Source organism: Pogona vitticeps, chromosome 6 (assembly GCF_051106095.1).
Source record: "Pogona vitticeps strain Pit_001003342236 chromosome 6, PviZW2.1, whole genome shotgun sequence".
Classification (NCBI taxonomy): Eukaryota; Metazoa; Chordata; class Lepidosauria; order Squamata; family Agamidae; genus Pogona; species Pogona vitticeps.
Genome location: NC_135788.1, coordinates 78,450,436 through 78,594,614, shown reverse-complemented (window position 1 = coordinate 78,594,614; position 144,179 = coordinate 78,450,436). Strand labels below are relative to the sequence as shown.

General features: G+C 40.9%; 1 protein-coding gene and 2 long non-coding RNA genes across 4 annotated transcripts in view; 2 read left to right on the top strand and 1 right to left on the bottom strand.

Annotated features, from left to right (window-relative positions):
• LOC110085095 (uncharacterized) overlaps window positions 1–4,476 on the top strand; it is a 6,629-nt gene extending 2,153 nt beyond the window's left edge. Inside the window, exons 2-4 of the long non-coding RNA XR_002301594.3 lie at window positions 1,566–1,737; window positions 4,056–4,141; window positions 4,361–4,476. This is a non-coding gene — a long non-coding RNA (uncharacterized LOC110085095). The remainder of the gene's footprint in view (window positions 1–1,565; window positions 1,738–4,055; window positions 4,142–4,360) is intronic.
• A 6,652-nt stretch (window positions 4,477–11,128) lies between these two features.
• LOC140708383 (uncharacterized) lies at window positions 11,129–17,284 on the top strand. Its single transcript, XR_013537455.1, has 3 exons — window positions 11,129–11,248; window positions 11,856–11,946; window positions 17,160–17,284. It is a non-coding gene; the product is annotated as an uncharacterized LOC140708383 (long non-coding RNA).
• A 27,677-nt stretch (window positions 17,285–44,961) lies between these two features.
• On the bottom strand, window positions 44,962–116,197 carry GALNT1 (polypeptide N-acetylgalactosaminyltransferase 1). Of its 2 annotated transcripts, XM_020804927.3 has the most exons (12): window positions 115,555–116,197; window positions 97,698–97,919; window positions 80,930–81,104; window positions 65,801–65,967; window positions 63,494–63,701; window positions 61,765–61,935; window positions 60,713–60,830; window positions 59,605–59,785; window positions 56,586–56,725; window positions 55,028–55,126; window positions 50,712–50,846; window positions 44,962–48,402 (listed from the first exon to the last, which is right to left on the bottom strand). In XM_020804927.3, the coding sequence occupies exons 2-12, from the start codon at window positions 97,834–97,836 to the stop codon at window positions 48,256–48,258; spliced, it is 1,680 nt and encodes a 559-aa protein (XP_020660586.1). In that variant the 5' UTR covers window positions 97,837–97,919; window positions 115,555–116,197; the 3' UTR covers window positions 44,962–48,255. The 2 variants fall into 2 exon arrangements, with proteins under 2 accessions (XP_020660586.1, XP_072860051.1); XM_073003950.2 differs by lacking the exons at window positions 97,698–97,919; window positions 115,555–116,197 and adding an exon at window positions 94,963–95,104.
• Between the last annotated feature and the right edge of the window lie 27,982 nt (window positions 116,198–144,179).

Here is a 144,179-nt window from a genome sequence, read left to right as displayed (position 1 = left end):
AGCTGCCATCTTTGCAAAGGGCAGCCAGTCTCCCTTTTTACATGCTGTGGCTGCGACGGCCTGATAGAGACCTCGGCAGCAGCTATTAAGGTAAGGGGGTGTCGGTGGGAGTGGGGTGGGGGGCTAAGGTAAAGAAAGGAAGGGGATGTGGGAGTAGGCTGTTGGGGTGGCTGGTTGTGTGGGTGGGTGGCTGCCTATCGGCTTCTGATCAGCTGATTGGTGGCCAGTAGGCAGAATGGGCTTCTGCGCCATGTGGTAAACTCTCCTGGGGGGACCGAATTTATGGGTGAATCACTCAGATGTCTGATATCCAATCTTCACCAAAGTTGGCAGGCATGTTGGGGAAAGACATAGGAAGCTCCCTTGTGATTCTGGAGTCTCTATATCTAAGGGGAGCTTTCCTGGGGGGTCCTTTTTGTGACTATATAATTCAGGGGTCTGTGATCCAAAGTTCACCAAACTTTCAAGAGTTGTAGAAAAGCCTCTGAGGAAGCTTCTCTGCAAATGTGGTGTCTCTAGATGGTTGGGGACCAGTGTTATAGCCATTTAAAACACAGATGAATTGACAGATCAGTTCATTGAGTCATCGAATATTCATATATTCGTATTTGTTGATCCATTAACCTTGACGAATAATGGATCAAAACAAATCACCATTTTTTTAATTTGTCTCCATCTCTAATCAAGATGCTTCACTGCAACTTATACAGCCACTTGACAATTCATTCTGGTTAGATATAATCACATGTTATTCTTCATATTGTGCCTAGTACCTACAAAATGGGAATAGTATTGGAACATGTATGGTACTTGCAGGCAGCATAAAAATATATAGATCAGAGTCATCACTCACATGTAAATTATAGATAGAGGCAGCTTTTTGTTCTTTTAGTTAAAATTCCAGTTTGCTGACATCATAAGAAAGTGTTAAAGAGAAACACCTGGTATAACAAGACCTAACTATGAGTTTCCAAGAGGCTCAAGGTCCATGCTCAGAAAATGGAAAGCCCTTGAACAAAACTATCCCAGGTACCAAGGTCTTTTAATCACATGACATTTGCTTATTTCCAATAGTTAAAACTCTATTTCTTGTTTTCACTGCTCAACAATAATGATTTTTTGCAAGAGGATGAAACAGATTGTTCCATATACAACTGTAAACGTCTTGTGCTTATAGCTGATCTTATTTCATATAAGATAATACTTATATTAACAAAACAAACAGCCATGAAAGGCTGGTTTTTTTTTTATTTGAAGTAGATAAGGAACAAACATAATTGATTGAAAAGAATTGCCCTTTGTCATAAAATTCTTTGAGTGAATTGCTAATATAATTTATTGAATGCTCTATGCAGACATTTTTAGGAGGTCACCTTCAGCAAAATGGAAGCAAAGGATATTGGGGCCTTAGTGTGTTGTTGATGCCAAGCTCAGGAACTGAGAAACCACATTAAAGTAGCATATCAGAATTTACTGATGAAAAAGATATATATCAGCCCTATATTTCTTTAATGTGTTGCTTCAAGAGAGAGTGAGAAAGCAGTAATATTGCATTTTATATCTAGATTTCAGATTGGTGGTCTTTATTGCTGCACATTGCAATGAACACGCTGTGCTGGTTCAGCATTTTCATGTGCTGCATCGCAAGGAACTTCTGTTTGGAATGAATTGTAGACGCATCAGAACACAAAATACACTCAAGTGGGCTCCAACAACATTTTCCAGTACTTATGAATGGTTAGTGGGTACTAATTTGCCTGTTGAATTTCTTTTTGTGTGAGTATTCTCAGTGGATGCATATTTATTTTCAAGGCTTTCGATATTTGCAGAAAAAGAAACATTGACTTGATTCTACAGGAATAAAAAAGTTTGGCTTCAAGACCTGAGTCTTTTGAGCAGTGTTTTTATTATCCATAAATACCTAGGGAGTACAGTATCTGGAACAGACGCCCCATTGAGGCATCTCACCAGAATGCGTGAGGGTTACAAGGGTAGAAGAGAGCTGTACTGTGTACCCTGACCTTGCCATCTCCATCCTTCTTTGTGCCATGCCGTCTTCAGTCTTCACATTTGATGTCCCTTGCAAAGCACATTCTAAAAGGGTGTTCTGCTCCTGCCTGTTTTCATGTGTGTAAGAAAGTTCCTTCTGACCTCAGCAGTTAGTGTGGTGGTGGAGGAACTGAGGGGAACAGAGCTCCCAAAAGTGAGGGGAGGACATGCTTCTCACAAGAACTCCTTTTGTGTCTCATAGGTTTTGGCAAATGTGAGCTGAGGGCTGGCTCTCAGTGAGGCAACTTGAACATTGTTGCAGTTCTTAGCATTTGCAGAGTACATTTCAGATGCGTAGATTGATTTGGTAAACCTTACAATGGGTGAGGGGGATTGTGTCATTGTCCCTGAATGATAAAAGTGGTGATGAAATTAGTGAGGTTGACTTACGGCCAGCCAGTGCACTCATAGCTGAGCTGAACTTTCGATCAGGGCATTGTGGCACATAACTCATGTTCAGACAGACACTAATAATGACAGACACCTTTTTGTAAGCTTAATTCTTCTGTTATTACACTGGAAGCTGATAGCTGATATAATCCAAAAGCCACTACAGCAAGTTGGCATGAACAGCTGGTTGTGCACTGACAAACCGTCAATTCATCCATTTAATTCAGAGTTGCACCAGCAATTCCTCGGAACTCTTGTGAGACCTCTGGCTACAACAGAGGACATGGGAGCTTTTCGAACCCCTCGTGTCTTGTGTTGCAGCCAGAGGGGCACATCTTGTCACCAGGACCTTCAAAAACCTCAAGAGACAGGAAGCCAAAGGAAAGGTAAAGATGCTGAGCAGCTGTAATATGGTGTGGGGATATCGGGCTCTTCAGGCAGGCCTTCCCTCCTGTCAATTCTTGAATTCTATCTTTCTTTTCTTTCATTCCCCATCTTGATCATACTATATTATTGTTTAAATGTTTATGATTATGATTGTTATGACTATGATTGTGATGTTTTTATTGTATCTAATGATATTTTATGATTTTGTAAGCTGCCCCGAGTAGTCTAGGGGGGGGCGGGGTATAAATCGAATGAATGAATGAATGAATGAATGAATGAATGAATGAATGAATGAATGAATGAATGAATGAATGAATGAATGAATGAATACTTCCTTTCAAAAACTGCTTGTCCAAATTCACTCTGTAAATCTAGAAAGGAGCCAATATGCTCTGCATGAAAAAAAACGTAGTGCAGTCAAGTATTCAGTTTATTTTTGAAGTTTTTTTGTTGGCTCTTGTTGAATGCATAATTATAGTAACTATGTTAAACATCTCCACAGGCTCTTGATACATATATATATATATACTGTATATAGAAACTAGATTCCCTCTGAAAAAGCAGCAATTATGATGTTTGCGATAGGGGTGGAAGGCAATGGTGTCTGGCATAATGCCAATCCTTCCACAAAAGCTGAACAGCAGGAGGAGGATATGGCTGAGAATAGATTTCCCATTGAACAGCCAACGCTGGCCATGGGTCTCAATTGAAATAACACCTATGGAATTTTGAAGAAATAGGATTGGCTGGGCGCTGGACCGATGCTTGTGCAGGAGACACAGCTGATCCCAGACTTGTACAAGTGCTTGAGTAACATAATACACTCTTTTGCTTCACATAACACTTGTTTTGTGTATTTTAGATTCTGTGTATGCTGTGTAACCATCATACATATATCCTTGAAAAACACTGGTTTGAGTGTTTTAAAAAACAAAGCAAAACAATGCTATAAGGCACAATTCTATTCATAGAAGAGCTGCTTCTTTAATCAAAATTTTGGTATTGGGAGTTCATGGTCTATATACCACAGTCTGTACCTTGTTCTATTTTTGTAGAGACAGTAGGACTCCTCCTGCTTCCAGTTATATTTGATGTCTATATTGACCCCGTGGTGACATCCATAGGTAGAATAGTCTGTTATGTTGCTTGAAACATATATTTGCAATAAACAAATTGTTGCCTTCACAAAATCATATGAGTTGCTTTCCTCCTTGTTTTGTTACTCATAGGCTTAATTTTCGAAAGCTGTTTGATTCTATTTTCCCCCCTACTTTCAAGTTCCAGTCATCTATGATTATCAGCACAGCAGCTTTTGGTGAGTGATTAATTTCCTCCTGGTTACTTGCATGAAGCTTTCCATTTCTTCTTTAACATGCAGTCAGAGCATAGCCTTCCATGAAATCTGATTGATATTATTTATTCAAACTTTATATCATAGCTCACATCTTCTTGTGCTATGTTTTGTGTAATTATTACAGTCACACTTTTCTTCTGAGTTTATTGTTTCTGGGCTAAAACGTTTTGTAATTTTTAGATTGAAGATGTCCTTTTCCAGTCTACTTTACTTTCCTCCACCCAGGTATTGTAATATTTAAATATTCCATTTCTAACTTTATGGTTGTGAGCTTACTTTGATTCATGTTTCCCAAATCCCTTGTTTCATTTACATGTGTCATGCAATATCAGACTCTTCTTTTGTTGCTGTGCACATCAGTAATTAAGTTATAAAATATAAAATGTTTTGCCATTGCCGCCTTCTTGGCAGTATTAACAAAAATTAGTCTGAGCGTCACTGTCATTCTGTACCCAATAGCTGTTCTGCAAGAATTTTTCCACCCCATCCCACCTCCAGCATCATAGCAATAATCAAATCTGTTGATGCAAAACATTAATTCCTGAAATGGATGGATGGATCTTTGTCTGGCGTGTCAGCACTGACAATTCTGCTTTGGGTGACCCTGCTAAAAATTTAGATCTATAATATAGTCTAGCCTCCTGATAGTATTGTCCTCCTCCTTCCTGACTCCCAAAACCTTCCTCATCATTTGCATCCATAAGATACATAGTTCGTAGTTAAAGAGACAGGTTAATTGATGGCAGAACCTATTGTACCTGAATCCTGTTGTTCAAAATAGTCAATAATTAAACCAATAAAATTAAAATCAGAGTCTTGTGTTCGCTTTCCTAAGAATGAAGACTCTTGAATACAATGGATCATATTCTTGAGAAAACCTAAATATGAACAGAGGTTAAAGCCTGCAAATTCATCTTGCATTAAATTGATACGTCCATTACCTAAATCAGGTTTGGGCAACAAGTGGCCACCTCAGAGCATTTTGTAGTTTCCTACCACCCTCACAATAAAAATTGCTCTGTACATTATGGCTACTACTAGGGGTTTTTGAGCCAGACATCCTGGAGAGTGAAGTCAAGTGGGCCTTAGAAAGCTTGGCTAACAACAAGGCCAATGGAGGTGATGGCATTCCAGTTGAACTATTTAAAATCTTAAAAGATGACGCTGTTAAGGTGCTACATTCAATATGCCAGCAAGTTTGGAAAACAACAGTGGCCAGAGGACTGGAAAAGATCAGTCTACATCCCAATCCCCAAGAAGGGCAGTGCCAAAGAATGCTCCATCTACCGTACAATTGCACTCATTTCACACGCTAGCAAGGTTATGCTCAAAATCCTGCAAGGTAGGCTTCAGCAGTATGTGGACCGAGAACTCCCAGAAGTACAAGCTGGATTCCGAAGAGGCAGAGGCACTCGAGACCAAATTGCTAACTAGCGCTGGATTATGGAGAAAGCCAGAGGGTTCCAGAAAAACATCTACTTCTGCTTCATTGACTATGCAAAAGTCTTTGACTGTGTGGGCCACAGCAAACTATGGCAAGTCCTTAAAGAAATGGGAGTGCCTGACCACCTTATCTAGCTACTGAGAAACCTATATGTGGGACAGGAAGCAACAGTTAGAACTGGATATGGAAACACTGATTGGATCAAAATTGGGAAAGGAGTACAACAAGGCTGTATATTGTCCCCCTGCTTCTTCAACTTATATGCAGAATACATCTGCGAAAGGCTGGACTGGAGGAATCCCAAGGCAGAATTAAGATTGCGGGAAGAAATCCCACCTCCTGGCAAATAGAAGGGGAAGATATGGAGGCAGTGACAGATTTTACTTTCTTGGGCTCCATGATCACAGCAGATGGAGACAGCAGCCACAAAATTAAAAGACGCCTGCTTCTTGGGAGGAAAGCGATGACAAACCTCAACAGCATCTTAAAAAGCAGAGACATCACCTTGCCAACAAAAGTCCGCATAACCAAAGCTATGGTTTTCCCTGTAGTGATGTATGGAAGTGAGAGCTGGACCATAAAGAAGGCTGACCGCCAAAGAATTGATGCTTTTGAATTGTGGTGCTGGAGGAGGCTCTTGAGATCCCCTGGACTGCAAGGAGAACAAACCTATCCGTTCTGAAGGAAATCAACCCTGAGTGCTCACTGGAAGGACAGATCCTGAAGCTGAGGCTCCAATACTCATGAGAAGAGAAGACTCCCTGGAAAAGACCCTGATGTTTGGAAAGTGTGAAGGGAAGAGGAAAAGGAGACGACAGAGTATGAGATGGTTGGACACTGTCATCAAAGCTACCAACGTGAATATGACCCAACTCCGGGAGGCAGTGGGAGACAGGAGGGCCTGGTGTGCTCTGGTCCATGGGGTCACGAAGAGTCAGACATGACTAAACAACTAAATGATGAGGGGTTTTTTTTTCAGTTAAACCCCTTTTAAAAAGTGAAATCCTCTTTTTTTAGGCAACAAAACCCCAGTGTATCAATCTATTTGGCCATGCCCCTCTCCCATTAGGCCTGCCCAGAGACATGGCCCTCCCCTTTTCAAAATCGTTTTAAATAGTGGACAGAGTTTATTGCACCACCAGTTCTTACAGTGTAAAATTCCTAGGAGATTAAATAGACCATTTTCAGTGTGAGTTCAATGAAATTGTACAGAGGAAGACATGACTTTTTAGCCAGTATTAAAGGAAGACTGGTGTACCTATGGCTGTCCAGATGCTAAGGAACAACAACTTTCATCATCTCTCACACTTGGCTGATGGGAATTGGAGTCCATGAATCTCCAAAGGGCCACATACCATTTGGCCCTGCATTCCAGAAAGGCAACAACAGGGACCACAAATATTTTTGTTGTTTTATCTTCAGTAAATATCTTCCCAGTATGTTGCTGGAGTATATTCTCCAAGGTGTCTAGGTCTACCTTGTGATTTCAGAGTCTAATGGGAAGCACGGGGCTGCCAGGTACATATAGTTTACATCTGATTGAGTAAACATGATTTGCAACAAGTATTGAGAGGCCTCAGCTTGAGGCTCAACTTTGCATGCAGCTGCAGTCACCTTAAACAATAGATTTAAGAAAGAACCAACAATTTCAAACCTTTTACATCTTAATGTAAGTATAGTACACTCTTTCAAGGTCCCATTCCACCGCTGAATTGCAGCTACTTTCCTTGATTTTCAAGAGTGCAAATGGTTTATCAGTTCATTTCAAACTCAGCCTCTCAATTTGCAAGGCAGTGCAACCTCCTAAGGATATTCTCCCCTTTGCCCTCTATTCTCCTGCCCCTTTCTTTTTGTGTAGTGGGCTGTTAAGGAATATTTTAACAATGTCAATTCACCAGGAAGTTGCCAATACCCCTGACCTTCAGTGTTTATGATAATAAGACACAGAGGATGGAAAGCAAACAGCACAAAAGCCAAGTATTTGGATTTAAGTATGAACTAACAGATGTCACTGAGAGTTGGAGTGGGATTCCTAATTGGTTTGTGGTAATTGATAACTGAAGGATATGTGTTAGAGATGGGAACTTCATATTCATATCCTGGGGAGACTAATACGAAACCAGTCAGATTGGACCCCCCCCCCCCCGGCATCTACTTACTGCTTGAGGCACAACATCATTGTCCTTTGTGTAGTGCCAATTGTGGAAGTAGCCCGGGTGGAGCTTCCCCACCTCCCTGCATTGCTGACCAATCTGGCGAGGGGGCGGGATGACAAGCCTCCCCACTCAGCTGCTGATTGGTCAGAGGTGCAGAGAGATAGGGAAGCCCCAGCCAGGCTACGTCTGCAATTGGCAGGGTGTGAAGGTCAATGGCCATGCACGCTGCGCTGTAAGCTGTAATTGGACACCTAGTTTGGTGGGAGCCACCTGTGGTGATGCTCCCATCTCTAATATACATTACCCAAGAAGAACAAAGTTAGCAGAGAGAAGAATTTTATATAAAGCTTTGACCTAAATAAATTCAAATACAATACAGTAGGACTGGGATGAGCGATATAAGTGAGTCTGATTCTGTCCACCTCAGAGGCACCCCATTTCATATCAAAGATTTCTAAAGTCTGTCTAATTTTATTCTGGATTTGGGGTTCATGTGACTGTGAAGCAAGCCCCAATTTATATGATGATACTCCCTTTTAGCTGACTGGGTAGCTCAGTGAGTTAGGTATCTGCAGAGCTAAATGTTGTGCCCCGAGGGAGAAAAGCCAGCCTGTGTAGCCCTGGGTAAGCTGCACAGTCTCAGGATGATCCTAGAAAATGGGCATGGTAAAGCACTTCTATACCTAGAACCAAGGCTGGATTAAGACCTTTAGAGGCCCCAAGCACTGAAAAAATTGTGGTGCCCCCTACAAAAATAACATGCAGCAGTTCCCATGGCTTTTTATGCATATAATGTGAACATTATATGCATAAAATTATAATAATTTAATTGTACAGCATGTGGCGTAAAAGAACCACATATTATATGTAAAATCATATATATATAATCTAATTACTTGCTTCCATCCAAATCATGCACTTTCACACTTTGATTAATGTAGACAGATTTTGTCAGAATCTGTAAACTGAAAAGCTCAAACAACAGCTTAAAACCCCTTTTGGGGTGTTTTTAACAGTGGCTGTTATTTCTTTGGTTTGCATATATAATGCAAGTAGAGATGGGGGCATTCGTATACGAATACCCCCACACAGGTGGATGTAATGAGGGTCTGGCCCCCTGGAGCCGGACCATCCACACACCCATACACTGCTGCCACCAGTTCTACTCTCCCTTCCAATACCCCGATCTCTAGTGTGAAGGCCATAGGCTAAAAGACTGGGCACTTTTTTAACCTTATCCAGCACTGCAAAAAACCTCTGTGGTGCCCCCTGCCCTTGTTAATGCCCTAAGCACATGCTTATTTTGCTTAATAGTTAATCTGTGGCTTTGAGAACGGGTTGCCATAAATTGGAGTCAACCTGGCAGCATATAGCTATTTAATTAGTGTATAGTACTGTTGGAATGAAAGCTTTTTCTGAACTGAAATAGTATTGCAATTTTGTTTAGGTAAGATTTGTGCTATGGCTGAAAACTACCGTACTTGTTTTGGAAGTGGAAGAGAATCCAGGGCTAGGTTCTCCTCAATTTCCCAGTCACAGGATGGGGCAGTCTAGTCAGCTCTGTAACTTGCTTCCCTTAATATATCTGTCAAAGAGAAAATGTTTAATTCCTAGGAAAGGAAAGTGAGAAACCAACTTGTCAGGGAAACAAGCCAGACTGCTAGGGCAATATGAATGAACAAAAACTTCACCAAAGTGTATTAATTTACAGAAGGTTTTTCCCCCCTTCCAGCAATGCCTTCTTTACTTTTAAGCTGGCCACGTACAAAAATGAAATGGATTTCTGCCAAGAATTTATGCTGCATACCTTGTTCGGTGCATTGGAGTGTGACTGTTTGTTATCTTGCAGATACAATTGCTTTTTGGGTGACATACGTTTTATTAACTTTTGCCACACTGTGATTGCTTTGAAGTAATAGCATTTGTGCCCTGGTGTCAAAGCCTGTGGCAGGCCATCATGTTGCACTTTGTAGCAATGAGCCTCTGTAGAATGTTAGGTGGAGATTACTCTTTCTCTCTTTTTTTCTTTTTTAACAGGTGAAAGGAACGGTGGCTGTCACCAAGGGAAGGTTGCCCAGAGTGATTCATGGGCAGTGTTCAGGCCAGTGAGCAGTTCAGAGCTATTTCCATTTTTATAGATCTTTGTCATATGCCACCCGATCAGATCTTTCATTTCTTTAACATGGCTTCCCCCCGGCCTTGTATTTTCACTTTTTGGCAGCTATTTGATTTCACTGTTTCCATGCACAACTCTGATATATCTCAAAAAGAGTCAGAGACAGTGGAATAAAAACCAACCAACAAGTAACTTGGGGTTTTAAGTATCTGCCTGTGCAGCCAGAGGTTGGGTGTTCGGTTCTTCACTGTTCCTCCCTGGCAGAGGCCAGACTAAATGATCCCTGGGGTCCCTTCCAGCTCTGCAGTTCTAAGGTAATGATGATAATGATGTTACCTGGTAGCCACGGAGAGCTGCTGGGTCATACTTGAAGCACAAATTGCCAAATCAGAGGGATAGCTCTTTGAGATGCCAAGGAACAAGTACAAAACTTAAATCAGTGGCATGGTTAAGCCTAAAACCGTGCACCATTTAGAAATACGAAACCAGGCACTCTTTTAGGTAGACTATTGCCAATAGTAAACAATGCCCCAGGGGCAGGAGACTGGCCATTTTAAAAATATTATCTTCTAATACAGAAGAAAGGAATAAAATTGTTACCATGGGTGATGAATAATGTTGAATGTGATTTTAAAAAAAAACCCTAGCAGATGAGAAATTGCTGTGCATGTCCATCTATATCTCATGGTTTTGTGTGAAATCACATTATGCAAATCAAATAAGGCAAACCAGGATTCCTTTTCAAGTAGAAGACAATCTCTGAAGATTATAAGACCAATACACATTCCCCTCAAAGAACACACAAATACTGCCATCTATCAAATGGGGACGTGGTGGCATTGTGGGCTAAACTGCAGAAGCCTGTGCTGCAGGGTCAGAAGACCAGCAGTCGTATGACCGAATCCATGCGATGGAGTGAGCACCCGTCGCTTTGTCCCAGCTCCTACTAGTATGAAAGCATTATATATTCTGCATATAAGTTAAACAAGCAGGGAGACAATATACAGCCCTGCCATACTCCTTTCCCAATTTTGAACCAATCAGTTGTTCCATATCCAGTTCTAACTGCTGCTTCCTGTTCCACATATAGATTTCTCAGGAGGTAGATAAGGTGGTCAGGCACTCCCATTTCTTTAAGAACTTGCCATAGTTTGTTGTGGTCCAGTGAGCAAGGCAAGATGAAGAAATAGTAACTGAGGATAGAAAGCCTTCTTGAGGCAGGACCTTTGAACTGCACCACCTACAGGCACTTCAAATGGAACTGCAGTTAGAAGGATTTTTCCCTTCCACCTGTATGGCCACTTACACTGAAGAGACCCAAATGTCTTGGTGCAACTTCACACAGCATGAATGTGAGTAAATTTGCATTTCCCTTGCTGTGCAGTCACATCCTTAGTGACTTCTGTTTTATCTTGCATAAAATAGATTCAAATATTATACAGAATAGCAACTGTTAATTTTCAAACATTGTCAATTGCAGTATTTATTAAAGGCACTAGAGGGGAGCAAAGATATAGGTCTGAAAATTAATGTAGCAAATGCAGATGCTTTGAGGAGAAAAATATTAATCAAAGAGATACGTAATATTGGTTATGTTGTAATCAGATCCAATATTCTATAACATTTTATTAGGAGTAATTTTTAATTTTATAGCAATAATGAAATTATTATTATTATGGTTGCAAAAATGAAACAAAGTTCTGTAGTCTGTGTTTAGCAGTAGCAGAAATGTTGTTGCTGATGCTTGTGGTGATTAATTTGAAGCTGAAAAGGAGAAATGCCTTAAGTGGTATTTATTATTATTTATTTATTCATTTTTAACTTGGTGTTTTAGCAGGAAATGCCTAGAAACTCAACAGTTGTGATTGATCTTTTTATATGCAACATTAGTTTCTTAGATATTGTCAGTTTTTTCCATCTGGGCTACTGTACTAATAACACTACAATATATATTGACAGCCAGTGTGTTACAGTGAATAAAGTGATGGACTCTGGAGACCTGGGATCAAGCCCCCATGTAGCCATGGAAACTCCCTGGAGAAGATCACTGGTAAAACCACTCCTTAAATGTCTCACATACCTTGAAATCCCTATTAGGGTTGCCACAAATGAGATGTGACTTGATGACACATAAATTTGTAAATTAAAAAAAAAATTCTAAAAATTGCCCGTCACTGGGATTTTAGTGGTTTGTTTTGTTTTGTTTTTGAAAGGTGGATGAGAGAAATATAAATGAAGTCATAAAATGGCATCCACCACCAATGTTGTAATCTGCATTAAACGGTGGTAGTTTCACTTTTCTGATAGGTATTGCCCAAGTATTAAAACATTGGCTGTTTCAAAGGCTAGATTTTAAAATGGCTACTACAGATTCTCACTGTAGAATGGTGTGGCAACCAATGGCAAGGAAGGACAAAATCTAGCCTGTGGGACATGACAATTTTTGCATCCTTCAGGGCTTTTCAAAGTGATCATTGCCATCATCATCACCATCATTTTTTTAAATAGCCTCTTTTTTAAAAAAAAGCCTTAGGAGCAGCCAATTCCCAATGCACCATAAGCAGAAATGCCTGTCTTTACTTCTGTTCGTGGTCATTTCTAGGCCTGGTACAAACCAGGAAAAGCTGGGGGCTTGAATTTGACTCTAAAGTAACCTTTATCAGCCTTTCCCAGTGGATGTTGTGAGATTTTCTTTGAATGAGGATACTCACCTAGCTATTGCTCAGTGGACTACCTGGCTGTAGAGTCAGAGGTTGGGAGTTCAATTCCCAGGAGAGAAGCCAGCCTATGTGGCTTCACGATCCCAGGGCACCCTCAGAAGAAGACCACAGTAAACCATTTCTGAGTACCCACTACCTAGAAAACTCTGGGAAGAGCTTTCCTCCATAGTTTAGCAGACACATCTATTGTCAGGATTGAGAACAATTTGCATACATGTGAAGGAGAGCGTTCCCATTTGAACCGATATACTTTTGTCACTGACAAAATATCAACAACCTCAGATATGCAAATGATACCACTCTGATGGCAGAAAGTGAGGAGGAATTAAAGAACCTCTTAATGAGAGTGAAAAAGGAGAATGCAAAAAACGGTCTGAAGCTCAACATCAAAAAAGTAAGATCATGGCCACTGGTTCCATCTCCTCCTGGCAAATAGAAGGGGAAGATATGGAGGCAGTGACAGATTTTTCTTTCTTGGGCTCCATGATTACTGCAGATGGTGACAGCAGCCACGAAATTAAAAAATGCCTGTTTCTTGAGAGGAAAGCGATGACAAACCTCAACAGCATCTTCAAAAGCAGAGACATCACCTTGCCAACAAAAGTCTGAATAGTCAAAGCTATGGTTTTTCCAGTTTTGATATATGGAAGTGAGAGTTGGATCATAAGGAAGGCTGACCACCGAAGAATTGATGCTTTTGAATTGTGGTGCTGGAGGAGGCTCTTGAGAGTCCTCAGGACTGCAAGGAGAATAAACCTATCCATTTTGAAGGAAATCAACCGCTAATTGCTCACTGGAAGGACAGATCCTGAAGCTGAGGCTCCAATACTTTGGCCATCTCATGAGAAGAGAAGACTCCTTGGAAAAGACCCTGATGTTGGGAAAGTGTGAAGGCAAGAGGAGAAGGGGACGACAGAGGATGAGATGGTTGGACAGTGTCACCAAAGCTACCAACATGAATTTGACCCAACTTCCCTTCTCAATATTTCGAGTTGGAAAACCACCTCAGAATAGCTATTAAGAAGCTACACCATCGCTCTATAATGGACCGCTGGTCTCATTTAGCTCAGGCTATCAAGTCAGGTAGCAACAAAAAATTCTGGGAGGTGGTTTCAGGTTCTTTTATTTTTAATAAGAACTCACAGGACCTCCCCTATATACCAGCTGGGACTTGGGAACAGCATTTCTTGGCCATTCTTTACGACAGCTGCAAGCCCACACTGCCAACCGACTCGCTCCCACCTAGCGATATTCCGGAATGGGCCCCAGTCACAACTAGTGAAATAACAAAACTTATAGGACACCTTAGATCTGGTAAGGCTCCGGGTCCCGATGCCCTTCCTCCGGAACTGCTTAAGGCCTACCCCGACTGGTGGGCGCCTGTGCTTGCTACTTTATTTACTACCGTTAATCGATCTGGTATTATGCCTAGGTCTTGGACTCAAGCCATAGTGATTCCCATTTATAAGAAGGGTGATAAGAAATCCCCTGCAAATTACAGACCAATTAGCCTTCTCGCTATCACTGGGAAGATGTACGCCAGTTATCTACTCTACAAATTACAAGACTGGCTATTAGATCAAGATATTCTGGGACCTGAACAAGCGGGTTTTAAGGCAGGAAAGTCTACATTAGACCACTGCCTGATTTTATCCCATCTGATTTCTAAATATACCTCTCAGCGCAATACTCGCTTGTATGCAGCCTTCCTAGATCTAAAAGGGGCCTTTGATTCCATCGATAGAGATATCCTATGGCTAAAGCTCGCCAGGCTGGGTATTGATAGGAGGCTCCTCTTCTTAATCCAAAAACTCCATGAGGGCTCTACATGTCGCATAAAAACGTCGATGCTGGGGGCCCTTTCCAATCAGATCTTTTCCAATAGAGGAGTGAAGCAAGGCTGCGTTCTGGCACCAACTCTGTTCAATCTATTTATCAATGACCTCGCCCCACTCCTACATAATATCAATGGTCATAGCCCCAAATTGGGCCATATACAGATTCCAGTTCTATTATATGCGGACGACATGGTTATCCTCTCCCGCACAAGGGTTGGCCTAAAGCGGTTAGTTATCGGTTGCTATGACTATCTGATACGCAATAATCTCCAGTTAAACTTTGAGAAATCTAAAATTATAGCTTTTGGCAAAGCTTGGAAATCCTTCTCGTGGTCTTTCAATGGCAACCATATTCAGCAGGTTAGAGAGTTTAAGTACCTGGGTGTCTTTTTTCATTTTCGACACTCCTGGACAACTCACCAACGGGCAGCGATTAAGTCTGCTAAGCTCTCGGCACAGGCTATTTTACGTTTCCACCATACGTGGGGCCACTCTTACATCCCTGCTGCGCTGCAGATTTTCGATGCCAAATCAGTTACACAGCTTCTATATGGTGTGCCCATCTGGATGTCTGCATTACACAGTTCTGTGGAAAGAGTCCAATCCACATTTCTGTATAAAATCTTTGGTCTTCCCCACTGTGTGCCCTATGCTGCTCTATGCCTTGAAGGTGGCCAGCACAAGATCGAGACTCAGGCCTGGCTCAGATTCTTGAAATATTGGATTAAAATCTGGTTCTTTTCACCCAAGGACATCTTATTCCAAGCGCTCTTGGCAGATAGTCTGTTCCCAAAAGGCCTTGCCCTATTTCTTAAGAAAATCAAGACCCTGGGGCTGTCACCAGACTTACTGGGCTCAATACCCCCCTCCAGGGTGTTTCCAACAATCAAAAAAAGGGTTTTGGATATAGAGGGGCAATCTCTGCACAGCGCTGCCCAAAGAGTCTGCTCTCCACTCCACTTTCAGTTGCCCCTCAGCTATGGCTGTAGACCGAGCTATCTCTATCACTTAGAACAGCCACAAGAACGATGGGCTTTTACCCTTGCCAGATGCAATATAGTACCCTCGAACATAGTGCAGGGCAGGTACAAGGGTTTACCAATAGAACTGAGACTTTGCCCGTGTGGTCAGGGAGTGGTTGAATCCCTGCAGCACATGCTATTTTACTGTATTCTGTACAAGGATATTCGCCTGTCCCATCTGTGCGCTTTTCTCTCCTCCCATTCCGGATGGGATGATATGAGGAAAATGCAGCATCTTCTAAGTGGCAATATTAAGGAACTTACCCTGTCAACTGCCAGATACGTATATGCCATCATGCAGAGACGTCGTAGCACGGTCTCGCAGAATGAAGAGCCCTAAATATGCTCTTGGCTGGCCCTTCCTACCCGTTACCCAGTGAACATTTTAGTTGTATGTTATTGCATTTGTCTGTTTTACTGTACTCAGTATGCCAATAAAGGTTTCTGACTGACTGACTGACTGACCCAACTCCGGGAGGCAGTGGAAGACAGGAGGGCCTGGCATGCTCTGGTCCATGGGGTCATGAAGAGACAGAGGACATGACTTAACAACCAAACAACAACTTTTGTCACAGTTTGCAAACAGGTGGCTGTGTCAGTTTTTCTGTACATATAATGAAAGCAAGCAAACACGCTGAAATGTCTTGTGGCACCTTTAAGGTCATCAAATCAACTGAAATACACCTGCTAATTCTACAACTGCCCCAATACTTCATTTTTTGTTTGTTTGTTTTTGGTTTTACATGCCATCACCACAATTAATGATACAGACCTTTTAAATCCAATAGGGTTTGCTGCTGTTTGTATCCACAATAGCTGATACATCAAGGTTTGTGGAACTTTACTAGGGCAGTGACCTGTAAGCATCATTTTCACACTCAACCAGTACAGTTCATCGTTCACCATAAATTTGCTCCAGTGGCCAAGAAGTCTCATATTTCCTGAATTTATAGGCTGTTCACTCAGTTGCCAAAATGAAACCAATGCTGCATGGAATGAAATCAAAGTGCTACACATACATTCCCCCACCCTCACTTCAGAGACCTTACTATCTGAAAGGATCCTTCATCAATGCTTGTAGTTCTTCAGGCTGCTCTGGACTATTGTTCCATTTAATTCCATTTAATTAGCTGTGGCTTGCTTCCATGTAATTATCAAGAAAGATTGTCCCGTGTGCTTGCATTTTTATTTTTCTATTTTTATTTATTTATTGCCTATCTGGAGTTTTCCTCCTTTTTCAGAAAAGCACTCCTATGCTTTAATGGAAGCGGCTTCTAAAACCTTTTGAAGACAGGACAGACAGACAAACACAGAGAGAGAGAGAGAGAGAGAGAGAGATGGAGGGAGGGAGAGAGAGTTTCCCCTGCTGCAACATTGTTTGGCTCTTAGCCAGTGTATTTGCAGATATTTCTGTCTCAGCTTTCTTAAAAATTGTCAATTTATGGAATAGGATCTATGAAACAAAGGCATGTTATTTAAAATAAATGGCACTGGAGTAGAGGCAGGATTATCTTGTCTCCTTGAAGTCTGTAAAAGCAAGGACACAAACGAGTTGCCAGCCTGTATTCATTTTCTGAGCTGCTGCTAACTCTGAATAGGCCAATTCAGAACAATGAGTTTCTGTGTACATCAAATTCAATCTTTAGTTATTTTGTTTACCTGCTTCTCTGTTTTGTCTTTCAGGGCACGATATGTGATGTTTTATCCACTCATCAGACACTGAATTCTGGTTTCCTCACAGCAGTTTTCTTCCTGAAGGTTCAGGCCATCTTTGTTGCGGACCTGGCCTCAGACTGCGTCCCTGCTCCGATCTGTTCTTTACTTGGTGCTGTACCAATTCTTTAAAAGCACGGGGACTCCCTCTTAAAAGGCCTTCACCTGACATAGCAAATGGTGCAGTTGTAAGCTTCTTGATGAAAGATGCAAGGCAGTGCTCCGCAGGGATTTCAGCTGATCACGGATGAGCTGCCGCTCTTCCCTTTCTGGTGGGAATAGAGGCTCTGCTGTGTCATGGAATTGTCTTTGGACAATGAAAACATAGTTCAGAGCTGTTCCATCCATAATGTGAATAATAATTAGGGGCATGTTTAAGACAACTGGAATGAATGACTGAGTTGGGCGGATGCTGCACTGCTGTCAAAGTGGGGTTGGTTCTGACCCAGGAAATGCTTGAATGGAGACTGTTGGGAGTTCCAGAGAGCTGCTCTGACTTGATAGGAATAAGACATACAAGATCAGAGTAAGTTCCTCAACATCGAAACAAAACCGCTTTTACCTGTATCCTCTTTTCAATGGGCTCAGTGTGCCCTTTAATTTACATTTTATTTATAAAAGAGTATTTGTTTTGTCAGGACCACTAGAAACAGAATAAAATGAATTCAAATTCAGCAGTAGTAAAACCGGTAATGAGAGAATTATAACGTGTCTTGGAAAAATGAGCAAGAATCTGATTCCATTTTAAAAGAGACTTTAAATGGGAAGTTTAAAAAGGTCTTCACCTCCTGGTGGAATGGAAACAAAGTAGGGGAGGATATTCCGTGACAGCCTCCTTGGGAAGACCTTCCTACCAGTGCCCACCCATCAGATGTTACAAGCCAGGGGAACCCAGAGAAGAACTCAAGACAGACAGCGGAGAGACAATATGCTGTTGAGTGTTGGGTAGGACTTGAGACCTGGGTTTGGATCTCCACTTAGCCATGAAACTTTCTGACTGATCTTCAGCTAGTCACACTCCCAGCTTGACTTGCCCCTCAGGATTTTTGTGAGGAAAAAGTGGCCAGGAAGAGCTTTTTAGTGAGAAAAAGTGAGATATAAATATAACAAACATATGAAAAACAGAGTGATATCTACAGTTCTTCAGGTGCTGTGCTTCCAAGTCATGGCACCGAGGGCTTAATCGTGAAAAATAGTCCTTTGAATTGAGCCCAGAAATGCACCTAGAGCTAGTGAAGTTAATAAAGCTGCTGGCAAGATGTCATCTTTCCTCCCAAACTCAGAATATGGCAGTCCCTTGGCTGTATTCTGGACTGAATTTTTGAAATTATCTTCAAAAGTAGCACCATGTCCCTGTAGCCTCATTCATGTTCTATTTGAAGGTTTGAGACCACTGTCAGCCTCCCCCATGCATCTAAGAGTACTTCTGGAAACCCTGTTAGCCTTGCAAACATGTGTGTGTGCACCCAATCTAAATTTCATCCATTTATACTAGCATTTTCAGGAAACTTTTAGAAATGCCATTAGGTATAGTAGAGGGGCACCCGTATCTTGATTGGCAGCAAAAATAAGAGAGGAAAAAAGTTGCCACTGCCCTGGTGTATTAAAGCAGTGGCCCGGTGCAGAAAAAATGGTCAGGGAGTACATGGAACTCACGTGGCATGTTATACAATCCTCTGTATATAAATCTGTACATATAAAGTAAAATGATCTTAAAACTGTAGGGTGAACATCCTAACCATTATTGCATTATTCTCCTAGGCTTGTGAAGTTAGGAAGCCTCCTAAAATGGACTTTTGAGTATGGTAACGGAACAACCCACAAATAAGCTGGCACCACAATGGGAAAGAGAGGTGAGATGCCTTTGGACATGGGTTGTGGTTCACTTCTCTGATGGTGGTGCCCCACCACAACTATCTATGAAAAATAGACTCAGCCACTGGGATCCTGCAATATGCCTGTATCTTGTCTCCTGGGAATCCAAACCTTTGCACCTTTTCAGCACCTAGAAGATATGCCGATGCGAATAAGGCAAGGAGACAGTTCACATTCCAATGCAGAGGTGGGATAGAAAGTCTTATCTCTTGCACAGTTATTTTGTACAGGTGCAAACAAACTCAGTAAGTCTGCCTCACAAGTTGCTGATTTTGGCCTCAGGGAACTGCCATAGCTGGCCCATAATGCCAATTGTTATTCCTAGAAATGAAAGTCGATGTAAGGAAGCCTCAGGCATTTTCTTTAATGAGTCCAAGAGGCAGAATTCCATCATCCTATCTTTCATTTTCATACGAATTCATATTTCATATTTTACCATCACATATATGGTACCATCAGTCACATATATGGTGAGTGAATGTGGTATAGCAGTTATAACCTGGAGATCTAGGTTCAAATTCCAGTCATCTATTAGGTACCCTTGGGCCGGTCACAGTCTCTCAACCTGTCCTACTTCACAGAGTTACCGTAGGATAAAATAGGGAGAGAAAATCCATGTACGCTGCCTTGAGCTTCCCGGCAACAATCAGTCAACCAGCTGCCATGTTGGCCTATTTGCAGATTATTATTTTTTTAAAAAAATCCAAATGGTAGCTTTCGGATGCTGTTTCATTTCAACGCCAGTTTTAGGGAAATATTGGCGTGCTCAGAAGAAATCCAGCAACCCAGACAGAATCATCAGTACAACCAGTGTAACTCAAGATAGGAGAGGAAGGAATTTCATATTGCATTCATCTTGGGGGTCTTTGTGGCTGTTCCCCTTTCAATTCAGGATCAGCCACTCCAATTTTCTAGGCCCTTTCAAAGATTCAAACACCCCTCATCTCTAAAATATTCTCTTAAACTCTATTGTGTGCAATATCAGGAACCTTAATAAGAATTACTTGCATGTTTATACCATAAGGTTGACCTTGATAGCTACAGAAGAAACAGAATGTGTTATGGAATCATAGCCAGGTGGTAAATCTGTTATGTCGTGCTGGGTGTTGTGCTGCTGCAAGTCTTCCCTTCTACCTGTAATCAACATCTTAGATAATCTAATGTGAAGTTCAAGGGGCAGAGAATATATGGGTTCCCAATATGGTGGTTTACAATACCATCACACATCATCCAGCTACCCAGGAGAATATGTTACCTCAGCTGTGGAATGAAGAATGATGGCTGTTACCTCCCATATTTGGAGCAGTTGAGGATCGGGTCATGCCCAGTGCACACCATGAAGAGCTTGTGGGAACAAGGGCAGGAAACAGCACTTTAGGATGCCCTGCAGAAAGTGCACTGTAATAAGGCTGTAGCAGTTTGTTGATTTCCTGTATAGTCAGTGAGAGAGTAAAGCTTTCAATTTCAAAATCATGTTTTCCAAATCTTGGTCCTGTGTTGCCTTGGGTGGCCTCTGGAGCAAGTTGTGTCAATACCCAGCTATGATTATGTGATCAGTGCACAACTCCAGCTTATACAAAAGGAACACTTAATGCATAGGCTCATTTCAATTTGTTAGTCTTGCTCAAGAGCAGACAATTAGAATGTGTAAAAGCAAGTGGTCCATATTCCAGGAAGCCGCTATTCACCTCCTGCAGTTGTGCACAGCTGCTGATATTGTAAATTACACATTAATAGGTCCACCTGCATATGTTTGAGAGGTGCATGCATTTTGTTGTTCGTATATGAGCAGGGCTTCTAGTATGATAGCTAATTTCACAGTATGATCCCCTGAATCTGTTCCAGTAATGATGTAACTATTTGCAATGCCATATTTAAGCAGATGCATTTAAAAGTATGGTAGAAAATTTAGTAAGTTTGCTCTGGAAAGTTTTGTACATAATTGGATTTGGATTTCTGCCAGATACATACCCTATTTCTATTTTGTGTTGTTTGGGAGGGAGGAAGAAGCAACATGTTTTTAGAAATGCTCAGTTGATTTAAAAATGCCCAAAACAGAGGTTATTTAGGTTGGAATTGCTCGATTTTCATCAGCATGAAAAACAGTTGCAAATCAGTAGGACCAACGGCAGAAGAATGGAAGTCATCCCCTACCTTCAGAAGCTAAGATTTCTAAAAGAATGGTGGGAGAGCTGCATCTTGATACTGAAGAATGACAGAAACCCTACTGGTGTTCACATAAGGTTTGCACAAAGTTTTGCACCTAACTGATGTGGTGCTAGACTGCATCTGTGTTGTACAGTCAGGCACTCAACTGAGATGCATCCCAGCACCTTGTCAAGTAGCCGTAATTATCCATAGCAAATTATGCAAACCTTGCATGCACACCAATAAGCACTGGGCCAAAATATGTTCTATACCTGCAGCCTATTCTAGAAATGAATAGCAGCAGTAGCAAGCTTCTCCGCATCAGATGTTGCAGGGGGCAACATTCCCTCTAAGCTGTGCAGGTGCATGGCCATACAGCGCTGGATCTGTGCTGTGCACCCACAGGCAGTGTTGACACCCATTTGGTTGCCACCCATTTGGTCATGGTCAGAACCCCGCATGTGTAGGATGGGGGCCCCATCCAGCACTGGTAGAAAATTAGAGGGAATGTTGGGGGGAGCTTATTTTTAGCAAAGGCAGCATCACAATCAGGTTTCCCCTTCTCTTTAGTATCTCCTCCACTGATTTAGTTTAGAGGTGTTGCTTTTCTCTGGCAGTAGTGACTGATCTCGGCACATGAGGAAAGGCATGAAGGATTCCTGTGGCCAACAGAGGGTGGCAACAAAACTGTTCAGACCAAGCACAAAAAGAGGGAAAGTTTAACAGGAGGCCTTTGATTGCCTTTGACAAGAGCAACAATCATGCCACTCCCTGCTACTCCCAAAATAATCAGACGTTCTCCGCCCTATCTTTCCCTCTCCTTTGGCTCTTGCTTCCCTCCAACAAATATGCTAAAATTTTCGTTTTGAGACTGAAACTTAATGGAGACAAGGCATAGGTGGTCCTAATTAATTAATTCAACCCAGCTCTAACTAGGGATTATTTTAGTCTGGGAGAGCAGAAGTGTGAAAAGTTCCTCTCTTCTCTGTCCTGGAAATGTGCAGCAGAATAGGTTTTGCCCTGTCGCATCTCTGCAACAGTGAGCCCCATCAAGCTGCTTGAGATCAGGGACCTTCCTGTACTTTTCGCTAAAATTTGCACTCAGATAGTCATGGATTACCATTGCTCAGATGAGCCCAGTTATTTCTGCTACAAACGTTACCCTTAACAGCTATTTCTCAACCAACTCGCCATAAATAATACTTTAGAACAAAGTGAATCTTTCATTTATGTAACAAGACATGTCATCCCATTTTAATAGAACATCTTGCAGATGCCACCCGTAACAAGGGTAAACAAGTGGCATGTACTGTATTACCTCATATGTTTCACCCTTCCTCCCAGGAATTTGGAGCAGGATTTGAACCTCACAGGAACACAGTGAGGTGGCTTTGGCTTACCTTGCCAAGGGCCACCCAGGGTGTGGTTCACAGGCAAACTGTTGTTTGAACCCGGGGTTTTCCTCAGTGTCCAAAGCAATACTGCACCACACCTAACAGTGAAGCAACATTTTCCACATTAGCTCATTCAACCAGTCTCGAAAGTCAGTCTGGTTTGAGAACAGTTGTCATCTTAAAATAAGAGAAGACAATCAGGCCATATAGTTAATATGTTTCATATTAACTCCAGACACTTCATATGGCACAGGAAAAGAAAGCTCCTGATGCCTCTTATGTGAAGTTAATTAAAACTGACACTTAGCTATTTTCAATTATATTGATGTCCACAGCTACTAAGCTGCAACTTGATTCTGCGCGCCCTGTTTATCATCACTGATTTATGTGTAACTGATTCAGCTTCTGATTACTAGAATAGACAGTCATAATTATAGCTAATACAGCTACATTACTCCTAGTGTAGCCCATTTCACAGACCATGCTTAAAAATAAATTGCATAATTCACCTTCAGCAACAGCTGTGTAGCATGATGCCTTGCACCCCCTTTTCGAAATGTATGCTTGTATGACACCTTTGGTTATAAAAAAAATATTGTTTCACTTATCTTGATCCTTTACCTTGTTTTGTTCCTCTCTAGTCCCTGCCCTACTCCCCCTGTATCTGGCTGACTGCTTGGTCTTTCGGGCATTTTTAAATCTGTTTTGAAATGGCTTATTAATCAAGCTGAAAAATTCTCAAGTAAGATCTTGAAAATGTGTTTCTTTGAACTTTGGAGGAATTAGTCGCTGTCCATTTGTGAGGATAAGCAGGCTAACCAAAAGCAAAACAAAGCAATTTAAAACAAGTTCCATCATCAAGGACCTTGTGTGAGTTCAGCTTCAAGGAAAAAGAAGATGCACAAGAAGGAAAGGAAGCAAGCATTGACACCAGGTTTCCTCCTGAGTATTATCCTAAAAGTATTATCAGTCTGCTGCTTGCTTGTCTGCTGCCTTGCTGTTTTGCTTACACTGGACTTTGTGGAGTTTGTAGATACTTAATCAAATGAAGTGAAGCCCAGTGAGCGAGTTTTATCTTTCAAGTATCTTTCAAGATACTGTTGTCTCAAATTTTATTTAAGGAGTTGAACACTGAGGTAGGCTAAGAGAAAACCAAAGAGTAGAACTTATTGCCAGAGTCATTGTGTTCACCAAGAAAATATAAAGATTTGGCAATTACTCCTAATCTATACAGTGACCTCCCTGAGGCATGAAAGAAGCAAATTAGAATGACTCAGTATTTTAAGAAGGAGAAGCAGGAGGAGAATTGGAGTCATCTGTGTATGTCAGAACAGGATGGGCCAGTGTCTTCTATGTAGATGATCATTGGACCTTAAAATGATTATACAAGAGCCCAGCCTTCAGTGGACCTACTGTAGCTTCAGAACTGATTCTTGCAGAATAGAACCGTTAGTGCAGAAACAGATTATTGAACTAGTATGTAGTAATGCTTCTAATGTGCCAGTGTTAAAGTATCATTATATTTGTATTCAAACAGAGAATACTACTGTTTTAATTCAAAGGTGGCTTCTCATGATGCACAGGGAGCTAGCCCTGGTTAAAAACTTCCTTTCAGAAAGCAATAGTTTGGTAACAGCATTGGCCGAGAACAATACAATTCATGTGAGGAGACCGAGGACAAATGAACCTGGAGAAGGTGCTGCTCAAACTATGAAGACAAGTAAGAAAACCTCAATGAGTCGTACTCTAGAAATTAATAAAGTGACTTTAAATGGGGAGTGTAAAAGAAAAAAGAAAAGTAAAAATATTAACAACGTAAGAAACAGGATTAAAAGAGCTCAGTGCTGTGGGGAAAGGGATCTAGAGAGATTGTTTGAATTGTTAGACAACCTCTAATAAGTCAGAACATAAAACTTGCAAAAAAAATGAATGGGGGATGAAGAAAAGGCAGGAAAAGGAGAACAGCTGGAATAAAATTGTCAACTTGAAAAAGGAGATGGACTGACAGGATGGGCAACAGATAAAGTTTACAGTGCAGGAGAAATACAGGAAACATGGGAAGAAGTATTCAGTAGAAATCTGGGGATGAAATTCAAATAATCATCTTCTTAGAATTGAAGAGCTGGAAGGGACTCTATGGACCATCAGCCTCTTGTCAAGGAGGCACAGTGGGGAATCAAACTGCCAGCCTCTGGTTCTGCAGCCAGATGCCTAAACCACCGAGCTATAATGGATCTCGAACCGGAATTCCCTGGAACAGAGTCCCAGATGACCACTGTCACAAGAAATAAGAACTATTTGCTGGAAATTAGTTATGATCCCTCAAATGCTAGTTTTTAATTATCCAAAAACTACCAGGTTTTTCTACAAAGCACAAAGGTATAGCATTTTTTAGATATTCCAAATGAGATATCTCCAGGTATACTGAATTTTAAGTATGTTGTCTGTGCAGTGTACTTTCATTTTGATGGATATAGAGCCTGGGCTAGGCTTACATTTACAAACAGAGCTATTGCAAGAGTTATCTAAAAAGCTAAAAAGGCCTCCTCAAACTATGGTTTCATAATTGTAAGCTTCTTTCTTTCTTTCTTTCTTTCTTTCTTTCTTTCCTATTCTTTTCTTTTCTTTTTTTGAAATCCAGGCCCTACCAACACCTTTATTTTATCCATTAGCTGCTATTCATAAGGGTAAGGAGGATAAGATCATAAACAACACTGATTGATTTAAATTGGATTCAAGAAACTGCACCTTTTTGTAGTCAGTTCGTGTCCTTGCAATTGAATTTCAATGACACAGCTTTTATCCATGATATTCAAGGTACCCAAGGTAATTCTCTCTGAAAAATCTGAGATGCTTAACCCAGAGGAGAAAGCCCTAATTGAACATATTTTGGTCATGGGCACCTGTTATTGAAAAAGTGATCTTGGAAAGATTAGATATCTTAATTTTAGAATGGCAGAGCTGGAAGGGACCCTATGAATAATTTTCAGCCCTGCCAAGGAAGCACAGTGGGGAATCAAACTGCCAATCTCTGGCTCAGCATGTTTAGAGCATAAACACTTTTTTGTTGTGCGTGACTTAATGGACTTAAATGTGAGATCTTATGACCACGAAAGATTGATTGCGGCCAAAACAGGACCTGATAACTAAGAGACCTGTCAGACAAAAGATGGGTCAGTGGGTGCAAGTTCTATTAGTAAAAGAAAAGGCAAGATAGCACAGGTTATTACAGTGGTGGCAAATCCTTTGGCACTTCTTATGGATATGAATCAAATTGAGGGAGATTATATTGTACCATCTAAGCATACAATAAAGCATTTATCAAATAATATAAACAGAGTTAAAATGAGGTATTTGAAAGAAGAGGCGTTGGAAGGGTTCCAACTCTTCATATACAATGTTATTTATCCTTTGAAGTCCAGTGTTTGTAACAGATCACTTTTAAAGATGAACTTGTTCATTTTGATTCAGAGGATGAACAATCCCCTGCACAGTAAGAAAGGTCAGCTAAAACAGACTGACATAATGAGGTTCACTTGGTACAGATTGGGTATCAGTTATGTACCAACCTTTCTGTCCCCATATCATTCTAAATACGGTAAGAATACAAGTTCACCACCAAACAATGACTTCCACCAACCCATAAGACAAGTTAAAATGTTATCCTGGAATATAGCTGGTTGGAATGCTTGCCATCATGGAGGTGATTTTATTGAAATTTTCTCAAATTTTAATTTGATTGCCCTTCAATGCATTGGGATTAAAAAATTGGTTTGAAAAGTAAAGATAAAGGAAGAGCAATAGGAGATTTGCCATCTGCAGTTTAAGAAGATTTAGGATGGGAGGAAGAGCTGATGTCAAATACTAACACTCCTCTAAAGAAGGCCGACCGCCGAAGAATTGATGCTTTTGAATTGTGGTGCTGGAGGAGACTCTTGAGAATCCCTTGGACAGCAAGGAGAACAAACCTATCCATTTTTGAAAGAAATCAACCCTGAGTGTTCACTGGAAGGACAGATCCTGAAGCTCAGGCTTCAATACTTTGGCCATCTCATGAGAAGAGAAATCTCCCTGGAAAAGACCCTGATGTTGGGAAAGAGTGAAGGCATGAGAAGAAGGGGACAACAGAGGATGAGATGGTTAAACAGTGTCATCGAAGCGACCAACATGAATTTGACCCAACTCCAGGAGGCAGTGGAAGACAGGAGGGCCTGGCGTGCTCTGGTCCATGGGGTCACGAAGAGTTGGACATGACTTACCAACTAAACAACAACCACAAAATAAGCTTCCAAGGTGACAGTGGCATCATTAACACAAATAGTGAGTATTCCACTTTCACTGTCATGCCAAAAAACTGCCCTCAGCAATAGAAACTCCTTGAAAATTCATGTCCTGAAAACTCACGTGAATCTACCTATTGCCAGGATTTTAACTTTGTCAAGCATCTTGCAATGCCTGTTATCTAGGAACTCAGTAGTTAAATTATGGCTTTTTTCCTAGGGAAAAAGTATCTATAATAGCAAAAAAGTCACTTGAAAATATTAAATATTTGCCCGGGGATGCATGATTATGACTGAGGAGGAGAAGATTATGACTGTTTTCTGCGACCATCCCTGAAAAAGATTGGAAATACAACTAGGATGTACGCAACATAAATTCTCTGTCTCCAAACACCACTGCAAGCAAAGATGTAGCTTACTCCATCTAGAATATTTTGTGCTAGCAAGAAGTTTTGTCTGGACTGTTTGGGCTGCTTGTGAGCCCTACCAACCCTCCCTTGGACAGCAGGTGGCCCTTCCCCCCTCCCAAATCCATGGAGTTGACATCAGTGTCAGTGACAGCAACAGGATTGATTAAACTAGGGAAGGGAAATCAACATTGAACAAATTAATCAACAGATTGCCTTTAGAACTACTTGGCTTCATTATCCCTGAGTCAATCTCTTTTCCTCTTCTCCCCCAAGTTAATGACACTGGGGGTTCAGAGTCTACTGTCCTCTTTAATGGTGGATGCCAGATACTGCTGAAGCTTGAGGTCTGCAAAAGCAAGGGCCTGTATGCCCACAATGAGGATAGGGCAACACTGCATATGTGCAGCTCTGTCGCTGAGCACTGGGAGGCCTCTGACTGCACTTGCCCCTCCCAGAGGTGACATAGATGGACTTTCTAGTATTGCTGCCTCCAGTGTCTCTACTGGGCAAGGGTTGGTTCTCTCTCATTGATCATGTGAGATGACTGGGGGCTGTGTCAGCAACATCTCTCCCTCCCCAGTAATGGGATTGGGTGGGAAGATGAGGGTACCAGTGTTTGGGTCTCTCCTTTAGGGACCCTAAGCTCAACCAGGTCCTCACTCCAGGGGTCTTTTTTCACCACATAGTCCCATTCTCTGGAGGGCTCTGGGAGATCCTCCTCCACCTCCTCTGCTTGAAGAGCTTCCCCTAACTTCTTTTGAGAGTCTCCACAGATCCCTTCCTCTCTTGCACTAGTACTAGATCCTGCTGGATATCCCAGTGGTTTAGGCATCTGGCTGTGGAGCCAGAGGTTAGGAGTTCAATTCTCCACTGTGCCTCCTTGACAAGAGGCTGGACTTGATGATCCATAGTCTTTTCCAGCTCTGCAGTTCTATGATGATAATATAGACCGGGCAACTCTTGTTCTACTGCCTCCTCTCTCCAGCTGCCTCCTTGCTTTCTTCAATGCCTCCTTTATATCCTCTAGTTCTCATTACCCTTTGTCTCCTTCCTCCTCCTATAGAGAATGCTCAATCAGGAGAGGGCTGTCTCTGGAAGAGATTGCGTGGATTATCAAATCCAGCCCGTCAAGGAGGCATGGTGGGGAATTGTGCTTCCAATCTTTGGCTCTGTATCTAGATATCTAAATCATTAAGCTATTCAGTAGTTTGGCAGGAAGCAGGGGGTGTTTGAGTTTGCCCCATTCTGAGGTTTTGGGAGACGGCATGTTGCAAGCCCTGGGGTTTCAGAGGAAGGACTCTCTGTGTTTTACTGTCCTATAGGATGTGTGCAAATACCAGGGACTCTTTCCTTGCCTCCTGTAGAACAGGCTTGGTTTTTGTTGCTGTATCTTGTAGCTTGAGTTTGTTTTACACAATCTCCAAATAAAGTGGGTACATTACCCTCTTGGGGCCCTGGGCTGGGGCTAGACGGCCCACTGGAGATGTCTCTGCTGATCTCCTCACAGTAGCATATGAGTTTTGTGCGTGGAGGGACATTTTTAGAAAGGGAACCTTTAGATAGCTGGCTGGCTGGATGCTAAAAACCTGGGTATGTTTTAAAAAGTGAAATCCAGGTAAAGATTCATCACCTGGCCATTTAATCATATAATCACATATGATTAAATGGTCAGGTGATGAATCTTTACCTGCACTTTAAAAATATGCCCAATTATTTTTAGCACTGAGTTCAGTGTGGTTAAATCAGGCAAGCAGGATCAGTCTTAATATTTCTTACATTCTGAATATGTTGTATGCAAGTTGGTTTATTTATAAAGCAAGAAATAATAACACTTAATGTAATAAACTATTTTTAAGCCAGTAATGTTAACAATAACTTTTTTTTAATGCACTCACTAACATAATTAATTAACTTCAAGTTTGGAAGGAATGATTGATACTGATCCCTTTGTCAGCCAGTCTGGTTGCTTCCACAACTTTATTTCTATGTGTGAATCTTCAGTTTTCTTCTCTGCAATTGATGTACTTTGAAATTCAGCACATTAGGGATGATTCCTGTAAAAGGAAGGAGGGCACAGGCAGCTCTTGTGCCAGTTGTCAACAAAGCTACTGTTTTCTAGGACCACTTCTCCTTTGTTCCGGCTTGGCTCAAGATGGTGTCCAGGTAAGGGAGCATGTAAATTGCCTTGGCCTTTAATGAATACTCAGAGATTTAGAAGAAGTAGCCATATTAATCTGTGCTGGCATATCAGGCAAAAACAAAACAAACAAAACAAAAAGGCAAAATGGTTGTGGCACCTTAGAGTGGTCCGGTGGGCCAGATAGGCGGGGTATAAATTAAATAATTAAATAATTAAATAAATAAATACTAACTGCTATATTTTAATGTGAACTTTCATAGACAAGTCCACTTCTTCAGACGTGACAGTGGGACTGCATGGGAAGTATTTATAATATTGATGCCCCCCCCCCAAAAGAGACTGATTGTTTCCTTGGTGCACAAGTAGTTGATGATACCTGGCAATGTTAATCAAGAACCCTGTTGATATTCAGTTAATGGTCATTGCCAGACGTGAAATATCACATAATCAACTACTTATGCACTGGGAAACAATCAGTCTCTTTGCTTTGGGGCTATGTATAACTGTATAAATATTTGTCATGCAGACCCATTCTCATATCTGAAGAAGTCCACGAAAACTCACATTAAAATATAGGAGTCAGTCTTTAAGGTGCCACAACGGTTTTGTCTTTTTTGCATGACATTGGAGATTTAGGTGAGTCCAAAGGAAGTGTCTGGAATTATTATACCTTTCAGCGCCAGGTCAAAACCTTCCTGTTCCAGAAGGCTTTTAATTGAAATAACATCAACTGTGGGTCCTGATGGCAATTTAAATTGTATTTTAATCATTTTATCTTTTATTGTATTTTAATTGAATTTTAATTGTCGTAAGCCGCCCAGAGACCTTTGGGTAGAGTGGGCAGCATATAAGTTAAATAAAATAAAATAATAAATAAATAAATAAATAAATAAGAAGTGTCTGTTATCATAGCTGAATAGCATAAATTTCCAAGGAGTTTCCTACATAAGCAGATGAAGGTAAGCAGCTAATAAATCCGTGGAGGGTAGAATCGTTCCCTCTGAATTAACTTTCTCTAGTGACTTCAACATATTTATTTTGAATTGTTTTCTGATTATTGTGAGCCACATAGCATCAAGAATTGCTCTGATATTTTCATTGTTTGGAAAAATAAAAAATGGAATAGGCATGAGATCAGATGTCTAACAATGGAACAGTCTTGATGGCCTTGATTGTAAGCAGATGGCAGATGATAAAATTTTATATTTCATCCAGTTTGAAGTGTGAGGAAAGAGAATAAACATGTACCCTGGCAGAGAGAATTTCTATACCTACCCGTGGGACATGGTTTTCCACACTCATGTTGTGCTGGTTCAGTGTTTCTGCAGAATCCTGAAGCTGGTACACCAACTGGTCTTGATCAAGGCAACAATGGTTTAATTGATTTGCTGCCTCTCTGTAAGAGGCATCTGCAAAAGAGCTGGAGAAATCCTTCTCAGCTGGTTTAGTGTTGTGGTTGTATCAGGATTCAGACTTGTCTGATGAACTATGTCAGGGCCTCTTCTTGTACAGGGGAAAAGAAACTATTGCTTGATCATCTCGTTGCCTTCTCCAGTTCCAGGGAAGATTTTCTCTGCAACCCCATTGCACTGATAATCAGGTGCTTTTCTTATCCAGCATGTTGTTCCACGTCTGGAACATACAAGGCAACCTACCTCCATTTCCCTCATCTTTTGTTCCAATTCTAGACACTCCCAGTTCTCTATACCAGGCAAACAGACTTGGAAATCTTGACAGGATTAGAGAACTGGTATAAGGCATAGCCCTTTAAAGAAGGCTTGTTAATCAACCAATTGAGTGGGAATGCTACAAAAAACACAAATACTGTATTTTGTAGAGAAGACAATTTCATATGAGGAAGCATCCATGTACCTCAGTTTGAGTTGCTTTCTGTCCAAGACAGGAAAAGGGGGAAAGGGAAATTTGTCAATCATGCATATTGTTACTTAAAGTTACAGCTGGAGGTTCAGTTGTTTTAAACGATACCTGGAAAGCAGATTTAGCTTTTTTTTCCACAGCAGAAATCAAACTATCCAGATGTGCTTATGATAAACATTAAAAACCTTTTCCGAAGGAAGTGGTTATCAAAGTAACATAAGCTATAATATATCTAAATGAAACTGTACAAGTATGGACATCCCTTTCCCATACCAATGATGGAGATGTAAGAGGACAGGTCAACAAGGATGTGGTGAGATTATATTGAAGTTCTGAGAATGAGTATGTCATTAAAATTGTGAAGTTTTATTGTTGGCTAACCATCAGCAGATTATTGAGTACTGGAAATTCCCCAACTAGTTGGTTTCATAATATAGTACTAGTTTGATGGATTTCGGAGAATGACGGGTTACCTACCTGTAATTGTGGTTCTTTGAGTGGACCTCTGTGATTCACATTCTGGGTGATCCGTGCATTCGTGCAGCCTCATTGGAATGTTCTAGAGCTTCTGTAGTAAAAAAGATACATTAGTACAGACTCCTCCCCCCCGGTATATATACCTTGGTAACAAGGCTCTCCCTTCAGTTAAGTCAACTGCCGCGTAAAAAGAAGGGTGTGACAGTGGGGAGGCTGGGTTGGGATGGGATAGGAATAACAGAGGTCCACTCGAAGAACTATAATTACATATAGGTAACCTGATGTTCTTCTTCGTGGTCTCTGTGAATCACATTCTGGGTGACTATCTTACCCAGAGGAGGGTGTCCTGCCAAGGGAGAGGAAAGTACAGCACGTCCAAAATCAGCATCAAACGTCTGGTGAATGTCCAATCAATAGTGATTGATAAACATGGATGGCTGTGACCATGTGGCAGAGGCACAAATGTCAGAGAGGGAGATCCCTCAGAGAAAGGCTATGGATGCTGCCAACGCCTTGGTGGAATGCGGGCAAATAGGTTGTGGTACTGGAAGGTGGGTGAGCTGGTAAGCAAGTTGGATAGCAGATGCCATCCACTTGGATATTCACTGGGAACCAACTTGGAGACCCTTCAATGGAAGTTGGTAGCTGACAAAAAGTCTAGCTGAGTGTCTGAAAGATTGAGTATGGGCTATATAAAAGGCTAGAGACCATCTAACATGCAGGGTATGAAAAATGCACTCTTGAGTAGTAAAGACAGGAAGAAGGACAGAAGAACCAATGGCTGAGACAGGTGAAACTGGGAGACAACCTTGGGAAGGAAAGAAATATCTACAAAGAATTGAACTTTAACAGGGTAGAACTGGATATAAGGGTAGTCAAACTGAAGGGATGCAAGCTCACTAGCATGTCATGCTGAGGTAACAGCTACTAGGAATGCTGTCTTGAAGGTGAGGAGGCGAAGGTCGGTCGATGTGAGGGGCTCGAACAGGACCCTTGTAAGATGTCAGAGGACTAGTATCAATTACCATTGAGGTCACGGAGGACGTATATCGGGGTACATATGAGACAGTCCCTTGAGAAAATGTTTGAGGGTAGGGTGTCTGAAAAATTTTGCTGCTGGAGAGGTTGGTGGTTGATGTGCCATAATAGCAGATAGGTAGACTTTGAGCGATGAAAGAGAAAGACCTGCAGCCTTTAGTTGTAGAAGAAAAGGAAGAACAGTGGTGAAGGAAGGGTTGATTGGGGTAGCAATGACAAGGAAGTGAATGATTGATTTTTTTCCATTTGTACATATAGGCCTTTCTGGTTGAGGGCTTCTTTGCGTGATGAAGGACATTTATCAGGGAGGCAGAATCCTCCATGCTGCGAGATGAAGTGCAGGGAGATCTGGGTGGAGGATTTGAGTCCTGTTCTGGGTGAGCAGGTGAGGCAGACAGGGAAGATGGTAAATTCCAGAAGACAGACAGGGAAGATGGTAAATTCCAGAAGACAGCTGGTGGAAAATCTGAAACCATGGCTGTCACAGCCACCATGGGGCTATTAGAACAGCATTGGGCCTGTCCTGCTGGAGATGGACAACAACCCTGTGGAGAAGTGGAAACAGTGGAAAGATGCAAGTCAGTGATTTGGGCCAGTGTCTGAAGAAGGCATTGATGCAGGAGTTATTGCTGACTCCTGTGCAGGAGCAGTAACGTTTGCACTTCCAGTTTGTTCTGGATGCAAACAGATCAATGGTAGGTGTCCCCCAACATATGCAAAGGGAGAGAAAGACAGTTTGATCTAGCTCCCATTCATGGGCTTGACATTCTTTGTGGCTGAGTGGGTCTGCCAAATTTTTGTCTTGACAGGCTACATGGATTGCCGTGAGACAAATGTGAAGAGAAAAACACCATTCCCACAGGTTGACAGCAAGATATAGGTGGCTTGGGGAGTGTGTATCACCTTGTTAAAGAATATAGTACATTGTAGTGGTATTGTCTGTGGCTATCTGGACCATTTTGCCAATGAGATGGTTTTTGAAGGCTTTGTAGGCTTTTATTACTGCTAGTACAGTAATTCTAATTCGTTGATGTGAAACATTTTTTTTCTCTTTGTGACTACTGGGCATGGATCTGTAGAGATCTGCAGTAGGCTTCCCAGCCAGTGGGACTGGGATCTGTGGTAACCTGTATTTGTGGATGGGGTTGCTGAAAAAAGTTGTCCCATCGTCAGGTTTTATGTGGAAGACCACCATGAGAACTGGGAGGTAAGTTCTGGAGTGACTCATAGTAGGGTATGCAATGGGTCGAGAAGTGGGTCGAACAAGGCCAGAAACCAAGCCTGTAGGGATCTCATTTTTAGGCGGACATACTGAATGAGAGAGGTCATCAAAGCCCTTGTGCCTAGAATGCGTTGTACTGTTAACACATAAACAAGTGCATGAGGAGTGAAGGCATGTAGCAGAGAAATTGAGTCGAGACATTTGTCAATTGGGAGAAACACTTGAGCTTGTTTAGAGTCTATTATGGCTCCTATATAGTGGAATAACCTGGTAGGAGTTAAAGTGGACTTTTGCAGATTTACTGCAAGGCCGAGATCTTGGAAAAGAGACAAGGTGAAGCGAATGTTGCACTGTGCCTTGCTGCGAGAGTGGGCTATAAGAAGCCAGCCGTCGATGTATGGAAAGATTTGAATTTTGTGAAGCCTGAGGTTTTCTGCCACTGGGGCCATGCATTTGGTGAATACTCAGGGAGCTGTCACAAGTCCAAACGGGAGTCTATTGAAATGATAGGCCTGAGTTCCAAGTTGGAAGCACAGGTAAGGCCTGTGAGATGGCTGGACAGAAGACATGGAAGTAGGTGTCTCTTAAGTCTATTACTGCGAACCAATCTTTCTTGTAAAGTAGTGGAAGAACGGACTCAAGAGTGGCCATGTGAAATTTGGTGGTAGTGATGTATTGGTTTACTTCTCTGAGATTGAGGATTGGGTGGTGGCCTCTGTCTTTTTTGGGGACGGTGAAATAACGAGAGAGAAAAACCTGTGGTTGTATGATGTAATGGTACCATATTTATGGTGTCTTTGAGTAACAATGACTGTATTTTGTTTTGTAGAGTTTGCAATGGTGGAGGAAGCTGATGGAATTCTATGCAGTAACCCCGGTCTATGATGGAGAGGACCCAGGCATACGTGGTGATGTTGTTCCATGCAGGTGTTTCCAGAGGGCAGGGGGAGGTGGGTGAGAGGTTGCATTAAGAACTCGGCCAATTCAATGTCAAACCTGATGTTTGACTTTGCAGTCATGGCGTCTGACTGTGGTTTGTTGTCAGGCTTTGGCTTGGTAAGATTGACGTTTATATTAAGGAGAATTGGATGTCTGCTTCTGAGGTTCTTGTTGAAACCTCCGATAGGAGGTGTAAGGGCTATACCACTGTGTGTGTTGTGAGGGTTGTTGGTATGTAGGGTAAACACCTCAACGCCTGGCAGCTGTTCTCTTTTTCTAGACATTCTCAAGAATGTCATCTGTCTGAGCACTGAAAAGGCCAATGCCATCAAAGGGGAGGTCTTCAATGTGGGCACGGGCATCCTCTGCAAGACCAGCTGTTCTGAGCCAGGAGAACCGACAAAGTGCTACAGAGGTGGCCATAGATTTTGATGTGGCATTGACAGTGTGTCAAGCAGCAAGCATCTGTTGTTTAGCTACCGAGAGACCCTATTGTTGAAAAGTTTGCACCACAATCCTTTTATCTTCAGGGAGTGCATCAATAAAGGTAGACATATTGTCCCAAATAAAGTGTTGGTAGGCACGCATAGCTCCTTGATAGCTGGCGACTCTCATCTGGAAGAATATAGCCATCTGCCCCATGGAGTCTATACACCTACTGTCTTTATTAGGTCGTATTAGAATGTGTTGATGTCGAGAGTGGGATTGTGAAGCTTCAACAAAGATAGAATAGCAGCAGGTTGTTTTTGTAAAATGACAGCATCAAGGTCATGGACACGATAGAGACTGTTGCTGTGCCAGCGTGGTGGTGTCTTTAGAGACTGGATCATAAAGATGGTCCGATAGTTCAGTAGTCAGTCTATGGATCTGGAGCTCGAGAGACTTAGCCATGTGGACCATCAGTTGAGTGTATGTTTGAAAATCTTCAGCCAGTGATGGAGGGTTTGGATCTGCTAGGTGAGATTCTAGTGATGTGAGAAGTACAGATGGTGTTTGGGGTCTGGAACCATGCTTGGAGGCACCGTGTCATGAGTGGATTGACTGTTGATCGACATCGGTATCAAATGGCTGTTCTTTGAGATATTGTTGTTGATGTTAAGTTGTTGACATTGGCGTTGTCTCGATTGTAAGTGGTCAGTATCGAGGGTCGTCGATATCGAGGGAGCCGGTATGGCGTTGGTGTTGATATGGGTTATGCTGTCAGTGTCAAGAAGGCTGCCAAGCTGGTAAGGGTGCCAATGGACCACATTGGATCACTGTGGAGTAAACAGACATGGGCGATGCCAAGCAGGATGAGAGATCACAGTCATCCAGATGGACAGGAAAGTAGTAATTTGTTGGTGACTGGGGCCAAAGAATGTTGATCTGCTTCTCGAGGTCTCTTTGGTATTGACTGATAGGAGGTGCCAGGTAGCTCTGGGTGATCGCGATGGTATGATTGCTTTGATGCCGAAGATTCCCTTGTAGGGATCAGATGTTCAGGTGCCACCGCTGTACCAGGGAAATCAACCGGTTGGTAGTGTTTGGCAGGCATTTCTGAAAGGCACTGACTGGGGCAAAAGGCATCCCAGTGATGGTGCCTGATTGGGGCATAAGTGGTCCAATAAGTGGTTTGTGCAAGAAGGCAAGTAGACATTTTTATAAGATTGGTGCCTCTGTTGATGTGCCAGAGGTCAAAGTGGTAGGCCTACAGGGTCGGAGTACGGCACAGTTTCAAGTTGTGCATGGGTGTCATGGACATTTGTTGAAGCAATCTGTGAAGACCCACTAGGGGATCCAGAAAATTGCGGAGGACTGGCTGGAGAAGTGAGTCAGTCAATATGCTGCTCCCAATCAGGGGACTGTGATGGCAATGGATGATTAGGTGGGAGTACCTCTTCATCAGAGAGAGCCGGCACAGATAAGGTCTCTGGACTCAGGTGGGTGTGAAGTTGGGGAGCAAATGGCCTTGGAGGGCTTTGACTTTGAGACTTTAGCCTTCTTTGGTGGAGAAGGTTCCAGTGGTTTCCGTTTGGTGGGTGGCTTTGATGTTGAGGTCTTCAATGTCGAATGCTTGGTTTTCTGAGGTTGCTGGGCAGTCAACAGAATTGACGTTGAAGCCAAGGTGGATTCTTTATGTTCCAAGCGGGAAGGGGTGGCTGATGGACACTGTTTTCCCACCTTGGAAATGGCTTTGCCCATGGTTTTTGCATGGGGTAGGGACTTGCACGATGGTTGCACTATAAGTTTAGTAGGTTGGAGAGATTACTCCCAAAGCTGAAGTTTGAGTCTAGAAAATCGGCTGCAGTGCACCCCGCACCCAAAGATTTTGCAGTGAGGACAGGAGGAGGTTTGATGTGTCTCTCTGAGGCAAAAAAAAAAAAGCGTTTAGCGTGGCCGTCTAAGAAGGGTGTCTTGTTACATACCACACAACGTTTAAATGAGCCTGAAGAGGCCATGAACCAAAAATGGAAGAGGTTGGGGAGGCTTCAGCCTGAAGGCCAGAGTGAGTTTAGAAGAGGCTGAAATAATAAAGGGTATTAACTAGTTTTTTTTTAACTCACAGAAGCTACGATCGAGGCTCTCAATGTGGCGGTTGAAGAGAAACTGAAGGGACAGCCTTGGCGCCAAGGTACATATACCGGGGGGAGAGGCTTGTACTAATGTGTATTTACCACAGAAGCTGTAGAACATTCCGACAAGGCTCCTTACATGCGCGGATCACCCAGTGTGTGATTCACAGAGGGCACAAAGAAGAACAGCACTGATGGAGAGCCTAGTTGCTCACCTAAACAAAACTGAGGAATCTTCAGTCAGGACTGCTTTCTTGACTCACGATTCATTTTTCATATACAAATGCAGGAAATTTAAATGGTGGACTACTGAGTAATCAGAAGTCGTTTTAACTGGGGAAAAATTTAGCTGATTTACTTCCTTTTTATGAGAGTGGAGCAAGAGAAATGAAGCTTTTGGAGGGCTTGAATCTGAAAATGGTTTTAAATTTAATCTTCTTGTTTGTCTCCCACAAGAGGTTAGATGGTGTTATCATTGTTCTGACTTCGAGGCAGCAGCTGTAATCAGTGACATGTAGCATCCAAATGATTCTCAAAGATTTTCCCGTTAAGTTCTTTTCCAACACCTTTCCTTGTTTATTTTGTCTTGAATAGCTACAGCAGCTTGTATTTTTCAGTTATCATACTCTAACTGAAGTATTCCACCTCTCTGAATTAAATATACTATAAGATATCTTAACTTTATTTTATTGTCTTTGTATTTCTTCCTTACTCACCTTCTCAGTCCAAGAAATTCTTAACATCCTGGGATAGTGCTTCTCTCTTTTTTAATGGCAACCTGTGCTAATGCTGATGATTCCATGCCATACAATAGTAATAATATGCATATGAAACTACTTAAGAGTCAGAAATTCTTGTTAGCTTACAGGACACCTCCCATCTACCAGTAGATTCCAATCTACCTTCAGCTGTCTCTGTGAAGGATTACTTGCACTGGGTAATGGGACTGGGGAGTATAGCCTGAATTATTCTATTAGATTTCTCTGTTGGTTGCAGTAGCATTGGTCAGGAACACCCTCAGTCTGGCCTTAGGAAGCACTGTAATATGGTGGTTTTGGTACTTCTTGGAAAGTTGATCTCAGAAAGTGGGTAAAATGAGTCTTCCATTCCATCCTGGAATTTTCAGGGAAGTAGCTGTGTTTTGTCTGTTGCCTCAAAAACAACCAGGAGTCTTGTGGCACCTTGAAGACTAACGCATTTTATTTGGCACAAGTTCTTCATAAATTACAGCCCACTTTATCAGATGCATGGAATGTAACCTCAGTTGCAGATATTTAAAGACATGCGAAGATGGGAAAACAAGAAATAAAAGGTACCAACATAATGATTATCTTAACAGTAATTGTTTAACAGTCATTGCCCAAAATTCTCCTGCATAGCTACACAAATGGTGTAACATTGGAAGCAAGCTATCCCAAGTTAAGAAATCACCCCTTACATTAACAGTTGCACGCTAAATCACAGAACTCAGTATGCAGCTGAAAATGTCTATGGTAATTTATTGGGGCAATTCCTCTTCAAAAACGTATGCCTTTTGTAGTTTGCAACTGTAACTGGATAAGAGGATTGGGGCCATTAGAAAGTGACAAGAACAGTCAAGCACATATAACCAGACAAACATAGATGGGATGATGAAAAGTTTTTGTCCAAACCTAGTTTAAAAGATGGTATTTTAACCTCTAAATACAATAGATGCAGGTAAAGTGTGGTTCCCCAGATGTTGTACTGCAACTCCCATCAACCCTAGTCAGTAGAGTCACTGATGAAGAGGGCAGTGACAACATTCTAACATTAGGAGTATCAAATATTGTTGTCCCTTATTCTGGTGGATGAAAGTCTGAATTCAAAAGCGAAAAATAGCAATTCAGCAAATACAAGAAATGAAACAAATTACATGTACAGAAGACTGCCTAAACAGAGGGTATAAAATAAATAAAAGCTGTAAAGCAAAACAGAACCATCCCTACATAGATGAGCTGATTGACATGTAGTAAGATTTTTTTTATTGTTCCTGTTCAAGCCACAGGAGGTAAGAATTTATTTATTTAATTAAGGACCCAAGGGAATGCTGCTTTTCCTTTGGAATCCTTCCTTTAACATTCTTTTTCTACAGCATAGCAGCCTTCAAACCATGGGAAGTGTCCTAGGAAACTGAAATGAAATATCTACTGATTTGGGGGATGTTGCTGTTCCTGTTTCTGCTTGTTCATTTGTACAACCACTGGCCTCTCTGTCCTGTTAAAATGCTAGAGCGATACTAGCAAATGATGTCACATGTCATTATGGAGGATGAGCAAGTGTATGAACTTCTAAATTATTGGTTACATTACCGGGTCCTGTAACAGTGTTTCCAGTACTGGCATGTAGACCAGTGGTCCCCAACCTTTTCTGAACCATGGGCCAGTTGGAGGTGGGGCACCCCCGCAATCACGGGTGGGCAGGGCACACTTTTGGAGGGGCGCGGTGCACTCTCGCACATGCATGGAGGGGCGCGGTGCACTTGTGCACATGCGCGGAGGGGCGGGGGCGTGCTCGCGTGCAGGTGGCAGACTGTGCGTGTGTGGGGTGTGTGTGTGGGGAGTGTGTGCAGCCCCCCCCCGAGATCTGTCTCTGCCGCCCGGTCCTGCCATGGCCATGGACTGGCACTGGGCCGCGGACCAGGGACCCCTGACGTAGACAAAATTGGCACATAGGTCCATCACAGGGTCTGCTTCTTGTGTCAGTATTCCTGTTGTGAGATTTACTCATGCTACTGAGGAATCCTGTCAAATTTCAGACAACTACAGAGAACTAGAAATATTTACACTCTTCTAGTTTCCACTTCAAAAACATTTTAAAATTCATTAACTGCAGTCAACTACATAGATACAACTGTGTTGCTTGGATGTAGACCTTTTAAGTACATAAACAAGGCATTTCTTACCAATACCCATTTAACCAGGTAAATATTTACATTTCATGGTAGAAGTCTACATGGTGGTGGTGAGAAACCTTCTTCATGATACCCAGTCAATCTTTTTCTGGTAGTCTGGGGGCTATTATTTACTGGCCTAGAGAAGGCTGTGGAGCTATCTGCTGCCCATTGTGATTTCTCTGCATGGCATTTTAAGAATAAAATTGTTAGCATCTTGTCAGGCTTGGATAGTAACTATGATTGAACTAGTGAAGTACCCAAAAAGCTCTGTTGCCTGGTACTGCTGGAAGAATTTCCACAGGTAGAGCCTGAAGAAACAGTGCAACAGAGCTTGGGTTCACAGGGTCAAACCTCAGGCCTTGAAACTAGGGACTGCGATATAATCTGCCACTCCTCGCCCAGGCTCCCTGTGCCTTCTGAGCTTAGCTATAGTCCTCACAGATGCGAAAGAAAACAATTTTCTGAAGAAAACTACATTGGTGCAAACTATTCTTGTAATGAATATCAGGTAGTCTGATGTTGGATTAAGAAACATTAGCCTTTACAAAAGATCTATTCTTCATTTGTTGATATGGACTGCCCCAGTTGCCTGCATTTTTGGATTCTTCTGGCTGAGGTCACTTCCAGTTACAACTGTACCAATAACCAGGTGCTTGGTTATGTTTAGAGATGGGCACAAAATACTCTGTGACCCTTTGTCATGAGTTGTCTGTGTGACAGCACAGTTGCCAGGCATTCCTCCCCCCCCCCCGGCTCACCCACGGACCTGTTGGCATGCACTGCTCCTTCCCTGCCCATCACACAATCTTCCAGTCCTGGCATGTTCATGCACCTTGGCTCATTAAACGTAGTAGCGTAGTCAGGCACCCAGGTCAAGGAAGTAGGTCATGGGACCTAACAATGCCACACACAATATCAAAGGCACCTTCACTTGGTCCGCCGCTAATGAGATCTATGTCATCTTTTGCCAACAACGCCCCTCTGCACTCTACATCGGACAAACAGGACAGTCTTGGCAGAAATGGATCAACAGCCACAAATCTGACATCAGAAACCATCATACACAGAAACCTGTCTCCAACCGTTTCAATCTACCAGGACACTCTGTGGAAAATTTAAAAGTCAATATTTTAGAACAGATTTGTTACAAATCAAGAATAAAGAGGGAAACAGCCGAGATAAAATTTATATGCATGACACAACACCTATATAAATGGACTGGATATAAGCCTAGGTTAAGTCATTACCAAATATATTACTTTTGCTGTTATCCACTGCCACTGTTATTTTCTTTACAGCTACCAAGCCCATCTCTCATCACAAGAGTCAAAGGTAAAAACTACCAATATTCCTTACACATGTGATTCCTTTGCTATCTTTTTTCACTTATATTTACTTTTATATATTCTTTTTCCCTCTTCTAATTGAATCCCAAGTCTTCAACCCCACTCCGAGTCCTTCTCTCTTTTCTCTTCCCTTGCCCCTAGCTCATCTTTGCTCAGGCCTGGTGTCTGTTTTTTGTCTCCTGGAGGAGTTTTTACAACCGAACTCTAAAACAAATTACGGCATGTAGCCAATGAAAATTTAGAATATTCTACTTGTGAAACTGATATGTCATCCAAACTTTCATTCTGTTTCCATATGTCAGACGAAGTGGACATATCCACGAAAGTGAAAGCTTACATTAAAATATAATAGTCTTTAAGGTGCCACACGTTCTCATCTTTTGTTTGTTTGATTGTATTCTGCCTGAAGTAATTAATATTTCTTTTCAAAACGAATGCAATAACCTGTGTCAGGAGAGATGGAGTGTGTTGGCCCTTCTTGATTTCTTAGTGGCGTTTTGTACCAGGCCAAACCTTTAGCTGCGAATGTGGATGCTCTCTGCAGCAATTCTACAAACCACTACATGCCTACATGGATAGGTAGTACTACGGGACTGTGCTCAGGAATCTGGCTTGATGTGGTAGATTCGCCAGTTTGGGGTCTTGGCAAGTGTTGGATTTATGTCCCATTCTGCTAACATTAACACAAAACTGTTTATTCATATCATCCAGAGTTCTGGAACAGAACTCTGGATGATATGAACAGAGCATATTGTCCAGAGTTCTGGAACAGAACTCTGGACAATATGCCAACTACATATAACTCTCTTTTTCATTTTCATCTTAAGCACATGCAGAGGTGGATATGTTCAAACAGTCCCTTCCTGACACAAATTAAAACTTAATTCAGACAAGACTGAGGTGCTGTTGATGTGAACAGTGAGATATTTCTGATTAGATGAATGGCGTTCATCTAATACCATTCGGTATTCCTGGAAGATAGATTGGGTATTCTTTTGGATCCATTACTATCAATTTAATGGGTCGATCTATTACTACCAATTTAATGGGTGAATGTGTCAGTTTCAGTTGATGTCAAGTAAAGACTTTGGTGGTCTATGCTCTTGCACTTCCAAGTTAGATTACTGCAGTGAACTCTATGCATGTCTCCTTTGAAGAACATGCAGCTAATGCAGAATGCAGGAACTAGACTGACTGATCACAAGGACCAGGAGGTCTGAGCATACACCACCTGTTCTGTCTCAATAGCTCAGTCTGGAAATATTTTCCAGGCCCAGTTCAGCTGGTTTCATTTTTTTGGCTTAAGATTCCAGCTTAGGATAGAACTCCTTTCTTGACATGAACCTACTGTATTCTGAGATTATCAAAGGATTTACTCCAGATACCTCCTCCAAGGAAAGGAGTCTTTCCAGTTGTCACCTCTGCGTTCCATTTGTACAATGCTCCTTCAGGGAGTATTAAATTAAGACACTTCTCTGCTTTCAAGCACTTGATGGGATGGAACTGGCTGATTTAAAAAAGACCACCATTAGGCTGCTCATTTACTCCTATAATTTATTTCTGGGGTAATGTGTTGCTTCATATTATATACTGTTTTGTTGTTAAGTCTGAAGGATACCTAGAGCCTTTTTTCCTTTAAGAAAGAGTTGTTCATGAAATGGAACCAACATTCAACCTCTTTTCTTTACCTACAAAAGCTAAGGAGGTTCGGGAATCTATGAACAGGTCTCTGGAGGTGGCATAGGGATATGTGAGGAAGAATAATGTGAATGTAACTCAGATAATAAAGAAGGGATGTGGATTGGAAAGCTGGGCAATCCGTGTACATATACATGAAGAGTTCTGGAAGTGGTTGTACTACTTCCGAAGGACAAAGTTTGCAGCCTGTGGATTTTCTTCGGACTTCTAAGCATATGGCAATGCCTACCAAGTAGTGCCTTTTAGCAGCTTAATTAGGACAACTGGACATATCTTCAGTTCTATCATAGTTATATCCGAATGCTAGTTATATGCAATGCTTTCTGTATCAGGTTCCCTCTGAAAAGTTTCAAATGTTACAAAATGAAGCTGCCCAGATATTAATGGGATCTAGCATATCAGAATATGTAACTCAATGACGAATTTTGCACCAGTTGTATTAGTGACCAATCCATTTTTAGCCTAATTATGTTAATTAATCCCTTTAAATTGTTAAATCAAGAGTAGAGAATGGGTCTCAGATGTTGCTGGACTTTAACTCCCATCATCTATGACTCTTGGCTAGAAGACCAGAAGTTATCCATATTTTGTGCACATGGTTTGCATCCAAGTCATTTTAAGGACTGTCTTCTCCCATACAAATCTGCCCATTTATTATGGTGTTCCATCAATGCGCAGCATAATTATCTCACTTATTTTACCAATATGATTCATTAAGACAGCAGGAATAAGAAGCAGGATCTTCTCGGCAATGGCTCCATGGTTGTGAAATCCCATACTACTGACCCAGACATGCCTCTGTGCAAACATCCAAGAGGTCTTCCTAAGACAAGCATGCATTAAAGAAAACTCAACATAAACAAAAGCAGGAAAAGGAGAGCTGGTGTCTTGCTGTATATATTTTCATCCTAATGAGCTTGGCTGGTTAAAGCATGGTTTAAGAAATGTATAAGTCCAGAATCAATCAAGATATAGCAGTGTTTTAGAAAAAAAACCTTCAATACTCTATTACGATTTCCAGTTAGGAACATATTAAAGCATATTAAAGATAGTACTGATATTTGTGGTTTATGGAATATATAGTATAAATCATGGGCAGGCAGAGTGCAACCTGCAAGCTACATGCAGCCACCAAAAGTTCCCCAAGAGCATCCCTTCTTAAAATTATCCAAAAAAAAAAATTGTCCAAAATTGTGATTTCACTTTTCTCTGCACATCCCATCCCAATAATATTTTTAAAATTCGTACTGTTCATCTGGGCACTTCCTGTTTGCTTTTGAAAAAGAAAGAGCCATACATGGCCATTTTCAAGCTGTGTGCAGCCCATGGAGAGGGCTGGGCCACAAATTTGGCTGCCAAGTTCCCCAGTCCCCCTCATTAAAAAAAATCTATATCCCTTCATTTATCCATGACTTGAATACTTTCTGATCCCAGTTTTAATAAAGACAGCTTTCTCAGCAATTTTCAAGACTTGGGTTATTATTTCTTCAAGGACTAGATTCAATATGGTCAAAGTAAGATCATAGGGCAACTACAATTTCCAACAATTACAACAACTGTTAACATATTTTCTAATAAGACAGGGACAATTAATAATAGAACTGGATTTGAACAGGGAAACATGTTTGAATACATTCCAATTTAAGAGGAGACCCTTCAAATGTCATCACATCTTATTACATATTAAGGAAGACAGCTTGGATTATATGAACAAATAGGCAGCCAACTTGTAAAGTATTACCTTATGAAATAATGATCTTATAATTTGACAAATGTAAATAAATGAATAATTCCTATTTATGTGAAACTGCTCTACAGCATTAGTGCAATGGTACCAACTTTCAGTTATATTGTTGAAATTGAAAAGATATAACTGAAATTGAAAAGATGTAAGTGCAAATTAAAAGGTATGTTCATTTTGGTGGTTCTACGTTAAAGCTAAAAAATATTGCACCTGATAGAAAACGCTTGATTACAAATCCCAATATGTTTTATTAAGACTTCCAAAACCAAATGTGGACAATGTGTTAGGAAAAGTGATCCAAAAGATAAATAAATCTGATTCAATTGATTATAGCTGTCCGGATTTTGCACGCCAAATACTGCTTGTATTTGCTTTGACTTCTAAGAGTGAAATGATGATATGGGAGCTGAACTTGGTAAACCAGCTGGAGCACAGTGGATTTTTATCGTGCTGGTTCATGATAAAAAAAGTGCATAGTTTCAAGACTGAATATGTTTCAACTTGACTGCAAGAAAAGTAGGATGGTTAGCAATCTTTTCCCCTTTATGGTAAAGTTATAATTGTGACTGTTTTCAAGTATAAACATGTTCCATTTTCTGTTCATTTGTGCATTCTGAAATAATTTTAAAATTCAAAATAATTTTAAAATAGACAGATAACTGTGTTCTGTATTCAAGTTATTTTTAGTAAAATGGTGAACTGCACAGTTAAGAGAAGAATTTCAAGCTTGGAATAAAAACAGAGAGAAAAAAAAGATAACATAGGCACCAGTCCTTAGCTTCTTTCTACCTTACTCAGCCAGCCTGGCTATTAACCTAAAAACACCAGTTTGCTTCAGGACTATTAAGTATATGGATAAATTGGTCAGGTTTGTAAGTAAACATATAAAAGAATGGAATACAAGTGTAACCTATCAGAGAAGATGTATTTGGCAGTGGCTAGAATGTTTGTTTAGATGTGGCAGACCTGACTGGGAAGGTCACAGGGAGGCCTTTGACAAACCCCCATCTTTCAACCTAATTTATGCTTCCATGATTGTTAGAATGAATGGACGTAAATACAGCAATTGAGCCACAGCATTCTATATTAGCTCCAGATTATCTGACACATCACTTCTTCAGCACCATGATCCTTCTTGCTTTTTAAATATAAGCTTAATAAACAGTTTAGTACACGTTTAATTTTTACTACTAGAATCACTCTGTATTTGAAAATAGCATTTTCTTCTCTGAGGGTATAACAAATTAAAAATTCCACACCTGAAGGCACATAGCAGATATGAACTTCAACTCAGACAAACATCAAAGAAAAACTCTACAACAATAATCAAAGTTCCCTTAAAATACAGTTTGAATTAAGCTACCATTTAACTGAAATCATTACTAGTACATCCAATTCACATCTATAGACAATGATTAGTAGTAGAGCTGCAAACAGTCCACTGCTCATATGATGATAGGAATATCAACTGTATATTGGTGAGTCCGGTTCACCATTTTGTGCGGAAAGCATAGATTTGGAACTCTCCTATAAAATGCTACACATCATGGGGTCCTAAGACAATGGCTGATCAAATAAAGCCAACTCGAAAGAGACAGAATTGCACATCCTTTCTCTACACATATATTAATAATTTGCTTTACAGGAAAATGACATTGATATACTTCAAAATTATTCTGCCTACCAAAATCTTTGTTCCTTTCTTTAAAAAGGAGATCCATTTGTATGTTAGAAACCATAATATTCTTTTTCTTCTTCTTCAACACTATGTTTCTTCATAGATATCATTAAATAAGGCTATTCAATCTGAAGTGCTAAACTAATATGATATTCATAAGGCCTTTGGCTATATCAATTTTTAAGAGGCCAGTTTTAACATTTTCCTTAGATTTTATTAGAAAAAGGCAGAGCAACATTACAATTCAGAAATCTATGAATTTCAAATATGGAATGGAAATATTTCCAGGAAACATTCAGATGCCAACTACCTATTACCTGAATAAGTCATATCTTCAGGCTCTGACGACTGGAAAGAAAGATTTATTGCTGTGAAAACCAAATCCATAGTACAGTAGTAAGAGACGTGGCCATTAAGCATAATCAGTCAAGTTAACAAATGTAAAATGCACTAACAAATCATTAAGATAGGTGATGAAAGGTCAGAAGCTGGCTGATCCAGGTTCAATTAAAAGAGCAAATCACAAGGAATGAAGATGCTAAGCTCCAGTTTTCCAGATAATTAGAAAAGATGAAGTTAACAGTTGCAACAGCCCCAAAGCCAAAATAGTTTACCTCCCCAAAAAGTGAGCTGATATTCAGAGGCCCAATTTTATTTATGCTCAGATTTGGTTCTGCCTAAAATAAATTTAGACCCATTAGGGGAGGAGAAATATATATATATATATTAATGGATTACCACACAATTGTACAGAGAGTTGGTATCTCACTTGGTTATTTTTCCCATGGAGGTAAAAAAAATCTACATATAAATTTGTTATTTAGTATTACAAATTTTAGTTTTTAATAACTCTGATCTCTTGACTTTGAACCCTGTTTTACATATTTCTTGCTTCAATGATTTTTCTCTTGATACTGAATCATCTCTATATCTGTATCTACTTTTGATACTTTGGTTAATGTTAAACCTTATGAAAAAAATCTTAGAGGAATCTTTATTATAGCACCTTCAGGCAAGGTTGCTAATGTAAAAGCAAATTAGATTGTGCCACTCTCCAGGGAGCATACATCCTTGATTATATTTCCACTGACCAAGTGTTCTATAAAACGATTCTCTGGAGAAATACCTTGTAAACATCAGTGCGTACAGGCTCACAAGTACTCATGTAGTTAGTTCCACATATTTAACGCAAGGATGGCTGACTCATCACTCTTGACATTTCAGAACAGTCTGTTCCAGTGGCCAAGAAACCTTGCAGCCTTTGCTTGCTAGGTAAGACCATAGCAAATGTACTTGCTGAGGTAGTCCAATCAGTTCTCTTCTTAGAAACCTTTCAGAATATTTCCGGAAGGGTGACATTACGAAGAAGCCACTGTTGAGAGCGGCTGCCATTGCAGTCTTTGATGCTGGGTACCTGGCTGTCTTCTTCAGTGGCTTTATCCAGGCACTGATTACTGTTCACATGCAGCAGGGTTAATTTCTTCAGCAAAAGGGTGGGGAGGAAAAGAAAGATTTTTCTTTAACAAAAATTAAAAGCCTATAAAACAAGCAAATGTATACAACTCTGTTTCCTTCAAATACAACAGCTGTCAGGAAAGCATGTATCTTGACCACACAACAAAGGACTAGGAACATTTGCCTTTCATTTTTGATAAAAGGTGGGATGCATCTGTGGTTTATAATGATCAAGGCCAAAGAGGGAGTGGCAATCTTTTTTCTCATTGCTGTTACAGCAGGAAAACAGTAGGTCCAAGGTATGTATTAGGATGATCAGGAGTTTTTGTTGTGTGGTGGATAGAGGGTTAGAACCAAGAAAGAGAAGTTCAAGCTGCCAATGATCTATGGAACAGTCACTCTCCATCAGCCTGATGTATGTTAGAGGGTTGTTGTGGAGATAAAAGAAGGTGGTTGGCAACGAAGTGCACTGCCTTAAGCTTCATGGAATAAATGATTACAAATATAACTAGCTAATAAATAAATAAGGTTCTTAACATTAGACAAAATTCTTAAGTTCTGAACACATAGCACAGTTGTTCAGAAATGCAAAATAATGTAAAGCATGCACCTCCTTTGTGGAATTCTGTGGAAACTAGAAGGATGTTTAGCTGTTCAGAATTTCCAGACCATGCAAGTAACTAATTACAAGTACAGCGGTACCTCGTCTTAAGAACTTAATCCGTATTGGGACTGTGTCCTTAAGTCGAAGCACCATTTTCCAGTGGAATACATTGAAAACCATTTAATCCGTATCTGCTGTTTTTCTTTCTTAAGTCGAGACGCTGTTCTTAAGTAGAAGCATTCGTTCCCATAGGAACGAATGCAAAGCCGGTCAATCCGTCTCTACCACTAGGGGGATATTTTTTTGGTTTTTTAAAAAAATCTTCTTTTGACCTCAGGTGAACTAAGGTCAAAAAAGGGCAGGAAATGGTTTTTTTTTTTCTTAAGTCGAGGCTCCGTTCTCAAGTCAAAGCAACTTTTTGTGAACAGAGCCGTTCTTAACTCGAATCATTCATATGGAAGGATGTTCTCAAGTTGAGGTACCACTGTAAGTCACTTGAAATCAATTCTTTGTTCAATATATAACTACTGCAAGTTAAGACATAACTAAGTCACCTCACAACTGTAACCCACTGAGGATAAACTCACTTCTTTTCCAGTATACCTTTGATCTCTGAAGTTACTTCATAGTTATGGATGTGTGATATCATTAAATGATAGAGGAAGAATATAAAATTTAATTATTTTTGCATGCTGCTTTGGGTTCCCACTATGGAAGGTAGCATAAAAATTAAATGAGGAAGGAAGAGTGGTTCAAGTGCTGGCTCATGCATGCTGTGCTTCATGTTGCAGCACTCAAAGGGATTTTGAGGAAATAACTAAAATAAGTATAAAATTACTATTTTAGCTAATTTTAAGAATCAGGGAAAGAGTTTTTAAACATCTAACTATAACTGTCTAACCACTTTGAGACAAGGAACTATCATAACACCTATTTATTGTAAATAACTTTGTAAGCTTTGAACAGCGCACAACTCATCTTCTAAGACAGAATTTCATTAACATTCAGCAGATATCTACAAATATTCAGGGAAGTACAGGTATGCCACCTTTATAGCATCTGTATCCAACATGTCCTTCTTGCAATTGTGGCACATCGTATGAAGAACTCACCAAGAAAATGTACTCTAAGGATCACTTTCTACAAGACATTTTAGATTTTGCTTACTGCCACATACAAAACACAAAGACAGTATAGTATGTCAATTATGATATAAACATTATGTTACATGTATACATCACAGTGTTATGTTGTCAGGTCAGGAGGGGGAATCAAGCCCCTATTCCTTATCTTAAAGGATACAACTGTAGTTTATACACAGCTGTATCTTGTGTAAGTCATGGAATAGGAAGAAAGTATCTTTAGGCTCAGCTAACCTTTTTGACACTGGGGTGGGATGGAGTCCATGTGCAGGGGATGGGGCATCCCCACGCTCGCTCATCTGTGCAAAGGGGCAGGGGCGTGCGCACACATTCATGCACATGCACAAAGGGACTGTGCAGGTGGGCGTGCGGGGGGAGTGCATGTGGGGGTGGGTGGGAGATCTGTCTCTGCAGCCTGCTCCGGCCAAGGCCATGGACTGGCACCCGGCCAAGGACCGGGGATTGGGGACCCCTGATTTACAAGACATGTTGTACTTTCTTATTGCCAGTCCTCAGAATATAGTACATGGGGAGAGGGAGAGCTGCATTCACTGAACTTTCTTGGATTTCTGTCATGAGAAGACTTACCACGGGATCATATTCCCAAAGCTGATTGCCTTTTAAGTGGTGGCACTTGAGCATTGTGACAGGACCATTAAGCTTAGAGACATCTAAGCACAAATCATCCGTTCGGATTTCCTTGTTGGCTGTGTATGAGAAAACCTTGACAGAAAAACAGTATTCAGTTATTGAAACAACGATTACCCCATCATGATAATTAAATCTGAATATTAACCTTATTCTTAACAAATATTCAGTCAACAGACCAATAAATTATTTGAAGAGAACGATTTCCTAAAATGATGGTGCATTGAACATTTGGGTAATTCTGTAGTGGGGAAGAGCTACTGCAGAACTATCTTTGCACTAAAGCTGCTGTGTTTTTCCAAGCTTTGCTTGCTGTGTTGTTACTTCATGTGTGGACAGTATTACTTGATAGCACGGAATATGAAAGCAATGTGCAATAACTGCACACCATGTTCCTTGCTACCTGACAAAATAATTTCTAAAGAATAGCTGTAAAGAATTGCAAACTCCTTATTTATTAAGATGAACAAAAATGAGAAAGGAGGTTGTTGGCAAATACACTTACTTATTTTTGTACATCACTACTAGCCTCAGAGATGACAGAAAGGTTATAAAAATAAAAACCATAATAACAATCTACTACTTAGTACAGTGGTGCCTCGCTTAACGATTACCTTGTTAAACGATGAATCTGCTTCACGATGAGTTTTTTGCGATCACAAAACAATGTTTTAATGGGAAAAATTTGCTTAACGATAATGGGTTCCCTGCTTTGGGAACCGATTTTTCGCTTAACGATTGTTTTAAAACAGCTGATCAAAATGGTCACCCGCTGGGCAAAATGGCTCCCCGCTGTTTTTAGGATGGATTTTTCGCTGTACAGGCACCGGAAAATGGCCGCCCAATGGAGGATCTTCGCTGGACGATTAGGTATTTAGCCCACTGGAACACATTGAACCGGTTTTCAATGTGTTTCAATGGGCTTTTTCCCCCGCTTGATGATGATTTCGCTCTACAGCGATTTCGCTGGAATGGATTAACATCATCAAGTGAGGCACCACTGTATTTATATAGCACTTTCTGCCCCAACATCATATGCTCCACATTTTAATATCAGCCACTATTACTATATACACACTTCACTCAATGGCAAGAATGAGCAGATTCCATAGTCTGCAGGCCAATTCTCTCATCATAGGTTTTCACTATGTACCACATATACTGTACCTGAAAACAGAAATGTCTGTAAGTCAATTTCCATTTTCTTAAAACCCAAGAGGTTATAGGTGGGAGGTAGTGGTAGTGGTGGGATGTTTTAAGGAAAATCTCTTTCCAATGAAAAATTCTGGTGATTTTGGGAGCTGCTCCATCTTGCCCTGATCCTGTGTTGCATTTGAAGTTGGCAATGTTCTTTAGGATATTGCTAGAACAGTGATGGTGTGCCAGTCTAGTGCACCAGCTTGACCATCATTTTGTTAATAACACAAGGGGTAGATGACTTGATGCCCCTGGAAACGTGTGTGATTCACACCTCAATACTAGAAAATTCCCCAGCTAAAGCATAAGCTGGAATATTCACCCAAGGCTGCAGCTGAGGAGATGGAAGAAAATGAGTGGGTAGCAAAGCTATGCACAAACTGCAGTAGGTGCCTGGCTCTATGATTTTCACCTGACTCACACTTGCCTCCCACTAAGAAGGATGCAACACAGACAAAGTTTTGTTATCTCTGACCAGAGATCAGAGGTAAGAGGTAGAATCCTTTGATACTCTCTTCCTAACTGGGAAGATAAGCAAAATGGATGGGAGGAGTAGCAGCATTGGGGGAATGAGGCAGGAGATCCTTGGAAGCTTTGGTGGCCAGATTGGGGCTGCACATAAGAATTATAAGGAATTCACTTGTGCGTTCAACCATGACAGACTGTTGCTTACATTACTAGCTGGCAGCATGGGTTTAAATACTGGGATATGTGAAGTCTCTTCTCTTGCAACACCACTATTACTACCACTGATTTTGAGATATGGTCATTCTAGCAGTATTTCTTAGAACCACTTTTGCTTCTAAACATTGTTACCAGCAATGTAATACATCAAATCAGGTATTGAAAATAATCTGCTTCATACATTTTTAAGAGGCCACAAAATCATAGCATCTTGACTATGTGAGGCTCAGTAAAGTACCAGTTCTATGCATGATTCTATTATTATATGCATACATGTGTACATATAAACACAAAGAGACAAACATATTTCAATGTTTAATGTCCACAAAGCATCACAAATATTAAAATGTCTTTCACCAGGCTCGGTGATGGAAATCTCGATGAGATAGTGAATTAATATATAATATATTTTTCTTATTTATCATGTTGCAATTTAGAACAAGTAACTGGATCTCTCACATCATTCAGTCTTATTGTAATGGCATACAAAAACATCCATTTTACTAGGCGAAAAGAGGAAGTAGAAAGAAAGCACCTTCTTAGTGCTTAACCTCAGCCACTGATGGCAGCAATAAACAAGCTGGGAGTGGGTGGGGTTAAAAGGAAGATTCCTTTTGTGACACAGCATAGCTCAGATACTTTGTGAAGCAATAAACAGCTGGAATAATGTGAGGTATCTTTGCTGGTCTCAGGCACTTCGTATTGATTTCAGCCTGAAAAGACCAAGGAAGGTGTAGGTGAATGGAAAAGGGAAGTTCATAATAGAGGAGATATGCGAGTTAAGGTTTGAACAGCACACTCGACTGTCTGTTATTCTGTATGGTCCCTGTGAAAATGTTTTTAGGAGGGAAGATCCAACCTGAAATTTCTAGGCAACTGAAATCGAGCTGTACAAACTGGATATATTTTAGTTAAGATGCAACTAGAATAGGCCCACTGAATCCATGGAGATTCAGTGAGTGAACTCCTCCATAGGTTTCACTGATTCAATGGGCCTACTCTAGTTGTAGCGTATGCTCAGCAACAGGAGTCAGGCACTGAAATTAAGAACTTCATGGATTAACAAAATTGGTACATTCCCTACCATCCACTAGCAAGATGCTCTGGCTCCTAGTGCCTCTTCAGAATGCATGAAATTTATTGCTTTTTAAAACTTGCTTTAATAGATTTTAATTAATAGGTACATCACTAACCACAGTGGTACTAGGAAAAAAACAAACATCACACCTCAAATCACTAGTAAGAGTAATTAGAGAAGACTGCTTCTACCCAATATTTCATTGTTTAAAACCATCCTGCCAGCTTCTGATATAAGCATCAAACAAACATTGGTCGTGTTACAGCAAGATATTTGAAGGAACATACACCCAATAAGACAATACAGCATCACAACAAGAATTAATGAATCTATATTATATATTACGGGGATGAGGAGTTAAGAACAATGTAAGGTTTATTTTATGCTACCCATTGAGTTCTTGGCTAAGCTCACATTTTGAACTTGGGACTTCCAGCTCATAGCTCAAACATTCATACCTAGAACTGCCCTAATGCTTCATGAGAATCAATTTTCAATATAAAATAATACACTCTTGAAGGATGAAAAAGTTGTTCTCTGAACATCACATCTGTTCAAGACCAAGTCATCAAAGCAATTTTTTTGTCTCAACATTTATCCCAGGCAAATGATTCTGTAGCATATAATTAGAGAAGAAGCAGCACTTTTCACTGAGGGATAGCATTTGTTAATCTACTCTTGTCTAGTTCCCCAGTAGTCAAACCTACTCTCTGCCACTGTACACTGAAGAATGTATTTTTAAAAAAGAAAAAAACTCACCACTGTGAGGCTATGGTTAAGGCAGGTGTATCATTTCTGCACCTCATAATAGTAGTTATCTGAAATAATTTCACCATATTGCTCTGCTTTCCATAAGTGATCTACCCACCACTGCCCTAAACCAGGAATTAATAGGATTACGTTTCTTCTAGGGAGGACAATCTTGCACTCTCAGAACAGTTAAATTAAGATTGTCCTAGCCAATGTCAACAAAAATAAAGGGTATTCTACAAAGGAAGACTAGTAAAGCAATCAAATGCACACATCTACTTAAAGGATTATCCCTACTGAGTTCTATGAGGATTATTTCCAGGTAACTGTGTCGATGCAGCCTCAAGTTAGAAATAAAACAGCATCATTACTTAATTCAAGAGTGTTGTCTAAAAAGAAAAAGGAAGTCTACCCAAATACCCTTTTGGAAACTTAACTAATAACACCAAGCATAGGAAAACCACTCCATTAATTATTATGCTAAAATGTTTTAAACACCTTTGAGATCATCGGAATTCTAGTGCAAAGAGTTTAAAAATATTGTTACCTGATTACCACCCATTCCATGACAGTTGAAAATTCCAACTTTTTCATTTTCTTTTCTTGCCATGTTATCCAGACACTGATTAGTTTCCACATTTCTTATCTTGAAACAAAACAAAAATATCATTCACCATACTCTGCACATTCAAAGCAGGTAGACACCATCTGGATATTATAAGCAGAGGCCATTTGCACTAACGAGAATCTGTTTAGCTAGCCTGTTCACATCTCCCTACGGGGAGGTATAAGGAGCACTTCTCAGAGTCATGGTTTCTGCAGGTTTCTCCTTTATTCCCTTTACAGCATCCAAAGCAGGGAAGTAGGGAGACAGGGCAAGAACTGCAGAAGGGGAAGTACGGGAAAGGAAAATCCTAACAGACCTATAGTAGGCAAATTAACTAAACATATGTCAAGGTTAAGAACAATTAGTGAAGGCAGGTATGAAAAGCCTGAACTGAGCTGAACAAAATACAGGCTCAATCAATTGTCTGGGCTGATCCATTCAGTGTCTCCTTAACATGAGCTAATGCCTACTGCCACCATTATTTACTATTTACATCAACCTTAGAAAGAAGGTCACATAAGCAGGCAGTTCTGGGCACATATATCTACTGTAGGATTCTGTTCTTCTTCTCAATTTATAATTACCAAAGAAGATTATACCAGGTTTTAAGGCCACAAACAAAAACAAAAACAAAAAAACACCCTGCAAAAGATTGAGATACCAGCAGAGCCTCTAGAAATATACATTTTTTAAAAAATTATGCCTGAATATACACAGAAACAAAATAAACACCAGCAGAACATCCGCATATATTTGGATGTGGTGCTAATTAGATAGATGGACAAGGAATGAAGTCCCATAGCTTATGTTCAACTAACAAAGGTGGTGTTCTCCCTGGAAGTCACTCACCTCAGATTATGGAAGTACTAGAATCACTGCTCTGAAAATTATCTTCAGAGAAGATCTGGGAAGACACTAAATAAGACCTCCACAGACCTCTGTCCTAGATACTTTATGACTACATAGAACAGAGACTTGGGTGTCATCAGGGCATTGGTCATGCTATTTAAACAAAGGCCTCCCCTGCTAGGCATGGTCTACCAGGCTTTCCTGGGGCGTAGACGGGGCCTACCGGGGGAAGCCCTCCCCTGGTAGGCCCAGTGTACCCTGGGAAAGCCGGTGGCAGCGGACCACCTCCGAGATGCCTCTCATGGAAGCGGAGAAGCCCTGGAAGGCATCCAGAGGCACAATCGCCGGCCTACAGACCAGAAGGGGGAGGTAGGGAAAGCGGCAAATTTGAATTTGGCACTTCCCCGCCTCCCCCTTCTGTCCATAGGTCGATTCTCTGGCCACAAGTGAAATTTTGCGGCCAAAGAAGTCCGTAACTCAAAAAGTCCGCAAGTGGAGCCCTGCGTAAGTCGAGGGTCTACTGCACACTGAGCATAAGCTTTGTTCATGGAAAATCACAGGTGTTAAAAGATGCCACATTCACCATTATGCTAGAGCCATATAAGAAACTCCTATAAACCTGAAATTGTATAGTATTTAAAATCTTTACCTCTCCCAAAGAGAAATAGTGACGTGGTATTTGGGAATCAGGATACACATTCTCCAGGTACCAAGAAAATGGCTTGCACTGCAGTTTGTGTCTTAGTGCAAGTCGTGAGGATATGTCTCCATAATCTACTTTTGTAACCCCTGCAGAAAATGGTATATTACTGTTAGGTCCAGAGCTTTAAAATAACACACATTTAGTTAATACATTTATTTACAAAAATTATACTGCTTTGGAAAAGCCATCTTTACACACAAATCTGATGAAAGGTTTTGAAGTATATTATTATACACTGTAATTTCCACCATACATTTTACTACAAAGAGCCTTACAGTAGGTATGTAAATGTGGTTCGTCAGTAGATATGGGTATATATACATTTATATCTTTTTTTTAAAAACTAGTTGTGTCTAATTCTGTGTTCTAATGTATCACATTTCTTACCTGTGGAGCTGTTACTATGGTAATAGCTTGAAATTCCAAGAATATTCTGGCCAAACAGGGTATAATTTATGTAATTTATGTATTTATGTAACGGATTATTGCCGTTAAGCGAGGCACCACTGTACCCAAATACCAAATCCTATATTAAAGCAAGCGCCTATGTCTCGCTCTGAAAAACAGCTACTCTGAGAAGTTTCTCGGAGTGGCAAGTCTTGTTTCTCTGCAAGTCAAAGAGAGTCAAAGACCATTCAAAAGCTGCTCGAAAGAAAGTTACATGACAGCCATGAGTCATGTGATTCCTATCCCCACTTTACACACATCATTTATGAAAGGCACCACAAGCAGAAATTACCAGCCAATCATAAATTCCAGACTGGTTAGTAGAGTAAATGGCAATTCTTCAAATCCTAGCGCCTGAGCCATTTAGGGTTTTGTATAGATTGTAGCTTGAACTAGATCTAATAGGTTATCAGCAGCCAGTATAGAGATTTGAAACTGATCATGACCTTTAAAGCTTAGGTCCAGGATATCTACCAGACTATTTATCAGCTGAGGAACCTTCTCTTAGTCCCTGCGCTTTTACAAACAAGTCCAGTGAGGAATCAAGAGAAGGCTTTTTCTGTGGCTGCTCCCAGATTATGGAACACCCTCAGCAAGTTCAGCTGTTTCCTTCCACTGACTATTGAAAACCTACCTCTCTAGAGAGGCTTTTGGGGAGCCAACAGACACTTGAGGTGAAGTCTTTCAAATTCTGTTCTAGAGTCTTTATTTTATAATTTTAAATATTTGTATGTTATTGTTTCAAATTTCAAGGGAGGGAAGAAGTCTCTCTGTCTGCATCCTTATCCAGACAAAAAAAACAAACAAAATGAAAAATGAAAACACAGTGGCACCTTAAAGATTCATTTCACTCTAATATTTCTGAGAAAGTTGATTTATTCATAAAAGCTCACCGAAGTTAGTCTTTAAGATGCCATTATATTTTTATTTATTTATTTTATGTTTCAGATATGCTTTCCTAGACTAACTTCTTTGAGCACTCACCAGAACGTAACTTTCACCACTACATGGAGATACATATTTAGAACCATTATGCCTTAAGAAGGGGACTTTAACCCACTAAAGCTCACACTAAATTAAATCTGTTAGCTTTTTAAATACCACAAATTTTTGTGTCCTCCCCAACATCCTTTTATTTTTGTCAACATGCTGAGACAGACTAATATTGCTACTTCTCTGGACAAAGAATGAGACACATAAATGGTAATGCAACTACACATGTGCATGTACACACAGCTATTTTCTCTTTGGAAAGGAGAATATAGGAAGGTATCCCTTACATATTGGGTTGCTTTAAAAGCAAATTAATGGACACATTATGTAACCAGTGTTGCAAATCAGTCATAATTAAACATAGGGGATGACGCTGTATATTCTCAAAGATCTGCTTGCCTAGGAAACACAAGTATGTGCGCACACTTCCTGATTCTGCCTTGTCAGATTTGTGCATGATCATGTCAGCGAACTTGGAATTCATGGCATCAAGAAATGATAGAAAATTTCTCTAACATCCAATACAGTTTCTGGAAGAGATTGTACAAGAAATACTAAAGAGGATTCTCCATTATTCCAGCTGAATGATAAACTTTATTTTCATCGTGTAACTTGTTTGGAATCTTCTTAACTCTAGGCAACAGGCCTAGCAATGTCTACAAAAAACAGTACTGAACAGAAGATGACCACTCATTCGCCAGAGCACAACTCCAATACTTGATTCATGTTCTCTCTGGGTTGAGCCACACCCTCAACTCTTCAATTTAATTTCTATTTCAGTGAAACTGAAAACTTTAGTGCATGTTTTGCACCATTTGAAAAGCATTTTAAAGAGCAAGTCAAACCAGAGAAAATTCATGAACCATGACCGAGTATTTATTTATTGTATTTACTAAATAGGTCTACTTACAGCTCAGCCTGTAATTAAGACAACAGCACCACAAACTACAACCGTGGGAGATGCTGAATATTGTCTCATGATGTAAATGACAAACTTAGTAAGCTGCTATCTCTAAACAGTGAACCTGATAATCAATTCCCCTAAGCTGGCAGAAACTGCTTCAAGTACATTTGTCAGTAAGAATCCAGGTAAGTTTGAGTCCAAACCAGAATTCAAACTTGTCAAACATATAAAGTGAAACTGTTCCATGTCTTTTATCAACCTAGATTGTCCCATTTCAATTACTGATTGCACACTTCAAATGTGTTAATAAATGAAAGTAAGTTAGTGTACAAAAATAATAATAATCTAGAGCTCACATACAGTATTCAAATGTATTCTTTTAATGGACAGGTTCTATGTACCATTACCAAACACACATGTATGAACACACACTCATGCACACACCCCAGTATGGAGGGGTCTTAACACACTGATAAAGCTATTTGTACAGCCTCAGGCAATGAGCTGGCACAAATCTTCTGTTTCAGACATCAGTGATGTGCTGCTAGCAATTGGTGAGATTAAATAAGGCCCAAATCCAGTTTTTTTTAAAGCATTTTATGATGGAGATACCTTCCTCACCTGGAGAAATTATGTAGAAGAAATTTTTGAACTCATCCATCCAAACTTCTGCAAGCCGTCTATTATTTTTATTGATAATCTGTCCTGTGCCTCCTGGGAAAGTATAAGGAGTGGCTTTTCGAAAAACGTGTCCAACATGTGAACATGTCACAATTTCCAAAGTTCCCCCACACTGCCAAATCTGAAAATGTCAAACCATTTAAAAATACATGTATATCATTCAAAGAATAGTGTGGCACAGCTCCTGGTAAGTATGCGAACTACAACTGCCAGTATAAAAAGCATCCATCAGAATTTATATTAATTAAATTATACATATGCTTCATATATGGGTACTGCCCTGCATCCCATACGTGCAGAGGAACTCTCTCCAAGTGTCCCCAAGGCTAACTGAATCCTGGCAAACTAGCCAGACAATTGATCTGATGCAAGCACACTGCATGCAAGAAAGAAGATGGAACATTTCCTGATATTATGTAAACAGAGACTGGGGCTATACACAAAAAGTTGCAGCTTAGAATATGTAAACTGCCTGTGGCTACTAGATCATTGATGTCAGAGACAATAAAATAGGCATTATGTCATCAGCGTCAATTGTTATTGCTCTCCCTTACCTACAAAGGAATTGTACTATTTATAAACTTTTTCATTTGCCCTCAGGTTATATTACAGAGATACTGGCCAAAATCTTGCTGCTTAGCTTAGTAAATCATATTATACAGTTTCCCTGAAAATAAGACCTAACCTGAATATAAGCCCCAGTATGATTTCTCAGGATGCTTGTAATATAAGCCCTACCCCAAAAATAAGCCCTAGTTAAGTGAAACCCTGCCCTCCACCATTGTGCAGCAACCAGAAGATGACATGACTGTAAAATAAAACATCCCCTGAAAATAAGCCCTAATGCGTTTTTTGGAGCAAAAATTAATATAAGACCCTATTTTATTTTTGGGGAAACACGGATAGTAGGCCTATTGAAACAGTGAGGGTTTAGTGAATCAACTCTTCCTTAAGTTCCATTGATTCAAATGGGCTTGTTCTAATTGCTTCTTAATAAGTTAAAGTAAGTTGAGGTTGGAATAGAAAAAAAAAAAGAAAGGCTACTTACCCTGAATGAAATCTCCAGGTTTTCTCCTCCCCATATATCCATTCCAGCATCATATGTCCCAATTTCTTGAAAATAGTCTCTATCTATAGAAAACAGGCCTCCTGCCATTGTAGGTGTCCTGAAATAAGGTAAACAAATGTTGCATCCAGCATTGATGGTTTTCACTCCCTTCTATAAACTGAACTAAACTGGAGTGAGTACCAAAAGAAATGGAATCAAAACCAGGCCAGTGTGGATGAAGATGAAGGTATCAGCATGCAGTGCTGAACCCAGAGGTTTGCAGGTATGTCACAATACACTGCAAAATTCTGTTGCCACTATTTCTTGAATCCCTCTAAAACTTCAGCTTACTGACAATACAAGTAAAGAAATGTTTTAATTCCTCTCATAACAAGTATAACTCTCTCCAGTCCCAAATTGTTGTTGTTTAGTCGTTTAGTCATGTCCGACTCTTCGTGACCCCATGGACCAGAGCACGCCAGGCCCTCCCGTCTCCCACTGCCTCCCAGATAGCATCTTAAAAAGCAGAGATATCACCTTGCCAACAAAAGTCAGAATAGTCAAAGCTACGGTTTTCCCTGTAGTGATGTACGGAAGTGAGAGCTGGACCATAAAGAAAGCTGACCACCGAAGAATTGATGCTTTTGAATTGTGGTGCTGGAGGAGGCTCTTGAGAGTCCCCTGGACTGCAAGGAGAACAAACCTATCCATTCTAAAGGAAATCAAGCCTGAGTGCTCACTGGAAGGACAGATCCTGAAGCTGAGGCTCCAATAATTTGGCCATCTCATGAGAAGAGAAGACTCCCTGGAAAAGACCTTGATGTTGGGAAAGTGTGAAGGCAGGAGGAGAAGGGGATGACAGAGGATGAGATGGTTGGACAGTGTCATCGAAGCAACCAACATGAATTTAACCCAACTCTGGGAGGCAGTGGAAGACAGGAGGGCCTGGTGTGCTCTGGTCCAGGGGGTCACGAAGAGTCGGACACGACTAAATGACTAAACAACAACAAGCCCCATGGTTTTTTGAAATAATGACAACTTTCTCCCCTTACCTCACTGGAAGGGTTCTGTCACCTTTTCTTCGGTCCATTTCTCTCTGAGGAACAGGATACCACCGGAAATTCAACTTCCAGTTGAATCCACCATATGTCATATCAGAGCCTGCCATATATTCAAATGTATCATCACTAATTACATCAATGATAGGACAAACCACTGTTCTCCTAAAGGAAAAAAAAAAGGAACACAACATTACAAGAGAATGAATTCCATTGTTCAATAAAGGAGCAGTCAGTGATATGCAGCTAATAATACCACATAAAAACCTCAATAACAATGGAATCCTATACCTACTTTACGAACATGTCCCATTAGACACCATGGGATTTACACCAGTGTATGTACATTATTTGACTGGGACAAAAGAGGACTGGTGAACTGTATTGGCACAAAGGAGGACTGAATGCATGATTGTCCCTTTGAATTCTATTGGTATTCCCATAAAATTTAATAATGTGTACTTACTGACAAGGTGCCCGAATGTAACTGAACTGCATAACTGGGCAAGTAAGCAAGCAACCAACTGACATGTATCCCAAACATTTCCTCAATAAGACACATCATTGTGCACACACAAATAGGATTCTTGCCAGTATCAGACTGGGTCAGATATAAATGCCATAAACTATTCTTTTTCCCATCTAGTGCTCTATGATGGTGAAAAAATGATGCCTATTTGTGGGTTCTAAACAAGTAACAAACATATCATCCATTACCAGTGTGCTTCAGAATCTCTCTCCTACATGTTCTTCATAAATGAATTTGTAAACCAGATTGTGCCTACAGTATAGCCTACAGCATTGAGGAGCTTCATCTCTAACATTCCAAGATAGCACATATTTTGAAAAATACTTAAATAGGCACAAATGAGCCAGTAAACTATGAACTATGAAGTCCCATTGGCTCTAGCTATCACAATGAAATTTAGTGTTAAGTAACCTTGGTAGAACATATTCAGTTTGTTCTACAGATGAACTATTTAGAAAAATGTATAAGAGAAGATCGATTTGGAAATTTGCAAACCATTGTTTATTTCATTTTATGGAACCACATATGGTTTGCATACTATATAGTTGCTTTTGAGGTCCATTTTTTTCAGACAGTACTTCCCTCTGATTCACTAGTCTGCATACAAATTCTGAAAGTGTTCTAACTTTTGCTTTTTACACATTTCACACAGAAACATGGGGTAATGGCAACATGCAATATTAGAGCTCAATATTCAGAGCTTACCTAGCTAAACAAGCTATTTCTTTCCAAAGCAAGAGGAGCCCTATCCCTTACAGACAAAAGGTCACAAGTTTAATCCCTTGCTCTTTCATCTAGCCTAGGGAAAGACTCTTACCAACAATGCTGGAAAGCCTCTGATACCCAAGGCAGACAATATTGTATTAAAAGGACCGAAGATGTGACTTGGAAGAAGGTAGCTTCCTTTTGCTTTAAGAGAACATATCACTTGATTTTCAGGCATGTTGGAAGGTGAAGACACAGCAATATTAAGCAGGTAAGGCAGTATGTCTGAGATTTCCCAGTTATACACCCACAGCAAAATTGAAAACAGCCACATTTTATTAATCTTTAACAATTTTTTTCTGTATTATATTTCCCAAGTCTGTAAATAAGAGTATACCTATTGCTTCCAAGGATTCCACTATGCTTTATAAAAACAGTTTAGCTGAATTAGTAAATATTAACCTTTAAGAGGTTTTATAAAATAACCACCTGTCAGCTTTTATGCGTGCTAACAGAGGCTCGAGCCATCCTACTGTGCATTCACAATGAGCATCTAAAAAGGTGATGACTTGGCCTTTGGAGGCAGCAGCTCCTTTCAATCTGGCTCTAATTAGTCCAGAACGTTGCTCCATTCGAATCACATGAACTGGTACTGGTAACTTTTTCACATAGTTCTCCAAGAGTCTCTTCAAAAAGTCTGAAAAATATGGACAAAAGACAGTTTAAATACTTTTTTCATGGGCGGTGTAGTGGTAAACAACAACAACATGCTGTACACTGAATTATAAGTTGTGTGACTGTTTCCAGAGCTTTCTAGGTATAGAGTACTCTGAAGTGGTTAGAATCATACAATGATTTGAGTTGGAAGAGGCCATTGAGTCCAACCTCCTACTTAGTGCAGGAATACAAATCAAAGCAGATCTGGAAGATGGTTGTCTAATTTTATCTTGAATGCCTCTAGCATTGGTGTGCTCACCACCTCCTGAGGTCATTGGTTCCACTGCTGTATTGCTGTAACAGTTAGGTTTTCCTGATATTCAGCTGAAATCTGGCTTCCTGTCACTTGAGCCCATTATTTTGCGTCCTGCACTGTGAAATGATCGAGAACCGAACCCGCCTCTCCTCTCTATGACAATCTTTCAAATATTTGAAAAGTGCTATTCTGTCTCCCCAGTCTTCTTTTCTCAAGGCTAAACATGTCCAGTTATTTCAGTCTTTCCCCACAGGGTTTGGTTTCCAATCCTCTAATCATCCTTGCTGCCCTCCTCTGAACTTGTTCCAGGTTGTCTGCATCCTTGTTCGTATGCTGGATAGAGGAGAACTAGTACTTATGGGATTTGGATACTATACAGAAACATCGCACTGTTCCAATATCCTTTGCACTTGCAAAGTATCCTCCATCTTGTAACTGTGCCAAGTATCCTCCATCTTGTAAATGTGCATTTGGGTTTTTTCTCCTAACTGTAGAACTTTACACTTATCACTGTTATATTGGTTTAGTATTCTTTTCTTCTGGAAGCACTGTGGTACTGTGGAGCTTACCCAAGGCTTTTCCCAGTAGGCATGGTGGGGAACTGAACTCCCAACTCTGATTCCACAGCCAGGTGTATAACTCACTGAGTTTTCCAGCCAGCTCCATCTTTGTGCACACACAATAAATATAATCTTATCTCGTACAGTGGTTTCTATCTAAACAAGCTTTCAACCAGAGCAGCCAGAGACAGTCAACCAATGTAATCATACAAGTAACTTTGGACTTTTGCTGCTTTAGGTGACACATCTTCCCCTGCAAGAGAAATTGGACAAATTTCTCTTGGATAAAATTATGTGTCAATCATGAAAGCAGTTTAAAAAAAAAAATTAGTACCTTATTGACAGAGACTAGGTAAAGGTAAAGGTTTCCCTTGACATTTTTTTTAGTCCAGTAGTGTTTGACTCTAGGGGGCGGTGCTCATCCTGTTTTTCAAGCTGTAGAGCCAGCGTTTGTCCAAAGACTTTTTCCGTTGTCACGTGGGCAGCGTGACTAGAAACGGAACGTCATTTTACCTTCCCACTGTGGTGGTACGTATTTATCTACTCACATTTGCATGCTTTAGAACTGCTAGGTTGGCGAGAAGCTGGGACAAAGCAACGGGAGCTCATTCCGTTGCGTGGATTTGAACTTACGACTGCTGGTCTTCTGACCCTGCAGCACAAGCTTCTGCGGTTTAGCCCGCAGCGCCACCACATCCCCCAATGACAGACACTACTTTCCCTTATTTGTTTGTTTGTTTGTTTGTTTGATTTATACCCCGCCTATCAGGTCTACTCGACCACTCTAGGCGGCTCATGTCAGATCTTAAGATTGTCCAGGGAGGCCCTTTTCTTGATCGCATCAGTTTTACAAGTACATTTGATAAAAAACAAACAAAGAGTTACGCTACCAAAAGGTGGCATGAAAGTGCAATAACTCAATAAACAGAATTATTGGTGTGCACAAAAAAGGAAATAGGTATATAAAGCTGCTACCATGTGGTACAGCCATACAAGAGCCTAAAGGTCAAAAACACATAAAAGTAATCAAAATTCAAACCAATTTAAAGGATGCTCGTTTCTAAAGAAATCTATTTTTGTTTCTGGTACCTAAATCGTAAACACATCTCTTGCACAGTGCCAACTGTGCCTCTTCTACACATAAATATTACCTGCAGAACAAATGGTCTTTACATGAAACAGCCCTATAGATATGATAATGAAAGCTTAAATGCGTGTAGTATAAACAAATGGAATCTGATGCAATGATTGCCAAATTCTTACCTCTTTCACTAGCATCATCTACAAGAATAATTTCTTCCAGCATGTGTCGTGGTGATCGGTTTATAACACTATGAACAGTTCTCAAGAGAGTACTCCAAGCTTCATTGTGAAAGACAATGACAACACTTGTTGTAGGAAGGTTATCTGGATATACTTTTGTCTTACACCTAAGAACATACAAATGAAGTAAACCTGTAATAAATGCATTTACACCACATTTGAATGCAGCTTAATATACATGTTGACAGTGTGCAATATAGTAAGAATTCTTATGACTTTTTTCCCAGCATCATAAATGGCTGGGGAAATACTGACTTAATTTTATTAGCAATGTGAAGACATCCTGTAGCAAATGTGGGAATGTATGCATGTGCTGTGTATTCTGTCAGGTAATAAATGCAAGTTTGCAAAGATTCACAATTGTGTTGAACTGGCTTGTTTCACATGAATTTGGCTAAAAAGCACAATGTTTATTTTCTGTTGATGTAGAAAGTACACTTTGCTCCTATATCTATCTGCAATGAACTTATTTCACATACATATTCAGAATCATTTTGCACCTATTACTACTAATTAAAAAATCAAACTATGTGGACCAAGGAATATATATAGAACAAAATACAAACCAATATAATCAGGGTCCAAAAACCAGTCTCTGCATGGCCATTATGGGTAATTAAGGTTACTGAAGTATCTTCTGTTCTGACAATTAATAAAGTCTACCCTGGTGGCACAATTTGTGTCTGGGTCCACCTGGCTAGCCCACTATAGTCTCCTCTTAAGTTTTTACAACTATCTTATCTAGTTGGTCCCCAAGAATTTCCCCTTTTTGGATGAGGCAATACCTAGATTGACTTTGGACTCGTGATCTACATTCTGTTTTTAAAACAAGTATGTCTGCATGTTGCTACATCTGCTGTGGCCACCCTAAATTTGATCTGGAGAATATCAAAGCTGCCATGGAACATGGGTTGGAGCAGGCTAGATCAGACAAATAGGGATGCTAAGAAGTCCCATATGCCATTTGGTGCAATCCTTGTATCCAAATGGCATACAGACTTTGTATCCAAATGGCTTACCTTATTTGTCCACTTTTTAGAATTGCATGTACATTTTTTAAGTATATGTGTATTACAAGTGATACTTAAGAGAAAATCTCTTAAAATTCAGATCTAGAGCCTGCCACAGCCTAATACACAAACATACTTATTTCCCTTATTTTAAAGGACTGCTCAAGAAATTGCCACAATGGTAGATTTGGCTACAGGCAAGTTTGTCAACTGTCCCTTTAAAACAAGGGAAATAATTTAATTTTTTTAATTGCTGCACATTTTCACTACACTAATAGAAGCTAACATACATTTTATTTATTTGTTTGTTTATTACATTTCTAGTCCGCCCATCTAGTCATATAGACTACTCTTTCATTTTCATTTCCTCTGCTCCTCCACCAAGGAAGTGTTTATTTGGCCAATATTCTGAAGTGGCTCTATTTAGCGACTTCAAGATATTGCCAAACCTAACAAGGGAGACCTTTGGTTTGTCCCCACCAATTACATGCTGGAAATGAACCAAAAGAGAGCAATCTTACTCACACCAAAAAACCAGAACCTCTCTGACAGGAGCCACAAAGGTATGAGTAGGACTGCTCCAGGAGTGGCTGGTTCATTTCAGCAAAGATGCCATCTGTTCGCTGTCTTTAGGAAAAAAAAAACAATCTGTCCCTGCAGTCAACCAAACACGGGGCTAAATGCTCACATAGTCAGCCTCTCAGTTAGCTGATTCAGGCCTTATGAGAGGTCTTGTTCTCTGAGATTTTTAAAATTAGCTCTCTAGCATAGAGGACTGGGGCTCTGGTCCTTAAAGTTGTGTAGGCTGATACTCTTACAAGCAGTAATGAGGCTTTGTGTACCCCCTTCTAAAGGTTTACTCATTCCTCTTGTTGTCAAGGATCTTGCGGATAACACCTATCTCTGTGAATCTGACATCTTGGATTAAAAAAAAGGGCAACCTCCTGGATCTGGGGATTTTGTTAGGCTTACAACCCATACCCTATTAGAGCTGTCATGCATGGAAGAAAACTGACAGCAACTTGCAATCAGGCCCTCTGGGATCACACAGGAGTGTTAGAAAATCCTGCCCAGGAAAGAGCCAAATTGTGGTGAACCCATCTGTGAGGGGGAAGATCTTCATCTGACTGATGTAGAAATTCTGGGCCATTTCAGTTTTCCATGTATAAAAAGACACTTTTTCCTTAAATAATTTGAGAAAAAAATGAGGGTCGTTTTATACATGGAAGGCAGCTCTTTACCACGGCCTTCTGCGAAGGTGCAGGGCTTAGAAAAAAGGAAGGGGAGGCGTTTCTTCCTTTTTGCTAAGCTCCATGCCTTCTCAAAAGGCAAGGAAAAGTGGCAGTCACTTTGATAGCCGCTTTCCTTGCCTTTTGCCAAGGAACGGGTCTTAGCAAAAAGGGAGCCCTTTGAAGCCTGCTTTTTCTAATTTGGGGTTAGAAAAGAGGGGTCGTCTTATACATTGGATCATCTTATAAACCGAAAAAATGGCATATCCTGAGTAACTGAATGTGAGCCAAGTATCTTCATAAATGCACACACAAAGTTAGAACATTAAACCTAGCAAAAGTCAGGGACTTAGAGATGGGCATGAACCTTGGTTCCCTTCCTCCACCTCCCTGGCCAATGACCCACTCACAAGTCTGAATGTGCTCCTTTTCTTCTTCTCTTTAGCTGGAAGAGCACGGGTTTGCGTGTCCTATCTCATTGGACTGAGAGATCAGCCAAGGAGGTGGGACAGGGAAGCCCATGCTCATGCTGGAGACTGGCTGGACACCAAAGAGGAAAAGAACAAGAGCGTGCATCGGCCGGTAAATGGAGGATGCAGCTGGGGAGGTGGGGGAAGGAAACATGCGGCAAACCTCCAAACCAAGCTTCATGCTCATCTCTAATTTGAATCTTTAAGCCACACTACTGTCTCCACGATGCTCTGTGGGAACCATGTATACTTCTTCCCTGTCTTGGGGGTTTATCTGTACAGTAGAAATGCAGAGCTAAATGAAGAATGATTCTGTTCTGTCAGCACTATGGCTGCCTGGTTAATGTTGGTCTGGAACAGAAGTTAGTTCAGACTGTACCCTGTTTCCCCCAAAATAAAACCTAACCTGAAAATAAGCCTATTATGGTTTTTCAGGATGCTCGTAGTACAAGCTTTACCACAAAATTAAGCCCTAGTTAAGTGAAACCCCGCCCTCCACTATTGTGCAGCAACCAGAAGATGACATGACTGTGAAATAAAACATCTCCTGAAAATAAGCCCTAATGTGTTTTTTGGAGAAAAATTAATAGAAGACCCTGTCTTATTTTCGGGGAAACATAGTACTTGGTTCAGATTTCTGTCCTGGCAGCTTCTGTAGAGCCCTTGGGTACTTCTCAAGATGGTCTGGGACCTATGCTTATTCCCTGCTTTTTTCTGCTTATGGTGGGTGAACAAGAGTTCTGAAGGATCTGTATGTCTTGCTCTACATCTCATACAAAGACTTACCAAACCATTTACAAAAGTCCTCAAGAGAAGCATGGTATCAGCAGATTGAAATTATTTATTGTACAGTCATAGAGCCAAACAGAATAACTTTTAAATATGCTTCTAGGACAAGCATATTTTAAAAAGGCACAATGTATAGAACGATTATCAATTAAGATATATATTTATTTATTAAATTTATACTCCACCCATCTAAACCAAAGTCTACTCTGGGGGGCTAACAATAAGAGAGAATAAAAACAATATAATAAAATAAAAAACAACAGTAGTACTATAGTTTAAGATGGGAAAAAATATTGAAGTGATGACAGGAGGGGAAGCCTGCCTAAAGAGCCAGGTCTTAAGTTTTATCTTAAAAACACCCAGCAAGGGAGCCAGACAGATCTCTGGGGGCAGACTGTTCCAAAGGTGAGGGGCCACTGCTGAGAAGGTCCGGTTTCTTGTTCTTTCTCTCTGGGCCCCCCTCAGTGATAGGCCCCTCAGCCACCCTTCCAGACTAGAATGAGTGATTCGGGTAGATCTAAGTGGGAGGAGGAGTTCCGCTAGATATCAAGGTCCTAAACCGTTTAGGGCTTTATATGTCATCATTAACACTTTGAAATCAATGTGGAAACGAACAGGCAGCCAATGCAAGGCAGCCAGAGTGGGGGGGGATATGTTGATGTTTTCTCACCCCAGTAAGAAGTCTGGCCACTGCATTCTGCATCATTTGAAGCTTCCGCATCAATCTCAAAGGTAGGCCCACGTAGAGTGTGTTACAGTAGTTTAATCTCAAGACTACAAGTGCATGGACCAGAGTGGTGAGTGCACCAACATCAAGATAGGGATACAGCTGGGCAATCTGCCACAGATGGAAATAGGCAGAGCAGACCACTGTCACCACCTAGGTTTTCATGGTGAGCACCACATCCAGATGGACCCCCAAGCTGCGAACCTCACTTTTCACAGTGAGAGATAATCTAGATACACAGTGTTTCTCACAAAAAAGTACAATACAACACCCTAGGTAACATGGAACGTATAAATTAATATCTCATATAAAAACAGAAACTCAATGGCATAACCATGATTCCTATATAGCAGTGGTTCCCAACATTTTTGAAGTCGTTAGCCCCTTTTATAATAACCAAGTAACCTCCAACAGACACACCTGCCACGTTTGCATAAAAAAGCATTTTTAATGGAATAAAGTTTGAGAGAGATGACCGATTGTGAGCGCTTTGGTCAGCCCTAATGTGAGAAACGATACATTTACTCCAGAAACAAAATTACTCAGTTACAAGATGTTGTCAGAATTAAGCTGCTTTGATCCATTTGAGTTGGTTAATCATGATGTTGAGGTTAATAAAGTTGAACCTGTTAGAATTTTAAAATCGCCTCCGTCTCTTATTCCCGCCAAAATGAGGGAACCGTCACCAACTCCTGAAGAACCCAATCACAATGCTGCCTTTTGTGGTTCCAGTATATACCTGGCCACAACTGCAAGGTATCCAGTATACTCCTGCAATGATGAGGGGGTCCCTTTTGTCCTTTGCTGATCATAAGATTTGTTGTATTTTTGTGGCGGGCCTGAATACTATTTGTAGGTTATGTTTTTCCAAAAGTTTCCCCATGCAGTCCGTGACCCCTTTGATGTATGGCAGAAATACTTTATTTGCGGGTGGCTGTTTTTCTTCTTCAGTTCAGTGTTGTTTTCTTGGTTTGATGGATTTTGTGATTTCATTCTTGGAATAGCCATTCACCTGTAGGGCCCAATTCAAATGGTTGAGTTCAGCCTAATCAAAACACTGGCAGACTGTGCGAATTGGAACTGTGAAGCTCAATTTCTCAGCACTGAACTATGACAGACTGATCAGCTTGGACATAATATCCCTATTCACCAAGGTACTGATAAAGGACACTCTGACACTCATCCAGCAGATCTTTCCAGAAGACATCAAGGCCCCTTTTCCAACATTGCCTAATGACCAGCTTTCAGTGGGATAATGAATTCTATGGACAGACAGATGGAGTGGCCATGGGGAGCCCCCTCAGCCCAGTTATAGCAAACTTCTACATGGAACATTTCGAAAAATAGGCCCTGGCTTCGGCACCCCTTGCACCCACAATCTGGTTCGAATACGTGGATGACACCTTCACAGATCGGAACCACAGTGAAGAAAAACGAAGATTTTCTAAACCATCTCAATAGCATCCACCCAAATAAACAATTCATCATGGAAAAAGAAAAACAAATCATATTTGTTCAGACTCATTGTGTGGATATAAATACAGCATCTTCAAGCTTGAATACTCGTCTGCTGGAATAAAAAAGCAGATGAAAAAGTCCTGATACCAAGAAATTGTTTTCTAAAGGACAGACTCAAAAGAGCACTTCTGGTCCCTTAAAGTTTCCTGCTAAAACTACACAAACATATCAAAATACCATGTTTGGTAATGTGAGCAGAGGCATTCTCTCTTCCAAATCTGACAGAAAACTAGAAAATCTTAAGGTATAGAGCAGCACCAAAACCAGATGGTGTCGGAATCCAGCTCCGGCAAACTGTGATGAAGGGAGAGATCCCTGAAAGGGCCCAAAGGGAGAGATCTATGAAATGGATGAGACTGCAGTCTAGGAATCAGGTTCAAAGCATGCTCAGGGTCATCGGCTGAGGTACAGGATCACTCTTCATTGTTCACTCATGCTGTTACCCCAGCGATGCCTGGCACCTCCTTTTATTGAGGTGTAAGTTACATAACATAACGGTCAGTTACGTAAATAAAATGGCCTGAACTAATAGGGCGTCGTGTCTATTCTGCCCAGCAAGAAGTCTTACAAGAACATTAACGTAGTACAATACATGAATACGTGATAAGAAACATGTAAGTTATGGCGCACATTCCCACAAGATGGGACATTAAAAAACAAAGATGAACTAATAATACATGGATTTGATATAACTTAGTGGTCACACTCTCAGTTGATTTCAAGATATGGTAAAGATCAGCAGCAAGGTTTTTATGTAGATAATAAATGCTTCGATAGAGTTCTCCTGGATACGAAAGGTAAGCATGTCAAAGCATTATATAATTTTTATTAGATTTTGATAGCCAGGAGGAAATGGTTAAAGAATGTATGATAAGGTGGAGCACAGAATATTGGATACAATATAAACTTGGATCAGTGGGAACAAATGGAAAAACAATATAAAACTCACTAAGTCAGTATCTTTTAAAGAAAAAAAAATATATAATGTTTTATAGATGGTATATAACTCCCACAAAATTAGCCAAAATGGAGGTAAAAATTTGAAATCTCTGTTGGAGATGTAAACAAAAGGAAGGTTCTTTTTATCATATGATGAAAAGCCCAAAATATTGATAAAAAGCCCAAAAATATTGGGAAAGGGTTGAAATTGTTTTGCATGAGGTTTTGGAAATTCCAATAACTGTAATCCCCCGAATCTTTTCTTCTAAACATAATCCCGAATTCAACAGACCTAATGGAAAAATATTTAGTTATCCATATCTTGACAGTTGGAAGAATTCTTTTTGCTAGAACACTGGAAGGACCCGGAGAATCCATCTCAAGATGAGTTAACAGCAAAAATCCTGGATACGGCGGAGATGGACAAACTATCCAAATGACAAGAAAGATGAACTATGACGATTGTTGCCATAAATTTTATGATTTGCTTACAAATAGAATGTAAATTAATATTTGATAATTGAAAGTCTAAGATTAATTTAAATTTACATTATGTATAAATTAGTTACACCGGAAGCATATATATCTTTGAAATGCAACAGATAAGAATGAATATTGTAAAATGTTCATGTTGATTTACAACCCGTTTAATTCCATTTCCCCTGTCCCCATCCCTAACCCCTAAAATAAAACCAAAATAAATAAATAAATTAAAAACCCCAACAACAACCACCACACAAACATATCATCAGTTTTACACAGCCCACCTTAGACAATGACACTTTCCTCTCACATGCGCTGACTGGTAGGTTCATACTTAAGAAAATCAGTGAGGAGAACCTCTCCTGACTTAAGATCAGAATAACAGCTATCTCCACAAAGCCAGGGAACTGGAAGATCAGGCTGCTGTCCTAACAAACATTAGTCATTAACCATAAATATGCTGTTCGCTGTCCTAAGGAATAACTGAAAGATTTACTATACAACCAGCAAGACTAACTTTACTATTAAAGCAGAGTGAAGCAAGTAGCTCAGTGAGAAGACACTGGGGGGCAGGAGCAGTGGCTTCTCTGCTTTTACGCATGAAGTCTCCTACTGTTCCCCTCTGCTAGAGGACAGAATTGTGTTTGCTGCACAGTCTTCCTAGGCCACAGCAAACAACTGTAGCCTCAGCTTGCTGGAAGCTATTATCCAATAACAGAAGATTAAAAACATGCATTTTGCAGCAGCATAAATTAATTAGGATCAGGAACAATACTTTATAGCAGTGGTCCTCAACCTTGGGCCTCCAGATGTTCTTGGACTTCAAATCCCAGAAATCCTGGCCAGCAGAGGTGGTGGTGAAGGCTTCTGGGAGTTGTAGTCCAAGAACATCTGGAGGCCCAAGGTTGAGGACCACTGCTTTATAGGCTATTGACATAGTTCCCTCTCCTGAGTTACAGGAAGCCATACTACAAGTTAAACACAAGTGATTAACCACATAGTTTGGGGAGGGGGGGGAGTCATATAAATGAATCCCTACCCAGTCTTTTTTATAAAAGCCTTAACCATGTGAAAACACAACTTTCTAGAAAACTATTTCTACTTTCAAAAAAACTCTCTTCATTAAGACAATTATCTTAAAATTCAATGAAATGACATAATAGTTACAATGTAACTGTGGAAATCACTGCTCAGTACAGTCAGTCCTACTTTTCCAATACAGTGAATGCTTTGGAACAAATTGTGAAATTATAGTTTTCCTTGTAAATGAGAATACATTCTATGAAAAGCTAGGAGACCACTATTTAATTATAAAATACTTATAGTGGTACGCCTGGCATACTCATTACTGCTATCTTTCAGAAACTCAAGCTTTCTGTTTTTAAAATGGCAATAAAAACAATAGCCATCTTTTCTAGATACTATCTCTGATACAGAAACAAATGGAACAGTTTATGTTGAAGAAAGGAAACGTACAAAACATTGGCTTGTGAATGGGTATGTATAGAACTACAGTGGTGCCTCGCATTACGATGTTAATTCGTTCTAGCGAAATCGCTGTAGAACGAAAACGTAATGCGAAATAAAAAAGCCCATAGAAACACATTAAAACCCTAGTCTCTCCAACAATCTGACCATGAGCCTTCAATTTGAGAACTTTCAAGTAATCTTCTGTAACATTTGCGTAGTAGCAGTTGTTATGCACTGTCAAGTCATCCCTAACTTATAGCAAGTCTATGGATGAGTGATCTCCAAAATGTCCTGTCCTCAACAGCTCTGCATATCTCTTGTAGATTAAAGCCTGTGGCTTCATTTAATGAGTCATATTTGATTTTGCTCTTTTAATGCTTCCTTAAACTTTTCCCAGTATTACTGTCTTTTTCAGGGAACCTTTCCTCCTTATGATATGCCAAAAGTAGGGCAGCATTCGTTTCAACATTTCAATATTGTTATATCTAGAGATAGTTCAGGTTTGATTTGCTCTAGGAGAGAAAATGCAAGTATCTGACTCATTTCCTTAAAAGAAACCTTGCTATTTATATTCTGTCCTAACATGTTCTCAGTACAGGTTACACATCAAGGACAATCAAGTGCTAAGGCACACTCATTTCTTTTAGAACAATCTATAGCTTCTCATGATCCACAGAGTCAAAGGTTTTGCTCTAGTCTATAAAGCATAGTCTGATATTCTTCTAAAATCTTTGGTTCTCTCCAGCAGCCAGCAGATATTTGCAATATGATCCTGAATGCCTCTTCTTTTTCAAAATCCAGCTTTAACATCAGTCTAGTTAAATTATCCATTTGTCTGCCCTTAATAAAACCACACTGATCTCCTTTAATATAATTTGCTATAAATCTATTTAACCTATTTGCTAGTATAGCTGTAAAAAACTTAGCATCTTGGTTTATTAGAAATATGGGTCTATAAGATCCCGGATGTGTTTGATCCTTATTGGGTTTTAAAATAAGAACTGTTAATGAATGCTTCCAAGAAGCAGGTATTGTCTCTCCTTCCTTTATTTTATTATAAAACATGTTTAGCTTAGGTATCAAAATGGAACTAAAATGCTTGTAATATTCTGGACCCAATCCATAAGGGCTTGGTGTTTTATCATTTTTCAACTTATTAATAACTTCAGCAATTTCTTGTTCATTAATCTCTTCTTCTAGTATTCTTTTATCATCTTCCAATAATTTAATTTTTAAATTCTCATTTATATAATTTTCTATATTTTCTTTCTTTGCCTTATTTCCTTTATATAATGTCTGAAAAAATTCATGAAAAATCTTCAATTTATTTTTCATTATATTACAATTCTTACCTGTTCTATCTTTAACTATCACTACTGAATTTTTTGCTTTTTATTTTTACACAGTCTAGCTAATGATTCTGAATTTTTATTAGTAAATTCAAAAAAATGTCTTTTTAAATACATCAAATCTCTCTGGACTTTATTTCTACATTATCTAGTTCCTTTCTCTTAGCCTGAATTTCTAGTAAAATTCTTCTCTTTTTTAAAAAAATCTATTTTCTAAATCTTTCAAATCTTCCAATTTTTTTACATCTCTCTCCTTAATTTTTTTTAATTTACAAGATTCCCTTATTGTTATTCCTCTTGTAACAGCTTTCATTGTGTCCCACAACAGGCCTAATTTAGCAGCTCTTGTTTCATTTACAGTATTGTCCATAGTTCTAAACATTCCTTCTTTATGTTTTCTATTACCTCTGGGTGCTGTAAAATATTATTATCCATTCTCCACCTTTTAAAGTCTTTTAAAGTCTTTGTAATTTTTTAATTTCATTCTCTATTAACATCAGTGCATGATCTGTTATTTTAACAGAATTAATTTCAGTATTAACTATCTTAGAAATTAGATCTTGAGATGTAAATATGTAATCTATTCTAGAGTAAGTGTTATGTACCGCTGAAAAATAAGCATATCTTTTTCATCACTTTCAATTCTCTCCAAATATCTTTCAGTTGGTTACCTTTTTGCTTAATATTGTATTTCTTTGATAAACATCATTCCAACCATAAAATGTTTTATCTTTTATTTTATCCATAACTATATTAAAATCTCCTGCTATAATAGCATAACCTTTCTTTGCCTTTCTCAATTCTTTAAAAACCATATCATAAAATTCTCCCTGTTTATTATTAGGTCTTTAGACATTAATCAAAGTATATTCTTCTAACCCTATTTTACCTTGTATTATTATATATCTACCATTACCATTTTTACTACCTTTTCCACTTTGAATTCACAGTTTCTAAAAATTATAATTGCCACACCTCTAGATTAGAAGTTCCAATTTTTTTCATAAATGTCTACATTGTTCATCTTTAATTCATTAACTCCATTTTCTGACTGATGTGTCTCTTGCAGAAAGACAATGTCCAACTTGTTTTTTTTTTTTTCAAATATGCTTCTATTCTTCTTTTCACTGTTGATCCCAGGCCTTTCATGTTTAAATTCCAAGTCTTATTCTTTTATCCATGTAAATTCAAATTTTCTCTTTCCAACAGGTCCCATGTGAAACCTTCCCTCCCACCAAACTACTGAAAATAAACTAAAACATAAAATAAACATAATAACACCCAATAGTTTACCATTACCAATCGTGTCAACATATAATTTTACATCCTCTCCATCGGAAAATGTTGTTTCCGACCGGTCTTTTAGTGACATTTTTTGATATTTTTTTTCCTTCGGCCAGAACAGATTAATTGCATTTCAATGCATTCCTATGGGAAATGATGCTTTGAATTACGACCATTTCGAGTTACGACCATCTTCTGGAACGGATTATGGTTGTAAGTCGAGGCACCAATGTATTACAACACCAAGTTGAGCTAGCTAGTTTAGCAGTGCTTACAATCTTTACTAGATGGTTGGCAGGTGACTACATCTGAGACACTCTCACAAAAATATGTACGTAATTGTGTGGTTTTAAAGATGCTCTGAGAAATGCACACACATCAACAAAGAAAACGTTCACTTGTCCCATAAAACCATATCACCACCAACCAATAGGAAAAAAGTAAGTTAAAATATAAACACATATCATGCATAAACATACAGAGGAATCCCACATACCAGGCCAAAACAACCAGCTAACACACCTAAAATAAACACAACTGTCTGACAGATGAACTTTCTTATCCTACCCATTAATTACATCTGCTGAAACAAGTAGAAACTGCTTCCAAAAGGTTTCTTAGCATAACAGCTACAGCTCTGAAGGCTAGAGTAGCAAAGGAATTGTCTATCTGCCAGTGGAATAATGGAATCCACCAGAACCTAGAGGGGATTTCCCCTTCAAAGCCAATTCCAGAGCCTGAAAAAAAATTCTCTAGAGCCTACAGTGGGCTCTCGACTTACAAATTTAATCCATTCTGGAAGGCGTTTGTACCTCGAAAAGTTCGTAAGTCGAAGTACCATTTCCCATTGAAATGCATGGGAACGGAATCAATCCATTCCAGCATTTCAAATAAATAAATAAATAAATAAAATACCAAACTAAAAATAAAAAGAGCAAGTCCCACGTTGGGACTGCAAAAAAACTCTCTCTCACACACACAAAACCACAGAAACATAACCCCCCCCAGTCAAAACCCACCCTCCAAAATCCACACAGAAAAGTTTTAGGACTTACCAGTCCGAAGCCTTCCAGTGCTCCACTGCCTCCACGCGGCTGGGGGTGAGCGGCCAAGCACCCGGCCAGCTCTAGCCTCCCGGCACTCCGCTGCCTCCACCGCAGCCGGGGGCTGGCCAAGCGCCCGGCCAGCTCTAGCCTCCCAGTGCTGGGTGAGCTTCGGTGACTCTGAAGCCAAAAAGCCAAATTCGAATTTCCCGCCCTTTCTCCCTGCCTTTTTGGCTTCGGAGGTTTCAAAGGGCTTCCTCCGATGTTGGGGGAAAGCCCTTTGAAACCTCCGAAGCCGATTGGGCCGGCGGGGACCCCCAGGGAGGTCACCCAAGGCTTCCATGCCACCATAAGAGACCTCCCTGGGGGTCCCTGGGGGTCAATCGGCCGCTTGGGAGCTCTCAAAGGGCTTTCCCCTGACATCGGAGGAAGCCCTTTGAAAGCTCCAAAGACAGGGAGGAAGGGCAGGAAATTCGAATTTTCCGCCCTTTCTCCCTGCCTTTTGGGTTCGTAACTCGATCTGCGTTCGCAAGTAGGGTTTAATATTTGCGTTGAGATCGGGTTCATAACCCGAAATGTTCGCAACTAGGGCTGTTCGTAAGTCAAAGGCCCACTGTATTTTCAATGGTACAAAGAGTAGCAGAGAAGAAGACATGAAAAACGTTTTAAATTCTGAAGCTAGTTCAATTTGCTTGAAAATACTGCCTATCTTTTATTTCAGAAAATACCCCCAACTTGGATGTGGCCTAGTGCAAACTGAGTCTGACAAATGTAGCATTTGTAAGGTTAAAAATAAAAAGCAGTAGAAAAAAATGGGGAAAGAAAATGGAAGATAAAGGGGAAACAGAAAAGCTCCATAATATTATATGGAAAAGATGCTGTAGTGGAATGACGTCACAAAGAGGGGCAGAGGAAGGCTTTGCTAGCTGGCATTTCCATGCTTCAATGCAGAAAATGGACATCTCCAGGACTATGATTTTTGAGAACACTAGATGGTATGATAAGTGTGTTGGCTACATGGGTTCTCATTTAGACTTCGAAATGCTTATGTTTCAGTTTTATCATGACAGGGTTTGGTCTTTCTCTTTCTCTTCCCTTTTTCTTTCTTGTGAGTTTTGCCTCTAACTGTTAAAATTGTAAATTTATGATATTATATTATATATCATTTTGTTTTTTAATGTAAAACTGTATATTTTAAATTGTTTTTATCTTCTAAGTTGTGAGCTGCCCAGAGTAGACTATGTCTAGATGGGCAGCATATAAATAAATAAATAAATAAATAAATAAATAAATAAATAAATAAATAAATAAATAAATAAATAAATAAATAAATAAATAAATAAATTTCATTGCCACTTGCATTCTATACTGCCTCGGCAGGAGTCTTCTGTCTGGCATTTGCCAAAGGTAACGTTGCTTCAGGCATTATCCACATGACAGGAGTCCCTCTAGCCTCCCTCTTTTTCTTCCCTTTCCCACACTATATGAATTGTGCATGAGAGGGGGTATTCTTCCCAGGCACTAGCCACAGTAGCAGCATTACTACTATTACTACTACTACCACCACTATCTAATACTTAAAGAAGAATCTAAATTGAAGGAGCAACTTCCTACAGTATTCCTTGCATGGGCCAGCCTAGTCATAGCAGACTATAGAAAAAACATACTATACTATACTATAGCCATACTATACAAATGTATCATTACAAAGGGAAGAACAGTAGCAGAAGAAGCAGTTTCACACAATGTCCTGTCTTTAAGCCTTAAGCTTCCTTTCTCTGCAGCCAAGCAGTGTAGCTATATCGAATAGCAGTTTCACGGTGAAAAACTCTGCACTCCTAGTACAAGTGAAGCACTTCTGATCAGTCTCATTAATACAGGTGAGGAATCCCATAGCAACAAAGTTCCTTCCTGGGGCCTCTTTCAGCATGTACTGAATTCAGAATTTTCTAAACATACTAAGAGGAAAAAATCAACTAGTGGCTCTGCCACTAGTTGCGTGGGTTAAAAATGTAATTAAATGCATTAGGGTTCTTCCTTGCATGTAGAGTCTACACGTGAACACAAACATTTTCTCTTCAGGCTCACTGCTAGCATGAAGGAAGCAATAACAGATGGTTTAGTTACTTTAAAAAAAGGAAAAGGAAACAAACAAACTTTTAAGTTGTTTGCTCTGAACAGCTGCACATCTGAAGTTTGGTCCAGTAAATTCTCTCTTTGTGGTCTACTATTTTGCCAAGTTTCATAGCAATGTGTGTGTGTGTTGTTTTTTTTAAACAGAATTATAGACGTTTGAGGATTTCCAGTGAAGTGATGAGAATTCCAGAAGTATGATTGAATGGGGATTCCAGAGGTTGCCTCACTCTGCGGTAAGGCCAGTCTTTACTCTGGATGCAGGACTTGGATCGGAGGAGACTCAGATTACACCAGATTAAATTGGGCCTTGATAGAAAGTGTTAAATTAGCACCCACATTAGATAAGGAACCAATGCACAACGCCTTGTGTCCTTTTGGGGAGAAAGGTGGCATAGTAATAGTTTAAATAAAATAAATAATAAATAAAATATAGTGATTTGTTCTTGAAGTATAATTGGTACAAAACATACCAGAAACCACAACACACATTAATAACTTCTGAAAATATGCTACTTATTGCATGCCAATGCCTATGACAATAAATGTATAAAGATGCAAAATTATTCAAAACTATATTAATTTTCAGTGTAGATATCATTGAATCAACAGTAAATGCACTTACCCTTCCAATCTGACATCAGGTAATGATCTGTTGAGTGCAATCATTTCACTTGCCATTAAATTAAACTGATTTATTTTAAACATCTCCTTCATTTTTTCTTGGTCCTCTTTAGGAATAACAACAGGTTTTCCCATTTCTCCCGGGCCTTCATGAGGTTTTTGTATCAGTTCTGGAACTAACATAAATGTTCGTATTACTAAAAGAATTTGAAAGGGACAAAAACCACATACCTAAGACAAGGTAACCCTTATAAACAGAGCGGATAAAAATAAACTGATTTAAATCACATTTTAAATTTAAATAAATCAGTTTTTAAAATTTCAATTATCAAAAATAGGCAACTAGAGAAGAGGAACAGATGAAAATAACAGTAATATGAAGACAGATGGGACAACATTAGAAGGCAGCATAATACAAAAGCAAAATATAATAAAAACACATAAAGAGCCCAAGCAGCTTGCTGATGATATGCAGTATATCAATGTGTTCCAAACGCTGGCATCTACATTAGAGGGATAGAAAGTTGCCAAAATAATCCCAGTTTTAAAACAGACTCTAGGAGGAACCCATGCGATTGCAGACTTGTTAGTGTAATGTATAGATACAGGTGTCATGGCAAGAAATTTCCCTGCACTTTCAGACAACTTCTGATAAAATCCTGCCAAAATATTATCGAGCATACTTAATAGTTATGGAGGAAGGGTGCCCAATATGGATAAGCAATTTGTTAAGAAAGATAGGAGACAGATATTTCTTGCAATACATGTAAACACTGATGCCTACCAAAAATCCGTATAGGGACTGGTATTTTTAAATAACTTCATATATGACCTGGGCTTATCAGGCAGCAACAAAGTGGCTATATTTCTGACATCAACTTGTTTAGGAAAGGTAAAACAAAAACAGATTGTAAAGAGCTACAAAAATACCTGACCACATTAAAATAACACCTGGTGGAGGTGCAGAGAAGGACAAAAAAAGATAAACAAGGGTGCAACAACTCTTCTATGAAGGAATGTTACAATCTGGGAGGCTCTTTCGTTTCCAAAAGGTCAAGTGGAAACAGAAGAGAGATGTATACAATTATTCATGTTGTAGAAAGAATAACTAGAGAGACTCTCTCACACACATATAACACTAGAACCCAGGGTGAATAAAAATCAACATTTTTTTCAAATCAAATTGATTTAAATAAATAATTTTTAAATTGAAATCTTTTACAAATCCAATTTCTAAAATCAATCTAATTTGAATTAAATCTACTCTGCTAGAACCTGCAGACATCTACTGAAGCTAATTAGGAGGCTCAGAATATAAAAGGAACTATACATACTGTATAGTTGTGGAATCTGCTACCATAAGACTGAGTGGTGGTTGCCAATTTGGATAGCTTCAGAAAGGGATTGGAGGAATTAGAGGGGATAAGACTATCAAAGGCTACTATCCATGACCTCCCTTATCATAGCAGCATGTCTTTCAACATCCCCTGCAGGTGAACAAAAGCAGAAGGGTGTCACTGTCATGTTATATTTCTCATCTCCCCAAACATATCTAATCACCACTAGAGGAATCATTAGTCTGATGCGGCAGAGCAAATCTCATGTTTTTATGTTCTTCTGGAAGTCAATCAAGGAGCTACAACCCCTAATATCAGATTTAAAAAGGTAAAGGTTCCCCTTGACAATTTTTGTCCAGTCGTGTCCGACTCTAGGGGGCGGTGCTCATCCCCGTTTCCAAGCCATAGAGCCAGCGTTTTGTCCGAAGACAATCTCCCGTGGTCACATGGCTAGTGCAACTTAGACACAGAACGCTGTTACCTTCCCACCGAGGTGGTCCCTATTTATCTACTCGCATTTGCATGCTTTCAAACTGCTAGGTTGGCGGGAGCTGGGACAAGTGACAGAAGCTCACTCCGTCGCGTGGATTCGATCTTACAACTGCTGGTCTTCTGCCCCTGCAGCACAGAGGCTTCTGCAGTTTAGCCCACAGCGCCAAGTCAAGTCAATTGACTTGAAAGGATACTTTCAAGTCAATTGGCACTGAAGCAATTTGCAATGCACTGGCAGTGCTATGGGAAAATCTTTAATGACAGACCCATGGTTTCTGTTACCAGCTATTGTAGAACTCATTCTTCCCATTAAAATTTTGTAGCAAGATGTGAAAAGAACACTGCTGAAATTGCACTTTAGTGACTGCAGTGTGGGTCCAATTCATATCTCAAATTATGGTTAACTGGCCCAAAGTCTTAGCTTAGCACATATATATATATTTAACTGTGTGTGAGCCTATGTTTTATTTTGTTTATAAGAGCGCAAATAAAACTCACATAAAAGCAGAAGTAAAAAAAAAAAAAGAAGTAAAACCAGAAATTAAACTGCTAGCAGACATATAAGCTGAAGCAGGTAAATACAGTCAGAATATAGGGCTGAGCCTTTCATGTTTGAAAGATACAAAATACAAAAGGGTCACTTTTTCTTTATTTTGTGATCTTTTGACAATTTCCAATAGTGAGTCTCTAAAATGCAAATAATTTTTATTAATAAAAGATACATGAAAGTGTTGTGTTTCATTCCTGTTTCCCTCTTTCCTCTAACTTCTCATCTGTCAGATGACCTGGAAATTTTTTTAAATCCAATAGCACTGACAGGGATGTTGCCAGCAGCCAATCAGAACATCTAGAAGGAGGAGTGGGAATTTTAAATCTGTAAAAAGTCCTTGATTTGTTAAAATCTAGGAATGCTCCTTTTTTGCTCTGGGTGTTCCCTGTGGGTGAGTAAGCTCCTAGTGCCCTCCATCCTGGGTTGTGCTGTCTGCCTGCTCCATCTTGGGTCCTTTCTATTTTTTACCTTTTCCTCTCCTTTTTGGGGGGTGGCAGTTTTTTCAATACTTTGGATCATTTTTCCTGCTGCCTTCTGGACAAAAAAGTGCCTTTTACACAGTAAGTGACAGGGGAGTGCAATTTCCCTATATTTTAGTACAGTGGTGCCTCAGAAGACAAATTTAATTCATTCCGCGGTTAATGTCGTCTTACGAAAAATTCATCTTGCGAAACACTTTTTCCCATAGGAATGCACTGAAATCTAATTAATGCATTCCTATGTGCATACCACTCTGATAGCAGAAAGTGAGGAGGAATTAAAGAACCTTGTAATTAGGGTGAAAGGGGAGAGAGCAAAAAACAGTCTGAAGTTCAACATCAAAAAACTAAGATCATGGCCACTGGTCCTATCACCTCGTGGCATGTCAAGGAAAATTACGGCCTGAGCTGAATGGAGTGTATTAATGAGAATCCATAATGATCAGGTGTGTTAAAAGCTGAGTCAGGATGACTCAGCAGTGCTGATGCAACTCATGGATGATGCAACTCATGGATGATGCAATGTGTGATATGTATATGTATATATGTGTGAAGTGTACAGTCAGTTGTATCTTCCTCCTGCTTGAAGATCACTTCTACATGTTATGTTGCCAGACTGATGTAAATACTGATGTAAATACACATTGCTGAAGGAAATGCTGCTGGACTGTGTGTGTTATTTCTGGACTGCCTGAACTGCGAATCACTGCTAAAACAGCGATTTGTGCTAAGAAACGCTGACATGGCAAATAGAAGGGGAAGATATGGAGGCAATGACAGATTTTAATTTCTGGGGCTCCATGATCACTGCAGATGGTGACAGCAGCCACAAAATTAAAAGATGCCTGCTTCTTGGGAGGAAAGCGATGACAAATCTTGACAGCATCTTAAAAAGCAAAGACATCACTGTTACATACAGCACTGATGTTACCTGTCTGTCATGGGTTTGGAGGGAAAGTTCCATCCTATGGAGAGTGGAAGGCGGGACATCAGGAGGAGGGGCTGTAGTGTATATATATGTGATGCGTGTGTGGAGATGCAGAGAGATACTGAGAGACACTGGGATGTGACGAAGCAGCAGCTGGGAAGAAGAAGCTGTTGTGGGAGTCTGTGTGTCAGACAGGGTACTACTGTGGGTCAGAGTACCAACCTGATAGGTTCAGGTGTCTGTTGGTTAGCCAGAACTGATAGGTTCAGGGTCTGTGCTTCAAGTTAAGGGTTCTGGGTGAACCAAACTGTATGCTTGTATGAGTGAGAATAAGCCACGTTACTTTATTCTATTCACCTGATTGTTTGATTTTCCCTGTGTGTATTTAAAATAAACCTTATTCTTTTTATTGTTTGAAAATCCATCCCTGGTCTGTGTGACTTCTTACAGGGGATGGTTGGTGGCAGCTTAGTGTAACTGTGTGACATATCCCAGTAGGTCTGGGTTTGTCACATTGATTGGTGTCCAGCGTGTGGGATACGACTGGTCCAGTTGTCCAGCGGTCCAGCAAAGCCTTGGCAGGTGTGCCCAGAGCAAGGGGGGTCTAGTCAGGGACAGTCTGAGGCGCGTAGGTAATCTTCTAGGTGTACCTCACGGGGAGGTGCGCTAGTAGAAGAACGTGCCAACTGGGGAGACTTAGATTAAGGTGCTCTGAGGCAGCCTAGTTTTGGCGGGAAAAAGCTGAGGCAAAACTGCGTAGTAACAGTGATCTAGCTTGCCAGCTGAGAGGCCCAGCAGAGGGGGGTAGGCTCTGACTCGATACTGTTGCAAGTTTAGTGCTGAAGAACAGCAGCAATCTCTAGGGAGAGCTGGTTCTGAGGCAAGAAGGAAAAAAGTGGTCGTTTTATTTTGAGGCTTGACTTTTAAAGCAGCCTGTTCTGGGGGGGGATTATGCCCTTGACTCGAAGCCAGATGGCCGAAATGAGTGAAGTGAAAGACCCCCAGATTGACCAAGGTTCTGAGGATGAATTTGGCTCAGTGCAGGGTGACAGCACAGGAGAGCAGAACCCAGAACTCAGAAAATTGCTCATAGTCCAACAGCATGAACTGAGGATGAGGCAATTTGAAGTGGAGGAAAAATTAGAGAGAGAGAGATTGGAAAGAGAAGAAAGATTAGAGAGAGAGAAAATTGCTCTGGAAAAAGAAAGGATGGCGTATGAGTTAAGAAAACTGGAACTGATGAACCAGAACAATAATAATAATAGGGATTCTGAGGGAGGCCAATTGTCTAAGGCTGATCTGAAGAAATTCCCTGTGTACCACAAGGGAGATTGTCCTGAGGTGTTCTTTTCCTTAGTGGAAAGAGCGTTTGTGGACTTCTCAGTGAGGGAAACTGAGAAGATGACCATCATGCGGTCTTTAATCAGTGGTAGCCTGGCTGAGGTCTATGCCGAGATGCCTGAGGAACTGATGAAAGATTTTGCAGAGTTTAAAAAACTGGTCTTTGCCAGACATGGGATAAATGCGGAGCAGCTGAGACAAAGATTCAGGTCCCTCACCAAGAAGCCAGAACAAACTTTTACCCAAGTGGGGGCCCAATTGGTGAGGCTGCTTGAGAAATGGCTATCGCAGGAAGGGACAGAGACCTATGAGCAGCTTAAAGACTTGATAGCACTGGAACAGTTCTATTCAGTCCTGCAAGGGGAATTGAAATTCCAGGTGAGGGAAAGGAAACCGAAGTCTGTGGCAGCAGCCGCAGAGATCGCAGATTTTATCTCCCAAATAAGAAAGCCCTTGGGTGAGGGGAAATCTGTAGGTAAACCCAAAGAAACCTACAGCAAGTACTCTCAGGGACCAGGGAAAAGCCAGCAAGAGGGAGGGGCCCATGGTGAAGGGAAGCCCTCAGACATGAAACTAAGACCTCAGATTTTGGAGGGAAAACCAAAACAAGATGAGAGAGAATCAAAATACACCAGAAAATGTTATTTCTGTCAGGGAAAGGGTCATCTAATCTCAGAGTGTGAGAAATTAAAGCAGCTAAAAGGAATGGTGCCTCAGAATTCTAGTGGGACCAAGCCAAAAGCTGTGTTCTGTGTCCAGAAAGAGCAAGGCTCAGTGTCACTGAGGGAGCCAGTTGCCATGGCTACTCAGTCTGGAACAGCTACCTCTGCTGATCAGGCTGAGGAAAATGGTCCTCTTGTGGAAGTAAAGCGCTGCTTGCTGGTGAAAACAGATTCTCAGTTGTTTGAGACAGCAGGGGTGGACGTAGGAATACTTGACCGTCAGTATAGGGGGCTGCGGGACACTTGTTCCCAGGTAACCCTGTGCCATCCAGATATTATTCCTAGGGAGTTTATAATCCCAAATGAGAGCATGAAGGTGGCAGGGATTGAGGGGCAGGTAATCTCTCTGCCAGTAGCAGAGGTACCTGTCAACTTTCAAGGCTGGAGGGGAGATTGGCGGCTAGCGATTTCATCGACTCTGCCAGCAGCCGTGCTCGTGGGAAATGACCTGGCTGAACATGTGAAACGGGTGCTAGTGATTACACGCTCACAAGCCACCACAGGGACAGTTCAGGGGGGTAATGATGAGCCAGAGACGGAAGCAGAGGGGAGTTCAGAAGCTGTGGTGGAAACCTTAACCACAGACAGCAGATTTGGACAGGAGCAAAAGGCAGACGCCACTCTCCAAAAGTGTTTTGAACAGGTGGCTGACGCCCAGCTAACATCTGAAACCCCAGTGAGATTTCTGGAGAAAAAGGGGATTTTATATAGAGAAACCCTGAGGAATATCTCAAAAGGGGGAGATGGGATCAGAAGTCAGCTGGTGGTACCTGAAAAGTATCGCCCCATGATCTTACAAAGGGGGCACTCTGACATGTTTGCTGCGCACTTAGGAGTGAACAAAACACAGCAGAGAATCACACAGAATTTCTACTGGCCTGACATAGGGAAGCAGATCAGGGAGTTCTGTAAACAATGTGATGTGTGTCAAAGGCAGGGGAATAACCGCGACAGGACCAAAGCAAAGTTGTGCCCTTTGCCTGTGATTGACACTCCGTTCAAATGCATAGGGGTGGATATTGTGGGACCTTTGCCCAAGGCCACAAAGAGGGGGAACAGGTTCATTCTAACAATTGTGGACCATGCCACAAGGTATCCTGAAGCCATACCCTTGACGAACATTGAAACTAACACAGTGGCCGATGCTTTGGTGGGGTATATGTCCAGGATGGGATTTGCCTCAGAGATAATTACAGATTTGGGAGCATCGTTCACATCAAAGCTCATGAAACGCTTATGGCAAATCTGTGGAATTAAGCACAAGGAAACCACTGCTTATCATCCTGAAAGTAATGGGTTAACTGAGAAGTTCAATGGGACTCTAATGCGCATGATTAGGGCTTACTTGGCAGAGAATCCAAACAATTGGGACCAGAAGCTGCAATCCCTTTTGTTTGCGTATCGATCAGTGCCACAAGCCAGTACCGGGTTCAGTCCATTTGAACTTTTATTTGGGAGAAGGGTGAAAGGGCCCCTTGATTTGATCAAACAAAATTGGGAGCAGATCACCCAGGATGACCCACAAGACGTTGTGACAAACATAGACACCTTGATGAATGACCTAAGGAGAAATCTAGAGCTGGCAGCAGAAAACCTGCAAGCTCAGAAGGTCAGACAGAAAACATGGTATGACCACAAAGCTAGAGAGAGGCACTTTGACCCAGGGGAGGAAGTGCTTTGGCTTAGGCCCTGCAGGGAGAATAAACTGCAGCTCAAATGGGCAGGACCATATAGGGTCATTTCCAAGATGTCAGACCTGAACTACCTAATAGAGCAGGAGGAGAACCAAGCAAGGAGGGTGGTTCATGTGAATGCCCTAAAACCCTACTACAGAGGGGAACAGAGGGTTTTATTCGCGATAAAAGCAGCTGAGAGTGAGGAAGCGGAATTACCCTTCTGGGAGGGTAGAGGGGAAGTAAAATACAACCCAGAGGAGGTAAAGATCAGTCCTGCACTCACCCAAGACCAGCAGCAAGAACTAAAAATGCTGCTTAGTAAATATCAACAGGTGTTTTCCAACAAGCCGGGGATAGTGAAGGGAGTGATGCATCGGATCCACACAGGGGATGCACCCCCGCAGGCAGTATCCCCATACCGAGTAACGGGACCCTATAGGGACAAGGTGCGGAAGGAGCTGGACGAAATGCTGAGGGAGAACATAATCGTCCCCTCTTCTAGTCCTTGGTCCTCTCCGATAGTCCTTGTGGACAAGCCTGATGGGAGCATTAGGTTTTGTGTCGATTACAGGAAATTAAACCGTGTAACCACTCCTGATGCCTACCCAATGCCCAGGCTAGACAACCTGATTGAAACCATAGGGGGTTGTCGGTTCATCTCATCATTGGACCTGGTAAAGGGATATTGGCAATTAAGAATTGATCCCAGGGATCAAGAAAAGACTGCCTTTTGCAGCCCTTTTGGTCTCTATGAGTTTCGAGTCCTGAGCTTTGGTCTCAGAAATGCACCAGCCACATTCCAAAGGCTGATGGACCAGACCTTGGCAGGGCTCAGTGACTTTACAGTGGCCTACATTGACGACATAGGGATCTTCAGTAATACCTGGGAAGATCACCTGTTACACCTGGAGTTAGTGCTGCAGAGGTTAAGTGCAGCAGGGCTAACAGTAAAGGCCAGCAAGTGTCAGCTGGGTAGCCCAGAAATAAAATACTTGGGTCACATGGTAGGGGGAGGAGTGATAAAACCCCTGGAGGCCAAAATAGAAGCTGTTCGTGATTGGCCTAGACCCAACACCAAGAAAAAAGTCAAATCATTTCTTGGGTTGGTGGGCTACTACAGAAAGTTCATCCCGAGGTTTAGCGAGATTGCGGCTCCGCTGACCGATCTGACGAGGAAGAAGGCTGATGACCGCATCCCTTGGACCAGTGACTGTGAGGCGGCGTTCCAGAGGTTGAAGGAGGCGTTAATCAACTATCCAGTCCTGCGGGCTCCAGACTTCGACCGGGAGTTCATCATCTACACCGATGCGTCTAACAGCGGGGTAGGAGCAGTTCTGTGCCAGGAGGATGAGAATGGTGACCAGCATCCGGTGTCCTACCTGAGTAGGAAACTTCAAAAAGGTGAGAGACATTTGGCAACCGTGGAGAAGGAGTGTTTGGCCATAGTCTACGCGATCCAGAAGGCCAAGCCTTACATCTGGGGAAGACATTTTATTCTGTGTACTGACCATTCACCATTGCAATGGTTAAAGACAATGAAAACCCACAATAGCAAACTTATGAGGTGGGCTTTAAACCTACAGGACTATGACTTTGAAGTGAAGGTGGTCAGAGGGTCAGTGAACTGTGTTGCTGACGCCTTATCAAGAAGACCTGAAGAATGAAGACGGCGAAAGAACATGGACTATGTGTATATAATGATGACAAAAGTTAAATGTACCTGGTTTTGAATTTGGTTTGTATGAATAAAGGTAAATGGATGTAATGTATATGGTAAATATTTAAATGCCTATTTGCTATGGTTAACTTAGAATGTAAGTATAAGTAAGTCTGATATTGTATGTATAACTGGTGTTGTGTATTTTATACAGGTTGTTTTTTGGTGAAAAGCACCTTAGCTTTCCCCCTACAAAACAACTTATAAAGAGGGGAGGTGTTACATACAGCACTGATGTTACCTGTCTGTCATGGGTTTGGAGGGAAAGTTCCATCCTATGGAGAGTGGAAGGCGGGACATCAGGAGGAGGGGCTGTAGTGTATATATATGTGATGCGTGTGTGGAGATGCAGAGAGATACTGAGAGACACTGGGATGTGACGAAGCAGCAGCTGGGAAGAAGAAGCTGTTGTGGGAGTCTGTGTGTCAGACAGGGTACTACTGTGGGTCAGAGTACCAACCTGATAGGTTCAGGTGTCTGTTGGTTAGCCAGAACTGATAGGTTCAGGGTCTGTGCTTCAAGTTAAGGGTTCTGGGTGAACCAAACTGTATGCTTGTATGAGTGAGAATAAGCCACGTTACTTTATTCTATTCACCTGATTGTTTGATTTTCCCTGTGTGTATTTAAAATAAACCTTATTCTTTTTATTGTTTGAAAATCCATCCCTGGTCTGTGTGACTTCTTACAGGGGATGGTTGGTGGCAGCTTAGTGTAACTGTGTGACATATCCCAGTAGGTCTGGGTTTGTCACAATCACCTTGCCAACAAAAGTCCGAATAGTCAAAGCTATGGTTTTTCCTGTCGTGATGTATGGAAGTGAGAGCTGGACCATAAAGAAAGCAGACCGCCGAAGAATTGATGCCTTTGAATTGTGGTGCTGGAGGAGACTCTTGAGAAACCCCTGGACTGCAAGGAGAACAAACCTATCAATTCTAAAGGAAATCAAGCCCGAGTGCTCACTGGAAGGACAGATCCTGAAACTGAGGCTTCAATACTTTGGCCATCTCATGAGAAGAGAAGACTCCCTGAAAAAGACCCTGATGTTGGGAAAGTGTGAAGGCAAGAGGAGAATGGGACGAGAGAGGTTGAGGTGGTTGGACAGTGTCATCGAAGCAATCAACATGATTTTGACCCAACTCCGGGAGGGAGTGGAAGACAGGAGGGCCTGGCGTGCTCTGGTCCATGGAGTCACGAAGAGTCGGACACAACTAAACAACAACAACAAATTGGTAAAGTCAAAATAAAGTCAAATTTGGTTTACAAAGGGTTTATTAAGTGCTCTTTAAAGCCATACATATTGTGCAGATGATTTCAAAAATTTCAATCAAAAAACCTAACTTTTTAAACATTTAAAAATCAGCAAACATGAGGCAGGAACATCTGCCTTCACTGAAACTGAACAGAAACAGTCACTAACAGTCCTTGGATTGCACAAGACTCTTCAGAAAGAACATTTTCAAGGCATGTAAACACACAGAAACCAACAGTACAGAAACTTTACATTTCACATTTTAAAGTGTACAAGTAAGGCTGAAGTCTCTAAACCACTAGGACCAGTGTTTTAAATCAGGAGGCAGACAGAACTGTCTCCACATCACAGCAGCAGTCTTTTACATTCCCAGAGCTGCAGAGAGTCTCTCTGGTGATGGCCTGAATGATAGTCAACTGGGAGAAGGCTTTAAGGCTTGACCTAAAGGCTTCCAGGAGGATGAGGAGGAGGAAGAAGGCAACTGGGCACTGAAAGGGGACATATGTGTTTGAAAGGTCATGTGCCAGAGCCTTGTGCCATTTTGCCACTGTTCTAAGAACTCCTTCAGTTTAGTGGTGGACAGCTGTTCCTCGCCTGGCTCTTCTTCCTCTTCCAAAGAGGCCTGCTCCTCCGTAGCCTCTGCCTGCAGTTTGACCAGCTCCTGGGTGGACAGTTCCCAGTTGTGGCCCTCCACCTGTTCACAGATATCCCCCTCTATGACCTCGAGGCCCATGGTCCTCCCCACGGCAACAATGTCCTGCATCACTGTTGGCTCTGGTCCAGGCGCAGAAGCATCAGAGTCACTTGTTGCCACACAGTCTGGCAGAGGTTGCGCCAAGCAGAATTCAGATTTTTCCGGCTGATCCCGTCCCAGGCTATGGTGATCAACTTCAAGCAGCTGACAATGTTGAAGTGGTCCCTCCAGAATTCACGCAGAGTGAGGTTGGTGCCATCGGTCACCACAAAGTAGCGCCTGAAAAGCTCCTTGGTGTACTGTTTCTTGAAATTGGCAATCACCAGCTGGTCCATTGGCTGGAGTACCGGGGTGGTGTTAGGCGGCAGGAACATGATTTTAATGAAGCTGAACTCCTCTAACAAGTCTTCCTCAAGGCCTGGAGGATGAGCAGGAACATTGTCCAGCAGGTACTGCTTTACAGCAGGGCCAAAAGCCAGATCGACCCAGTCCACAAACAGGACGTGTGTGACCCAAGCCCTAGCGTTGGATCGCCACAACATCCCCAGCTGGCCTTTGTTGACCTTGTGCTTCTTGAAGGCCAGTGGATTCTCCGAGTGGTACTCCAGCAAGGGCTTTATCTTCAGGTCCCCACTGGCATTGGCACAGAAAAGGAGGGTCAGACCGTTCTTCATGGGTTTGTGGCCAGGCAGCTTGCTCTCCTCAAGTGAGGAAGGTCCTTTTGGGCATCCTCTTCCAAAACAGCCCGGTCTCGTCGCAGTTGAAGACCTGCTGTGGAAGGCAGCCCTGTGTTGTCATGACCTCCGGGAACTCCATGGCAAAGTCCTCGGTAGCAGGAACATCAGAACTGGCAGCCTCTCCATGCTGTGGATTCCAGATCTGGTATTGAAGCATTCAAACCAGCCTCTGCTTGCCTTTAAGTCTTCTGGCTTGGCTGAGGTTCCTGGCTCTTGCTATACGAGGTCTGCGTACAAGGCCTTGGCCTTCTCGCAAATGACAGCCTCAGTCACTGTGTCCCCTGGACGCTGCTTCTCTTCCATCCAGATGAGCAGCAACTTCTCCACCTCCTCCAGAACAGCTGGCCGGTTCTTTACGATCCTGGTGACTTCCTTGGCTACATCTGTTGCAAGGATCTTCTCCCTCATCTTAAGGATGATACTGATGGTGGATGGATTCCTCCGGTACTCCCTGGCGAGGTCTATCACTTGCATGCCTCCGTCGTGCTTCCTGATGATCTCCTTCTTCATCTCTAGAGTAATCTTCTCCTTTGTCATGTTCCCGGCCTCTGCAGAAGCAGCCTTCTTGGGACCCATGTCAGCACAGCTGCTACGTTCAGAAAAAACAAAAGGCAGTGCTACACATCTGCTTCCTACACACCTTCCCACCCCTGGCCGAAACTGCCCTAGACAAACAAGTGGCATAACACCCCCCCTCAACACAAGCTAAGCCCCCTACCTTTCCTGTGCAACTTAAAAAATAAAACTGGCATAACACCCCCCAATACAAGTTAAGCCCCCTACCTTTCCTCTGCAACTTACTGAAAAAATATTGGCATAACACCTCCCAACACAAGCTAAGCCCTCTACCTTTCCTCTGCAACTTACAAAAAAATTTTGGCATAACACCCCCCCAACACCAGCTAAGCCCCCTACCTTTCCTCTGCAACTTACAAAATTTTTTGGCATAACAGCCCCCCCCCATACCAACACAGGAGAACAAATGCATACCCTACCTTTTTCTGGCAAAAAAAGTTCTGAAAACCTTCAATTTCTCCAAATGCACCCACAACACAGACCACACCAAACACAGGATGTGCCCACAACACGGACCACATTTGCTCCTCTTGAAATCAACCTTGGAACTGCATGTGGAAAAGTGAACCCGGGCTACATTGGGGAGGCATTTTACACCTCCCGGCCCAATGCACAATGCATCCTGGGTATTAATGGTTGAGATTTAAACAAAACAAAAACAAAAGAAAAAGAAAACATTTGTCTTGAGAAGCAGGGCCGTAGGAACATTCATCTTGCGAGTCATCAACCCCATCGCCAAAACCCTTCATCTTGCGAATTTTTCGTCCTGTGAGGCATTCGTCTTGCAAGGCACCACTGTAGTTTTGTTTGGGCAGGGGGGTTGATCATATTTTTTTTACCTATATTTGCTTTCATGCTTCTTTTGGTTTTGGGAGAGGCACCTTTCTGTTTTGTTTGTTTCTGTGGGCATCTATGGACCAGAGGATGGTCTTTGTGACTATGCCAGAATACAACCGGACTATGTGGGTATGTCCCTTTCATTGTTCTTGGTGATATGTTGTTTTTGGTCTCTTGATGAGTGGGTGTCTTTGTGTGCCATGCAGTCAGTGTCTGGCTGGCTGCTTTTTTGTCTTTTGTTTTGTTTTGTTTTACTGCCCAGCCCAAGAGAGCCTCTGTTGTGCTGTTTGAGTTGGATTGAACTTATAAATGCTGTTTTCTCTTTTCTAATTTTTTGGTGTTTTCCTGCTTTTCAAATTAGCTGGTGGCTAAGTGAGATATTTTTTGCATGGATCTCATGATTATTTTTCTTTCTCATATATTTTTCCTTGATTTTGGAGTAATTTTTAAGGGTTCTTCAGGGCTTTGGGAGTTGCAGAAAACACAAATGGGAAATCTGAAACAAATGACTGTAAAAGAAGTGTTCTATATCATGAAAGGACTGGTAAATGAAAAATACAAAAATGAGAGAAAATGAAGGACGAGCCCACCAAAAAACAAAAGACATTGGAGAATTTGTACCATGCACATTCCTACTAGAATATCCCTGAATAACAAATGCATTTTTTAACAGATAAACCATTTGTTAAAGATACCTACAGCAAACTTTCCCAATATGCAGTTCTGGATTCAAACACTCATTATCCCTAAACATTGGGCACGATGGCTAGGGCTGTTGGAAGCTAGATTCCACAACACTTTGAGGGCACCACAAGGGGAAGGCTGCTCCACACTAATTTATTTTTCATTTATTCTGTCTATATTATGCATTTATCCCAGGATGACTTGGAAGAAAACAACAAAATACAATTAAAAGAAAAAAAAGGAACAAAAGCATACAAATTCCAGAACAAAATTTAAAAACAAATCAGTAAACGAATAATGCAACACCCATTCAATTAAAAGCACCTTCTAAGCATGTAAGGTCAGCAACCAAAAGCCTGGTTGAATACCCAAGGAGTTTTTCAAAGCAGGGTGGATTAAAATTGATGATTTAAAAAAAATGAAAATGAGATTTAAATTATTAAAATTTGAATCAATGTTTTAATTTAAATAACATTTATTTTAATGAAATGCTTTTAGAGGAAAAATTATTTAAAGGTGATGATAGATATTTTTCAAAGGTTATTCAGCATGAAATAGAACTTAGTTATGTGGCATGAAGCTGTATATTCTTGCAATGTTTACATTTTTGGTAAACCAATTCAATTAATCCAGATTATCCGAACAGAGATAACATGCACTATTTCTCAAGAAAAATGGTATAAAATGAACAAAGTTCAGGAAAAGACATTAATCCCATTGTTTTTCTACATATCTATATACAAACAATGAACACACTGATGTTTAAGCAAATACAAGAGTATTATGCTATATAAAGTTATTGTTTTAGTTAACTAAACAATTTAACTAAAGTAAACTAAAAGGATTGAAATAGTTATTCAAATGAATGATTAACCTATTAAACTTAAATCTGTTCTGATACAGATGTTTTACAAATCTGACAGGTTATTATTCTAAATATGAAATCTTCATCTGGTTGCAAATATTAAAGATTGTAACTACCAGCAAGAATGTGTCTTTACATTTAAAAATCCTAATCAAGTCTTACTAATGATTTAAATCAAGTCATTTTAAATCATGAATGTCTTTTGAAATAATATACAGCCTTCAACAACTCCCATAAAAACAATCCTCTCATTTGCTATTAGTATATGAACTGAAATTTAGAACATTTTCCAAAGGGCTGATTATCTGACAGTGTCCCTGTATTTAAAACTTTTCAGAAAAATACAACAAAATAGAAAATAGCATATTTTAGCTGCTTTGGTTTTACATCAGTTGGGTTTTTATGTTATTTTACTTCATTTCATTTTGATACTCTTCATATTGCCTACACTGCTGCACTATTCGGTTTTACTGGTATTTTATTTGTAAGTTGTTATAATACTGTATTGTGCATCACTATAAACCAGAGGTTCCCAACCCATGGTTCGCGGCCTATCCAGGACCGGGCTGCGGACACAGATCTCCCACTCCCCCACGAGCATGTTCTGCCCCCTGCGCGCACTATGTGCACATGTGTGGGAGCAGGTCCCCTGAACATGACATGCGGATACGTGAGTGAGAGCTCCGCCCGCCTGTGGGTGCACCACACACACACCAACCGGTCCACAGTTGGGAAAAGGTTGGGGACTGCTGCTATAAACTATCTTCAGAAGGTGATTTGAAAGCAGGAATACAATATTTTACTATCAAAACTGTGCTACAGAATAGAAAATAAAGCTGACAAATTTTCACTTATAAATATAACATGTATTTATCTGTAAACTGAAACTGTACTACTGAAGGCAGCAATTAAATACTAAGATATTTCTTTCTCTCTCTCTCTCTCTCATAAAATCCACCACCAATCTCAATCTTTAATTGCAGCTATGTTACTAGTCAAACTGAACAACAGTTTCATTATCCAGGCACAGGTAAGTAACATAATGATGGCACATTTTAAATATATATCAAGTACTAGTAGAGTTTGCATTTCAAACAACGTTCTTTAACAATCTGTGGCTAGTATTTTTCATTGTATCAGTCAGTACAGATGCAGTTGCTTCACCTATGGAGCAGCCAGTATCAACATATTTCACATCAAGAGTATATTGTATGTCTTAGTACACAGCTGAATATTACAAACAGCTAGCATATGTAATCCAAAAATTTAATGTCAACTGATGATTGTTAAGATTCACATCTAGAATGATTTACGGCATCACTTGAATTTCTGGCTGAACAATTTAAGGTTCCAGCGGAGGTAGCATCAATTAGAAGGAGATGCACCTGCCAATTTTCATAATTTATTTATTTAATTTATTTAAAATATTTCTATCCTGCCTTTCTCCTTTAAAAGAATCCAAAGCTGCTTGGGTCAATAAGATCTGGGCAAGAGCAAGGTGGCAGGTTTTCAATTTTCCCCTAGAGTGGGTTATTTATTAAATACATTGCAGTGAACTTACACTTAGAACCCAGCTCAACTGCGGAATCAACACAGATTGTAGTTGTGAATTGCAGCCCTTCCTTGCTAACAACTTTTTCAAATGAAATACAGTCATAATCTGGTATCTGGTCCACCAATGTAGTTCTGGCCCTAGGAACAAATTTTTTGCCTGTCAATCTCCTACTGATTTAGTGACCTTAAACTAATGATTATTTTGTTTATTTTATGAAGCACAACTTCAACCACATCTGGCCTGAATCAAATTTTTTCCTACTCATTGAAAGTTACAATGTCTGTATTCTCAAAAAAAAAACCCAAAAAAACAAAACATATATATACTCACCATCACCAGGTGGAAGACCTCGCTCTTTCTTTTCATCACATTTGTTGCATTCGCTGAAGTAAAGTAGCAAAAACATGTCCAAAAGGACCCAAACCAGTGAGGTGGCAAGAACCACCTTGCAATATGCAAATTTTCTCATGGCACTGAGACTTCAGTGTACACTTATTTTTGTATTTGATTTAACAGTCCACTAATCCCATTTCAGATGACCATGTTCTTTACCTAGAGAGGGAAACACATTTTAAAAATTAGGTACTTTACTGAAAACACAAAATAAAGAATTGCAGTAAATGTGCCACAATACTTTTTGTTTGCTTACTTTGTTGCTGCTTGATGCAATGGCATTCTACGGAATCAAGTGAACAGAACATGCCATTCTCTTGACAAAGCTTCGCCTAAATCAGCATGGGCTGTGTTTTCATTAAATATAATTGAAATCTGCCTTTTTATAATCTCAAAATTATCCAAACATCATAACCCTCAGTGAAAATTTAGGCATAAATTACCTACATCTATTTACTTTCCAAGATAGCCATCTGATATACTGCATTATATTTACAGTATTATCAATTGAGCCTTCTCTGTCATTTCCTAATATGAGGAAGTCTGATTTCCTAATATCTTCACTATTTCCCACTTACCTAAAAATACTAAAAGAATCTTCCAAGATCTTAATAAACCTCTAGAATAAGTACAGTTAAGAAATGTGCAAATATATAATAATTTCCCAAATCAAAACATTTCATCTAAATAATCTCACAATCTTGGATTACGCATTCAAGTCAAAATTTAGAGCAAGTAGGTCCCAAACATACGCAATGTGGTGAGAACTGCATCTTGAATGAATATAATCTGAGAACTAACAAAATAGTCCAGAGCTGTATTACCTTATTACTTACATTTACAACATAAAATATTATTAGAGATACAACACAGATTGAGAGTGTATTGTATTTCAAAGCTAAAAATCATTCAACCTACATGGTTAACCGTTAATCTCCTCCTAAATCTGTCCCAAAACTGATGAAATGTACTTCATTTGTGAGGATTCCAAGCTGAGGTATATTCTCCAGTCTACGTTCCTTGGCCAAAGACGGATCTCATAAGGTAAGTGTGCTATCCCTAAGCTACATGGAACAGGGAATGGGGGGATAGTATTTATTATTATTGCCTATTTTCCATGCAAAAATAGTACTGAAGTGAAATGATACATGATTTAATTTCCACAAACTCAGAACACACTTGATTTACATAGATTCATGTTGCTTATTATAGACTTGAATACTCATCTCATGAAAATTTTCATTCTCTTTCTCTGCTTATAATTCTTTCATTCTCTCTCTCTGCTTCTATGGGCAAATCAACTCTCTAATAAGGGATGGCAGGAGGCGGAAGGACGAGCTTTGCTGCAAGGTCGAAGAGTGGCTTGCAGACCACAAGCTCCAGAGTGATAGGAAGGGAATGCAGAGCTCACAGCAACAATGGAAGGTGAGTGGGCGGTCCAGTCCCAGAAGGCTGGACCCTTGTTATGTCCACCTGTGCAGGGGTATTCATGTTCATATATAAATACAAATACCTCCATCTCTACTCTCTACTATACTGCAAAAACCTGGACATTGTGAAGACCATTGAGTCTGAATATCACTGATCCCCTTAAGGCAGGAAAAGACAACTGTGACATTCCAAACTTTTTGGAGTGCTCATCAGGATGGAAGAGAGCTTTATGCCTAAAACAAAAGGACATAGTTACCCACTTCTGCCTTAAGATAAAAAGCTGACAAGTACTGGAATAAAAAATGACAGTGACTCCAATCCAGTATACTAACTCATTAACCCAGATCAATAAAGTTTCAAGGGTTGGAGTGTCAGAAGAACTATTATCCTGTATTTACCTGCAACCCTTAAAAAAGAGGATTCTACATAATAGCAGCTTTTTAAAATCATATGCACTTCCACAAGTTGAAGCAATTAATTTTTGTAAATTCCTCTTTCTTACTCAAATCTCCAACATCTTCTGCAGAGATGATTCCAAGGACTGGGAATCCTCCAGAAAAGGAGGAGATATGGTGCAAAAGCTATGAGGCAGTCAGTCAATCCCACTGGCAAAATATACTAATCTACTTCAGCATGCTTATTTGACTTACATTTATTAAACAAAAACATTTAGCCCCTAAAAAGTCCTACAAGCCCAATAGAGTGGTGCCTCGCTTAGCGATGTTAATCCGTGCAGCAAAAATCACTGCTAAGCAATTTCATTGCTAAGCGATATTAAAAAGCCCATAGAAACGCATTAAAACGCCATTAATGTGTTCCTATAGGCTTAAAAACTAACCTCAAGCAAAAATCCTCCATAGGGGCGGCCATTTTCGGTGCCTCTAAAGCGAGGCAACACAGCGGGCAGCCACTTAGTTTACCCGGCAGCCATTTTGGAACTGCCAATCAGCTGTGCGAAAATGGGGGCTTTGCGATGATCGCTTCCCTGCGATCATCGCAAAGCGAATTTTCCCCATAGGGAACATCGCAAAGCGATTGCTTTTGCGATCGCAAAACATCGTTGCAAAGCGATTTCTTTGTTAAACTGAGCGATCGCTATGCAAGGCACCAGTTTTCATTAAGTACCTGAACTGCAATATTTCATATAGTGATTAACATGACATAAAAACTTGGGAGACTTTGACTGACATCCCCACTCAGCTGTGGGCTCCACTGAGTCACCTTCAAGCCAGTTTGTCTCTTTTGGAAGCCTGCATTTCTGCTTTCTGTTCTAACACACATCAATGGGCCACACAGAATCTTAGCTGGAGAGTCTGTGTAGTATAGCAGTTGGAGACTCACAAAATTAAATATATTTTCCAAACTCAAGGAAAGCAGATTCTGCTCTGTAGGCCTGCGTAAAGTACAGAAACAACTGTAGTTTTAGTTATGGCTTTGATTTGTCCTGAACAGCAAAATGTACATAAGTTCATGTTAATTTGGATTATCACACACATCAGTGGGATGTCTCATTGTGAGTCAGATGGCCGTCCCTCCTCAACAGCAAAACAAAGGAAGAAAACCCCAAGCCCGCACCAGAGTCAACAGAGAAATCTCAGCAGGAGGCAAAGATAGAGGAATTAACAGAAGAGATAGAGAATAAAGATGGAGGAGGTTCAGGGAGAAAGGCAGGAAAGGTGAGGAAAAAGAGGGTGGAGTTTGAAGTGGGATCAGGAGAGGTAGAGAGAAAAGAGGATCAGATACTACTAGGCTGGGAGTGGGTGTGGATGCAGGATCCATGGACTGGACTATGGGAAAGATTAAGGGTTCCTAGAGAAGAGTCAGATTATAGAAGGAGATCCGATGTAACAGAGTTCTTCGGAGCCCGGGGGAGCCATCGTAGTGAAGGTGGGAAAGAGACAAGGAGGCTCTTCATCGGTTTCAATATCAACTAGTTTATTAGTCACACAATTTAATTCCACAGGATCAAATGGGTCCTGTAAATAACTGTCATTCAACAAATGATAACGTTTAGGTCGAGGACCCCACATTCCCGTCGCCTGACCTAAAAGGGTGCCGGCCCAAACTTCTCTCGATCTGTCATGGGACGGAGGGGAGCACTCCTCACTGCACACACCGTGCCGCAACATGGATGCCTTGCCCAGTCTCCCTCGGGAGGTTTCTTCTGGCACTCAGGACCGGGCCGAATCACCCTCCGTCCCCCCCCCAGGAGGTTCCGGGGATATACCGACACTGTCCATTCCAGAGGTTATATCCACTTCCCCCGCACCCCCGTCGCAATGGGATCCGGAAGCAAACCTCTTCCGGTCGCTAGATTAGGGAAACCTTCTGCAAGCTGTGGCGAGGCTCCGATCCCAAGCATAGGCTCTGTCTGGACCCCTCGGTCTCTTGTTCTCTCTGGGTTGACATTCGTCCAAAGGTTGAAAACACGCGTGCTATCTGTCCCTTTTATCTCTTCCCACAAGATGAGATCCAGCTCCTCCCCCTCCTAATCTACCAGGCACACCTCCTCTGGTCTTGTCATGATTGGCTCTGCCTGCTCTATTTCCACCAATATTCCCTCTCTACACCCACTTTCCACTTTCGCTTCTCTTGTCGCTGAGGACGGTGCACTCTCAGCTCTTCCTTCACATCCGAGATCCCACCTAGACCCTCGTATTGGGGAGAGGTGGAGGTGAGAGAGTGGAGAAGACTGAGAGAGGAGAAAGAACATGTAGAGAGGGAAAGGAGAAAGGCTATAATGGAGAGTAAGGGAGATGAAGAGAAGGAGTTACAGGGAGGATTCTGGGAGTCGAGACCCCGATGGAAGGATCGTGTGGGATGACAACATGGACGAGGAGACCGTGCCCCTGTTGGATGACCTGAGGGGGCAGACCATAAGAGACTGATTCTCCCCTGTTTTACCAGGACCTTGGAACAATAGTTTTGGAAACCGGTTCCTGTCTGAAGAATGGAAACCCCTTCCGGACCCGCTGACAGAAGGAGAGAAACTTCACAATCATGTTCAAGACACTTGTTTATTTTTAAACACATCAATAAATCTTTCACCGGTTTCCAACAAAAAACATCTGATTTCTTTGAGTCAAAGATGTAGCCAAAGATCGAACCCTCACACTCATCCCTATTTATCAATTAAGAAAATATATATGCACGTACAGACACATTTATAGGAGCTACTCAAATAAAAAATATTAACCTTCTAACAGCTACAGCCCAACTAGAGTTCTGATTTAAGCCTTGCCCATGAATGAAGGATGATTTAGTGGTCTTGAACAACCCGGAAAACTTCCAGCTTGTCAAATATTACATTGGCATTTATACACATTTAATTATTGCATTAAATGTTTTTTAAGAAACTGAACTTCTGTCTTAGAAATTATCCAGAATATTTTCCAGCCCACATCACTTGGTCCTTCCAAAAACAGCAAAAGTCCTTCCTCCTAAGAAAGAACCAGCATGGATACATCTCAAATACAGTGGTGCCTCGCTTAACAAGTGCCTCGCTCAACGATGAATTTGCATAACGATGGCCTTTGCTGGAAATTTTGCCGCCTCACCTAACAATGTTTCCTATGGGGGATTTTCGCATAACGATGTTTGGGACCTTGTTTCACTTAACGATGACAGTTTTAGGTCCCCTGTTTCGCTTAACGTTTTTTTTTGACAGCCCTGTTTTCACTATTTCAAAAATATTCTAAAATGTTTAAAATGCTTGGAATCATTACTGCACCTAATAAAACCTTCGTTAAAGTAATTTGGCTTCGTTCTGAGTCTTTTTGAATTTTTGGTGATTTTTTTTCACCATTGAAATGTATTGAATAGGCTCCTATTGGAACAGATTAACCGGTTTTCAATGCATTCCTATGGGAAATGGTGTTTCGCTTAACGATGTTTTCACATAACGATGTTTTTAATGGAACCAATTAACATCGTTATGTGAGGCACCACTATATTATAAGAAATGTACCCAACTAGAATTGAAAGATGTGCATTGTGACTAAATAAACACAAAAGTGAATGAATTCTGCATTTTCATATGCTGTCAATCCTAACAATCTGCCATGCAACTCTTTAAACAGTAGTGGCTTCAAAATGTTTAATGCAGACTGTTTGGGAAAACTGTATAGTGCAATGAGGTAGGTGGTTTCAAGAAGAGGGGGAATAAAAAAGAACTATGACTCTAGAGTTGTGGAACAGGTATCAGAGTGTGGGACAGATAGAGCCAGGAAAGAATACCAGAAGCAGGTCTGAGAACAAAGAAAAACTTGAATAATATTTGAAGCAGTATGTTGGAGATAAGGTGCACAACAGAAAAATAAACCTGGATAGCTAAACTCAAAGGCATTTACAAGTTTGAAAACAAATGGCAATGACTCCAGACAGACATGAAAGGAATAAACAAAATGGGGACCAGTAGTTGGAGTCTGGGGAATTAAAAGAAATCTTGATGACATTCCTGGTTACCTCAACAAATTAAAGCTAGCCAACAAACCATGACAAAAGTCACACTCCTCAGGAACAGGTACAGAATGATAAAGGGTACCATAAGGGATGCTTTAAACTACTGATTTTTCAGAAATAGACTATGTTTTCAGCAGGACAGGCTGATTTAAATTTTTTATTTATTTTATTTATATCCCGCTTATCTGGTCGGTTAAGACCACTCTAGGTGGCTAACAACATATAATAACACAATAAATATATATATATATAAAGCAATTTTTACATTGTAGAAACATTTAAACAAGAAGGGAACTAATGGTAGGAAAGAGAGAGAAGAGGACATCAGGAATTGTCTGGAGGGAAGGCCTGCTGAAACATCCATGTTTTTAATTGATTTTTAAAGATACCCAGTGAGGGAGCCGCACGAATCTCAGGAGGTATGTTGTTCCAGAGGCGAGGAGCCACTGCCGAGAAGGCCCGATTTCTTGTCTTTTCCTTCCGGGCCTCCCTCGGCGTTAGGCTCCTCAACCTGACCTCCTGGCTCGCACGAGTGACACGGGTAGATCTTGGTGGGAGTAGGCGTTCCGCCAAGTATCGAGGCCCTAAACCGTTTAGGACTTTGCACGTAAGCATCAACACTTTGAAGTCGATGCGGAACCAGATGGGCAGCCAATGCAATGCGGCCAGAGTGGGTGAGATATGTTGATATTTTTTCACTCCACTAAGTAGTCTGGCTGCCGCATTCTGCACCACCTGTAGTTTCCGCAACAGCCTCACAGGCAGCCCCACGTAGAGTGCATTGCAGTGGTCTAATCTTGAGATTACGAGTGCATGCACCAAGGTAGTGAGCGCCCCAACATCAAGGTAGGAACGCAGCTGGGCTATCCGCCTAAGATGAAAGAAGGCGGTACGGACCACCGACGCCACCTGAGATTCCATAGTGAGCGCCGGGTCCAGATGGATCCTCAAGCTGTGGACCCTGTCCCTGGCAGGCAGAGTCACCCCCCCAAAAGAGAGGGAGTTTCCCAAATCCCCAATTGTGGGGGCGCCTACCCTCAGTACCTCCGTCTTGTCCGGGTTCAGCCTCAGCCCGTTCTCCTGCATCCACTGCAGTACAGTCCCCAGGCAGCGCTGAAGGGACAGAACGGCATCTCCTGCGGTTGGTGAAAAGGAGATGTAGAGCTGAGTGTCATTGGCATATTGATGACACAAGGCTCCACACCCCCTGATGACCCCACCCAGCGGCCTCATGTAGATGTTAAACAGCTTTGGGGAGTTAATCGACCCCTGTGGAACCCCACAATTGAGGCTCCACGGGGCCGAGACACTCTCCCCAAGCTGCACTCTCTGGGGGCGGTCCTCCAAGAAGAAACCGAGCCAGGCCAGTGCCAGCCACCCATGAGTTTCCATGGCATAACCAGGGAATCAAACTCAGGTCTCCCAAGTACTTATCCACTATACCACACTGGGTACAGTTTACACTAAATACTGGAGAGAGAGAAAAAGTTGATTCCCTCTCCTGCTCACCAGCTATCATACAGCAGTCTCTTCCTGAGAGGTCTTCAAGCCTCCAAAAGAAAATTTACGTATTAGTATAAGTGCTAATATGACATCAACCAAAAACTGAAAAGTTAAACTACATGTATCTTATACAGTGGTGCCTCGCTTAACGATTGCCTCACTTGACGAGGAAATCGCTGTACGATTGGTTTTTTGTGATCGCTTTTGCGATCGCAAAATGATGGTTTAAATGGGTTTTTTTTTTCGTTTGACGATGATTGGTTCCCTACTTCGGGAACCGACTTTCGCTTTACGACAATCAGCAAACAGCTGATTGTCAGGTTTCAAAATGGCCACTGGCTGAAGAAAATGGCCCCCGCTGTTTTCTAGGATGGATTCCTCGCTTTACAGGCACCGATAATGGCCACCGTATGGAGAATCTTCACTGGACGAGCAGGTATTCAGCCCATTGGAATGCCCATTGAACGGTTTTCAATGCGTTTCAATGGGTTTTTTGTTTGATGTTTTCGCTCTACAGCGATTTCGCTGGAACGAATTAACATCGTCAAGCGAGGCACCACTGTATAATATTGCCATGGATGAGCTTCCCTAAACAAAAGTATATTTTAAAACCAACACAAGATCTGTTCTCTACAGTGATCACAGCTATGGAAAGTAAGCATTTTAAATGTAATGTAGAGAAAGATGTCTCCTTCTGAAGTTACCATTCACAAAAGTATTTGAAATACATTTCACTTTAACAATGAACAGTGAATAATGTTTGTTACTTCAGTTTACCTAATGTATAAATGTGACCTACAGTTTTGCTAATGTAAGACAAGTATGTTGCATTTTCTTCTTTTTACTATATGCCAGGAGATCTGTAAAATCACAGACATACTACAGAAAGATATTTTCAATAGGGAATGTCTCCATCTCTTTTCTACTGGGACTTGCGCTACCCTTCAATCAAATTCTTAGAGCACTCTATAAAACCTGGAAACAAACTAGCTTAAATCTTAAGGCTAGTTAACATAAGAAATACCAAGGAAGAAAATGTTCCGATGCCCTCAACCTTTCAGCAGTTCTAACACGCCATACACCATCGTCGTCTAGTCATCTAGTCGTGTCCGACTCTTCGTGACCCCATGGACCGGAGCACGCCAGGCCCTCCTATCTTCTACTGCCTCCTGGAGTTGTGTCAAATTCATGTTGGTTGCTTCGCAGACACTGTCCAGCCATCTCATCCTCGGTCGTCCCCTTCTCCTCTTGCCTTCACACTTTCCCAACATCAGGGTCTTTTCCGGTGAGTCTTTTCTTCTCATTAGATGGCCAAAGTACTGGAGCCTCAGCTTCAGGATCTGTCCTTCCAGTGAGCACTCAGGCTTGATTTCCTTTAGAATTGATAGGTTTGTTCTCCTTGCAGTCCAGGGGATTCTCAAGAGTCTCCTCCAGCACCACAATTCAAAGGCATCAATTCTTCGGCGGTCTGCTTTCTTTATGGTCCAGCTCTCACTTCCATACATCACGACAGGAAAAACCATAGCTTTGACTATTCGGACTTTTGTTGGCAAGGTGATGTCTCTGCTTTTTAAGATGCTGTCAAGATTTGTCATCGCTTTCCTCCCAAGAAGCAGGCGTCTTTTAATTTCGTGGCTGCTGTCTCCATCTGCAGTGATCATGGAGCCCAGGAAAATAAAATCTGTCACTGCCTCCATAACTTCCCCTTCTATTTCCCAGGAGGTGATGGGACCAGTGGCCATGATCTTAGTTTTTTTGATGTTGAGTTTCAGACCGTTTTTTGCACTCTCCTCTTTCACTCTCATTACAAGGTTCTTTAATTCCTCCTCACTTTCTGCCATCAGAGTGGTCATCTGCATATCGCAGGTTGTTGATATTTCTTCCGGCAATCTTAATTCCGGCTTGGGACTCCTCCAGTCCAGCGTTCCGCATGATGTATTCTGCATATAAGTTGAAAAAGCTGGGGGACAATATACAGCCTTGTCGTACTCCTTTCCCAATTTTGAACCAATCAGTTGTTCCATATCCAGTTCTAACTGTTGCTTCCTGTCCCACATATAGGTTTCTCAGTAGATAGATAAGGTGGTCAGGCACTCCCATTTCTTTAAGAACTTGCCATAGTTTGTTGTGGTCCACACAGTCAAAGGCTTTTGCATAGTCAATGAAGCAGAAGTAGATATTTTTCTGGAACTCTCTGGCTTTCTCCATAATCCAGCGCAAGTTAGCAATTTGGTCTCGAGTGCCTCTGCCTCTTCGGAATCCAGCTTGTATTTCTGGGAGTTCTCGGTCCACATACTGCTGAAGCCTACCTTGCAGGATTTTGAGCATAACCTTGCTAGCGTGTGAAATGAGTGCAATTGTGCAGTAGTTGGAGCATTCTTTGGCACTGCCTTTCTTTGGGATTCGGATGTAGACTGATCTTTTCCAATCCTCTGGCCACTGTTGGGTTTTCCAAACTTGCTGGCATATTGAATGTAGCACCTTAACAGCATCATCTTTCAAGATTTTAAATTGTTCTACTGGAATGCCATCACCTCCACTGGCCTTGTTGTTAGCCAGGCTTTCTAAGGCCCACTTGACTTCACTCTCCAGGATGTCTGGCTCAAGGTCAGCAACTACATTGTCTGGGTTGTCCGGGATATCCACATCTGATATAATTCCTCTGTGTATTCTTGCCACCTCTTCTTGATGTCTTCTGCTTCTGTTAGGTCCCTCCCATTTTTGACCTTTATCATGTCCATCTTTGCGTGAAATGTTCCTCTAATATCTCCAATTTTCATCAACAGATCTCTGGTTTTTCCTTTTCTGTTATTTTCCTCTATTTCTTTGCATTGTTCATTTAAGAAGGCCCTCTTGTCTCTCCTTGCTATTCTTTGGAAGTCTGCATTCAACTTTCTGTAACTTTCCCTATCTCCCTTGTATTTTGCTTCCCTTCTCCTCTCTGCTATTTCTAAGGCCTCGTTGGACAGCCATTTTGCTTTCTTGCATTTCCTTTTCTTTGGGATGGTTTTTGTTGCTGCCTCCTGGACAATGTTACGAGCCTCTATCCAAGCCATACACGAGCCATACACCATAACTTAACGTAATTTCTTGCTGTTGGTTGATAATTATTTCCATACTGCTTCTCATTTGGACAACCCCCAATGCCACTTACAAACACCATAAAATAATCTGATCAAAATAACAGCAATACAGCATATGTGAGAATGCAAAACAGCTCATGGCTGAGGAGAGCAGAGGAGGAGGAAGAGCTATGTTTTCAATAAAAGGCTAAAATGCACAAATAATGAAGCCTGATATAGTGGCAGAGATCATTCATTCCACATGGTACAAGCTGCTTACTGTGTTCCTGCCAAGTAGAAATTTGTAATACAAACTTTTCATGAAGATAAAGCCAAGTTGAATAGGGTTCTGTATATTAAACCAACATCTAAACCAAGCGTTGTAGCAGACTGACAACCAGATCCTTTAGCACAAATGCAGTATGTACAAGGCTAGGCAAGCCAGTCATTAACACAGCCATTGCATTCTCCTTTAGCTCTAGCTTCCAAGACAGCATGAAGTGCAACATCACAGAGAGCATTCAAATCTTGAGGTTATCACTGCAACCTGTCCAGGTTGAGCAGACATGTTGAGCACAGCTGCCTGGATCTCCAATAGTAACAATAAAACCAAGACCATCCTCAAACCATCAGTCTATACTTTATCTATTTACCTACCTACCTACCTACCGTGGTGACCCGCATGACAACGATAATCCGTTCCAGGAAAATCACTGTTAAGTGAAATCGTTGTCATGCGAAAAACAATTCCCCATTGGAATGCACTGAAACCCATTTAATGTGTTCCAATGGGGAAATTACCTCGTCGTCCAGCAAAGATCGCCCATAGGGGGAGCCATTTTGCAGAGCCAGAAAAATCATCATTTTGCAAACAAACGGTTCGCGAAGCAAGGATCTAATCGTTGTCAAACGAAAATCCCCATAGGAAGCATCATTTTGCGATCGCTATAGTGATCGCAAAAAGTCATTATCATGCTATTTAGTTGTTTTGCGGGGTCGCTGTCATGCGGGGCACCACTGTATCTATCTATTCTATCTTATTTATTATGCTGCCCACACTACCCAAAGGTCTCCGGGCAGCTTACACTGTATCTATCTATTCTATCTTATTTATTATGCTGCCCACACTACCCAAAGGTCTCCGGGCAGCTTACAAACAACTTTCATGGGCCTACTTTAATAGTCCCTGAAGTATGACGCATTTGCCAGTTTCAGCAAGTTAAATCCATTATTTCACATCCTGACACACACACTCTGTTTTACATTGGTTTTTTTACATATGTTTAATTTTTTCTTTGTTTTTTCTTCCTCCTTTACTATACTTTGCAATAGACCTACCAACAACAAATGGCAAAGAAAAAAATGACAGCGAATTAGAAAATGAAGCACAGCCTCATAATTAATGAGTGGAGTGGGGCAATTTATTTTTCACTCAGTAAAAGTAAAGTGTTTATGTCTGGTGTGCAGAATATCCAAAGAAAAGTCAACTAGGTTAACAAAAACAAAAGAACCAAGGCAAACTCAAATTGGAAGCATAAATTGCAAAACTTTAATTTCATACCAAACTAATGCCGTTAGCTATCTACTGAACAGACATTTTCCCAAAGACAAATTAAAAGCAGCTTAAATGTAATCCCCATACCAACATTATCTAAACAGCTGGGGGGAGCTGTGTTATGCTATAGGTAACTGGCATACATTTAAGTTCTGGAGTCCCACAAACAAGGGAATAAGTAATCAGGAATCACACCTTTATCTCCTTCATGTGAATATAAAGAATTGCTATTGAGTCTCTTCTTATAACGTGATTTGCGGAAATTTCTAGTCCAACTAGAAAGTTCTTTATCAAACTTTAGTAGCAAAAGCACATGCAGCTCTAATACATACACACTTCTCTCTCCCCATGAATATGGCATTTATGCAATTCAGTGAGAGATATTTCAGGTTCAAGAGAGACTGTTGATAGCAATGAATTCTCAAAGGTTATTCTGCAAAAATTCATCACTTTCAGCCCTTCAGATGTGTTCCCAAATGCAGCAAAGACAGATATTTGATAAATATATACGTTTATCTTTCCAAAAGTTTATAGTATGTGCAACAGTCTACTGCTAGCATTTGACAAATAGTTTTTTTTCCTACTAGAATGCTGCAGATGTGCTTTCGGGTGGCGCTGTGGGCTAAACCGCAGAAGCCTGTGCTGCAGGGTCAGAAGACCAAGCAGTCATAAGATCGAATCCACGCGACGGAGTGAGCTCCCGTCGCTTGTCCCAGCTCCCGCCAACCTAGCGGTTCGAAAGCATGCAAATGCAAGTAGATCAATAGGTACCATCTTGGTGGGAAGGTAAACAGCGTTCCGTGTCTAAATCACATTGGCCATGTGACCACGGAAAGATTGTCTTCAGACAAACGCTGGCTCTATGGCTTGAAGAGCGGGATGAGCGCCGCCCCCTAGAGTCGGACACGACTGGACAAAAACTGTCAAGGGGAACCTTTACCTTTACCTTTATTAAGTTGATCCCACATCACTTAAAGAGAATCATGGAATGATAGATACATCTTACAGCATGAAACTACTGTGCCACAAAAACTGGGAAAACAAAGTGTGATGCTGAATCAATATACTAACAGAGAAAACATATGTTGAGATGCAGCAATTCCAATGTCGTTGTTTAAATTAGCGACTAAGCAGAAGCTATCTTATTACCATAGGTACTCCTTTGGGAAACTACTGAAACATTCAACTACTTAATGCATTAGCATCTAGCCATCAATTCTGCAGCTGGTACTGTTAATATAACAGCAAACTGCCCAAATTTATAACACCCTATGGCACAACTTAGAGATGTGCAGCCCTTTTTTGAGACTAACAACATTGAGGGAAGCACAGCCTTCATGACTAACTCACTTTGGATGTATGAAAAATTGGACTGTATCCTTTTCATGCCAGCATGTGAAGATATGCTAGTGTACACGGATGAGGCATTATGGCAACAAGGAATTGCATTCTGCAATTGTGCAGTCGGCCCTATGCCTCTGCATGACTGATTGACCAATGCACCAGTGGAAGTGATTCAGAGGTAGCACTTGTGCCTTGACATTCATGCAACTATCACTGACACAACTAGAAATGGCCACAACTTAAGTTGTGTTTCTTCGTAGGCAGATCTCCATGCAACACCACAGATGCTGCATGTTCTCCCACACACACACCTCCCAAACAGCTGCCCCACTCACAAGCCTCTGCACACAGCCCAGGTCATCCTCCATCACCAACTGCCCAGTACAGGAAAGAGCTCAGGCTTCCCTTCCTGCCTTCTCTGGCAGCTAACCATTCAACAGCTGCACAAAGAGAATCCTTGTCCCACCTCCTTGTCTGAGTGGTTGGCTGCCAGAGGAGGCGGAGAAGGGAAGTCCAAGCTCCTAACTTGACTGGGCAGCTGGCGACAGAACAACCTGGGTTGCGCACAGAGGCTTGTGAATGGGACAGCTGTCTGGGAGGTGGGAGAAGGAATGTATGATGCTGCACAGAAATCTTTGTACAAAGAGGCACAACTTAAGTTGTGCCCCTCTCTGGATGCAACAGATTGTGCATTTGTAGTTGTGTAATAGGATGAGTTATAATAAATATAATTGCATTAGTGAGCTCTTTACACAACCAGCATAATTTTTCTAAAAGAGGAATGACTGTCCAAGCCATAGGATAGTGGTTCCCAACTTTCTGGACACAACTCCCAAAAGTCCTGGCCAGCACAGCTAGCGGTGAAGGCTTCTGGGAGTTTCAGTCCAAGAATATCTGGAGCACCAAGATTGGGAATCACTGCCACAGGTGATGGAGCTGGGATTCTTGGTGAAAGTGTAGTTCAATTTCTTCAACTAGAATCCATATTTGAAGTTCCTTTCAACAGCCACAATGAAACCAGTGGCTTTTCAGTGGTTAAAGTGTCCTCTCCTCACTTCTGATATTTGACTGGGTCACTTTATTCTTTTGCAGACATACTGCCTTAAAGGCAAAATGGCTTGCTAGCAAGTGATGGAATACCTGATGAAGTCCACAGAAAATTATGCCAAAATATATTCCCCTTTAAGGTGCCACAAGACTTACTTTTGCAGCAACAAATTATCATAGCTACTTCTCTGAAAATTCTGGTACAATAAAAGACATGTCCTCTATTTTTTACTCTCTGAACCACAAAAAACATGCTGGAAAAGGAAAAGCTGTATATAACAGCCCTATGCCCAAATTTGCTTCTCCTTGGGCAAAAAATGGGCACTTTGAACTCATGATGTTTATTTTGAAGCAAGCCTAATCAAAGTAACCAGGTACAGAGAGTGAGGGCAGTATATGGAAAGCATACTGAGTTCTCCCTTAAAGAGTGAGTCAAACAGAGTAAAAGTCAATTACCAGATATTAATTTTTGTTAACCACTTATAACCACTTGTAATTTAAAACTTCTAATGTAGAATTGATGCACTCTACTGTAGGGTCTAGTATCTTCTCAGATATCATTTGATAAATACCAAATTCTAAGATCATCCAATAGATACTAGAGATATAATTGTTGTCTCCTGCATATGCCACAATAAACCATGTTCTGTATTATCATCTCTGTAACAGTAAACCATGCTCTGTAACACTATAGCCTGTATGTTAGACAAACGTCTGATACAAAAGGTCTTAAAAGGGTGGCCTTTGCAAATCACTGCTAAAGCAGGTCAGGATTGCCCAGTAAGATTTAGTCCTTTGCTGTATCAGTCATAAAAAACCCAATCTACACCTGAGATCAAGAAAAAATGATAATAACAAATACCTATATTAGAATATGCAATCATTAAGTCCATATGAACAAAATATCCATTTTGAAGGATTCAAGATTTCAACTTGTCAGGTTATATCACTTCATAATGCATGTTTCCAACGAACAGGCTCTTAAATATTCCTTTCTTTAGAAAACAGTGCAACAGCTTAACAAGGACAGGATAACATATGATGTGGTGCCACAAACAAATCCGATGCCACATTACCTCTAGTGTCATACATCAATACATGACATCAACAGATGTCATTTATTTTCAAGATGTCATCTAACTCACCTTACTTGGTGCAAGAAAAAAAGTATATATGAGAAATTTAGCCACAGAAATAAATCAGCAACCAAATACATTTTTAATTATTTTTATTACAGTAATTTACTTCTGTGCCCTACATTTCTCAGCCATCTAAAATTCTCATAAAGCAACAACAGAAAATTGCATCAACACACCTAAGTACTGTGTCCCTCAGATAAAATATTATTTTTTGAAATGTGCTTTAACACTAGAAGGCCTTCTTAAGATTGGATATATTAGAAATTAGCAAAGTAATTAACACTGACAAGAAGTTCTGTTACTAGGATTCCAAACATAAGAATTATTTTCAAAATCTGGCTCAAATATAAACTCCAGTAACCAAAGCTAATAACAGAACTAAAGTAAATAATGGAGCTAACCAGTTTAGTAACATTACTGTATATTATTGCTTTCCATCTCTGGCTTAACATGTATATGTAATTATATTGTTGCACATAATCGTGAGCTTATAATTCAGGGCCCTCAAGCACAGTTGAGAGGACAGGATTCTCCAGGTTATCTTTTCGCTTCCAGTTTTAAGCAACAACGGGGGTGGGGGAGAGAATACAGAATGCAACTGTAAATCTCTGGCCATGTTTTGCACTTACTCTAGTAAGAAAGAGGAACTTGCATCTAAATGAAAAACAGAAAACAATATTTTACTATAATAATTGTAATTCATGGGCAACTTAATCTATTTAACGATTCTCATCAGGAAAAAAACTTTCATTAGAGTTGCTTCGGGTTCATAAACTGACCTCCAAATGAACAGAAACCAAAACACTAGGCACTTACTTTGGATATACAAGAGGTAACAAAACTTATTAAGCTATCATACTTTGGACATACCATGAGAAAACAAGGCTCAACAGAAAATACAACTGTGGCAGAAAAAGTAGAAAGCAGAACGGAAAACAGAAAGCCCTAACATGAAACAAATTGACTCAAGGGAAACCATAACCATTTGTTTGCAAAACCTATCAAGGTTGTTAATGACAGCACTTTCTGAATGTCATTAATCCAAAGCGTCTCAGAAATCAGAGGCAACTTGATAGCACAGAACAACCAAGCAGCTTTTGGATAAAAAAAATCTAGTTGGCATGCAGCCTTAAAAAGCAGCAGCAGCATCATAGACAGGAATGCACAAAGATAACAACTGGGAGCATTCACCATGGCTTTCTGATTTAACTAGCCAGTCCATTTGCCAAATGACAGTCTAAGCACCAAAATGGAAGTAAAACAGCATTCTGCTTAAGAAAAAAACAACAATACAGCAGTATGACCTCTGAATTGGCTTAAGGCAAAAATGTATAAATAACAGATACCTGGACCACTTTTAAAAGCAAGAAAATCATTTCAGTGTTTTACCTGATACTGAATTCCTTTTATCTCCCCTCTCCCTAATTCTCTAAAATATCTTGGCTTAATTTCCATTCCCCCTCTCCATTTACCAAGCATAAATGCAATGCTGAGGCCTTTTCTGCACTGTGTTGGTCATGTCATCTGTACTATTTATACCTGGGGTGAAGAGTAAGGTCCAGAAGATGTTCCAAAAAGATAGTGGCCTAAATTCAGTTGCAGTAGTTCTCAACTTGGAAGAGACCCACTCAACCAATGAATGTTACCATTCAGCCATCAATTCAATGGATCTACTCTAGCTAGGAGTCGTAAATGCATTTAGGCCAAAGGCTCCAACCCTACGCAGACTGCCATTACTGTGAACACCGCTGGACTTGATTTCAGAGAACTGCACAAAAAAACTGAAGAAGTAAGGCAGTTTTCTTAAACGAGTGCGGAAAGATCCTGCTCAATAACGCATCAGGTGAGGGGCTGCCGCGGATTGCACAGATCCAAGTTCAAGTTTCCATACAGTCGTGACACCTTTTCAAGCTAAGCCCTCATTTCATTCACGGAAAGGTCCGTGAGGGCTGAAAACGGCACCGAACAGCCGAACAGGAAAAAAAAAAAAGACCAGGGCTCAGAAATGGGAAGAGCCACCACCATCCGACGAGAGGCGGCGTGCGGACCCAACTCAGCCCCTCCGAGGCCGCTGAAAAGTTTTGCCTGGTGCCAGATTCCGTGGCACGTTAAAACTCCTGCGAAGTCACCAAGAGATACGACCCACACGTACGTGTGAAACTGACCTTTTCTACCGCGGCGTGGGGGCGGGGGAGAGAGAGGAGAGAGGAGAGCTTGCCCAAGAGAAGAAGAACATAACGGAAGCCGCTCACCTCCGCCTCGCTCGCTCGCTCGCCTTCCCCGGTGGGGCCTTTTGTCCCGAAGGCGACGGCCCCGGAGCTGCCTCGGCCAACCTCCGCGGCCGCTTCCCAAGGCAGGCCCGAGATGCTGCCCGCAGCGGTGCAGCCGCCGCCACTCTCCCGCCAACCAGGTCCCCCTGGCGGTCGAGGAGGAGGCGCCGCCGCCAGCTCGGAACCAGACGAGGAAGGAGCCCCGCGTCCGTCCCCCCCTTTCAGCTCAGCCAAGAGGAGCCCATTTCCATTCGCCGGGAAAGGAAGGGGAAGCGCGGGCGGGGGGGCTCAAAGGCTGCCGCCGCCGCGACGGCTTGAGGCGGCGGCTCTTGCTTCGCGGTCACAAACGCATGAAAATCTTCCGAGCCCGAGGAATGAGGAACCAACGAGGTCGGACGCTTCCCCTCCAGCTGCAGCCGCCTCAGAAACGACACGGCACCCCCGCTCCGAAGCCGCCCTCAACGCCACAGCCTCCTCGGTATCCCTCGCCCAGGCCCCGATCCCGCTGCGGCTGCGTTCAGCACCGCGCCTCCTCTCCACAGCCAGCGGCGACTTCCTTCACTCGGGAGGGGAAGATGAGGAGGAGGAGGCGGCGGCGGCAGTGATGTTAAGAGTCCCACCTCATAAGCGCGCTCCCGAGCTCCGGGACGCAGCCTCATTGCCGACCTTAGCGCGCGCGCGCGCGCACGTCAACACACCCAACCCAATCCCGCCAGTATTATTAACCCACTCCGCCCACTCCGGTAGGGGGAGGGCCCTACTCCCCGCCCACAGGTGACCCGGATGTCTCAGTCACGTGCCCCAACTTGCCTTGGCTTTCCATCAAAAAAGAAAGATTGACAGCAAGGAAGTGGGAGGGGTTGTAGGTGTGTGTGTGAAAGGGCGTGGTCTAGCTCTGCACGTGCTTCCGTCGCGGTGCTTTCGAGCAAAACTGAAATAAACAGAAGAAAGTCTGTGGGCACAAAAAAAATTGTATCTTGTGTTTTGTTACAGTTGTAGAAGGGGTAGCCGTGCAAGCATTAAAGGTAAAAGCAAAAGAAAAAAAGAAAGTGAAAAAAGACAAAAGCCTGGTGGCACTTTAAAGACCAACGTTTATATATTTTTTTTTAATGTGGGCTTTCGTAGATAACCTCACTTCATCAGGATTGTACCCGTGTGAAGAATTTATAGTCCAAAATTAAAAGTCCAAAAGTACATGACAAGATGGGGTTTTGCCATGTACTTTTTTTTAGTCTTTTGGACTTTTTAAGTTCTTCACACAGGTACAATCCTGATGAAGGGGTGTTTAGTCCATGAATGTTTATTTATTGTATGATGATTTTTAGTGGTCTAATAAAGATGGTGCCTATTTTTGCATTTGGATTTTATTTTGTTATGGCCACACGGTTGCCCTTTATTAGATTTGTCCATGAAAGCTCACATTAAAAAATATAAAAGTTAGTCTTTAAGTTGCCACCATGTTTTTATTCATTTTTCATTTCTATTCTACTTGCAACTATATTTTTTATTGAATTCATATTGTATAATTAAAATTCTTTTGTGCTATGAGTTCAGAGAGACTCACATCCGAGTAAGTTGGTCTATGGCACTAACAGTGGTCTTTACTAATTTCTACTCTACCCATAATTTTTGCAACTTAATTTTTATGTTTTATTAGACAATGGAAATAAATTGTTTATGAGGGAAAAAATAGAGGAAGCAATTTAACTTAATTTTCTTTCACCGTAAGAGGTAGCCAGGTAGAAAAGTCACATCTTTTGAAATTAATAAGGCTTAAAAACATTTACCATAAAACATCAGATATTATTTCACAGTACTGAATGGTATGTTTCCTTGTAACACATTAACGTTATCTTTAGTGTATTTAGTAAATATTATTTTCAATTCACCATCCATTAGTTTCTCCACACATTAACCACTAGTCAAGATTACGGTTTTTTTAATGGTTAACAGCTTGATGAAAATGACCAATAAAATCTAGGCTTGGATAAGTAAGGAGACTGCCAGATGTTCAGTCAAGCCAGGCTGTATTTACATCAGTAATACCCACAAATGCTCAAAATGGACAGTTCTTTGCTATGGTCTCATTACTTTAACATCTAGGGTTTTTCCCCCTGAACCAGACATTCATTTGTTTGTTTACAGCATTTATACATATCAGCCAAAAAGACTTCCAGAGTAGATTAAATCAATAGAAATAAGTGACAAATTTTCACTCTTTGTTCAAAAATATTGATAGTTTTCTTTTATGCTTTTTTGCTTTGAGCTGCAGTCCTATTTTACTGTAAATAGGACGACTTACAGTGTAGTAAGACTCAGTGAATTCTGGATAGACATATTGGATTGTACTAAAAAGTGGCTATGTGGTTCCACGCTTATAAGGGAAAGTATGTCATCATCAACAAGGAAAACAGAGTCCTGAAGATGGGCAGCAACTGAGTGTGCATGTGTCCTTCTAAGATTGTCACCAATTTCATTCTCTTGGCCTTGGCTTTAACAGGTGCTACATCATCCCACTAATCTCAGCTTTTCACCTGTTCCAGATCTTTCCTTCAGTCTGTTTATTTATACCTTGTGTTGCAAACCTATGAAGCAGCATGAACACAAATGGAATAATAGTTGTTAGAGATGAGACATTGTTTTATATATGAAAGAAAAAAAATTAAATGGGCTTTTGCAGTTTCTTTTGTTGATTACCAAAAGAGAGCATTTAAATATGAATGATTCACAAGAATGATACACAAACATTTTGTGTTTCTTTCATGTTCCATCTTCCATGTAAGTTTTCTCTTACCATCTGTGTCTCAAATTATGTGATTTTTTTTCATCCAATAATATCCCAATGGCTATTGCGAAAGCATGGCAACTTATTTTTCACCCTTACAAAGACACAGTAAGCTTTATTTCACTCTTTGTAGACCTGATAAGTTTTTCATCCAGTAGCGTTGCAAGGGCTATTGGGAAAACATGGGGCTGTCAGAAGCCAATCAGAACATCCAGGGGAGTAGGTATCTGTAGAAAGGCCTGAAATTGAGTGAGGAGTACTTTCTTTGCTTTAGTCCATGGGATTGTGTTCTGGATTTTCACCCTTTGATTTCTTTAGGAATGTCTCTTTCCTCTCTTCTTGTCTTTTTAAAGTTTATCCCCTCTGTACTTTCTTGGATCATTCCTACTTCTGTCTGCCCTTGGCCTCCCTGCTTCCTGCTGGACTCGGGAAAGAAGACAAGGGGGTGGGGGAGAGAAATCTCTAACATTCTTGTAATTTTAGTTGATGTAGGCTTTGCTTACATTTTTTTGCCTTTACAGTGGTGCCTTGCTAGACGATCACTTCACAAACAGTTTATTCGCAAGACGATGAGTTTTTGCGATCACTATAGCGCTTCACAAAATGTTTTTCCCTATAGGCGATTTTCGCTGGACAGTGTTTTGGTTCATGCTTCACAAGACAGGGGTTTTTTTGGGACCGTTTTTCGCAAGACGACGATTTTGACAGCTAGGTCCGTGACTCGCAAAACGTTTTTTTTAGGGAACAATTTTCACAAGACAGTTATTTTGACAGCTAGGTCCGTGCTTCTCAAAACGGTTTTCCTTATGGGTGATTTTCGCAAGATGATGACTGTTTTCCCCATTGGAATGCATTAAATGGATTTCAATGCATTCCAGTGGCGAACTGCATTTCGAAAGACGATATTTTCACAAAACAGCAATTTTCGCGGAACGAATTAACATTGTCTTGCAAGGCACCACTGTATTTGCTTGCTTGCTTTCCTTGGTTTTAGGGAGGCGGACATTTTGTGTGCTTTTTCATGTTCCTGTTTCTTCCCTGTTTGGTTTTCTTGTTGTTTAGTTTGCTGTGTATTTTTCTCTTATAGGTATATTGGTGGGTTTTTTTTTATTTTTTTTTTCTTTCTCGTGTACTGTTGGCTGACTTTGGAATAGATTGATTCTCTGTTGCCTTCCATCTGCTTGCTGAAGCAGTTTTTAAGTGATACCTGGAGCTTTTGAAGTTACAGAAACATGAATGACAAATCTTAAAAGAATCCCAAAGAAGTTTGAAAATGAAAGAGTTGCCCCCCAGTAACAACCCCCCCAAAATTAATATATACATTTAGTCATGCACATCTCTACAAATTATGTAGGGGACACACACACACACACACACACACACACACACACACACACGTGCGTGCCACCGAATTCTACTTATGGCATTTGTATGGATTGTTGTTGTTACTGCCATCAAGTCGCCTTTGACGTGGACAACCCTATGAATGAGCACTTTAAAATGTCTTCAGTAGCCTTGTAAACTCAGGCCTGTGGCTTCCTTTTGGAAGTCAAACCATCTCATGTTTGGCCTTCCCCCTTTCTTGCTGCTGTCAACTTTTCTCAGCATTGTTTTTTTTTCCAGTGAAACTTGCCTTTACTTGATGTGCCCAAAGTATGACAGCCTTGGTTTTGTCATTTCTTGCCTCCAGATATAGCTCAGGCTTGATTTGATCGAGGACCCATTTGTTTATCTTTCTAGCAGTCCAGGGTATCTGCAAAGCTCTCCTCCGGCACCATATCTCAAATGAATCAATTTTCTTCCTATCAACTTTTGATAGGAAAGAATCACTGCTGAAACTTTCTTACCTTGAAAACCTGTGATAAGACACTTCAAAATGAACCCATAGCAGTTTGATCTGCAAAAAAATCCTGTAAGTAACAATAGTATTCAGGTCTTGTAAAACTGAAGGCTATAGATTCCTTTATTGACTCGATCCGTTTCATTTTAGGTCTTCTTCTTTTATCTACTACTGCCTTCCACTTTTTCCCAGCTTCATTTTCTTTTTCAGCAAGTCTTGTCTTCTCACAGTCTGTCCAAAGTAAAATGGCCTCAGTGTAATCATTTTTACTTGTAGAGGGAATTTAGGCTGAATTTGTTCTAATGCCCATAGTCCATGCTGTGTGTCAAACACACATTCTGAATCAATCATTTTTTTTATTTTATATATATTTTATTTTTTGTAAACAGCTTTCTTCACTATCCATCTTTCACATTCTATATAATAACAAAGAGTATCACAGTATGGATTATTTTGGTCTTTTCTAAACCCTAATCTTTAATATGGGCTCCATATAATATTGTTGTATTTACTTCCTGATGCACATGCTATGTTTACTTGTTCCTCTTTTCTCAACCCTTATCTCTTTTTCTTGTGTTCTGTTCAGTATGAGCCACTTTGACTGTTCTCATGCAACTTTACTCTATGCATGTTTACTCTTACTTGAATTGTATTTGCTGCTAAATAGAGAATTTAATCCTTAGTGATACTGCAGTAGTATACGATCTTTCTTCAGATTGTAAATCTACTGTGGATATGTTGTCTTAGTTTTGTTTTGTTTTTTATTCCACCATAATCTTCCAGAATAATTTTTCATAATTTCAGGCTGTGAAGAAAAGTCCTGCTTACATCATTGAGTGTAATACTAGGTGACCTTTTATGGGACCACTAAAAGAATGAAACAAATAGCGTGCTTTTGTGGATGGCTTTGCCGGGGTGGGGGTGGGTGGGGTGTGGTAGGGGCAGGCCCGCCACCCCCCTCACCCCCCCTCACGCTGCTTTTGGAAGCCTCCTGGGGCTTTTTCAGCAGTGAAAATGCACCTCTGAAAGTGGCGCTTTGCCTGTCCCTACCACCCACCCACCTCCACCCCGGCAAAGCGCCGCTTTCAGAGGCTTCCCCAGTGCATTTCCACTGCCTATTTACGGGTTGACTTGACAAAACAAAACTGTTTCAACAATTACGTTGAACAGTGCTACTGTAGAAAAGCCATGTGTATAACAACCAGTGTTCCTTCATCTACCATAAAATAAATAGGTACTGTAATTGTTTATGTCCTATACAGTGGGGTCTTGACTTGAGAACTTAATCCGTATTGGAAGGCGGTTCTCAATTCAAAAAGTTCTCAGGTCAAATCTGCATTTCCCATAGGAATGCATTGAAAACCATTTGATCCGTATCTGCTCTTTTCCGTCCATAGAAACTAATGGGAAGCTGCTATTCCGCCTTCGACCACTAGAGGGGGGATATTTTGTTTCTTTTTTTCTTAGGTCAAGAAAGGTTCAGGGAAGGCAGGGAAAATACAGTCCAGGCAGTACAGTACCAGGCAGTCCGAAGACTGTCTCCCAATCCACTCTCTAAACGCTGGGAGGAGTAAGGAAGCAGACAGGAACCCTTTTCACTGGCCAACAGTTAACTGAAAGTTCACATTTTGCACTTTCCCTGCCTCCCACGTGGTTTTTTTTCAGTTCTTAACTCAAATCTAAGTATGTAAGTCAAGTCAATATTTTCCTATGAGAGTGGTTCTTAAGTCAAAATGTTCTTAACTCGAGCCATTCTTAAGTCAAGACCCCACTGTACTACAGACTCCTTTGCATTTCGACACATCAGATATTGAGTGATTCAGCAGCTAAAGTGATTAAATAATAAGTACATTACATTTACAGAGGACAGACAAAGGGGACAGATCACCAATATCTATTTAGCTACTGTCACCCCTTTAGAGAGGTGCAGCTAGTGCAAAGCAGGCTGTTTTGACTAAAGGTGGGCACAAACCTTGGTTTGGGGTTCATTCCAATTCTCACGCCCCCTTCCCCCACTCAGCAGCTGGATCTCCCACTCACCAGCCGGCACACACTTTTCTTCTCCTCCTCCTTTGGCTGTTTGACCAATCTCTGGCAGGAGCATGGGCTTTCCTGCCCTACTTCCTTGGTTGATTGCCTACTAAAACAAGGAGGCAGGCTAGGCAGATCTGTGCTCCTGTCAGGGACGGGTCAAACAGCTGAAGAGGAGGAAGAGAGGAACCTGCTCCAACTGGTGAGCGAGTCATTGGCCAGGGAGGCAGAGGAAGGGAAGGTGCCAGGCATACAAACCGGAATGAACCACCGAATCAAGGTTATTGTCCATCTCTAATCTTGCCCAATTTATTCAGTATCTCCAGCCTTTGCTCTGTTCACCAACAGCTGCAACCTGAAACACGCACATTCAATTTATTTTCAAGAGAGAAAACCAGTTTATATGCAGAGTCAGCTTGGAAACTGTCTTGAACATTTTTTGAAATTAATAATTTGGGTTGGAATTTAATAACTTGAATTTACACTATTTGGGAACTATTTTTATTTGCTATGTTGCAACACAATTGTCTTTTAAATTTTCATTCGTAGAAGAATTCGAGATAAAATTCAAAATACTGTATTTAAACAAAGTTACAACAGTGGTGCTAAATATAATAAATAGTCCTCCTTTCAATGTTGCTATTAGTCTCTAGTATTTCTTTAGAGCCCTTTATGGTCTGATGATGTATTTGGCTCCGGTAGAATGAATAAAGAGTTCTATCACATCTTGGAGACTTCGGAAATTTATTATAGTGTCATCATTTGTAGATATTTTGTGGACATATGCACTGTTAGCCAATGTTTCAGTTATAGATCGAGTTATACATTTATGTAAGAGCTGGTATAGTTCAGTAGGACAGAGTGAATGTCTGTAGAGCCAGAGGCTGTGAGCTTAAATATCTTTTATGTGTCCTGGAAAGGAAGATCACCCAAAAATAAGGATGACTGATAGGGGTTGAACATCCTAGTATCTGTGTGGTCTTAGGCAAACTGTATAGTAAATGTAACCAGAGGGGATGACTGGTAAACATTTTGGAGTACTCTGTGGCTAGAAAACCCTGGGAAAAGTTGCAATATGAAAATGGTTTGACTGCACATAATTATCATATGTCATTATATTATTATGTAATGGTTTGTGAAAGATCAATGTGAATGTAACTGTCAATGCCTGTACCTTCTGTCTGAGTTTTTTGCAGCCTTGCATACTGCCTCTAGTAGATGTATCTAGGAGGGTCCTTTCTGAGCTGGGGCGTCTGTCCGTCTGTCCAGCACTAACCAATCAGTCCTTCCCTGCCACTGAATTCAAAGAGAGCACTGCCTCTTTGTTCTGCTTCTTTTTCTCCTCTCTCATCAGTTTGTTGGAAGTCAGTGAGTCTGTTGAGACCTCTTGCTGAAAAGCAGTCACATTGTGACAGTTTGCTGTTTGAGCTGTTCAATTATAATTAAAAAAATGGTTTTTATTCTTTATTCTGCTAATATCTCTGTAGCGTTCACCTTAAGTTATGTAATAAGTTATGTATTATTTAGGAGTTATATACTAAAGTGGTTAAGAGGTGGGGCCCGAAAGATATGTTAAAAGGTGGGCCCTGAGAGAGGAGGAGACTGTTGAGTTGAGTTCAGTCTGTGTTAGGAATCAGAGAGAGAGAAGGATATTTTGGGGAGTGATTAGTCTGAGGGTAAACTGTGATAATTACTATAGGAGGTTAATATTGAAGCTTGATGAAACTTGAAGAATGTGCTTATGAATTGTTCCAGAAACCAACTGTAATCAATAAACCTTTTCTATTAAAAAGTCAATACTGAATGGACCTTCATCTTTTCTAAGTAGGTTGACAGGGAGATAAACTGGTGGCAGCATGTCAGGAAATGTTTTGGTTTGCCTTCGTGAGCTCTGTGTTTAGCGAGACAAACAAGGGCCACGAGGGCAAACGCCACAAACTCAGAGTGAGTTATTAAGACTACTAAGTACTAGTTGATGAGAAAAAGGGTTGGATGATTCTCGTGAATTTAAAGCTAATTCTTCTCTGTGAATCCCTGCACATTTTTTGCACAATTAGAGGGATTTAATTAAAAAAATCCAAAACCTCTTCATTTAATTTTCCTCTGAACTCATAATCTACAATCCTAGCCCTATATCTGTAACTTAAAGATGCCAGAGAAGAAGGATTCTTTCTACAGCAGAACCACATGGAAGATGCAGCATCAATGTTTTTCATTCATTGTGGCAAAAAATAGCTTATTCACTAAGCTGAAAGGAAAAAAAATGGATTCATGTGAAATATGACGTTGGAAGAGATCTGTATAGATACCACAGACCACCAGAAAGACATGTAAATGGATCCTAGATCAAATCAAGCCTGAATGTTCTTTAAAAGCAGAAATTAATAAACTGAGGCTATCATAATTTGGGTACATCATGAGAAGACAATGCACACTGGAAAAGACAGTAAGGTTGGGAAAACTTGAAGGCAGCAGAAAAAAGAGGAAGATGAAATATTAGGTACAGTACATTGATTCAGTAAAAGTAGTCATAGCCTTGACTTTACAAAACCTGAGCAGGGGTGTTAATATGATTTTTGGAGGTCACAAATTCATAGCATCATTGTTAAGTCAGAAGCAAATTGATGGCTTATAGAAACATGGAAGAAAATATCCCTCATTGGTTTAGCAGAAAGTTCCAAAATATCAGTCTTCTTAGGAGCTTTAGGGAAATTTCTAGAATATATGATGCAGATTATTTTCCACAGGCCCGTCCTGTACTACATCTACATTCTAAATACACACAAATAAGCATTCCCTGTGTAGGAATGTAGGAAGCTATATTAAGTTAAACCATTGGTCTACCTAGCCTGGTATTGTCATCTCTGACTGGTAACAATCTCCAGGTTTAATTTCCTACACTTACCTGGAGATCCATTGTGTTATCTGGTGTCTCCCATCAAAGTACAAAACTGGCTTGATCTTCTTTAGCTTCCAAAATCAGAATGATACTAGGTGTACTTCAGAGTGGATATACTTCTAGTCTCAGTCTTCCTTTCAGTATAAGAAATAATGAGAGGACAAGCATCAATTAAGGTTTAATAATAATTTTGCAATGTAGAGATTGTGCCAAGAGCACTAAATCCTACAGCAAGATTTTGTTTCAGCAGGAATCTTCCACAAGTTCTAAGGCAACCCTCTTGGATGCAAACATCATAAACTGCACAAAATACCCATATCTGCTCACCCCTGCCTGCCTGTAGCATCAGGAAAGAATTTCCCAATACATTCATATTGGTGTTTTCACTGATTAACAATCTTACTCGAGAATACCTTGATGATGCTGTAGTAGTGCCAGATTGAATATGTAGTACAAAACTGAGTACGTATAGAAAAACATCCCCTAGTATCTGTTTTACATAATTTGGTCACCTGTTAACTTTTTGCATACCTTATTATACACATTATGACACCTTCATGTGTAAGAATATGGAACTCATTTTTTATGATAAGACATGTTTTCTTAGAGGCTGAATCCGTCATGTTGCTAATAGACATCAGTGCTATGTGAAATAAACAGAAGAGGGTACAAGATCCATCCATCCATCCACACACACTTCAGAATTAACATTGTAGCACCTTTATTGTGTGAGGAGAAGCTTTAAAAGCTTGCTAAAAATTTAGCATATCCATGTACTCTTGCAGCAAAATGATAGAGAAAATTATACTTGAATATAAAGATTACAAAGCAATCAAGCAAATTATATAACTGGTAAGACTGTGAACTCCCCATTTTCATGCAAGAATGATTTGTCACAGAAGCTCCATTTGTTTTATATTAGCTTGGCACCACTCTGATTACTGCTTACAATATTAAAATTACTTGTTATGTCCTGCTTATTTCAGCATAACCAATGTGGTCAAGTGACAGTAGTGCTAGATTTGTACCGTGAACAGCTACATTCATATGCTGGGCCAGTTATGTAAATCAACCTGTGGTCTACACAGATGGCCAAACAAGGTGATATGGTTGACTATATTTTGTTTTTTATTATTATTATTTTAAATTTTATTGTGCAAAAATATTGTGCAAAAATGCAATTTAATTACACATAATACGGTAATATTCAATACTTAACAACTACAATCAGAAAAGAAGCTAAATGTCTTATTTTCCAATTAAATTAAACAAAATTGGAATGCCTTCCAAGAGGATGCTAGATGGAAATACTCCCCACTTCATCTGGGAATTAAATACTCTCCCCAATTTAATCCTCCTCTTGAGTGTAACATGCTGACAGTTTCAAAGCTGAGGTGGCCATATATGATTGCTTGCTGCAATGCTCTCCCAACGACTCAGATGATGGGACGATTTCTCAAGGTACCCCCAGACCAATGTTGTTATGGCTGTCCGCTGTTATACCATCCCATACCTTCTTTTCCTGTCTGAAATATGCAACAGCAAAAGAGTGATTCCTCCAGAAATGGCTACTGAAATATTCAGCCTTCTTTTGAGCAGTCTTTGTAAAAATTATGTTGTAGGTGTGGCAAATTTCTGTTGTAATCAATTTGAAACTTTAAAATTTGACATATAAGGCCTGTGGGCTATTAAACCTAATTGAACTTGAACTTGAAACTTGAACTTCTTTTCTAATTAATTATTTGCATTCTTATTCTTCCCTGAGTGCTCATTATTAAATTGCCAAATAATTTTTTAAATACTCATCAATAAAAATATACATTTTAAGATTGAACATGCCACATAGGACACATGAAATGTCTGGAAGCCTCCAGCATATTATTCCCTATATTTAATAGAGCTGACAGTGTTATTCCAAACCTTATGATTGGAACTGCATGTGTGTCTAGGACACCCTGCCCCATCAGCCCCTCTATTCATATTAGAAATCAGCAGATTTAGTCAGGTCTAATCTCTGTGCTCAATTTTTTAAATTTTTGTTTTGTTTTTTAAGGGGGAGCATCAATATGTAGGCAAGCTCTCTAACATGTGATCTCCCTTTTGCTCAGGCACAGCATGAAGTCTTATTCTTCATTCTCAGCTCAATTTACTGCATTAACTGACTCTGTTTTAGTGTTTTTCCTGCACTGCCAGAATAAAAAGAAGAATCATGGACCATTATAGAAGGTACCCAGACTAAAGCTTCTGGTTTAATATTGGCAGAGGAGGAGGAGGAGGAGGAGGAACAGAGAGGGTTTCTTCTTTGGAGTGCGGAGCTACTTGCATTACTCAGCAACATGGGAAATGAAGGAGTACAGCTGGACTAACAGAAGAAAAAGGTTTGTCGATTATATAAAATGAGGATGGAGGTCTAGACTGTACTACTGCCGAATATAAGTGGAAGAACTGCATTGTGGAATGCTCTCCAATACATAAAGCTCCATGTGCATAGTACAGTAAGCACATCAAAGAAAATGATAACAAAGTGGGAATTTTACAAATAGAAGTGTTGGGGAAAATGCTTCCCCCCCAACCCCAATCTGAAATGGCATAGTTCAAACTTCTACTGCCTCATTCAGCAAGTAGGTTTTGGATACTGGCCCCATAGAAAACTGTTATTTTCACCTTTTATTCCCTGTTTATAAAATGGGAATTACTTCAGTATCCAGTATCCCTCTGAGCAAGCTGCAGTCAGAACGGCTGTTTCTTCTCTCATGACAAATATTACATGGAGATTTTCCTAGTCAGCAATTAAGATTAAGGAAATGCATAGCTGCATAGAAAAATCTGGCTCTGCATCACCTTGGAAGTCTTCCCGTGATGAAATCTAGAGCTCACTGATCTGCTATAAAGAAGAGTAAGGACTTTGAAAGTGACATGCCCACTGCAGGCAGAGGCTGTCTGAGTTTTGGGCTTTAGTGTCACTAGTATGCAGATGACCCTGAACACTATTCCATCTAAATCTGAGGAAGCTGTTTCATCTCTAGATCAGTGTCTGGTATCAGTTAGGTTAGGTTAGACATCCTTCAGTCTCGAGAGACTATGGTAACATGCTCTGTATAGAGGACTTGGAACAGCGTCTAGTGTGGCTGAGAAGTCTGATTTGAGAGTGACAATCCCTTCCACAGACAAATCCAATCTGTCCCCTGTCCAGCTCCTTGATTTTGCTGCTTTTGTGACTTACTCTTTGCCTCGGCCTGCTGGGCAAGGGTCTCTTCAAATTGGGAGAGGCCGTGATGCAATGCCTGCCTCCAGGCTGAACGCTCAGATGTCAGGGTTTCCCATCTGTTGAGGTCCACTCCTAAGGCCTTCAGATCCCACTTGCAGATGTCCTTATATCGCAGCTGTGGTCTCCCTCTGGGGCGATTTCCCTGCACTAATTCTCCATACAGGAGATCCTTTGGAATCCGACCATCAGCCATTCTCACGATGTGCCCAAGCCAACGTAGACGTTGCTGTTCAGTAGTGTATACATGCTAAAAATTCCAGCTCATTTTAGGACTACAGTGGTGCCTCGCATAACAAGTGCACCGTTTAACGACGAATCCGCATAGCGATCTATTTTTTGGGATTGCTAATGCAATCACATTGCAATGTTTTAATAGCTTAAACACCGCATTGCGATGTTTGCAGAACAGCTGATCGACAGTTCCAAAATGGCCGCCGGGTGCCCAAAATGGCCACCGCAACCATTTTCGCGCAATTTCCTCGCTTACCGAGGTGGTGAAAATGGTGGCGCTATGGAGGATCTTCGCATAACGGTGAGTTTTCGCCCCATAGGAACACATTAAACAAAGTTTAATGCGTTTCTATGGGGTTTCCCCCCCACATTGCGATGTTTCTGGATAGCGACGATTAATCTGGAATGGATTAACGTCGCTATGCAGGGCACCACTGTACTCTATTTGGAACTTTGTCCTGCCAGGTGATACCAAAAATCCATCGGAGGCAACGCATATGAAAGGTGTTCAGCTTCCTCTCCTGCCATGCACAAAGGGTCCAGGACTCACTGCAGTACATGAGTGTGCTCAGGACACAGGCTCTATAGACCTGGATCTTGGTATGTGTCGTGGACTGGATAAGGGTGAATAAACTGAAACTAAATCCAGACAGGACAGAGGTTCTCCTGGTCAGTCAGAAGGCAGATCAAGGAATAGGGATGTAGCTTGTGCTGGACAGGGTGACACTCTCTCTGAAAATCCAGGTGTGCAGCTTGGGAGTGCTCCTAGATTCGTCTCTGTGACTGGATGCCCAGGCTCAGCAGTAGCCAGGAGTGCCTTGGCACAGTTAAAACAAGTATGCCAACTGTACCCATTCCTGGAGAGTTCTGATCTGGCCTCAGTGACACATGACTTTGGCTGGATTACTGTAATGTGGTCTACGTGGGGCTGCCTCTGGAAAGGGTCCAAACACTTCAGCACATCCAAAGTGGGGCAGCCTGATTGCTAACTGGGGCTGATCACATAACCTGCCTATTACAGCAGCTCCACTGCCACAATTCAAAGTGCTGGTTCTAACTTATAAAGGCCTAAGTGGCTTCTGTTCAAACTATCTCAAGGATTGCATCTCCCTTTATGACCCTGCTCGGATGTCTCTTGATCCTGCCACCTTCACAGATGCACTTGGTGGGTACACCAAATAAGGCTTTCTCAGTTGCTGCTCCTAGACTTTGGAACTCCTTCCCACAGGAAGCCATACTGGCCCCATCTTTGTTGTCTTTTCAAAGTAGGTGAAAACCTTTCTCTTCAGGCAAGCTGTCCCTTAATGACTGGCTGCCTGAGTGGGGGTTTTAAATGGCTTGTGCCTTACTGTTTTGAATATGTTTTTGGTGTTGCTGTTGTTTACCATTTTTAGTGTAGTATTTATTTGATCCTTTTTAGTATTTGTATACTTACAGTTTTAGCTTTAAATTTTGTTTTTTAATGATGGGTTCTTTATCAGGAGAAATGTACTATACATGTGCTATAAATTTCCTTTAACAATTATAAGATAGAAAAATCTTGTTTAGGGAGACTGGGGGCAAAGCATTAAAAATGCCAGTATCAATTATAAATGCAAAATAAAAATAATGGTAATATTTAAATATAGATAATCTTTATTACAATAATAATTAAATAAATACCCTAACAGAGAAATACAAGTAAGTTACAAAAACAGCAATAGTGGTCAAAATCTTGCTGCAACACATTACAACTGAATTATCAAAGTAGGAGTACCGTATTGCCAAACCTTTATTATACATAAGACCTATGGGAAGCTTGCTGCAAGAAAATCATTTCATTGTGAATGAAAAAAGTGAATGAAAATGGACTCTTACAGAGCCGTCTCTAGTTCTGGGCCACAGTCAAAAATGCTCTTTCTAGAACCAACCTTCTCTAAGAAGAAGAACAAAGCATTTCAGTAGGCCTACTGTATGACCAGTTATTTGGTGAGAGGTACATTATGGTTTGTTTTTTAGCGATTTGTAATTAAGCTGACTATAATGTAGAAAATGAAAAATATATTTATAAAAAGGGACAAACACTTGGGGTAACAATGCCTGGAGCCCTGGAACTGGAAGTGAACCCCTTCTGTCTGCAGTCATATATATCATTACTCTTTCCCCAGGTATTCTCTGTAACCAGAGTTTAGCTGCTTTTCCTGCTTCTATAATTTATTTGGAACTGGTAAGTAGGGTTTGGCTACTGCTGGTGCTTTTATAACTCACTTGGAATTCTCCTGGATGATTACAGACAGGAGAGGAACCTACTCACAAACACTTTTGTTCTAAAGCTGCTTCTGCTGCTAGGAGCGTGGAAGATACGAAAGAGAAAGCGCTGCAGTCCCTTTCCAGTAGCAAATAGAACTTCTATTTCTAACTTCTACCTATTGCGGTGAAGATTAAATAATCCCCATTTGCCTGGAAATACAAATATATTCCAGGCATACATGGTAATCTAGTTTATTTCTGCATACTGCTGCAGTCTATATTCATGAGCTCAGTAGATGTAACCTTTGTTCATGAGAATCAATCCTACCACACTTCGGGTTTCCCCAAACGTGCAATCGCATGTATAATTTATTTGAAGTTGCCCTTCCTCATAAGTGGTTCATATTTTACCATATCTCTTAAAAGTATAGCTTCACATTACAGGTTGGAGATCTCAAATTAGTGCTCAGGAATAACATGAAAGAAGTCAATGGGATGATGAGATCTGCTATTGCACAATGAATAAAGCTACGGATTGAGGCCTAGGTTTAACTTAATCTCAGTAATGGCCGTATCAGCATAATTTCCACCATCTGTTCAGACAGAACAATCTGATTTGCCCTCCCCGAATGTGATGATGAATAGAAATAAGGACACCACAGTACGTACTTGGAAAACTAGCATCTCAGTCCAAACCAGTACAAACAATTGGCTGACAACAAAATGTTTCCCTTGTAGAACAGCAACAGAGCATACTCCATGGATTGCTGAAGACAATCTGGCCTTCAGTGGAGATAGCCACTGTTCCACTGAACCTCAGCACTTAAGAAAATACATTTCGGTTATAATGATGGAGTCGATGGAGTGTCAGAGTAGGACTGAGGAGACCTGGCTTCAAAGCTCTGCTCAGCGATGGAAACTCAGAGGGGAATGGCAGTGATTAAGCTTTCCATGAACACCTCACATACCTGGAAAACACTATTAGGATTGCCATAAATCAGATCCAGCTTGACAGCATATAACAAAACAGAGATATCATTTGCCTCAGATTATTGCTTATGCCCTGACAAACTACATCTAGGTTACAGCAGAAGCAAGTGATTATATCCATAAACTGTTCTTCAAAATTATCTTAATGAGCTGCTGAAAATTCTAACTACTATGAATGGAATACAGAGCTGTATGCCTTAATGCATTAAACCGCTCCTGGACTGCTAGAGGTTAGAGGATTTCTACTCTGCAAATGTTAAAATATTTGCTGTGACAACCACATTATTCACTACACTTTTTAGGTGATCTAAGAGAATCCGTCTTAGATCATGAATATCTTGTGTAAACAGAAAACTTTAAAAATCTGCTTTTTGACATTCAGCCAAGCATTGTGTTATGAACTGAAAGCTTTCCAAGTTAAGTTCAGCTATACTTTTAAAAGGAGGTTGGAAGAGCTCGGTGCAATTCCTGTGTCACACATCTGTTTCCTCCAGGAACTTCATTAAAATGTCACAGTCTTCTCAACTACATTTTACATTTTTCAAGCTCTTCTATGTCATTATGGAACTTGCTTGGGGGAACTTTATCCCGGCACTGACATGACCCAAGCAATTAGTGATTTTTTTTACATTTCATGTCAGTATTTTGTCACAGAAAGCACCAGCTCAGCTGGAGGATAATGATTTGAAAGTCAGTGGTAGATTTCTAGAGAACATTACCTTTTAAGCAAGAGTATATAGAATTCTACTTATGCAGGTCAGACTCAAGTGAGATGGAATTCAGACGCAAGGGTGACTGAAAGGTGTGCAAGGTGGTGGTGACAGTCCACAAACCAGGAGTTTTGAGTGGTGGAAAATTTGAAGAAAAGGGAGTCCTGAAGTTGAGGGTAGAGGAGAGGGGAAAGTAAACAAGTCTGATTTATCAGACAAAAGGGGGGTGGGAAGCAAAATAAAAAGGCAAAAAGTTGCCGTACCTTTCATGGATCAACCCCACTTCCTCAGACACTGGAGCGAAAACATATGACTAACATATTTACACATGGAATACTCATTGATAGAGTGATGATCTAGGGCTCAGGAAGCCTGGATTTGGTTTCCCACATCCACTGTGAAAACTTACTGGGGGGGTAGTGTTGAGAGTTTGGTTTGTACTAAAAACTCTTGTGAATTCCAGTACAATGCGCAGCAAGAAGTGCCAGCCGGTTCGGGCAGAATTAGCTAGAAGTTCCCTTTTGTACCCGCCCCTCACCAAACACTAGCACTCAAGAAATAACACTCAGGAGGCCTTATTTTATATAAAAGAAAGAAAACTATATTCTACTCACGAAGATAAGCATTTAGAAGGTTTCAGGTAGATACAGGAATAAAAATAGCAAATACAATGTTCTTCTGTTCTGGCCCCACGTGGCTGGAGGGATTTCCAGGCTCAGTGGGCCGGCATGGAGTTCTTACATCTTCCAGGTGAAGAGCGTGTGCAAGAATGGTGGCCAACAATGGTGGTTCAAACACCTCATGGCCAGGAGGGCCGGAAACAGGGGTGGAGCCTCCCTACCCGGGAACAACAAAACTCCCACTAATTGGTCAGCATGTAAACAAACAAGCAAACAAGTTAGTTTGTGTTGCAGGCCCTTCCCCTTTGAAATTTACATCTAGATTGCTTGACCATCCAACAGGTAGAACTACCCCACTTAACTTGAATGCCCTGTTAGATTTCTTATAATTAAGTTCTAACTTGACAACACATAACAACAACATATTTATACATAGCCCCAGCCGAGGATATAGGAAATAGATGAAGTAACAGTGGTTATTTACTGGCTTGAACCAATCAACAAATTCTTTAACTGCAAGTTCTTAGTTGCACTGTGCCAAATACCAGACATTTTGATGCCTGTGATGGAAAAAAACAAGTGGTGGTGCCCTTTCCACAAATTAAAATGCTTGATACGACTGGCACATTTGCTCCCAGGCACCTGAGTCTAGCTTTGTGGAACATTTTAGGTAATGATCCAAAGAGCAAGCAGTGCTGACTGAAACCTCTCTGGACATTTTGTCCACATCTCCAGCCATGCAGAAGGTGAAAAGTATCCAACATAACAGGCTGATGTATAGTTTGAGCTGTACCTCCCTCTTGATTTTTGACAAAACCAGGTCAGAATGAATGCAAGTGGTTTGTTGTGTGGACACAATTGTGATGGCAATAAAAGTCGGACTTGCTCGCGATCTCAGAGTAAGCCCCATAATGGATTTGTGTGTGGTTAGGCTTCTCATGAGCTGGTGCTATCTTGTCATGAGCCAGCTGCCACCTCTCACCAAAAATCTTGGTATTTCAGTGTCTGAAGCTCTCTAGAAAACCAGAGAGTGACACAGCCCTACAATTAAGTTCATGTTTGCATGCAAGTGTATCAATTAAGTGAGGGTCTTGGCAGAACAACCGGCTGGGTCTGCCAAAAATTCCAGCAGAGACCTCAGAAAATTCTCTGAATCTATCAGCCTCTAAGGGTGGACTATAACAATATAAACAATCAGAAATAATTTATTTCCAAGCCACATCCATAAATTTCTCTTGCGTGTCAGTCTGCCAATATGGGATACATAAAGACGCTAAGTTGGGCTACCAATGAATGTTAGGGTATTTCAGTAAAGGAAAACATCTGCAATATAAACCCATTGAGCAATGAACTTGAGAGGTCTAATGCTATGATGCCCAAACTGAGGCTCCCACAGTGTTGTGAGAAAGATTCAAATATGGATGAGATCCAAAGTGCTTTTCCTGGGGGAGAACCTTTTTTGACTACTTTTTTGCCCTACTGCATTGCTCTATTTTCTAACTCTGTTGGAAGACACAAATGCAAACCTAGGCCAGGACCTTTAGAAACCCAGACAGGTTTGCTAGGGTGGTAAGACACTTATCAAAAGAGGCTTTATAGTTCCTTCTGTGGCTTCACCCCAGTGCTGTGTTCAGTGTCTCTAGAAAATGGAGCACTGCAGTAGGGCACAAAAGTGGTCAACAAAGGTTCTCCCCCAGGAAAAGCAGTCCACTCCAAGTAGCCCAAGCTCGCTGAGTGCTAAGTGGGGTTCTGATCCAGTTTGTCTGAACATAAGTACTCCACAAACTACAATTTCTTGAATAATGATTTCCTTGTATTGCTCTAGTTGTTATAAAGTTATCATATGAGATTTTGCTTGCTGTGATTCAATTGCAGGAGTGAATAAAATATAACCCTTGGGCCACATGTTGCAGTCCCTGCCATGTCATCAAAACCCAGCGCATGGCAATGCCAGCAGAATGTAAGTCTAGAGGGTTTGGAATAGCAAGGTGGACCTCCTCTCTGGCATTGCCAATCCCTGCATCAAAACACAGTTCCTTGGTTGGGAAAAAACAGCAAACAATAGCTTGCAAATGATGATTTGTACCACTATGGTTTTTGCAAGATTATTTATACTACTATTGCTTCTGCATGGAGAATTTTTCTGTTAAGAATTTTTAAGGAGACATATTGCAGGTTTAGGAAAGCATTTTATCCAATACTGGCCAATAGAGATAGTCATATACAGCAGTGTGTGCAAGAACAGTCTACAGAACCAGAGATAGTATATAACGCTATAGGAAATATACAAAAGGCCATTAAATTAGTAATTTGAATTGGTAGGTTCCTTTGGACCTTCTTTGAGGCTGTCCCTTTGATCTTCCTTCAGGAAGGGACCTAAGTACTGGTATTTAATTGTTTTAACATACATTTGCTAAATGGTAGGGAAGGAACAGTGCTTTTACACCTTTCAGTAAATGGTAGCCTTCCCACAATTCATTGGGGACAGTGCACTGGCTATCTTTACATAACTGCTAAATCCTAATATATATCATTATATTACAAAGTTATACAGTGGGGTCTCGACTTACGAACGACCCTACTTGCGAACAATTCAACTTACGAACCCGCCCTATAGGGGAAATATGGACTCGACATACGAACTTCCCTCGAGTTACGGACAGGAAAAAAAGTGCCCCCTCCCTCCCCTTAGAGGATTCTGGAGGGGAAAAAAGGGTCAGAAACTTAAAAATAAATAAAATAAACTCACTTACCAGGCCTTGGTAGTCCCCAAACAGCAGGAAAAAGAGCAGGAAACAGCTAAAAGCCCACACCAGAAGGGAGCCTGGCAGCCATTTTGTGTTTCCCCCCCCACCCTCCTCTCCCCGCCTATCAGCTGATCGGCTGGCTCTGAAGAGGCTTGGGGAGGCTTCCTCAGCACCTAAAAAGCCTGCCTGTGTGTCTTTGTGCTGAAAAAATCAGCACAACATGCTTTAAAACATGATTTAAAATTGGCTTCGTTGAAAAAAAAAAGATTTCTAAAGTGCTTTGCAAACTATTCCCTGCCTTCCTCCTCCTTTCCTGAACCTAAGGGAAAAAAAATAAAAAATATCCCCCTCTAGTGGCAGAAGGTGGAATAGCAGCTTCCCATTAGTTTCTATGGATGGAAAAGAGCCGATACAGATTAAATGGTTTTCAGTGCATTCCTATGGGAAATGCAGATTTGACCTACGAACTTTTCGACCTAAGAACCATGTTCCAATACGGATTAAGTTTGTAAGTCGAGACCCCACTGTAATGAGGGAGATCTTCACATCTGCAAATAATAATTTGTGTTCCTATGGTTTGCTATGTGGTCCGAATGAACTACTGGCCTTATCGGAGATGCAAGAAGGCTGAACTAGAAGGAAAACAAATATGTTTTCCAAATGGTTATTTGCTCCAGTTTCGGAAATCAAATTGTAGCTTGACTTGTGAAGATGGTCATCATCAACCATACTTTCTCTGGTAGTCTGAACAGAGCCTGAAGAACCAATCCTGTGGTGCCTTAAAGACTAGAAAATATATTTGGTAGAGAAGAAATTTTGTGCAATTTATTATTTTTATTTATCTAAAATATTGATTGATTGATTGATTGATTGATTGATTGATTTAAAATATTTATATACTGCTTTCCTCCTAAAAAGGATCCAAAGCAGATTGCAGTATTAAGAAGAAATACAGTGGTGCCTCGTATAACGAGTGCCCTGTTTAACGACGAATTCGCATAGCGATGGCAAAAATGCCATCGCTTTTGCGATTCTATAACGAAGGTGCCTATGGGGAAAAATCGCTTTGCGATGTTTTCCCCATAGGCACCATTTTCCCCCAGCTGAGCGGCGGGAGCCTCCAAAGGAGCGTTCCCGCCACTCAGCTGGGGGAAAATGCCTGCGGTGGCCTTCGAAGGACCCTTCCGAAGGGTCCTTCTGAGGCCACCACGGGGGGAGGGTGGGGGGATCCGATGCCTGTCAGGCATCCTGGGCTCGGATCCCACCCGCCGCCGGTTACCCAGCCTTGGGTAACCGGCGGCGGGTGGGATACGAGCCCGGGATGCCTGAAAGGCATCCGGATCCCCCCGCTCTCCCACTCTCCCCCCGCGGCTTGGATCGGACCTGCGGGGGCTAGCCCTGCCATGGCTGGACTCCCAAGAGTCCAGCCAAGGCAGGGCTAGCCCCCGCGGGTCCGATCCAAGCCGCGGGGGGAAGGTGGGGAGACCCGATGCCTCTCAGGTATCCTGGGCTTGGCAGCGCGGGGCGGCAGGGACAGGGGGGAGGGGTCCCGAAGGTTTCCAGGCTTTTGCCTGGAAGCCTTCGGGATCCCCCTCCACCCTGTCCCCTTCGCTGGCAGCCACTCCTCGCTGCTTTCCCCAGCCTAGATTGGGCTCCTGGGAGTCCGATCTTGGCTAGGAAAGGCAGCTTGGGGCGGCGGGGACAGGGAGGAGGGGTCCCGAAGGCTTCGGGATCCCCCCTCCACCCTGTCCCCTTCGCTGGCAGCCATCCCTCGCTGCTTTCCCCAGCCTGGATCGGGCTCCTGGGAGTCCGATCTCGGCTAGGAAAGGCAGCGCGGGGTGGCGGGGACAGGGAGGAGGGGTCCCGAAGGCTTCGGGATCCCCCCTCCACCCTGTCCCCTTCGCTGGCAGCCACCCCTCGCTGCTTTCCCCAGCCTGGATCGGGCTCCTGGGAGTCCGATCTCGGCTAGGAAAGGCAGCGCGGGGCGGCGGGGACAGGGAGGAGGGGTCCCGAAGGCTTCCAGGCTTTTGCCTGCAAGCCTTCGGGATCCCCCACCCACCCTGTCCCTGCCAGTTTTTAGTCCATTGGAACGCATTAACCAGGTTTTAATGCGTTTCAATGGGCTTTTTAATTTCGCTTTACGATGTTTCCGTATAGCGACGTTAATCCTGGAACGGATTAACGTCGCTATACGGGGCACCACTGTAATATTAAAAGCTAAAACAATAAATTATTACTATATTTTAAAAGAATTAACCAAATATAATATAAAAGCTAGTAGATAAAAACTAGTTTAAAACAAATTAAATACAACAATATAACAGTCCAATTTTAAAGAAAAACCTCTTAGACAGTGAATCATTAAAAGAAAACCTGCCTAAAGAGAAAGGTCTTTGCCTGCTTGTGGAAGGACAGCAAAGATGGGGCCAGTCTGGCCTCCTGTGGGAGGGAGTTCCAATATTTGGGAACACCATCAGAGAATGCCCTCTCCTGTGTCCCCACCAGATACATCTGCAAGCTGTTGTGGGACTGAGAGAAAGGCCTCCTCTGATGATCTTAAAACCCATCAGGCTCATAAAGGGACATTTGGTATACCTATAAATCTATAAATGTAGACAATTTATACAACTGATGAAATGGAATGGGTAGCTGAAGATTTGTGACATTTATATACAGACCCTGAATGTATGTGTACATATATGTTAACAAAAGAGTTACTAACATTTCAAAATTTTGGAATAATTAAACCTTAGTTTCATTCCCTAATGAAAGTTGTCTGCTTTTATTTCAGTGTGCCAAATGAACATATTGTTTCCATGCTCTAAAAATATAATAATAAAACATATTTCCAGACAAACCCTGAAAATTCTGGGAAAAGGATGAGAAAATGCTATTATCCGCACATTGGAAGAAAAATAATGAAAGAAAATCTGCAGCAAAACCCCAAAATTGACAACTATGTAGTGTCAGGCATTCTTCCCAACGTCTACCAATTCAGCCTTTACAGAAGCAGGACTTCAAAGCTTTTCCTGTAGGTTTTGCTTCAGTTATAAGGAAATCAACAATAGAATTAAGCTCAGATCTTTCCCCTTATGTAGTAGCCTTTAGTATTAGTTATTTTCAGCCCTTTACTCCAGGATCTCAAGAACTCTTTCTAGTCCCTTTCTCTAGAAGCTGCATGATATCAATACTATATACTTCAATGCTAGAACACTAATGTATCCAGAGACATTTCTGAGATCTATCCCTAAGACCTCCAGTTAAATGGAACAGGGCCAAAGAAGCCTTGTACATGAATGCCCATCAATCAAAGTAGATAACACTAGGCTACAGTGGCTTAGCGTGGGTTGCCAGCACCTGGGGCAAGGCAAGTATGTATTATGTTCTGTAACACGTCTCACGTGGACTGTTAGCAGTCCCTGAGTCCCTTCTACCAGTCCAGTATTGAACCCCTTACCTTCTAAGCACATGTATTCTATTTTAAGAAAATACTAATGTAATTAAAGTAGAATGCATTTAAAGCTAGTACACTCAAATTTATTTACAATTGCCTGGTTTCAATTTGTTCAAATTTTTATATAAAAGTATGTATTGAAATCTCTCTCAATTGACAGTATTGCTAGGTTACTCAGTCTTTCTTAGCTCATTGTAGATCTCTGATACATTTTAATTAACTTAAGTGTTGAGAAACTTCTTTCACAACTGTCAGTTGAAAGAGTGATAGTTAATTTCTGCCTTAAGCTGATCAATTGCCTCCAATTATTCTCATAACTCTGCTCATCAGGCATCTTCTTATGCCTTCCAACTCTTCTCTCTGTAGAAATTTATTACATCTTGCACATCTGCAGAGCTTTCGCAAGTGCTTTTGACCCTAGATAGTCTTGTTTTTCCTGGCAAAATAAGGCCAAAGCTTTCATCATTTGCAGACATGGATAAAGCGCAAGTTCTTGTGCTTCAGGTAGATCATAGGATCATTCATTTTGGTTAGTACTAAGCTCCAGAAATGCAAGAATGAAAAAAAAAAGGATAGGTCATGATGCAAGCTAACAGACTTCCTGCGTCACCCATGGTTTCAGAGGTTTCTGCTGGCCCATCTCTCAACACTTCCAAAGCTTCAATTATTTCCATGGGGTGCTCAAGAAGTACAGATACAGCTTCATGCTTTGAGCTCTATCTTGTGTCACACAATCACTTTATGTAAATTGGTACATATTTCTTATGAACATCTTACCTCTGGGAAGATTCTGGAGAAGAATGTGTACACCTTTTCCACAGTGCTAAAGAATGTCACAGACTGTGTCACAATACCAACTGCATGCACACCAGCATAACTGAGTGAGTGATTCTTACATGGCACAAACACTGCTTTGGGAATCATATCCCAAACATGTTTCTGTACACCACTAATGTGTCCAGCCATAGTTGTGGCGTTGTTGTATCCTTGGCCATAGCAGTGCTCCAGCTTAAGGCCATCTGCTTGCAACTTGTCACATAATCTGTTTTGTAATGACATCAGCTGATTTCCCATGTAACTGAATGAAGTCAATGAAAGACTCTACCATGCTGACTTCTGTGTCTTCAGTCTGTACATATCTAATCACTTGGGACATTTGGTCAATGTAAGAAATGTCCAGAGTGCTATCAAACATGATAGCAAAATATTTGGCCTTTGCCATATTTTGAAAGCTGACTGTTCTAATGTGATCACTGAGCAGACTGATGACATTCTGGTTCTGTGGAGAGAGACAGGACACAACGTACTCATCTGTCAGCTGAACTTTGTGAAGATGCTGATTGGCAACTGTGTCATATTTGTCAAGTAACTTGAAAGTTTCTAGGAAATTTCCACAGTTACCATCTGTGCTTAGATCTTCTGAGTAGCTATGTAAGGGTAACATTTGCTTGGCTAGGTACAGCACACAATCAAGTCTTCTGGCTAAGATTGTCTTCCATTTCTCAAATGACCACTCTTGTGCCAGTTGAGCGGCACCATCGATAGTCTCCTATTTCTGTAGCTGCATTTGAAATTCTTTCCATGTTGTATATGCACTGAGGTGATAAGAACTCTACTCATGCTCTAGTAATCTGGGGTTTAGCTTTCTCTGTGCATTAAATCCACTGGGCTTTTCAAAATAACTTTTCCCTTTCACCTTCAAAAAACAAAACAAAACAAAAAGGTTGCAAGGAAAGCAATATGCAGCGCAATTTATAGGAGAAAACTCCACCAATGTCCTTAACATAGCCTCACCATTGTCCAAATTCATGTAGAACCAGACCATGGAAAATGACCTGCTATCACTGGTTTTTTTGGAAACAATGCATTCTTTTTCTGCAGTTCCATGGTCCCTCTCTTGACAAGTTCAGTTTTCAAAGTTTCATCCACAGTTTCAGCCCAGTAGTCAATATCAGTGAAAACTTTTGGGTCAATACTCTTTGTCAGAATATTTGGCTGAGCAGAAGTAGAAGCATGCTCAGGCAAAGCTGTTTCTTCTAAAGCAACAATGTCCAAAGGAATGTCCACAGATGTTGGATCAAGCTCATGAGGTTCTTGTGATGCTGCTATTGAACTTGGTGTGTTCAAGAAACTTGTTGATGCTTCTAGCTAGCTTAACCATTTGCTCTTGCTCTTTCTTCCTCCTCTTCCTGCCTTGTAAACCTGATTCTTTTTTGTTTGGGACCATGGGCATGTGTAGACCTGTAGTAGTGTGCGAAAAATAATAATATTTTTTTCTTTTGAAATGTTTCACCTCTAAGAATGTTGCTCCCCAGGCAACCACCCCAGTAGCCCTACCCACACTCCGCCTCTGCTAGGATAGAAATACCAGTGGCCTGATTCTCTATCAGAGCACAGTGGTGCCTTGCAAGACGATTTTAATTCATTCCGTGAAAATCATCATTTTGTGAAAAAATCGTCTTGCAAGGTTCCCTATGGATTGGTCTCAAAAAAAAAAAGGTCTTGTGAAGCATCGGTCTAAAAAAAAAAGTCTTGCAAAGAATCGGTCTCAAAAAAAAAGTCTTGCAAAGCACGGTCATAGAAAAAAAGTGAGGCACCATAGTGATTGCAAAAACCAATTGTCTTGCGGGTTTTTCGTCCCACGAGGCAATCATCTAGCGAGGCACCACTGTATCAAATTATCATATGATCATTTGTTCATATAATTGTCTATTTATGTTTCTTCACAAAACTCCATACCCTAAAATCATACTAGAGCATCTACTGTTATCCACTGAAAAATGTAGACATTCTATCTTGCATAGTTTAAATATAGGTCTTGAGACAGTCATTTGCTATTCTGTCATAAATGTGTTCATACAAATTATCTTTCTGCACAGCAGCTGGGCTATAAAGATTGGCACTGAATGTATTAGAAATTGGTTGTTGTGAGTTTTCCGGGCTGTTTGGACGTTTTCTTAAGGTTTTTCTTCCTAACATTTCGCCAGGCTCTGTGGCTGGCATTTTCAGAGGACAGGATTCAGAACTCCATTGCCAGACGTGGTGCTGTGAATTATGGCCAGACATTTCCTCTTTTGTCTCATCTGTCCAGGAACATTGTTCCCAAAATCTTGTGGATGCAATTTTGCAAACCTAAGCTGTGCTTCCATGTTCTTTTTAGAGAGAAGATGCAACCCTTCCAAACAAACCATACTTGTTCAGTCTTGTTCTAATTGTACGGTCATGAACTTTAACATGCTAACTGAGGCCTGTAAAGTCTGAGATGAAACTCTGGGTTTTTTGGTGATTTCTCTGAGCATTGCATGGTCTGACCTGTGAGTGAATTTGCTTGGACATCTACTCCTGGGAAAACTGGCTTTCTTGAATGTTTTCCATTTGTGAATGATCTTCCTCATTATAGAATGATGGACTTTACATTGTTTGGAAATGTACTTATATCTCTTCCCAGACTGATGAGCAGCAACAATTGCTTCTCCAGGAGCAGTGCTGATGTGTTTCCTCATTGGCATTGTGTTAACACACACCTGAATGCTCCAGACCAGCAAAATGCTAAAACTTTAGCTTTTATAGAGGTGGTCACACTTGGTGATGATCAGTCAAGGTCATTTGGTTAGCAGCACCTGGCTGCTACTTAGCCTCCTAATTCCTATAGAAGCAGTCAGGGTGTACTTAGTTTTTCACATGTGGTTTCTCCGTTTTTGGCTTTATTTTTGTAAAATAAATCATGACATGGTGTAATATGTTGTTGTGTTGTTGTTCATCTAAGGTTGTATTTACCTAATTTTCAGACCTGCTAAGGACCAGATTTTCATTACGATATGTGAAACCATAGAATTCAAAGAGGGTTTACTTTCTTTTTCCCATGACTGTAGATTTCCATTTAAAAGAACAATGTTGGATTTGGGAGCCACTGCAAAATGATGCAAAGCTTTGGGGCATATGTCTTGAAAGGGCTCCACATTTTGAGACATATAATTAACAGAGCTACGTCAAGTGAAGGCAAAACATACACCTCTTCGTTGTATTTGGCGCTTTCATCCAGCTAAAAAGCTGCATATATATGCCATAGCTGGGCAACATTTTTAACAGGCACTGGAAAAGAAGAGCATTCTGTGAATGTTTCAAGGTTCTGTTAAGAATGTTAATTATTTTTCTATGGGCTACTCTAAGATTTCTTCCCCCCCCCCCGCCCCAGGAGAGGAGAAAGTACGTGTGAACCTAAGTTGCCTTTGTATTTTCTGGAGCCAGGAGCTGTGTTATGTAACACAGCCCTAATTAAAACCAAGATTCAAAAGATTGATGTGAGGCCTGGCATTCTTAATTTTGGTTCTGCTAACACAAGTGCACACACAATGGCCCTTGTCACTTTGCAGACTAAATTCAAAGTGAAGCTAAACTTGGCTCCATGATAGTTAGCCTGGATGGGTCCTGCAATGGCCGACACCTTGAAGTAACAGCCCGGAATTGTAGTGCCAAAGCATACATCTTTAGAAAGAAAGCAAAGCTGAATGGAGGCCATTCCCTGTTTTTGTTTTTTTTTAAGTGCTTCAATGTCACCAAGCCTATCACTCAAAAGGTGTTCTATGGAGCAAACTACAGGGATCTTGTTCCAACTCTGTTTCTCACTTTTCAGCTTTCATTAGGAAAAACTAAACTACATAGTCTTTTTATTTGCAGAGAATTACAAAGGGGAAAAATGTATCTAACAGGTCATTTAAAAAAAAAAAAGGTTTCACATGCCAGTGTCCCAGCAAAGGAGGACTTGTCACTTAATTTTATTTCAAATGCTTTACAAATTAATTT

What these genes read in the sequence shown, in the direction of transcription:
- GALNT1 (XM_020804927.3), bottom strand. Translation starts at nt 97,836, where the DNA reads ATGAGAAAATTTGCATATTGCAAGGTGGTTCTTGCCACCTCACTGGTT. An exon ending in CCTGATGTCAGATTGGAAGG is followed by an intron (nt 65,968 to 80,929) that starts GTAAGTGCATTT and finishes GTATGTTCTTAG; the next exon opens with GTGTAAGACAAAAGTATATC. An exon ending in ATGGAATGGGTGGTAATCAG is followed by an intron (nt 50,847 to 55,027) that starts GTAACAATATTT and finishes TTTTCTGTCAAG; the next exon opens with GTTTTCTCATACACAGCCAA.